At 35.5% G+C, this 121,896-nt stretch overlaps 3 protein-coding genes across 3 annotated transcripts; 1 reads left to right on the forward strand and 2 right to left on the reverse strand.

The window, feature by feature from the left end:
* Positions 1-43,345: 43,345 nt before the first annotated feature.
* On the reverse strand, positions 43,346-43,993 carry LOC146138113 (noggin-2-like). Its single transcript, XM_083394520.1, has one exon. The coding sequence runs from the start codon at positions 43,991-43,993 to the stop codon at positions 43,346-43,348; it is 648 nt and encodes a 215-aa protein (XP_083250646.1).
* Positions 43,994-49,538: 5,545 nt separating this feature from the next.
* On the forward strand, positions 49,539-50,432 carry LOC146138114 (uncharacterized). Its single transcript, XM_083394521.1, has one exon. The coding sequence runs from the start codon at positions 49,539-49,541 to the stop codon at positions 50,430-50,432; it is 894 nt and encodes a 297-aa protein (XP_083250647.1).
* A 5,922-nt stretch (positions 50,433-56,354) lies between these two features.
* Positions 56,355-119,945, reverse strand: LOC146138115 (phosphatidylinositol-binding clathrin assembly protein LAP-like). Its single transcript, XM_083394298.1, has 15 exons — positions 119,788-119,945; positions 115,393-115,535; positions 102,659-102,734; positions 102,086-102,188; positions 96,523-96,619; positions 94,689-94,800; positions 90,182-90,330; positions 85,047-85,117; positions 84,111-84,180; positions 83,475-83,612; positions 79,332-79,452; positions 63,498-63,618; positions 62,289-62,409; positions 60,732-60,848; positions 56,355-58,057 (listed from the first exon to the last, which is right to left on the reverse strand). Exons 1-15 carry the CDS (start codon positions 119,915-119,917, stop codon positions 58,052-58,054), a joined length of 1,575 nt encoding a protein of 524 aa, XP_083250424.1. The 5' UTR covers positions 119,918-119,945; the 3' UTR covers positions 56,355-58,051.
* Between the last annotated feature and the right edge of the window lie 1,951 nt (positions 119,946-121,896).

The raw sequence follows: 121,896 nt of genomic DNA on the forward strand, positions 1-121,896 counted from the left end.
AAATTTTTTTCAATAAAAAATGTTCTTTTACAGGAAAAATCATATCATATTTTCGTACTAAAAAATAGGCCTACTACATTCAGGGGCGTATCCAGAAATTCAAAAAGGGAGGTCCGAATGTTCAACTTAGGGAATTCCCCGTTGTTTTTTCGTCTGACGTTAGTGACGTTATAAAATAGTGACGGATATGACATCATAAAATAGCGATGGTAATGACGTCATAAACAAGAAAAAAAATCATCCGAAACAGCCAATCAACGTCCAGCAAAAGCGAACACGGCGTCAGCTGCGAAACCGCTTAGTGTGCAATCGTTAACTTCAGGCGAAAAACTAAACCAACCGTGAAATATGTGTGATTGATTTTGGTATATCCATGTACCGGACTAAGCTAAATTACAAGCACGTCTGTCGCCACCTGCAATACTAAACGGAGATCGGTGTTTTTCGATTAGCGCGACATATAAAACTACTTCGAAGAAACGGTATAACTTTATTAGTTAGTCAATCGAGTTGAGCGTTCGATCACCGTTTTAAGTTTGGGCGCACCTGGCGAGCGAAGCGAGCGCGATATTTTTTTTTCGTATAACGGCATTTCTTGCAAGTTTTTATTACATTGCCGAAAATAAAAACTATATGTCAAATATTTTTGAATACGTTTCCATTTTGTCCGTGACGCACTTGGCAACTTTCCACGGCGCAACGGTAAAGAATCTAGTTCAAAATACAGCATCAAAACGTTAACAAACCGGACGTAGTAAGACAATTTTTTGCACTTACGTAGTTAAAATAGTCAAAAAGTATTTGAAATGAACTCGTGTATGGTTTGTCAAAGAGGCGACGGACCCGATGAATTACAGTAGGAGTAGGTTGCCGACCCCAGCATTGCACCAACATCTGATATAAACGCAGACAACAAACAGCGAGAAACATCATCACCGTCTAACTCGACGTTTTCAGAGAGAAAAAAGCGGAAACCGCTCGATTTATATTATTAATTGTCGAACACTTAAGGGCTCTGCACACCAGACGCGGTTGACGGTGACGGCTGGCGATAAGCGGCGGCAACGGTTGATCGCGTTTCTTCCGCGCAACGTTTGACGCAAAAACGGCGTTCACACCAGTTGTGCGTTTGGCGACGCGGCGACGAAGTGTTTTTGTCTTGCAAACACAGCGGGATAGGAAATGGATCATCTTGTACTGAACAAAGGCTTTGCCAAAGTCAAAAGGGCACGAAAAGTAACGGCTCATAACTTATGTGTCCATGGTTATTTGCGCTGTTGGACGCTTATAGCCAAATAAAGTGGGTCAGTGTGCTTGATAGACAGACAGTGTGCTTGACAGAAGGAGTATATTAAACTCCACCCCAGTCTTGCATGTTTTTTATTTATTAAGACAAATATCTTAGCAACGTGAACAATTTGTTATTAAAGCCCAGTAAGGATCTGCATTACCTTTGCTACATATGAACCTAGTTATTTTCATTCACTGTTTTGTTAAATTTGTTTTTGTACATATTCAATAAAGCAAACAAAGCTTTTGCACATTTTCATGTTTGATAAGCCAGAAACAGCATAAACATTGGCTAATAATACAGAACAAAAAATATAATGAGGTAACAGAACACCATGAGTACACACAATTAACACTTGGAATATTAAAAAGTACAAAAAAGCATATAAAAATACAAGACACTATACATTGCACAAAAATGTTTGATACAGGATAGAAAAGAGAAAATACAAAGAGGTAACAAAACACCAGAAGTATATAAAATTGAAAACAACTAGACTGTACAAAAGTGCACATAAGCATACAAAAAGTGCAAGACACTATACATTAGTAGATGTTAAGTTGAATTGATTGAAACCAAACAAATATAAAAATACCATCTTCTGGTGTAGCTTCATCTTGTGTGAAATCAATAATTGGACTGGAGGTTTGGGGAGAGTTGCCAACAGTCCTATGAGAAACAGATGTTAACAGAGCACATTACAAAAAGTTCTATTAATTTTTAAAATCACTCACACTTTATGCCTCAAATGCTCTTGCAAAAATTTAAGAGCCTCATAGTGCTCCCACCCTGTAAATTTGCAGCAGCAGCACCACTTTTTTGTGCATTTTCATTCTTCCTCTTTTCTTTAGCAAAGCGGTCTCTCAAACTGTTCCAGCGCTTCATGCAAGTTTCAACTGCAACATTGATAATCGTGTCATGATCAAAATAATTTACCGGGTATCAAGTCTTACACCTGTCTGGCCAGTTTGTTGGGCAATATGTTTCCACACATTTTCTTTCCGCTTTTGATCCTTGTATTGGCTGCTACCAGAATCATATATACAGGGAGAACATCAAAATGATTAAATCAAACCAACATTATTGCACCTATCGTGTCTTTTATTCTTTTTGCGACACTTTTTCAAAAAAAAATATTAAAAAAAAAGACGGAAAGACAAACTGTACCCTTACCATAAATAAATATTACATAAACCTTCTATCCTCAAGCAAACTAACTTAAAACTACGAAATTGTCCCGATGCAACAAGGTTCTGCACACAGCTCTTCAGTCTGCAAGTAGTGCGGCTGACGGAAAAGTTAAATCTGATTTAACTTTGCCGTCAGCCGTTTCAAGCGAAAAAATCACGCCGTCACGGCATGACGCCGTCTGGTGTGAATACCCCGTCGCTTGCCGTCGAACGCAAAAACGCGCCACTTGTCGCCAACCGCGTCTGGTGTGAATCTTGCTTTACTTGCTGATTAGCCAACCCGAACGAATAACGAAAGGCGAAAGAGAAAAACTATCTAGCGTTTACGGTCGACCAAACAAAAGACGAAAAACGGCGTTTTGCGTTTGATTTTGGTTTCGCATTAGCTTAAGACGCGTGACCCAATCACATTTAAAAACACGCAGCTTCGGACGGTGAGTAAAACTCTGACAAAAACGAACAAAAAACGATAATGTCACTTACGAAAAGGGGGGGTCCTTTATTTGAGTTTTTTTGATGACATTCTGTTATTCCGGGTTTGATGTGGTTTAAAGGTACAGTGAAATTAACAGATTTTGGAATTTGCTCAAATTGTGTGGGTTTGTTAATAGAAATGTTAGTTCCAGTACTTAAAATATGGCTAGCATATGCATTGATGTTTCTATATTTTTTAATTAACAGGTTTATATTATCATTCCCCTACATATAACTCCCTTTTTTCTGTTTTCATTTTTTTCCAAATTTAAGATAATTTTTTTGGAGGTTTGCAGAGGTATTTTAATTACAGAATCCTTTAGTTTCTTGGAAGTTCGATTGTTAACTGAATTTAATCCTTTACCCAATGGTATTACATATTTTGTAGTCACCGGATAATTTAGACATATTTTTTTATTTAAAAGTTTAGTTTGGTTAGCTGCATATGGAAATATTGATCTGGTCAGAGATATTTTACTATTAAAATGTTAATATAGAGTTTCCACAAAAACACACAAATTTGTCATTCGTTTTTATTTTCATTGGCTGACTGATCAACATAGTATTTGGTTTATAGTGTGAAGCACCATGCAAAGTAAAGCCTGTGCTAATTGATTGTGAGATTTATCGAGTCCATAAAGGTTGTCAGCAAATTTAAATACATTTTGCTTCAGGGAGAACCCCAGGCTGGCAGAATCTTGCCTGCCTTCTGGTGACGAGCATTTTTCGGCGTAAATTCTTCGGTTTTTTGGTCGTGCCACTAAACTTAAATCATGTGTTCGTTACAGGAATGTATCAACCTTTCCATGTTTAGGCGATAAACAAGACTATTAAAAAGTAAATGAATTAGCAAATACTTGCGCCATGGGCGGAAAATTTGTTGTGACATAAAGAAATACATAACGGGTATGCTGAAGTACAGTGGGGACTGGAGGTACACATGTCTTTTGTAGAACGATATTTGTAATCCAAGTTAATAAAAATTCTTTGCTGAAATTAGAGTCACACACTGAATGCAACATACCATAGCATGGATAGTGCCTTTTGGCAGAATAGATATGCTTCAGAGACACAACCATAGAGAAAAAGGAGGCCGGATTTCGCGCGAAGCACAAACATTTTTTGCGTTTACATAATTAAAACAGCCCAAAATATAGTTTTAGTCTTAGGTGGAGAAGCATGGCCTGGTACATCCTTGATGTGCCCATCGGAATGTAATACCTGTCTATTTAACAGGAATGGCGACTATCAAGATTGCTTTTTTAACTCAATAAAGAAGTACTTGTCAAACCAAAGTAAAACTGCAAATACACAAGAGTTTTATCGAAATAACTTTTTTCAGAATGGCACAAAAAAATAATCCCTGCCAACTTTAGTACATAATGTTCCTACATTTAAAGCATTTTGAAAATATATTGGATTGAATATGTGTAGAACAAGCGCAAGTTCTTTTTTGAAAATCGATCTTTCAAAAAAAAAAAATTTTAATTTTTTTAAAAAAAAACTTTTTTTGGGGACCAACTTCTTTGGTTTTCTGTCTGATTCTTCGGCCGACATAGCCAAGTCCTCAGCTTTTTACCATACTGGCGCCCCCATCCCTAGTTTATGTCTATTAAAGCAGCCCAGTAAAAATAACAGAGGTGTTTATAAATAAACTAAATAATAAATAAATAAATAAACAAGTTGTTTATAATCAGGACGTGAACGAAATATGACATACAATCATTCTTTTTCTGTTATTTTCAGTATATATTCACCTTGCAACTAAATACCTGAGCTTGCCTTATTTAAAATAGCAAAATTTTGATTTAAAATTTGTGTTAATATTCCACCCTTGAAACACACCAACAATAAAAAATCATTGGTGGTACCTAACCAAATGTTCCAAAAACAATAATTCATTGGATTCCTTTTAAAGGACTTTTTGTACATTTTTGCTTGACATAATCATGTTTTCATGGCTGTCAATATACAGGGCAGTCGGAAGTAACTCATGCGCTTTTTGAATATTGAATTAAAAAAAGTGTGGATCAATGATTTTGTGGCAATAATTAGTTTTGTTAAATAATATTTTTTTGTTAAGTCATGAGTTATTCATTTAGTTCAAATTGTTTTTCATATTTATGATCTTTGTGTAGGACATCTTCATTTTTTAAAGAAATGTTTATTTATAAAAATTATTCCTATTATGAGCTGTACACAGGTTTTTAAGATTCGGTGAACACTAATGAAGCAGCATTGTGTATTACAAGTCTCATTAGTGTCTTTTGCCCGATGAATCAACCTCACTATTACTTCAATAAGTATTGCTGTAGTCTGATTACAAATCCACACAGTTTTTGTTGGCTGGTGTTGAGCTGGCCTGGCAGCAAGCCGGCCACACCCGCCCAGTGTATTAACTAAACAAGACTGATCTGGTTCAACAGCAGAACGACTTGTAATTTGATCCTGATAACTGGACATGTTTATTGGGCTGCAATCTGTTTTATACACAAAATTCAGAAAGAGAGATTCCTGTAAGGAAGAAGATTATGACACAGCAAATTGTTATAATATTTAATAATAATTACGTAATACGGGTGTTGGCTTATCGCATTCTTTCTACACCTCGCTCCTACAAGGAAACTAGAATTTTATCCATGTAAGTACCCAAAAACAGCTTTTCTAACGGTAAACAGAAGTTTGAATCATGCTTTTGAAATATGGCAAACGTGCCATTTCGCAAGACGTTTTCTAAGCCACGTATTCGAGGACAATTGAAGGACGGATGTATGTGTCAATTTTGTTATTCGTCATCTGTAAACAACAGGCCGAACTATTTCGCAAGGGATTGCAATACCGGAAGTTTTCAATAAAAGCGTGCACGGTTTTACAATTTGTCAACCATTACATTTTTGATAAATAAACAACAGAATGTTTTTGATAATGATAAATAGACAACAGAATAAGGATGCACGGTTTTACAATTCGTTAATCATTCAAAACGCTCAATACAAAAAACTAAAAAAAAAAAACTGGCTATTTGTTTTATAAAAACCTGGCTATTTGTTTTATTGTTTGTGTTGTTGTGTTTGTTGTTGTGGAATGCTTGTGGAGCGTTGGACGCGAAATTGTCTGATCATTGAACGCGTTTGCGCAATTGTTTCTGCTTCAGTTTTGCTTCAATTCATGCTTCTTCGACATTTGTTTCATTATTTGCTTCTTCGACATTTGTTTCATTATTTTGTGTACCTGGTGGCACGTTTCTTTGGTGTTGCAACGATGATTGTGATGTCAGCATTCGCTGGTTGTTTGAAGCCATAGTTCGCTTGCTGCTCGAACACATTGTCTATCGACATGACAGAGCAGCGTAGTTGTCGCTTTTTGTTGTCGGAATTTGTGAAGCAGCTGGGGAAGCCCCGTTCGGTGTTCTTTTGGAAAACCGTTCTGCGCCTGCCTTGCGTATGATCTCTGTTGCGTCAACGCTTGTTATATGGGCCGAAAATTTATTTTCGGGACATATCTTGTTTTTGCCGTTATTCTAGTTTGGTTTCCTATGGTTTCCTATGGTTTCCTATGGTATGTTTCAGACCGATTTTTGTCCGAAGCTTTATAGAAAAAGTGGACATCGTAGAACCTTCAAATTTTCAGACATGGCGTAGAGTGGTATGTAGGTGCTTTGTAAAAGATGAGGCTGCACCCCCAGGGGCCTTTGCTTGGGGGGTAAAAACCTGAAATATTGCGTTTTAGCACTTTATAGCTAACGACTGCCATCTAGCAGCAGAAAAACTTTCATATAGAATTCGTTTATATTCGCTTGCTTTGTCCAGCTTGCGAAGTGACGAAGCGACTTACCGCCTGCTGCGCTTTTTGTCCCGCGCGTGAGACTTTCATTGTGCGAAGTGGCACGTCCTAAACTGGGCTCGTGCGACTTGCATTTTAAAACGAGGCTTCTCTTTAGTAAAATTACTTAATGCTGTTAAGAAACAGCTTATTTTACCGCCGCAAATTTAAATGCGAAATCTGGTGGCAACTCTAATCCAACATATCAACACCAGGCCTACACAACTTAAAATTGTGTGTTGATATGTTGGATTGGAGTAACATACTATACAGGTGCAAATAGCAAATATTCTCCAAATACGATTTTTCCAATATTCTCCAAATCGTATTTCATCGTATTGTCGCGGTATTACACAAAGAGGTAAGGCCGTGAATAAAGTTTCACCCACCGTACAATTAACGGAGGGAAGCATTGCGAGTAGAGATGTTCAAAGCAGAATATCGGCGACTCATTTATAATGCTTGTTTCAATGCGGCGTTAGTTTTTTTTCGGGCGACCAATTACTTCGCGATAATCTTCGCCTAATAACCAAGTGTCAATAGGGTGTATTTACCGCAGCAAATTTAAATGCGAAATCTTAAGGCAGTCTACGCCTCTCTGTTAGCACCTGTCGTGCATCTTGCTCCAACCAGCATACCAACATCAGGCCTAAACATCTAGCAAAACTTTCGATATAATAGTTTGCGTATTGAGAACATAATAGTGTTTTTCATATTGTTTAAAACTACAGATTTAAAGCCTGTCTTAACAGTGATTGCTCGGCCCAAGCCATGGTAAAAAATTACCAAGTAAAAGTTTGCAAAAGTATAGCAAACCATAGGCGTTAAAACATTTTTAGTCTTTAAGAGAATAATAATATTTGCTTTTCAAACACGTAAGCTGGTCAAAATTTAATAAAATGACCATACGCATTATCTACGTAAATTCTATTTATCAAATATATGTTTCGATCATTCCCCAAATTCTACGCCATATTTGAACCCCTTTCGCATCAAAGGCATAAGTTAAGTGGGGAAGTTTTCGGCCCATATCTGTTTTTGCTTGCAGAAACAAGTTAAGGAAAATAAAAAACAAAATATATAATATAAAGTACACAATACAAAATATTAAAAAAAAAAATAAATAAAATAAAAAAAATAAAGAAAAAATTGAAAATAAACACTAAGCCCTGAAAATATACCCCCTGACAAAATATACAACAACCGCACCCCCGTCTAGTTATATGGGCCGAAAATTTATTTTCGGGACATATCTTGTTTTTGCCGTTATTATATGGGCCGAAAATTTATTTTCGGGACATATCTTGTTTTTGCCCGAAAATGTTTCAGACCGATTTTTGTCCGGAGCTTTATAGAAAAAGTATACATCGTACAACTTTCAAATTTTCAGACATGGCGTAGAGTGGTATGAAGGTGTAATGTCGAGGTTTATGAGGCTGCACCCCTAGGTGCCTTTGACTGGGGGGCAAAAACCTGAAATATTGCGTTTTAGTTCTCTGTAGCTAACGACTGACATCTAGCAGCAGAAAAACTTCCATACAGAATTCGTTCATATTCGCTTGCTTTGTCCAGCTTTTGAAGTGACGAAGCGACTAACCGCCTGCTGGGCTTTATTGCCCCGCGCGTGAGCTTTTCATTGTGCGAAGTGGCACTTCCTAAACTGGGCTCGTGCGACTTGCATTTTAAAACGAGGCTTCTCTTTAGTAAAATTATTTAATGCTGTTAAGAAACAACTTATTTTACCGCCGCAAATTTAAATGCGAAATCTGGTGGCAACTCTAATCCAACATATCAACACCAGGCCTACACAACTTAAAATTGTGTGTTGATATGTTGGATTGGAGTAACATACTATACAGGTGCAAATAGCAAATATTCTCCAAATACGATTTTTTCAAATATTCTTCAAATCGTATTTCATCGTATTGTCGCGGTAATACAAAAAGAGGTAAGGCCGTGAATACACTTTCACCCACCGTACAATTAACGCAGGGAAGCATTTTGAGTACGGATGTTCAAAGCAGAATATCGGCGACACATTTATAATGCTTGCTTTCAATGCGGCGTTAGCTTTTTTTCAGGCGACCAATAACTTCGCGATAAGCTTCGCCTAATAATCAAGTGTCAATAGGGTGTATTTACCGCCGCAAATTTAAATGCGAAATCTTGAGGCAGTCTACGCCTCTCTGTTAGCACCTGTCGTGCATCTTGCTCCAACCAGCATACAACATCAGGCCTAAACATCTAGCAAAACTTTCGATTTAATAGTTTGCGTATTGAGAACATAATAGTGACTTTAATATTGTTTGAAACTAAAGATTTAAAGCCTGTTTTAACAGTGATTGCTCGGACCAAGCCATGGTAAAAAATTACCGAGTAAAAGTTTGTAAAAGTATAGCAAATCATAGGCGTTAAACCATTTTTAGTCTTTAAGAGAATGATAATATTTGATTTTCAAACACGTAAGCTGGTCAAAATCTAATAAAATAGCCATACGCATTATCTACGTAAATTCTATTTGTCAAATATATGTTTCGATCATTCCCCAAATTCTACGCCATATTTGAACCCCTTTCGCATCAAAGGCATATTTTAAGTGGGGAAGTTTTCGGCCCATATCTGTTTTTGCTTGCAGAAACAAGTTAAGGAAAATAAAAAACAAAATATAAAGTACACAATACAAAATATTAAAAAAAAAATAAATAAATAAAATCAATAAAAAAAAATAAAGTAAAAATTGAAAATAAACACTAAGCCCTGAAAATATACCCCCTGAAAAAATATACAACAACCGCACCCCCGTCTAGTTCTTTTTTGGTTTCCTATGGTTTCCTATGGTATGTTTCAGACCGATTTTTGTCCGAAGCTTTATAGAAAAAGTAGACATCGTAGAACCTTCAAATTTTCAGACATGGCGTAGAGTGGTATGTAGGTGCTTTGTAAAAGTTTATGAGGCTGCACCCCCAGGGGCCTTTGCTTGGGGGGTAAAAACCTGAAATATTGCGTTTTAGCACTTTGTAGCTAACGACTGCCATCTAGCAGCAGAAAAACTTTCATACAGAATTTGTTCATATTCGCTTGCTTTGTCCAGCTTGTGAAGTGACGAAGCGACTTACCGCCTGCTGGGCTTTATTGTCCCGCGCGTGAGCTTTTCATTGTGCGAAGTGGCACTTCCTAAACTGGGCTCGTGCGACTTGCATTTTAAAACGAGGCTTCTCTTTAGTATGGGGGGGTGGGTCCGTTAATGAGTCTTCATTTATATAATTGCCAAGATGAATCGACCACACTCCTACAAGATTTGAGATGGCCTATCTTCGTGAGGCCATTCAGGTCCAATTCTTTCCTTTAGTTCAGATACATGAACAGTCAATTTTTGTTGTTTTCAGTAAAAGCTGTAAAAGCCTCTCTCTGGTTCAGTCACAAAAGCACTCAAGTTTGCTGTCTGAGTAGAAGCTATAAAAGCCCCTATCTCTCTCTCTCTCTTTTTATATTGATTGAACACGCTATTTATAGACGAGAATCAGTTAAGAAAATTTCTGCGATAAAGAAAGATTTACGTCATTAATTCTTATAATACTTAACAAAATATCACGTGATAACAAGGCGTGGTCTAAACCTTTTTCTCTCGACTCTTATAGACGGAAATAATATTTTTGTCCAAATATGGCTTGAACAAAAGCGCTTCGATCTACATTGCGACGTAACTGGCGTTCGATTCTAAAAATAATGGATTGTTGACAATAAGGCGAATTTCAAAACAAAGCGCTCACATTAAACGGATATACGTAACATCACATACAGCTCTGACGCATAAAAATTGGTGTAACAAGGCATTCGTTGCAAACTCTAGCAAGAGATATCGGCAATCGAATTTAAACAAAAACTTTCATGACGCAACATTAAGGCGATAAAACAAAGAATTAATTTGATGTGCTGACGTGTTGCGACAAATACTCCCTTTGCAAAGGTTTTGCAGTCATTTCGAATATTTAGGAATGACATTATTTTCCAATTGTTTTCGTGTGTTGTGTTTCAGCTGTTGTGAAATGCTTATGGAGCATTGGACGCGAAATTGTCCGATCATTTAACGCATTTGCGCAATTGTTTTTGGTTCGATTCCTGATTCCTCGAGAAAATTTTCGTTTGTGCCTGAACTGGCAAGGAGGATTTTGATGTCAGCGTTCGCTGGTTGCTTGAAATGTGTTTCATCGACACGCCAGAGCAGTTTGCTGTGGCTTTTTTGCTTTTCAGGAAATCTGTGCGGCTTGCAGGTAAAAATCCCTGCGCGGTGCGTTGCAATTCTGACGTCACCAGGAAGCCGTTGTTTAGCGCGTTGCATCTCGATCTATCGCTTTGTCCAACGCTTGTTGTGTTTGTTTTCTGAAATTTCAAAATTTTTTTTTCGGCAGATGTGTGTTCAAAATGTCGTGGGAGTATTTTTATTGCAACACTTCAAACTTAGGTTATTAACATTTTGGTTATAGTTTCATACATTTATATTTATACATATAGGCGCTTTAGATTATTTTAAAGTTTGAGACAATTAAGTACTGCAATTTGTAATTACTCACGTTACATCTTTTGCGATTCAATACAAAATTAAATTCTATTGATTTTTAACATTGAGCAACATTTCCTTAAAAATTTGCATTTTTTTTTAGTTTGCACAATTCGTTCAATGTAAGTTTTAAAATAACGACGCATCACAAGAAAATACGCTTTGAAATTGCTGCTTTTTCACTATTAATTTTAACAAAGGCAGGTAATGGGCTTATCCCTAATTCGTGTTTATAGACTTACACGATTTTGAAGCATATATTTCGCGTGTGGAAAAAATCATTATGCTTTTCTTCGAGGTATTTAGACTCGTGTTTGTTTTTTAACTACCTAACTAAACGCGGCTGCGTATAACGAGAGTTCCCTAAACTAAAACCCAAAACCGTACCAAATATTTAAAAGAATTCGGAAATTTAACACAAAATTATTTCGTGCACAACAAAATTAAATCATGATTCACAAGTTTAACGCGTTGATTTCAAACTATTGAGCTCCAAGCACAAAAATTAAGCTCTTTTAACATTTATCAAAATATCGTGCGATCGATGTTTAAGCTTAGACTTCATAGATATAGACTATACATAATTTGCGAAATGCGATACATAATGGTTTAATAGAAAGTCGCATTAAAACAATTTACAGACCTTTCAGTCGATATTTTTACTTATTATATATATAATTTTGTTTTTATTTTAAAAGATAATAGATTTTTCACCTGATAAACTAGGCAGAATTAGTTATAGTGAAATCCATGTGCAATTGCGTTTTTCATGATTCCAAACGGTGGTGATGTCTTTATCGGCAACGCTTGTTTGTATTTCGTGTTTCGAATTCCAAGCAAATGCTTTGCTGACGCTATGGAGCGTCTCTTCACGTATCTTTCGATGAGATTAATTTCTTCTAAAGCTGGCTTCTTGCAAGTTCCAAACATGACAGTTTTTAGGCGGCCGTTTGTAGGTGGTCCATACAGATTAAGGCACATATTTTTTTTCTTTGAGCTTCGTTTCTTCAGTCTTCTTGGGAAAGTAGTTTGCAGGTGGTTCGTTCCTCACACGCGGGCATCAATTTGAGGGGGGTGAGTCGGATAATGGGTCTTCATTTATATAATTGCCAAGATGAATCGACCACACTCCTACAAGATTTGAGATGGCCTGTCTTCGTGAGGCCATTCAGGTCCAATTCTTTCCTTTAGATCAGATACATGAACAGTCAATTTTTGCTGTTTTCAGTAAAAGCTGTAAAAGCCTCTCTCTGGTTCAGTCACAAAAGCACTCAAGTTTGCTGTCTGAGTAGAAGCTATAAAAGCCCCTATCTCTCTCTCTCTCTTTTTATATTGATTGAACACGCTATTTATAGACGAGAATCAGTTAAGAAAATTTCTGCGATAAAGAAAGATTTACGTCATTAATTCTTATAATACTTAACAAAATATCACGTGATAACAAGGCGTGGTCTAAACCTTTTTCTCTCGACTCTTATAGACGGAAATAATATTTTTGTCCAAATATGGCTTGAACAAAAGCGCTTCGATCTACATTGCGACGTAACTGGCGTTCGATTCTAAAAATAATGGATTGTTGACAATAAGGCGAATTTCAAAACAAAGCGCTCACATTAAACGGATATACGTAACATCACATACAGCTCTGACGCATAAAAATTGGTGTAACAAGGCATTCGTTGCAAACTCTAGCAAGAGATATCGGCAATCGAATTTAAACAAAAACTTTCATGACGCAACATTAAGGCGATAAAACAAAGAATTAATTTGATGTGCTGACGTGTTGCGACAAGTAAAATTACTTAATGCTGTTAAGAAACAACTTATTTTACCGCCGCAAATTTAAATGCGAAATCTGGTGGCAACTCTAATCCAACATATCAACACCAGGCCTACACAACTTAAAATTGTGTGTTGATATGTTGGATTGGAGTAACATACTATACAGGTGCAAATAGCAAATATTCTCCAAATACGATTTTTTCAAATATTCTTCAAATCGTATTTCATCGTATTGTCGCGGTAATACAAAAAGAGGCAAGGCCGTGAATAAAGTTTTACCCACCGTACAATTAACGCAGGGAAGCATTTTGAGTAGGGATGTTCAAAGCAGAATATCAGCGACTCATTTATAATGCTTGCTTTCAATGCGGCGTTATTTATTTTGGGGGCGACCAATTACTTCGCGATAAGCTTCGCCTAATAATTAAGTGTCAATAGGGTGTATTTACCGCCGCAAGTTTAAATGCGAAATCTTAAGGCAGTCTACGCCCCTCTGTTAGCACCTGTCGTGCATCTTGCTTCAACCAGCATACCAATAACAGGCCTAAACAACTAGCAAAACGTTCGATTTAATTGTTTGCGTATTAGGCACATAATAGTGTGTTTCATATTGTTTGAAACTACAGATTTAAAGTCTGTTTTAACAGTGATTGCTCGGACCAAGCCATGGTAAAATTTAACCGAGAAAAAGTTTGAAAAGTATTGCAAACCATAGGCGTTAAACCATTTTAAGTCTTTAGGAGAATGATAATATTTGCTTTTCAAACCCGTAAGCTGGCCAAAATGTAATAAAATGGCCATACACATTATCTACGTAAATTCTATTTATCAAATATATGTTTCGATCATTCCCCAAATACTACGCCATATTTGAACCCCTTTCGCATCAAAGTGGGGAAGTTTTCGGCCCATATCTGTTTTTGCTTGCAGAAACAAGTTAAGGAAAATAAAAAACAAAATATGAAATATATAATATAAAATACACAATACAAAATATTAAAAAATAAAAAGTATAAAATAAAATATAAAAATTAAAAATGAATATGAAAAAATAAAAATTGAAAAAAAAAATAAAAATAAAATCAATTTAAAAAAAAAATTAAAAAAAATTAAGAATAAACACTAAGCCCTGAAAATATACCCCCTGACAAAATATACAACAACCGCACCCCCGTCTAGTTCTTTTTTGGTTTCCTATGGTTTCCTATGGTATGTTTCAGACCGATTTTTGTCCGAAGCTTTATAGAAAAAGTAGACATCGTAGAACCTTCAAATTTTCAGACATGGCGTAGAGTGGTATGTAGGTGCTTTGTAAAAGTTTATGAGGCTGCACCCCCAGGGGCCTTTGCTTGGGGGGTAAAAACCTGAAATATTGCGTTTTAGCACTTTGTAGCTAACGACTGCCATCTAGCAGCAGAAAAACTTTCATACAGAATTTGTTCATATTCGCTTGCTTTGTCCAGCTTGTGAAGTGACGAAGCGATTGACCGCCTGCTGCGCTTTATTGTCCCGCGCGTGAGACTTTCATTGTGCGAAGTGGCACGTCCTAAACTGGGCTCGTGCGACTTGCATTTTAAAACGAGGCTTCTCTTTAGTAAAATTACTTAATGCTGTTAAGAAACAATTTATTTTACCGCCGCAAATTTAAATGCGAAATCTGGTGGCAACTCTAATTCAACATATCAACACCAGGCCTACACAACTTAAAATTGTGTGTTGATATGTTGGATTGGAGTAACATATTATACAGGTGCAAATAGCAAATATTCTCCAAATACGATTTTTCCAATATTCTCCAAATCGTATTTCATCGTATTGTCGCGGTAATACACAAAGAGGTAAGGCCGTGAATAAAGTTTCACCCACCGTACAATTAACGGAGGGAAGCATTGCGAGTAGAGATGTTCAAAGCAGAATATCGGCGACTCATTTATAATGCTTGCTTTCAATGTGGCGTTAGTTTTTTTTGGGGCGACCAATTACTTCGCGATAATCTTCGCCTAATAATTAAGTGTCAATAGGGTGTATTTACCGCCGCAAGTTTAAATGCGAAATCTTAAGGCAGTCTACGCCTCTCTGTTAGCACCTGTCGTGCTTCTTGCTCCAGCCAGCATACTACCAACATCAGGCCTAAACATCTAGCAAAACTTTCGATTTAATAGTTTGCGTATTAGGCACATAATAGTGTTTTTCATATTGTTTAAAAAATAAAAAAAATTACCGAGTAAAAGTTTACAAAAGTATAGCAAACCATAGGCGTTCCATTTTTAGTCTTTAAGAGAATGATAATATTTGCTTTTCAAACACGTAAGCTGGTCAAAATGTAATAAAATGGCCATACGCATTATCTACGTAAATTCTATTTATCAAATATATGTTTCGATCATTCCCCAAATTCTACGCCATATTTGAACCCCTTTCGCATCAAAGGCATATTTTAAGTGGGGAAGTTTTCGGCCCATATCTGTTTTTGCTTGCAGAAACAAGTTAAGGAAAATAAAAAACAAAATATATAATATAAAGTACACAATACAAAATATTAAAAAAAAATAAATAAAATAAAAAAAATAAAGTAAAAATTGAAAATATACCCCCTGACAAAATATGCAACAACCGCACCCCCGTCTAGCTTTTGTTTGTTTCTGAAAATTAAAATAATTTTCGGCAGATATGTTGTCCAAATTGATTCAGAGTACTCTGTTGCAACTTTAAGCCATTCAAACACTTACACTTTGATTACGAACATTTTTCTTTAGTCTTATTTTAATATGTATATATATATTTTTTTTGTATAAATAGGCGCTTTAGGTTATATTTAAATTTCGAGACAAATTTATTACTGCAATAGATAATTACTCACGTTACACATATCTTGCGATTCAATACAATAACACATATATTTTATAGCGATTACACATTAACTCAATCTCAGTTATACACGATTTTTAAAGCGACATTTTCATAGCGGTATTACTTTTTCATTTTCGATTCATTGGCGATACATACAATGATTTTAGTTATAACAATTTTCACAAGTGAAACATTTGTAATAAGTGCTCGTGCAACGTGTATTTTCATTGAAATTGGCTTCATAATTTGATTTTTGCGCGGCAACTCATACGGTTTGTTGGTTTATTGGAGTAAGGGAAAGCGTTGTTAGAAGTAAATTCTCCAAACATTTTGTAATTGCCGAAAAGCGTTGGTGGAGGTAAGTCTCCAACCATTTTGTAATTTCGGCCGCATATAGGGGCCTAGGCGGATAAGAGCAATTTTCTTATCATGGAAATGGCAAAATTAACCACCAATAGTAGTAATAGGTTATTAGGGTCAACGTAGCAAGAACATCACGCTAGCGATGGGGCCCGTGACCAGAGCAAGCAATTTTGTGACGTGAAATACATTGGGCACTTGGTGAAAGTTAGTTTACATCGGTTGATGCTGTGCCATGTATTCTTTTGAAAAGATAAGTAAAATTTATCTTGAAACGTAGAATTCTGCTTTACGTTTTGAGGGGTCGGACCTAGTACTGGCGTCGAAAAGCACTGGTTTACTGAAACACCGCTAATGGAGTTAGTCGGATTCGCTATTTCCGGCCTTTACCGAAAGAAGCTGAGTTGGCAACTAAGCCTTGTAAGCCAGGCACGCCTTGGCGTAAGATTACAGATGAACAAGCTATTTTTTTAGATAGGGTCCAGGAGCCTTACGGTACTTTTGTATCCTTATTAATTAGAAAGTCTCTGCGCTCACTTTCGCAGATTGGTTCATGAAATAAAGTAATATAATGCAGACGTTGCAGTGTACACTCGAGATTAGTCAATTTGACTGGCTTGCGTTTTTAAAGTATTTGCGAATCCGTTTCTAGAAACGCTGTGTGTTTAAGGGTAGGAAAATGCGGTTAGAAACGTGGTTAGAACACAACCGTAGAGCGCCCCAAGGAAATCCTTGATTTCCGACGTTTTTTTTAATTTTAATTGGGGTTGCATTCGGGAAGCACTAAGGTAAGCGATGCATTGAAATTATTTGCATAAAGATTTAACACATTAAAAACGTGAGTAGGGTTTATCCCTAAAGTCGCGTTTAAAGACTTACACGAATTGAAACATATAGTTTGCGCGTGAATGAATTACTATGCTTTACGGATTACTTCCGACTCGTGCCAACGCGTGCAACGTAGCCCATACGATTTAGAGTTTCCTGAACTGAAACTCAAACGCGCGAATTGTTTAAAACAATTTGGACATTACACAAAATTGTTTCACGCACAACAAATTAAATCTTTTTATACATGCATGATTTGCAAAATTAGACACATTTAAATGGTTTAAGAAAAAGTCGCATAAAAACAATTTACAGACCTTTCAGTCGATATTTTTACTTATTATATATATATATAATTTTATTTTTATTTTAAAAATATAATAGATTTTTCACCTGATAAACTAGGCAGAATCAGTTATTGTGAAATTCATGATTCTAAAACGGTGGTGATGTCTTTATCGGCAACGATTGTTTGTATTTGGTGTTTCGTATCACAAGCAAATGCTTTGATGACGCTATTGAGCGTCTCTTGACGTATCTTTCAATTCTTCCGAAAGGCTTCTTGCAGGTGTCAAACATAACAGTTTCTAGGCGGTCGTTTGTAGTGAGAGGGGTTGGTAGCCGAGGTCGCATATACGGGCGTTTATGTCGCATATACGGGCGCTTGTAGGTCGCACAAACGGGCGGAGAAGTCGCATATACGGGAGTTCGCATAATGTCGCATATACGGGCGAATTTCTCTACCGAACATACAGTGTGGTGTAAGGCGTCGGAATGGCGTTCGAATAAATTTTAGTTGGTCATTATAAAATATTTGTGTTGCCTGACAGTTATGACGTCATATTATGTCTTCATCGTGACGTCACACTAATTAGGTGGTGTAGTAAATTACCCTTATATTTGGCTAGATCGCATATACGGGCGAATTTCTTTACCGAACATACTGTGTGGTGTAAGGCGTCAAAACGGCGTTCGAACAAATTTTAGTTGGCCATTATAAAATGTTTGTGTTGCCTGACAGTTATGACGCCATATTATGTCTTCATCGTGACGTCACGGCGAATGAATTGGCAAAAAATCCTGGATCGACTTTATTCGGCGCGTAAACATTAACAATTACTATTGGGTTTGCATTTATTGTAATTTGAAGTGCACAAAAACGAACCGTTTAAAACATTTGTGAATTGTGTCCTTTTATGCGCGCGATATGTTATTTATCAATGTAAATATGCCGAAATTGTCCCGACTATGTTACGCTTTCTTATGATGTTATCTTCTGTGCGAACTTCCGAGCGATATTCGGCTTAAAAAAGAGGAAGTATGGCGATACAAATAAGCAAATGGTCGTTAGCTGCTTGAGAGCTTTACTATTTTGATTGGTTTTCCTTGTTCGTTTTTTCGCTATCTATTTTATTCATAGAAACAAAGGCTACACGAGAGGTGTATGGCGTCCTAATTTACTTTATATGTGTTTTTTTTTAGTTTGTACATTCTACGTGACTTAATTTTTTAAGTCAAAACATTTTAGAACGAATGATGAAAATATATTTAAAGAACAAAGGAAAGACGCTAATACACTTTATCACATTTTTTTAAACAATACATATGTAATTGTGACAATAATTTACGATAAGCATTATGACTTTGCATGTAAAATATTCTTATTGTCAATTTCTACATCCACAAAATCAGCAGGAAGACGTTTCTTGTTTTGCCGAACTTTTCTAACAATGAACCGTCCCTTCTTTTGAAATTCTGGGCCATGTGCCACTACGTTTGTTTTGTTTGTTATGCTCAAAGCCACATGAACCATTTCGTGAACAAACTGTGTTAAATATTTCTGTGTATGAGCAAACGGCTAATTTACAAATCAAGATGTAGAAATCCCCATATTTGCTCGGATTATTAATGGTATATCCATATGCCTTCGATTGGGTTGATTTTAGTCCAAACATTTTTAAATATTCGTTTTCCTCCATACAGCCAATGCGGTTTTTGCCTGGTGGAAAATTAATTTCCGGGATTATTTCCCGAATAGAATCAAATAGCGACACAAGTAAGTCAACATTTTCGTCTTCATTTGCTTTTTTTACAAATTCCTGAAATGTTTGGTGATGTTTGGTATTTTTGGACAGACATAGATTACATACCCAGAAATTTTGAAAATCACAAGTTACACAATTCTGGTGGAACCATTTTCGGCACTGTTCACATCGAACCATCAATCCTCCGTCATCGGGCATACGGCAGTGGCAATAAACATAACATACCCTGCGAAATGCCACAGATGGCGAAGGTGCATTCCTTGTTTGTGCTGAGATTTCTTCCACGAAACATTTTATATCACTTTGCTTCAATGCGTATGTTAAAGATGTCCTCATTTTTTGTTGGAACATAGTGACTGTAGACGGATTGATGTTTTGCGACAAAAGCGCAGCATATCCAATTGCAAATAGGCCACAGTCATTAGCACCGGTTTGCTGCTAAACTGTTTCTACAGACATAATAATGTTGTATTTTGGTTTTAGGAATTCACAGGCAGCTTTTTCAATGCTTATGGGATATCTAATCCCTCCGTTTTTACAACTTAATTTTTGCAAACTGTCATAACAATAACTTCATTCATCTTCGCAAATACATTTGAAATACACACCCAATGGTTACCTCTCACATTTACAATTTGTATAAACTTTTCAATTCCATTTTTTTTGGAAAAACCATAGGCGTTGCCTAAAATCACATCGCTCAGTCCATTTAAGTCTTTGTTTTCCATTAACATCATGGCGGCATTTATTAATCTATCATCCAACCACTTTTCGGAATCCAATGTGGCGAGATCTGTTGTCGTTAAGTGGTACTTGTCCAACCAATTAAAAATTTTATTGTTGTCATGTTCTGTAGAAGTTGGTTGTTGAATATCATTTTCTGGGTTTCTTTCAAATTTTGTTGGTTCGTGATGAATTCTTGAAATCGAAATTCGGCCAAACTTGTCAAAATAAACATATTTCTCTGATGTTTTTTTATTCTTTGAATGTTTTGGTTGTTTGTCTTTGTATTTCGTAGGTCTATCAAAGATCTAAACTAAAATATATGGTTGACTGCCTTCATTTAATTAAGAAAGCAAATGTCTCGTTTCCTGCTTGAATATAATTGTTCTGCCCCTTGGCTATTAATAAATCCTTTCATTTCCACAACATTGTCAAGGCGACGAAGAATTTCTTTCTCATCTTTAACATTGCCTTCATGGAACCTGTCAAAAAGGCAAAGTCTAACAGAGCTTCCTGTAACTGGGTGGACTTCAGAGCTTTGTTGTTCGGTTTTTGTAGCTTGTCCATTGATCCACGGAAAGGATACATTTAACGACTTGTGTTTAGGAGACTCTATATTAATTTTAGTTGCTTCTGCTACCATTCCGTTATGTGGCTGAAACATCCCTGGTTTGCTTTTGTTGCCATGAGCCACTACCATATTGGCCATGTCAATGATGACAATATTCGGAGGATGCTTCATTGATAAAATAATGTCAACAAAATCGCGAGGACTTTCAGCTCGCAAAACAAACTGTAGCGCATAAACAACACCATGTTGGCAGGTTGCTGATGCCCAGCCACCAGAACAACCCCATAGCTTGCTAAAAGCCTTTTTGAAAGTAGCTTTGTCTTTGTTAAGTGCTTTGTTAATTGCAACAATAATATCCAGTTTAGATCCTTCAGATGAGGCGCCTATACTTTTAGCAAACGCTATAACTTCTTTCGCTGTAGAATGGCTAAGCAACTCAACAATTCTTTCTTCGGTAATTTTTCTGCAGTCATCTTCAAGATTTTCAATCTTTCCGTCGCTGCATTTCCGATGCTCTGTGTTTAATAACATATCACTCCTTCGTGCATGTCTTCCAATAAATGGGGCCCAGCACAAGATATTAGGTACCACTGGATATGGTAGATTTGCTTTAGCTACAGGAAAACCACGTAATAACACAGTTTTTTCCACACTTGTCCAAAATTGCTCACAATTTACAGTATCTGATTCGATTTTGTCATAGTTCTCTGGTAAAGTTAAACTGGAAAGCCGACAGAGAAAAGCAATTATTGTGTTAAGGTCAAAGGTTAAAATTTTTGGATGGTGACCACAAATATTACAATAAAAGTCATACGTGTGATCGCACAAGCAGTCAAAATGCAAATATGCATCAAGTACAGTTTGAGATGGCAAATTTTCCTTAATTCTTTCTTCCAAAATTTTAACCACTGATTCCACGGGAACATGTTGCATTAAGCAACATCTTATAAATAAGGCAACTTCCATGCTTAAAAGAAAACTGTCATTGTAGTTATGGATACCATCTTTTTCCGTTTGATATCTGTAGCATACACCACAATTTTTGCAAATTTTACAATATGTTTTTATCCCACGTCGAACGCGATTCATGGTTAGTAGAGTGGCGTTCGCGGATATCAACTTTGGCTCACTCAGTTTTATGTTGCAAGATGCACAATGAGTTTCGTCTGGCAAACAATCATTAGGTACTACTTCGTCAGGTATATTATCTAATATTATTCGTTTTTTTTTTAGAATGTATCCACACATTTTCAAGAGGATCTTGCTGTCCGACGGAGGATACAAAACTATTTCTTCATTCTCTAACGATTTTAAGTTAACATTTGTAAATTCATTTTCGTCCATAGAATTGTCGTTACAATTTCGAAATCTGTTTACAAGATTTCTTGAGAGAAAAACCACAGGCAAATATTTTTGTGAATACACGAACGGTTTCTACTGCAGCACTTACAATCAAGCAAACCACGCGACATATTTGCAGTAACTATAACTCTTTTGAAAATACTATAGTAATGTATTTCGGGTTCGTGATAGAAAAATGAACAAAATTTTCACCGTCACTGGCACTGACGATTAGGGGGACTCCAGCTCTTAGTGATGATTTTTGTAATAGGTGGCATTTTTCTATCTTTTGACCAGATAGTAATCTGTGAATACCATCTGCAGACATGTCATTTAAACTTTGATCAGTCAGAATAATGTCTAATGGTGCACACGCTTGTTTTACGGTTTGCAAATGATCACATTCACTGTCGGTAATACCACTTCGCCATGCAACTTGCATGTAGTCGTAACATTCAGTTTGCTCGCAGCGAACTAGTCCTTTCCGGAGATCTTTTTGTACGTGGAGCGGATTGCCAACTCCCCCATGCGTACTTTTACGCACCATGAAGATTCCATTGCTAGGTTGAACACATAAACACACACGATTTGTGTTTTTATTGTGTTGTTCCCGCAAATGTCGGTTGAGACTATTTATTTGCAAAATTTTTTGGCACTCAGGACAGGGTTTTTTTTTCGGCATTTTTCTGTGAATTTGGCTTTTTTCACCCGAATAGGTTGTTTTCTGAATATTTTGAGATTCATGCAATGTTTCATCGATTACTTTTGTAGCAATTTCAGAAGCGCTGCGGTAGCTACGAAGATGTTTCAAAAATCTATTTGGCTTTTCCTGCACAGTGACATTGCAATACGAACAATGGTAGTGATGCCTCTTCGGCTTTTTGTTACTGAACTTTTCACGACTACAGAAACACGCTAAATACGTAATGGAGTGAAACTCGATAGATTTTTTTAAATGGCATTCGCGAAAATGCCTCAGACATTTTGTATGGAGTGCTTACATACATGCTACACAAAAGACAATGGCGATGCGTTTTCTGAAAATGTTTGGTCGGTTTCGAGGAAGAGCATTCTTTTTCCAAACAGACATCAAAAAACTGATTCAACACGTTGTCGAGCTTCGCTGAGAAAGCAGCTACTTTTTTCATTTTCTTAAAATATCACAAATCGTTCACATTTAAAATTAAATTTTATCTTTTGAAAACATTTATCTAATAAAATTTTAAAGATATTTATTGAGAATTCGGTCGGTACTAGTAGGCTACAAGAATTTTTTGAAACACTGCTGCATACGTGGAACTTACGCCTTTTTAGTTACACAATTGTTTAATAAATTTTCTTGTTTTGCACAACGTTGCACGGAGATTAACAATTTTCGTAGTTCTAAATCTTCTGTTCGTTTAAACCAGTGTTGTCCAAACCCACTATTTGCGGACCCATGTTTAAACAACCATATTCCTTAATCGACGTCAACACGATAGCTACCTGTGGCGGCACCCAAAACCCAGTATTATTTGTACATTACTTTAAAAATAGTAACCATGTGAGTAAATCAAAATTCCTATCGTACGGCTAAACCTAACACAAAGTTCTGGCTATAGGAAAAACCTCGACATATTGCAACCTTATATTTATGTCTATTCATTATAGAAAGTGTCTATAAATAACCTCAAAAGTGCAAAATAAAAAATGGACGTTTGTAAGTAACTCTAGTGATAGGCTTGCACTAAATAACGTTACAGTTTCAAATACCCTTTTTAATTCATCTATAACAACATATTAGCAAATTTGTTTTGCAGATCTTGCCTGTAAAACAATTACATTAATTTCATCCCTGAACTAACCTAATTCAAGTTAGAAAAACTTTTCCAAAAGAAATTAACTCTGGATCTTAAGGCACAATGTGACGTCATAGTCACACAATGTGTATCGTAGATGTCTTGCCTGTCACAAAAAACCGTATTTCTTTAGTTTGGACTTTTTAAATTGGCAGGCCTCATTTGAAGAATCCCAAAATGCAGCCCATCACAAGACCCGTAATGCGACAAAATTAACATTATGTCTAGTGGAGTGTTTCCCAAACTTTTTTGTCCAACTCTCTTTTATTCACATCTAAAATCTTGAAACTCTCTCCGTGCAGTCCAACATATAAAACAATAAACGACGTTCTTGGTAGAAGAATAAAAAGCATTAAAAGAATAAAAAGCATTATCTTTAATTCAACTTTTAGACTTTTCTACTTACAATTTCTAGTTGTTTTTTTTTGTGAATTTATATACCCAACCAAACTTGCAATCCCAGCGACCCTAGCGATTCCAGCGATCCCAGCTATCATAGCGACTCAGCGATTCTAGCGATCCAAACAATTTATTTGATCTTGGCTACCACGGACTACGGTACCCAAGGACTCGATCCCTAGGTTCTGCTAAATATAAGGTTTGCCTTTACTTTCTCGAGCCAAACGAATAGGAAAAAAAATATCGAGTCAGTTTAAAACACGTCCGCTTTATTCTGGTGTCTTGAATGACCATTAACATAACATGCCTACTATGCACTGCCTAAAGAAACGCGCGTACACCAAAAGAAAGACGAGGTTCCAAAACTAATAGAAAGCGTTATCCCCCAGGGAAACCGGGGAGGCGGAAGACCGATCTAGAACGGTAGTTCCTGCGGCCAAAGGCATTGCTCAAATTTTCGGCACAAAGTCACGATAATTAAACGGTTGGATCGCATAAACGTAGCCCAACAGTTTACCTTGCCAATAGGCATCTGTACAAATTGGTACGTCCCTCGGTTGGAAACAATGGCGGTTTGTGTCCGCCCTCTTCGTTATTACCAGTTTTCTTTCGACAAACCAACCCTGGTAAACTAAACTGCTCCTTGTAAAGTTGTTAACTTCTGGTGAACCTTATCATCCATGGGCATCGGTTCACGGTCAAAAATTGACATTTTGTTTAGCTTGCCGTAATCGAGGCAGATCCTGTTTTAGTTTTTTCACAATTACTACGCGAATCCCGACCTCCGGATAACCCCGAGCCGTAGCACACCATCGATGTATCATTGCAGATGCTTACCTATGCTAAAAGACACGGTGTAGTATTTACTACACCACTTGATTAGTGTGACGTCACGATATATGACGTCATAACTGTAAGGCAACACAAACATTTTATAATGACCAATTAAAATTTGTTCGAACGCCATTCCGACGCCTTACACCACACAGTATGTTCAGTAGAGAAATTCGCCCGTATATGCGACATTATGCGAACGCCCGTATATGCGACCTAGCCAAATATATAGGTAATTTACTACACCACTTGATTAGTGTGACGTGACGATGAAGACATAATATGACGTCATAACTGTCAGGCAACACAAACATTTTATAGTGACCAACAAAAATTTATTCGAACGCCATTCCGACGCCTTACACAACACAGTATGTTCGGTAGAGAGATTCGCCCGTATATGCGACATTATGCGAACGCCCGTATATGCGACATCTCCACCCGTATATGCGACATAAACGCCCGTATATGCGACCTCGGCTACCAACCCTGATGTTTATAGTTGGTCCGTACAGATTAGGACACATCTTTTTTTTGAGCTTCGTTCGACGACTTTTCTTGTCCATAAAACAGAAATCTTTCTTCTTCACTCGCGTGGCAACAATTTGTAGCATGTGGGTAATTACAAGTCTCATTAATGTTGAATCAACCTCACTATTACTTCAATAAGTATTGCTGTAGTCTGATTACAAATCCACACAGTTTTTGTTGGCTGGTGTTGAGCTGGCCTGGCAGCAAGCCGGCCACACCTGCTCAGTGTATTAACTAAACAAGACTGATCTGGTTCAACAGCAGAACGACTTGTAATTTGATCCTGATAACTGGACATGTTTATTGGGTATGCAATCTGTTTTATACACAAAATTCAGAAAGAGAGATTTCTGTAAGGAAGAAGATTATGACACAGCAAATGGTTATAATATTTAATAATAATTACGTAATACGGGTGTTGGCTTATCGCATTCTTTCTACACATCTCTCCTACAAGGAAACTAGAATTTTATCCATATAAGTAAAGCTTTTCTAATGGTAAACAGAATTTTGAATCATACTTTTGAAATATGGCAAACGTGCCATTTCGAAAGACGTTTTCTAAGCCACGTATTCGAGGACAATTGAAGGACGGATGTATGTGTCAATTTTGCTATTCGTCATCTGTGAACAACAGGCCGAACTATTTCGCAAGGGATTGCAATACCGGAAGTTTTCAATAAAAGCGTGCACGGTTTTACTATTTGTCAACCATTACATTTTTGATAATAGACACAGAATATTTTTGATAAAGGATGTATCATTACATTTTTGATAAATAGACGACAGAATGTTTTTGATAAAGGATGCATCATTTATTACATTTTGATAAATAGACAACAGAATAAGGTTGCACGTTTTTACAATTCGTTAATCATTCAAAATGCTCAATAAAAACATCTTGAATGACCGCTGTTGTTACACTAAGAAATTTAAAGTCCCGCATAACCTGCTTATGACAATCATTATTCCCTGATGTAGTTAAAATAAGTATAGGCTCTATTTTTTTAGTGAGTTCTTAAGTAATTTTTGTATCCTATTTTATATTTAATAAAAGGAATGTGGCTTTAAAAGATGTTTATTTTTTTATATGTTTACAGTTTCTATAAACTCTTCGTCAACTGCATGCTAAAATATTGATCACGTCATTGAGTTGTCCTTTATAAAGAACACATGCTTACAACTGTGAACATTGATATGCAAATAAAACTGTAGCTTAATCTTATCATTTTGTGTTTTGTTGTTTGCAAGTTTAATATGTTGCGGTGAAAGCAAAGAGATTATAACCATGAGGACAAACTCTCACTTTTGCCTTTTTTCTTTTGCCTTTAAGCAATGCATTCTACTTTCGACAGCCGTCACGGTCTGATTCACAATAAGAAAAACATCATCTTTCCCATTTAAGCCTGTTATAAAAATGTACGCTTTTGGCGTAATTTGTTGTTTAATGACCCCTAGTCCTAATTTAAACCGTTTTCTGTTTACAAAATTGACTTGGTAGGACAGGCAAGGTTATCACAAGTTGCGTGACACTTTCTTAGGACCCTACTGTACTTTTTTGAAAGGCGAATTACTGTTAAAATGTACGCGATTGAGCTATGTCGTTGATTTCGGGGCTCTTTCCATTTGGTACGTAGAAAGTAACGCAAAAAACGGTCTACAAATGCCGCATAACGCAACGCACATCATTATTTTATTATTAATAATAATGCTCTACCAACCCAAACTCAAACCCGCACCGTAACCCGTATGCGGTATTTGTTGACCGTTTTTTGCGTTACTTTCTACGTTAAGATTTATGTGAGGGAGTTGGCGTATAAATTTAATTAATATCATTTAGTTTCTTGTTAATCTCAAGGTGCCGAACTCATTAAACTTAACTGTATGGCGGTGTTAATTGTTAGCTTCTTAATGTTTAATGTAAATGATATAGGTATTTTGCATTGTACACTGTACACTACAGAGCCTATTACAGAAAAAGAAACTTTTGGTAAACCAAACCCATAAATGAATTGGCTTTAGTGTATAAATTTTAGTAAAAATTGTAGAATTCCAAATTTGATAAGTGTGCCGCAAATCAAAATTCTTTTTTGAGGGCGTCGCAAAAAAAGTTTGCGAACCACTGCCTTACATTACTATTGGAATACAAATGTATCTATTTCTATACTACTGTTTAAGATCCCAAATTTAGCGGTGGGGCGCAGTAGTGCTATGCAGCTTGCGAACAATTTTTTGAAGTGCAAATTTTGTCTGCCCCTTGGTGGTAATTCCAGCTTTTCTTACATCAAGTAAGTTGGAGTAATATTTGGTTGTATACCAATTTAATTTAAATAAAAAAATTTGCTCTTCTTGGTAAATGGTAACAGCCGTTGTTCATTTAGGAAATGTTCTTTACGCAAATATATCCTTATCCTAAAGAATACTTTCCATACAGTAATTTTTCTTTAGTATGCCAGTGTTCAGTGCACAAAATAAATTTATGCTGTACTGCTGATCTAAATAGTCTTCTATATACTAGTTCCAGTGTTACAAATTAAGACACATTGAAATTGATACCATAAACTGAAAAAAAAAAAAAAATTTACTAGTTAAACTATAATAAGAACACATATTCGTCTATAACTGTGATTCAGCCATTCTGGGATTATGTTGGACATTGCTTAAAGACATATCAACAGGACACTGGGAAAATAAAAAAAATAGTCAGTCTATTCCTCAAAGATACAACACATCTCTGGTAAGATTATTGTGACAATGAGATCATAGCGTAATGCAAACCATTATAGAGTATTTATTTTACTTATAAACAAAACTTTAAACTGCCATCTGTCCATGGGTAAAGTTTAGGCCTATCTAGTTTAGGGCTACCCAAACTTTTCAGTCTGTGACTGCTTTTATTGTATTAAACTTTTTGACCCACTAGGTTTAACATTTTAAAACATAACATTTCTCGATGTCTGCTTTGGCATGTATTTATTGAAGTAATGTGCATTACATAATTTGCCATTAACATACCAAACAAAAAAATAACAATTTTATAAATTTAGCACTTTGTATAAAATTTAACTCTATGAGCAACCCCCAGTTTGGAAAGCCCTGCTCTAGTTATACAAAACTTCCAAGTACTTTTACCAATGTTTTGTTTGTGACTTACTGGCATATTTTAAGTATTTATTTATTTAAAATCTTTTTTTATTTTAGTATGTTACACTATTTTTCTATTATACAGGTTGGAAAACTGATCGGGAACCTCCACTTAAAAAGTTCTGGTCACAGAATGAGCAGATTAAAGAGTAAAACACAATAAATTCCTTCAAATTTTCCACCCTTTTACCATTTGTTGTGCTGCAAGAAGCCTATTAATTAATGTGAAACTTTATTCTCTTGTGGATAACATATGACACTGCTTTACACAAATTCCTACTGGCAATTGTTTAGGGCTTTTGATTTGGATTTCTAAAGTCAGGTGTTCCAAGGTTGCACAATATTTCTTACATATTCTTTACGGGCCACAAAGCAGGCTACATGCAGGCCAGGAGCGGATAAACGATTTTCGTTAGGTCGGAGCATGAAGGGGTTTACAGATGATGGCACAAAGCATTGTCAAAAAGTAACTGTCGAAAGATATATAAACTGCACAAACTTTCTGCTATCACCAAATTGTGCACAAATAAAATCGAGCGATACTAATCAGACTGGCAGAATGGTGCGCTCCAAACACGCAAAATTGCATATTTGACAACACTTAATTTCGAAAAAGACTGCATTTATAAGTGAACACAAATATAACTTGCATTGCAAAACAGCCATTTTAGAAAGTTCCATATAGGAAGCACTGCGACTTTCAAACCTGTCTGACACATACAAAAATTAGGCTTTTTTTGCCAAGTTATAGTAAACTGGTTTATTTAATAGTGTAATCGCAAAAATGTAACCCTAACCAAACCATTGCAGTATGCTTACTGATTGTTGGTCACTTATATTTCTTTAAAATAAACCCTGTACGCATTACAATAATTCAACAGTGTTTCGCGGGCCACAAACAATGATGTCGGGCCTGGGTTTTGGACCACCCTGTCTTAAGTAATCAATTCTTGTTAAAAGTGCCATTATTTTCCTACTTCTTTGGTAATACGCAAACTCAGGCAAGCAAAACAAAATAATGTTTATTTAAAACTTATTTGGTTAAACATGGCAGGAATCAATCAATTTAAGGAATGAATAAAGTTCTTGATTGACACCAGATTCCAGAGGCCATTTCAGTATTGTACTCTTTTGTGTAGTACCTGGTCAACAGCGTCTGTAAGAACACAATTTATCGACCAATATATTACAAATGTTTTTTATAATTTTATTAAATTATCTCTCTTTGCACTGATTTATTATATTTATATTTCCAAGTGTGTATTACATAGTAAACGTTTTGTTTTATATGAATAAAATATTTATAAATTTTTACTTTGTCGCCAAAAGAGTTGTTGAGTTATTACTTATTCTGAATAAATTTCAGGAAATAAATTATAGAGGGCCATTCCGTGTCAATTCACACAGTCAAGAAATTCAACCTCTCCGATTTTCCCTAAATTTTACACACCTTTTCACTATCCTATATAATGAACACCTGCAAAATTTGAGCGTAATTTGTTGAGAAATGACAGAGTTATGAGCTTTCAGTTTGGGGGGGTCTGCCGAGGGGGCGCAATTTTTCCATTTTGGACCATGTTTGACGCCCTATTACTGCTAAACTAAAGAAAATAACAACCCAATATTTTTCACGTGATAGTACTTCTACCAAATATTTAAAAAAAACATACTTTACATTGTCACTCTAAAAGATCAAAGGTCATAGACATCCAAAGTTGGCCTTTCCCAGCACTCGGCTGAAATTTTCCCTAATTTTGAAATTTCGTCAAGACCCCATTTTTAATTGCAATTGGCTAAAAATGGGTTGAAATGTTGTTTATAGGATTCTCTCTGAACTGCGAAAATTTCAATACAAAATATTAAAGGGGTTGGGAGATATTTATTGTGAAACATGGGTTGAAATGAAAAAAAGCAAAAAGTGGGGTCCTTTTAATATCCCGGTTACCCATGACCCCAGTGGAAATTTGCACTGAAATTTTGTCCACATATTTACTAAGATATGACAAGTCTACCATGCAAAATTAATTCATGGTTCTCAATGTTTTCTGATAGAAATGCTGTGTCAAATTCGGACAAAAACGCGAAAAATTACAAATGAAAAAAAATTAAAATGTATTTGTAATTGTGTTTTTAACTATTGTTACCTCACAAAACACAAGTGTTATACTTGTGACTATAATGTACAACTTGATAACTGGAGTAGTTTTCTATTTTTTGGCCAGATTACTGTATAATTTACAAAAAAGTCATTTCTTGCCACGCACACTGCCCCATTTGTGGTGCTATGTAAAACCTTATTTTCTGTAATGGCAATTAATTTACACCTAGCAGCAAACTATAACTCAATTTTATACAATTAAAAATTGTGAAATAATAACTTATAGATGCTGACATAATTACATTTGGCAAGAGTTTCGCTAAATTAAGCCAATGGGGGTGTGGACCAAAAGTTTGAGAACCCCTACAATAGAGGTGGTCAATTTTTTAGTTTAAATACAATATATTGTTAAATGTTATAAACAGTTAGATGAACACACCAGTTTTTTATCTTTTATAATAAGTTTAAGCAATAGGCTCATATTGATAGAACGAAATTAACTGAGCATCTAAAAGCCTGGATGACTTTATTAAATCAGTGTGTGACCCCTTTCTTGCTTTGAAGACCCATTGCTTCATTAGCAATTCATAAAAATATACTTGAAACAAAATAAACAGAATTTAGCTGATGGTGAAGTTGTAATATTACTTTATTTCGCTGAGTTGTCCAAGATGCCATGTAGGGGTTCCATTTGTACATCACTAAACGTGTTGGGATTGGTGGAACCACTAAAATATTTTTTTGCATGTGCAAGTCTTCAAGCAGCAACCAACAACCGTATTTTTACACCACAAGATCTTTTCCAATGGGCACACAATCTCAGTTCTGGGATTTAATATATTTGGCTTTCCTCAAGTAAAATTAAAGACCTCAACACAAAATTTGAATTGGAAAAGTGATATGCATGGTGTAAAACAATAACAGGCAGAAGATCACATCATAGCTTCATTCCACAATCATGTCAGTCTTTAAAAATGCGTTGACTGTCAGATGATATTTCATTTTCCCTTGTAGATGTGAAACAAGGTCAATCACAACTGCCGAAAAATGATACAAGTGTAGGCCAATATATGGCTTGCAGATTTCATTCTGATTGGTAAAATTTGGTTGTTGGTTGTTGGTTGCTGCTTGAAGACTTACATATGCAGCTAATCTTTGGGTGGTTCCACCAATTCCATTACATGGGCTTTTGCCATGAGAATTAGCAAAGAAATGCCACTCAGTTTCAGTTCCAAGCAAAAATACTTTTTTGTGGGTTTTGTATTGTGAAGCAGCACCATCATTGAAAAAGATCTTTTTTTTGGAGAACCAAGTGATCAGATAATAATTGGAATTATTTGGTCAATGAATGCATGCACAGTGCTTGTTAAATGTTCCAAATAATCTGATATTACAAGCAAGCTTTTTGACGTTAAAGCTCCATATTTTTTGTAGTATATTACAAAAGGGTGAAGGGTTGTTGAGTGATAACTATCGGATCCCTACACGGCATCTTGGACAATCAATAAGTAGTTCTCAGCAATATCAAGTAATATTACACTTCATCATCAGCTAAATTATGTTTAATTTGTTTCAAGTAACTTGATTGTGATTTACTAATGAAGTGACGAGTCTTCAAAGCGAGAAAGGTGTCACACAATGATTCAATAAAGTCATTTAGGCTTTTCAGATGCTCAAGTTCGTTTGATCGCTATGAGCATATTGCTTGCACCTTATTATGAAAGGTATAACTCTGATGTCTTCATTTAACTGTTTATAACATTAAACGATATATTGTATTTAAACTAAAAATTTGACAACCTGTATTTAGGGGTTCTCAAACTTTTTGTGCCGCACCCCAATTGGCTTAATTTTTCAAAACTCTTGCGCCTCTACTTTTGGCAATATAAATGTGTCAGCATCTATATCACAATCAAGTTGTTTATTATTTCACAATTTTGAAAAGCCATAAAAGTGAGTTTTAGTTTGCTAGTGTAAACTCTTTGCTATTACAGAAAACAAGGTTTTACATAGCACAACAAATGTGGCAGCGTGCCTGGCGAGAAATGCATGAATTTTTTTAAATTATACAGTAATATGGCAAAAAATAGAAAAATATTCCAGTTATTAAGTTGTGCACTTGTACATTACAGTTATCAAGTATAACACTTGTGTTATTTTTTTTTCATTTGTAAATTTTCGCGTTTTTGTCCAAATTCGACACAGAATTTCTATCAGAAAACATTGAGAACCATGAATTAATTTTGCATGGTAGACTTGTCATATGTTAGTAAATATGTGGACAAAATTTCAGTGCAAATTTTTACTGGGGTCATGGGTAACCGGGATATTAAAAGGACCCCACTTTTTGCTTTTTTTCATTTCAACCCATGTTTCACAATAAATATCTCCCAACCTCTTTATAATTTTGTATGGAAATTTTCGCAGTTCAGAGAGAATCCTATAAACAACATTTCAACCCATTTTTAGCCAATTGCAATTAAAAATGGGGTCTTGACGAAATTTCAAAATTAGGAAAAATTTTAGCCGAGTGCTGGAAAAGGCCAACTTTGGATGTTTATGACCTTTGACCTTTTAGAGTGACAATGTAAACTATGTTTTTTTTTAAATATTTGGTAGAAGTACTATCACCTGTAAAAATATTGGGTTGTTACCTTATTTAGTTTAGCAGTAATAAGGCGTCAAACATGGTCCAAAATGGAAAAATTGCGCCCCCTCGGCAGACCCCCCCAAACTAAAAGCTTCATAACTCTGGCATTTCTCAACAAATTACGCTCAAATTTTGCAGGTCTTCATTATATAGGATAGTGAAAAGGTGTGTAAAATTTAAGGAAAATCGGAGAGGTTGAATTTCTTGACTGTGTGAATTGACACGGAATGGCCCTAGACTGTAAAAGTATAGTGGCTTAATTTAGAGTAAATAAAAAATTCCACACAGAACTAGGTAGCATATTGTACAGGTTTGAAATCAGGACTGTGGAGTCTGCCTCGAGGAGTCGGTTTGTTTTGCTGGGATCAGGCTCGGGACTCGAGTAAGACCATGTAAAACTACCCGACCCCCAAGTCTGACATGCGCCGTAAACTAATATGATCGCCAACTGAAAATTGTAAAGGTGGAATATTTTCCAACCATGTATTATGAATGAATGAATTATATGACACCCCTATAAGTGTATAGCTGAATATCCATTGTTAAACAGGCTGTTTAGTCAGGGATAGACTCGGGACTCAATGAAATGCCACATTTAACCGGAGTCGGACTTTATTTTTAACCGACTCCGCAGCCCTGTTTGAAATAGATATTTTTTGTCATTTTCAATGTAAGTTTGCGAAAAGTATTTTTTACCTTGAGTGCTTCTCATCTCTTTTCTCCCTAATAGCTGATAACAAAAGTTTGGAGCTTAACTGCTGGAGGATGTAGTTGAATGAATATTAAAGCCCATGTATAGAAATAGGTGACATCTTGTAAACAGCTTAAATATATATATATCTTTATTCAGTTTAAACTTGATTGGATAACTGGTAGTAAAAGAATAAAGGTTATTATTACATTTAATTTCAACAGATTACAAAGCTGCATAATCTGGTGCTTTTATTTTTCAATGTTTGTGTTCACCGAACCCTATTGAGTACCAAAATGTATAATGTTAATATTCCTTAATACCAAAAATAAAGAATAATTGAATATATTACAAGATCCCTACTCTAATTTTCTTTAAGTTTTTTACTGTAATGCTAAAATAAACGAAACTGGGGCAATAAAAATAACTTTAAGCAATATTGTAATATTTTGTTTATTGTACTATAAAAGCAAACACAAAAAGTTGTACCAAAAGGCTTACTAGGAATAATAAAAATGTAAATTCCTCTCCGGCACCCCGGTTTGGAACCACTGGTCTACTCTACAGAAACGCGTTTACGCTTCCGCAGTCATTAACTGGACGACGTTGGCGCGCCAACGAGTGTGTTAAGGGCTCTGCACACCAGACGCGGTTGACGGTGACGGCTGGCGATAAGCGGCGGCAACGGTTGATCGCGTTTCTTCCGCGCGACGTTTATTAAGACAAATATCTTAGCAATGTGAACAATTTGTTATTAAAGCCCAGTAAGGATCTGCATTACCTTTGCTACATATGAACCTCGTTCTTTTCATTCACTGTTTTGTTAAATTTGTTTTTGTACATATTAAAGCAAACAAAGCTTTTGCACATTTTCATGTTTGATAAGCCAGAAACAGCATAAACATTGGCTAATAATACAGAACAAAAAATATAATGAGGTAACAGAATACCATGAGTACACACAATTAACACTTGGAATATAAAAATTACAAAAAAGCATATAAAAATACAAGACACACTAACAAAACACCAGGAGCATATGAAATTGAAAACAACTAGACTGTACAAAAGTGCACATAAGCATACAAAAAGTGCAAGACACTATACATTAGTATATGTTAAATTGAATTGATTGAAACCAAACAAATATAAAAATACCATCTTTTGGTATAGCTCTTCATCTTGTGTGAAATTAATAATTGGACTGGAGGTTTGGCGAAAGTTGCCAACAGTCCTATGAAAAATCACAGTTGTTAACAGAGCACATTTAAAAAATTTCTATTAATTTTAAAAATCACACACTTTATGCCTCAAATGCTCTTGCAAAAATTTAAGAGCCTCATAGTGCTCCCTGTAAATTTGCAGCAGCAGCACCACTTTTTTGTGCATTTTCATTCTTCCTCTTTTCTTTAGCAAAGCGGTCTCGCAAACTCTACCAGCGCTTCATGCAAGTTTCAACTGCAACATTGATAATCGTGTCATAATTAAAATAATTTACCGGGTATCAAGTCTTATTTGTCTGGCCAGTTTGTTGGGCAATATGTTTCCACACATTTTCTTTCCGCTTTTGATCCTTGTACTGGCTGCTACCAGAACCATATATACAGGGAGAATCCTGAACCAATTGTATCAGCATTTCATTGAATTCCATTGTTTTTTAAGCAAAAGTTTTATCTTAACAAAAGTCTACAACACAACACCAAAATAATTAAATCAAACCAACATTATTGCACCTTTCATCGTGTCTTTTACTCTTCTTGCGACACTTTTTCAAAAAAAAATATTAGGGAAGGACAAACTGTACCCTTACCATAAATAAATATTACATAAACCTTCTATCCTCAAGCAAACCAACTTAAAACTACGAAATTGTCCCGTTGCAACAAGGTTCTGCACACAGCTCTTCAGTCTGCAAGTAGTGCGGCTGACGGAAAAGTTAAATCTGATTTAACTTTGCCGTCAGCCGTTTCAAGCGAAAAAATCACGCCGTCACGGCATGACGCCGTCTGGTGTGAATACCCTGTCGCTTGCCGTCGAACGCAAAAACGCGCCACTTGCCGCCAACCGCGACTGGTGTGAATCTTGCTTTAACCATATTATATAGTAGTTATGGTTAACTGATATTGTATGCCCTACAGACATTTGTAAGTGTGTTTACACGAAACTCGGCAATGAAAGTTTGACACCTAATTCAAACATAACTTTTAACCTGTCAGAAATGTCGAACCTTAATACATATAAGCCGGTTGCTCCAAAATTTTAGCTCACCAACATACAAGTGAAGCCCAGTTGTTTACGTTTTACTATTATGCACTAGAGCGGAACGCTGTCGAAAGTAGAACAATGGGCTACGTCACAGTTTGTCCTCATGGTTATAATCTCTTTGGGTGAAAGCAAGGAATACGCTGATATTGTCACACGTTAGTTAAATTTAAAAAGACGTCTATGGTCGAAAATACCTATAGACGAGTAGTGGATGTGTTTTGGACAAATTAAAGATGACCTAAAGACGTCGTCTTAAGCCCCCGAAAGAAACCATATCTGAAATCGTTTTTTAAACGATTTTTATGATCGTGTTTTACCGTTACGATATCCCATAGACGTAAACAAGACCAAAACGAAAACGAATTTTAGACGATTAATGTGTCATAAAGACGTTTTTGTAATCGATTTAAATGCGATTTTTTAATACGTCTACTAGTCGGGTTTAGCGCACGTTTATTACCGTTACGATTTTAGACATTCTGAAGACCTAAATAAGACCAAGACGAGTGCGACATTAAAACGATTTGAAGATAACCTAAAAACGTTTTGTGTTCAATGGGATAGCGGAAATAAAACAACCTACAGTGAATGGCCTGTTTTGCTACAACAGTTGTGCTACCAACTGCATTACTAGGAGACTATATGCCTAGAAAAGAACCGTAAGTGCTTGATATCACAAACGTTGCGCCCCCTAGAAAATTTTGTTGCTCGAGAAATGGAAAAGTGGAATTCTATGTTTAGCATTTCTTTACAAAAAGTTTTCACTACTAAGCTAAGCAAAACGAAAATTTCGATGTAACAAAATATCAGTAAAATTCCAAAGGATGCACATTGTAGAAAGGTGAATTATGCACTTGGCTGGCATTTAGTGAGTGTGGGCTAACTTTTTAGAAAATTCAAATTGCATTATTTTCCGGTTGGTGTTGATCATCTGCTAAGTTTAGCAAGCATATGGATGGTTTGCATGTCATTCAAAATGCATTTTCTGCATACTTTGTTGAACGTCTATCCAAAAAACCTTGGTTCAGGTAGTGACGAATAAAAATAACATTTTAAGCAATGAAAACCCGTCACCAAGGATTTTACAATGGGGAGAGTAGTTAAAAATACCATCACAGAAGTTTTATGGTAATGACTTGAGTCATGTGTATAAAAAAGTTATATGTTAGACGCTGCTTTTACGGGCCATGTTTCACAGCTGAGCGTTGTTTTCGATATCTTAGAAATGTGATGTGCTTGACTAGAGCAGGGGTTCCCAACCGGGGGTACGAAGATCCTTGGGCCACAGAGCAACTTTTCAAACAGCTTTTTAAGTACAGCTTTATTTTGAAATTGTAAATGAAGTTAGGCCATTACGGTCTTTGCTTGTCTCATAACATTGCGTTTTGTTATGTGCGCCGTCCAACTTTTGAGAACTGAATATGAATTTACTTGCTGAAAGCAATCAATAACCAAGCACAAAGTTTGGAAGAAAATATGTAGATACAGAATGCATTCAATGTGGTCTTGCTGTAAATCTGGTACAAACGGACTATCCACCTCTAGAGTGTGAACGACAGTAGGCTACCGTATTTGAGCCACAGAAATCGGTTAAATGTGCCTCAGGAGTTATTGACCGAACAATTTACGAAACGAGTATAGACATGAAAAACCTTTCAAATATGACATCTTAATTTTCCTCGAGTAAAATCGAACAACCGTTTGAGCGAATTTTATCAATGAAACAGTAAGAAATATCTCACTGAGATGTGGCAAGCAAAATAATTGACGTTTAATTTCTTTTTTCGATATTTGCATTTATGTGCGAAATGCCGGTTTAACGTTGATCTGAGATATAAAAGAAAAGTAATTTAGCAATATATATCTGAAAAATTCCTTCAGAATTTTTTTTGGGTTACGAAGAATGCTCTGACCTGACTAAGGGGTACGAGCAGCAAAAAAGGTTGGGAACCCCTGTGCTAGAGAAAAATTAAAGGTATATTCAAAATAAAAAAAAAAATTAACAAAAAAATACATCTAAGATAAAATACACACATTCTGGTTTTAAAAAAGTGCAATGTTGTTAACCAGTGTAATTATCGCGATCGGTTATGAATATTAATATAGATTTTTGCCAAGCGAAGCATCGTTGGAAAGGTGAAATCGTTGCCCATGCAATAATTTTGGTTTTATTCTGGGATGAAATTTGTAGAAGTGGATTAATTATGAGGATCATTAATTGTCTTTTGCCTCGGTCAATTGACCTCTCTTCTAACAAGTGGGAGTCTGAGTCTGAATACAAGTCTACGAAAGTTTTGTTGGCTGGTTTTGTGCAAGCCGGCAAGCCACAACCGTTCTGTTTATTGACTGGCGACCAACTGAATAGAATGTTTACAGTACGAGAGTAAAATGGGTGGGCTTGCGGATGTGATTAATATTTCATGGCCGGAAGTTTTTTGGTAAGCGGTCTCACGGCTCAAGCCGGAAGTTTTGCTAAGCGGTGTTTTTGCAATTTCTATCAGCGCCAAAAAGCGTGCAACTGCAACACATTTAAAAATACGCAATACGATAAATTCCATAATATGAAATTATGCATTAATAAGGCTTAAGATGATACAAATTCTTTGTGCCAATTTTGTTGGAATGTTTTAGATATGAAAAATCGCTGTAATAGGACTATTAATCGATAAATGTAAAATTAAAAAAAAATATATGTTAATGTTTTTTGACAAACTAAGCCTTTCAAAATTAAAGAAATTTTTAATAATATTTCATTGAGTTTTAGACCGGTCTTAAGACGGTGGTAAATTTTTTTTGAAAAAATTAAACGTAGAGCCTAATTATTTTCCATTCCAGTGTTGTAATGACTTAACTTAATTGCACTTAAGTCACTATTTCCGAACGACTTTGGTTGACTTAGGTCTTTAGGTCAAAATAACTTCACATTATAAGCAAATGACTTGACTTGGGTTGAAATTAAGTTTTTTCATTAGGCATTTTATTTTTTGTTTAAAGTGGGTTATTTATCTTAATATTTGCACATAAACAATTTGATTGTTATAGCCTACGTTGCGTTTATTATATGTTTTACTTGTTTTATTTCTCATAATCGGAGGAGTTTATCAGTTAAAGTTTTATTTTCATGACACTGAGACTTCAGTCTGTTAAAAATGACCTGTCAGAATTTTTTGCTGTTTGGCCTTTGGTCCTGTAAGAGTTTTAGGAAATATAAAAATCGTCAAAGCATGCTAAAAAACTATTGTAAAAATGCATCAAGTGAACGAACGAAGCCCACATTATTAGCAGTAGCCTACCGAGTAATAAGTCCACTTTCGGCCCCTGTACTATCGCTCATCTTGGCAGTGCCTATAGTTCACAAATAAGGAATTAAAAAAAACCTTTATAGACCTACTATAACTTTAGTTAGTTGTGTATAGTTTTGGGGGTAATACCGGACATTGTTTACAAATTTTTCTATAAACTCTGTTTTTTGTATAATAGGCTACACTCGTATCGAGGGTTATGTAACTTTTAAAAAAATGGATAAGGGAGTCGCAAAGAAGTGATCAGGCCATTACCTTTCTTAGTGAACCTGTATGTGCTGTTCATAAGGTCATGACCCCTATTGTAGGGTTGCCATATTTTGAAACGCAAAATCCCGGACAAATTTACCTCGGTTGTATTCGCCAACTCCAGATCAGGGCCCTTAACTTTTTTATGTCAAAACGTGACGTATTTTTTTATTAAATGATAGAAAACAATTGCGTCCTGCGTAAAAATGCGTTTGTATATAGTTTATGTTACCTAAATTTTCATTTTCAATGGTGCGATGAGATGTACTTCTGTCTGATTCTATTTCAACAAAACTGGGTAGACATAGATTTCGCGCGTTTTAATTTACAGTGTTTTTATGAAGTTTATAACAACTGTACAAAATGTTTTTTATTGAGTAGGATAGAAACCGAAAGGTCTTACTGATATTTACTATGAAAGCAACTTAAAGAAGCGTATACCTTCCAAATGAATTAACCTTTTTTGCCGATTTTTGCACGGGGAAAAACGGACCCACCTTGACGAATGATTAGAAATGCGTTTTGTGTTTTTTTTTTATTAATTGTTTCCTGTTTCGTAATTTGAGACAGTTATTGATTCGACAATCATCATTAGGAAGGTACCGGGTATTGAATTCATCAGCATCGTTTAAACTTTAAGGGATGAAGTAACTACACTAAAAGGTTAAGAACTATTGGTTAAGACATATAGTTTTATACCCTTAGCTGGTACTTCCGGTCGGTTACAAATTTATGTGCTAATTTTCTTTAGTAAAGGTGAATTTTTAATGTTTACATTTGGTTGCTTTAAATTGAATGAAACATTCTCTGTATAGCCTATGTTTGGTCCTATATATAAATCCCGACGACAGAAAAATCAAATTGTTTATTTTGGGGCCAGCGGACATATTTAAAAATGGAAAGAACTTAAGATCCACATTGACTTGACTGTGGTAAAAAACAAGGCATCAATAATGCCAATTGCGATATAGGCCTACTGGGTGTTATGATCGCGTAACAATGTAAACCAGGGGCGCGAACCCGCGGGCCAAGTGTGACCCGCCGGGCCTCAGAAGGGGCCCGTTAAACTTTCCTCGTTTATGTTAATTCTCACTAGTTAATGCGATGACAGGAATACCCTTTTTTACAAAAATCTAACAAGTGGTAAAGTGGTTAATTAGGCCTTAAGTGGGAAAAAAACTCATTAAAACACAAGAAACTGCAGCGGGCAGAAAATTATTAAGTGACAAAATAATGGCTATTATCGTAACACAATTAATACATTTTAAGTATAATTTAAACAGCAATAAGAGGAAGTATACGCTTAGCATTATTTCATCTTACATATAGCTACCATCACAGCCATCATACATAGCTTAGATATATAGGAACATTTTAGTCAAGTTACTGCGATATTTGCCTTTGGTTGATAGGTAGTATGGCCAATAAAAGACAGAAAATTAGTGATAATCGCTGATTATTTCAAGAGAGGTGGACAAAAGAGTATTTTTTTGTGCAAGTCAATAACAAGCCAATCTGCTTATTATGCAATAAATCAGTTTCTGGATTAAAGGAGGATAACATTAAAATACACTATATGACTACTCAATACTCATGCACCAACGTAAGACAAATTTAAAGATCACTTTAGAAAAGACAAAGTTGCCAATTTGAAAAGTAGACTTGTTGGACAACAAACAGTTTTTTTTTTCAATAATTCCATTTGACAAGAATCTGTTGTTGCAGTTAGTTATTTTGTGGCCGAAGTGATTGCGAAAAATGCACGCCATTTTCTGATGGCCAAATTGTCAAAGAATGTTTACTACTGGTTCCTGATGCCATGTGTGAGAATAAGTCTGCTAGGCAAACCATTGCGCGACTAGTCGAAGAGTTAGGGACTTCCATAAAAAAGAGCCTTGTTTTTAATTTTCAACAAAGATAGGCTACCGCTCAGCCACATTTGTGCGTGGGGTTGACCAACTTTTTGAGGTTACAGAAGAATTAGCTTCCATGATCCCCCTGAAAGGGGCCACCAAAGGCAGTGATTTACTAGCAGCTGTTATGAAAACTTTGAAGGGTCGCAAATTAAAGTTAAGCAACTTGTCTTTTATACCAACAGATGGAGCTCCATAAATGTGAGGAAATCGACATGGGTAAGTTATTACAAAATGATGCTGCCAAATTGGAAATAATTCGGTTATGCAGTTTCACTGTGTGATTCATCAAGAAAGTCTTTGTGCAAAATCTTTGAAAAAAAACGGTCAATTTTATCCGTTCTAACGGCCTCAAAAAAAAACTTTTAAATATTTTTGTGTAGCATAGAAGCAGATTTTGAAGACGTTCCTTACTCCTGCGAAGTACGTTGGCTTAGTCGTGGCAAAGTTTTAAGGGATTTTTTTGGCTGAAGGAAGAAATACAACAATTCATGGAAGAAAAGGGTCAGCTGATTGTTGAGTTTAATGATGCAAATTGGGTACGCGATTTAGCTTTTCTTGTTGATATATCATCCCACTTTAAGGAACTTAATTGTCGTTTTCAAAGAAGAGGAACAAGCAGTTAATTAATTGCAGGTTAGGAAAAACAGATGAACAACAAAAACCTTACCAACTTTCCTACTTTGTTCAGATGTAAGGTTCAAGATATGGTACTAAGAAGTATGCAAAACTCATTTTGGAACTGACAATAGAATTCGGAAAAGTTTTTTCGTGTCATTTTTCTACCAAACTAGATGATGGACCTGTACAAATGGAGTTAATTTGACTTTCAGTGCGAATCCAGCTTAAATGATAAATTTAACAAGTTTTCTCCAGAATAAAGTGCACTAAATCTCCGGTGAGGTCACTGATATCTGATAGTCACCTGGAGGATTATCTGCGTGTTGCTACAAATTTGAGCCAAATATCAAGCAATGCCAAGTTTCGCTTTAATGTTTTGTTTTAAAAATAAATGAATTTAAAGGTGTTTTCTGTAATTGATTGTTATTATTGTAACTTTATTGAATTGTGGTCCGTGAAAAATTTTGAAAACCAAATTTGGCGCTTTACACAAAAAGGTTGGACGACTGATGTAAAACACAAAAATCAACCAAATATACTGAACCACACAAGGCACTTGGACAAAACGTATAGCTTATGGATGAGATGCATTACTGTTGTGTATCTTTAACTTTTTTTGATATTTTTAAAGTCAGTTTCTCAGACAAAAAATGCTGACACACGTTGATATAAGCATTACTAACTTCGAGATTTGAAGCCTTTAGTTTAAAGGCGCTCAGATGAAACAACGTTTGCAGGTTAAAAAGCTTTTAAACTTTATGCTGTCATTACTTGGACAGCGTAAAGTTTAAAAACATAATGATAATGCCTGCTGTAAAACTAAAACTGCTCAGCGGTAAAGTTGTTCACATTTTTCGAACATTCAAAAAGGCGCAACAACGCCCTTTTAAGATTTATAGTTTTACTGGTCTTGATTTTCTTTTCACTCAGGTTTCTTCTTTTTGTACCAGTCTAAATATCCATTAGTCACTTAACTCAGCATGCGCATTTACAATCAGATATGATTGGATACTTAACATTTACCCATAGACAGTATACTTGAGAAATTCCTTGGCAGTACCAACGCAAAATCTGAATAACTGTTTGTCCAGACGGTCTACAATGCATTCCCGTTGGCAAGGAACACGATATTGAATTATCACAATATCCTTCTTTGATGTAACGTGGCCAAAAACGTATCCCTAAATCTTTCCATCTGTAAAGAAGTTTACAATCGGTGAACTTTTTAAGCTGGACTTGAAGTTTGCGACGCTTTTGCATAGCCTTCTTATTTTTTCGCCCCTTTTTCGCTCGGACCAACATTTTTGATATCCTACGAATAGCTTCACTGATGTGCATTCTTGTATGATTTGAAGGTAATTGGTTGTTGGATAGTTTAGTCTGCTCTGGGAGTATTGGTGACATCATATCAGGTAAATAACTATTACCTAATTTCCTGGTCAATATTTTTAAGCTTGTATCTTTTGGTTTCGGATCGAAGGCGATGTTTGGGTCTTCACGCAGTGCTAGAGGTGGCATTTTATTAGTTGAAAGAGGTCTTTGTCTGAGATGTTGTTGAACAGGGGACGAAGCGATAGAAGCGATCAGAAAAAAAACACTCACTAAAGCAAAAACCAAGTTCATCGTTTAAATATTAACGTTCAAAATACCGGTACATCAAATAAGTGTTTTCGGAAACTATCATTTATCTGCAGAAATGTAATTGTTGGTTATATCCTTTAGAAACACTTTTGTATATATGATTCTATTACAGTTAGGCCTATGTACTTATAGTTTAGTACCAAATACCTAGGACCCTTCCTTGCGTGTATTTACCAGGCTTTTTGCATCTAATCTTTTTTTGCAAGGTTCGCACAGAGGCTGTTAAATGTCTTCGACTAAAACCTGCAGCAGTGTAACCACTAATTATAACACTAACATTGCATTTGACATCATAAAACGAACCTCGAAATTGTAAGGCACAACAGATTGTTCATTAAAGCTGTGCTGAATTTTTTTAAGCCGCCTTTTTCATTACGCATAGTGACGACAAACAAAGCCAACCGTCGTTCGGCGACAATTGACCGGCACTGTTGTTCGAGCAAAACTCGAACGTGCCGATCGTTGCATCGCAACCCGTTCTGATGATAAGTGAGATTACCCGCAGAATGTCTATTTATTTAGTTATTTAATTAATTTTAAGAAATCTTATTTTGAGGAAACTTTTTTAAACATGTATTTTCACCTTTGAGTTTTAAAGCATGTTATCACAATCAGTTGTACGTATATATTTCAATGGTTAGCCTACAGTTCAACTTCAAACAGATACATTTAAATAGATACGCCGCCAGCTGACAAATTTTTACACTAATATTAAAGACCGTAGCCTACTTCCTCCTAACGACAGTACTTTTGCAGCCCCACTATAAATAAGAAAAACATGTGCTCCTGCATATTGGTTAAAACCTTGAGTTGGAATGTTTGACACAAAATATATTATGGAATTAAGTAGGATACTTCTGTTTATATATGTTTGCTAGTCGTGTGACCATAATACACTGCCAAGATTCGATTTGTTTTCAACGCTTGTAGCGCTCGTATTAGGATAATTCGGGGCTTTGAAGCGTCTCTATTAGAACATGTGTTAAAAACTATACGCTTCAAGCGGACTGCATTAGAACAGTATATAGGCGAACAGCGAATGCGCAGACTAATCATGCATAACAAAACGTTGCCAAGCGATGCAGACAACAGATTTTTTATCTGAATATTATGAATGCGGAAAATGTTTATAACTGTACCAAGTTAATGCGATGTTTATAATTTTACCTAGTTAATAGCAGGTTAAAGACTTTTATTGTTGCTGAAGCCTACCACAGCGAACATTATTTGGGTTAGGGTGCGGGTTAGCGCTTGAGTTTGGGTATAGGTTAAGCAATATTATTAAATAATAATACTTGAACCAGCCTCACCCCAGTCTGGAAAGTATAACAGATCACGCGGGTGCACGGCCGAAAACATTCGGGTGACCGGGTGTCACATAGTTAAAAAAAGTGCATCTCTCGTGTTACGTGTTCACTAACACATTAAACACCTAATTAAATTAATTGCCATAAGCCCAATCTTCATTAAGTTATATTACGAATTGATAAATAGGGTTTCAGATTACGCGTTTCAGCTTTCGTTTACATAATATCATATTTGATGATGTAAAGTTTTCCGTATTGTTGTGTGTAACATTCTTGAGTTTTCCTGCTTCAGTTCGCCTCGTTGGCGTCTGACTCCCGCTGCAAATTGGCCTTAGAATGGCCGCTGTAATGCCTAGCCATGTTTTTAAAGTGCCGGCCAGTATTATTGGCCAAATATGACGTAACTTTTGTGTTCTTTTTCTTCCTACGTATTGGCCAGGGACGTGCAGTCAGGGGAGGCAGGTGAGGCACTGCCTTACGTGCCAACATCTGGCAAAGCAAAAGATATATCAAGCAAAAGTTATATCAGTTAATCTAATTTTACGTTTCTATACCTAAAGCGTGCTTTATTTTTTCTTCTATTTTGTTTCGTTATTTATATCAAGCGTTCAATCGGTCAAAATCATTGAATACGCGAATAGAGGCAGCGCCAAGCCGTGCCTCGACAGCAGCATGTTGTACGCTATCGCATTCATTTACCGGACGACGTTGGCAATAGAATGGTAATTAGCTTGAACGTTTCTTAGTTTTATTATTTAGCTAGTCATTTCATTTTTTCTCATTAACTTCAACTTCATAAGTGGTTTTTCATATAGGGGAAGGCGGGGTAAACGGACCCTTTAAGACAGGTGTCGGCAACCTACGGCCCGCGAGCCGGATCCGGCCCGCCGATGAATTCATCCGGCCCGCCGCCTCTTTGACAAATTAGACGTGAGTCTATTTCACATAGGGCCTACTTTTTTACTATATATTAACTACGTAATTGCGAAAATTTTTCGCGCTTCGCGCCAATGTTTATTGACGTCCGGTTTGTTTACGTTTTGATGCTTCCTTTTCAACTACATCAGCGATTCTTTACCCTTGCGCCGTGGAAGACTGCCAAGTGCGTAGCGCAAAATGAGAAAAAAGTATTATGGAATGGAAATGTATTTTTTAACATTTTTTTTATTTTCTATTTTCGGCAATGTAATAACAACTTGCAAAAAATGAAATACCGGTATACCAAAAAAATCACTTTTTTTGCTTTTTTCGCTTTTTTCGCTTTTTTCGCTTTTCGCTTTTCAAAAAAGCAATATGCAAAACACGTTTATCTGCCTAATAAGCCACCTTTAAATTGAAAGTTTTGCCAATTTAAATCCAATAAACGCAGTGTTCTTAATACTCATTTTTGTATGATCGAAAATCAAATCGAAAGTTTTGCTAGATGTTTAGGCCTGATGTTGGTATGCTGGTTGGAGCAAGATGCACAACAGGTGCTAACAGAGAGGCGTAGACTGCCTCAAGATTTCGCATTTAAATTTGCGGCGGTAAATACATCTATTGACACTTGATTATTAGGCGAAGCTTATCGCAAAGTTATTGGTCGCCCGGAAAAAAGCTAACGCCGCATAGAAAGCAAGCATTATAAATGAGTCGCCGATATTCTGCTTTGAACATCTCTCCTCGCAATGCTTCCCTCCGTTAGTTGTACGGTGGGTGAAACTTTATTCACGGCCTTACCTCTTTGTGTATTACCGCGACAATACGATGAAATACGATTTGGAGAATATTTGAAAAAATCGTTTTTGCTATTTGCACCTGTATAGTATGTTACTCCAATCCAACATATCAACACACAATTTTAAGTTGTGTAGGCCTGGTGTTGATATGTTGGATTAGTTAGAGTTGCCACCAGATTTCGCATTTAAATTTGCGGCGGTAAAATAAGTTGTTTCTCAAGAGCATTAAGTAATTTTACTAAAGAGAAGCCTCTTTTTAAAATGCAAGTCGCACGAGCCCAGTTTTGGACGTGCCACTTCGCACAATGAAAGTCTTACGCGCGGGACAATAAAGCGCAGCAGGCGTAAAGTCGCTTCGTCACTTCACGAGCTGGACAAAGCAAGCCTATATGAACGAATTATGTATGAAAGTTTTTCTGCTGCTAGATGGCAGTCGTTAGCTGCACAGAGCTAAAACGCAATATTTCAGGTTTTTGCCCCCCAAGCAAAGGCCCCTGGGGGTGCAGCCTCATAAACACAAAGTACCTACTTCTACAAAGTACCTACATACCATTCTACGCCATGTCTGAAAATTTGAAGGTTCTACGATGTATACTTTTTCTATAAAGCTCCGGACAAAAATCGGTCTAAAACATTTTCGGGCAAAAACAAGATATGTCCCGAAAATAAATTTTCGGCCCATATAACTAGACGGGGGTGCGGTTGTTGTAGAATTTGTCGAGGGTATATTTTCAGGGCTTGGTGTTTATTTTTTGATTTTAATTTTTAATTTTTAAATTTTAATTTTTTAAAATTTTTATTATTAGTATATTTTATTACTTTATTTTCAAGTTTTACTGTGTTATATTTTGTATTGTAAATCATATATTTGATATATATTTTTTTTTCTGTAACTTGTTTCTGCAAGCAAAAACAGATATGGGCCGAAAACTTCCCCACTTAACTTCTGGAGCCTTTGATGCGAAAGGGGTTGAAATATGGCGTCATAGTATTTGGCAAATGATCGAAACATATATTTGATAAATAGAATTTATGTAGATAATGCGTACAAGCATGTTATTACACTTTGGCCAGCTAACATGTTTAAAAAGCAAATATTATCAGTATATTTTCAGGGTTTAGCGTATATTTTTACAAATTTAATTTGGTTTTTCGGGGGGGGGGGGGGGAATGATGTGGAGCGTTATAAATAGCGTTACTTATCAGTGTTTTATTTCCTTAACTTGTTTCTGCAAGCAAAAACAGATATGGGCCGAAAATCACCCGCCTTAACTTATGTCTTAGATACGAAACGGGTAGTTGCCAGGGTTTAATTTTCTTATACGTTAGTTTGGTAAAGACTATGCAAAATTAATTAAAATTAATTTTAGAATCGTTTTGCAATCAAAATATTTTATTCATTTATTATTTATTTTTTTTGCCGCTTCAAAACAAAAATTATAATTCCAGAGACAGTGACAAACTGCCACTTGACGCCTGAAAGCTTTACCTTAAAGAAAATTTTCAGGATTTTTTAATTTATGATTCAATCTGGCGACATAGTTCACGAACGTCATATAAATAAAGTTTCTAGCAATGCTTCCCTGCTTTGCCATGGGTTAAACTATATTTCATACTGGCCTTGCCTCTTCATGTAATAGCTCGATAACAAATTCAAACGCGGCAAGGTATTTGGGAAATGATCGAAAAATATATTTGATAAATAGAATTTTCGTAGATAATTCGTACGACCATATGTTATTAAATTTGGGCTAGGTGACATTTTTAAAAAGCAAATAACATCATTCTGTTAAAATAATTTAACGTCTATGGTTTGCTATACTTTTGCCAATTTTACTTGGTAAATTTTACCACGCCTTGATCTGTGTAATCAGTGTTAAAACATACTTTGAATCTGTTGTTTCGAGAAATATGCAAAACACTTTAATGTGCCTAATATGCTACGTATTAAATCGAAAGTATTGCGAATTGAAACAAAATAAATGCAGTGTATTTAAAGATTTAATTTTGTATGAAGCCATGTTATGACGCAGCTTAACGTCGTCGCTAAAAATACATTCAAATTAAGTATTTTGCTTTCTGCGGCCCTTGTATACTTTTTATTTGTTTAGGCATGGTATTGATCTGTTGGTTGGAGCAACATGCACAACAGGTGCTAACAAAGAGGTGTACACTGCCTCCAGATTTCGCATTAAAATTTGCGGCGGCAAAATATGTTGTGTTGTAAGAGCAATAAGTTTTTACACAAAGAGAAGCCTCTTTCCAAAAGGCAAGTCGCGCGAGCGGCTTATCTCCCCCAAGTGACAATAAAACACGCAGCATGGTGCCAATTGGCTTCGTCGCTTCGCGAGTTTAACAAAGCAAGCAAATTTGGACTTCTTCTGTATTGAAGTTTTTCAAACGCTAGATGGGAGAAGATACAGCGAACTAAAACGATGACGTCACATTATTGATTTTTTTTTCATTTTCCAATTCTGGCGCTCGTGGAGTGCGGAGCGAAAAATGGCCAGCAGAGCAAGTTCCGCTCAGGCAGTGAATAAAAATGCGGCCAGCTTTAAGAGGCCGAATTGCTTAAGTATGAGGACAGTTAATTTATTGAAAAGAGACGAAATTCTGAATCTTATAAAATGTATGGACTATCCGCTGAAGAAATTAGTTGGGATTGCAGAAATGCGAGGCCAAAACGTCGACATAACTTGCACCAATAGACAAAATGTTTTGGAACTTTACACAAAGCTATGCGCAGCAGAATCAGTGAAATTTGTTAAACTATACGAAAATGACAAGATTAACATCGCAGTTGGCTGGGTGCCTATCCCTTTCCCCAGTGAACTCATAGCAGAGGAAATATCGGCAAAATATAGAACAGTTGAAAAGGTGACACACAGGAAGGACAAGATTGGGTTGCTAACCGGAATGAGAATCTTGACAATGAATTCAACGGACGTGGAAGAAAACCCTTTACCAAGTTATATTAGGATGGCGGACTGTGAATTTTACGTAACATATCATGGGCAAGTGTTCACTTGCAAGTATTGTGACGAGAAAGGTCACAAACAAGCAAACTGTCCCAAACGTCAAAAAGATTTTCCTCGGCTAGTAAAAAGACAAGAAGAGCACAAGCAAGCCAAAGCACACGGAGAGACAAACGATAACGCAGTTGCCCCCCAATCTAGCGCTGGCGTCAACAACGCTGATAACAATCCACACTCTACAACAGCCGTAAGCAGCATTCTAAACGATGATGATGAGAACTCCCCGGACTTCAACTCTGAAAACAACGCCAACATCAAGTCAAGCACACCGACAACTGGTCAAGGAAAAGGCTGCAACGAAGCCCAGACGAGCTTCCTAATAGCAAATCTATTAGCCTATGTGCGACCAGAATTTCGCTGACATGCCCTGGCTGCCAAGCTGAAGCTGTGGTTTCGGCTCAGTCGAAAAGTTTCGTTTACTGGAGTTGTTCCAACAAGTATTCCGTAGCAATGAAGTGCTGCACGGACGAGTTATTTCTGGTCGAAGAGGGTAAAGAAACATGTCAATGTCCGTCATGCGAAGGGACATTGAGACGTATGCCGTGCTGCGATGAGCTCCAGCCAGAATACAAGACGAAGGAAGATGTGCTTGAGTGCATACAGTGTGAAAGGTACTCTGTTGTTTGTAATTGTTTTACTGTTAACTCGCTACCTAAGGTTACCATGTGTAAAGCGTGTAGTAATACCCATTGCAAGTATAAGATAGTCAACTGTAGTTGCGGGAAAAAGCATTCCTGTCTTATGGGTCCCAATAAAGCGTTTAGATGTGATTGTGGCATGGAGTACGAGTGGGACATTGATATTGGTGTCGAACGCGTTTAAATACTATTTTTATGTCTTTAAATATTATTTCACACAACGTTCGAGGTTTAAACATTGCTATGAAAAGAAAATCGATTTTTAATTTTTACGTCGTAAAAAGTGTCACGTTGCCCTTTTGCAGGAAACCCATGGTAGTGCTAAGCACGAAAAGTTATGGGGTATGGAATGGGGAGGGGAAGCGTTTTGGGCGCACGGCCCCTCAAGCAGTAGAGGGGTGGCAATACTAATCGACAAAAACTTATCCTATTCCGTCTCAGGCACACGGGTAGACCAAGAAGGTCGATACTTAATGGTTGAAATTACAATAAATGCAACCCCAATAGTAATTGTTAATGTTTACGCGCCGAATAAGGACGATCCAGAATTTTTCATCAATTTATTCGCCGTACTTGACAGCTTTTCCGATGCCCCAATAATCATGGGAGGGGACTTTAATCTAGTTCTGGACAATGTCCTAGATCAAAATGGAAGTAAAAAACATCGTAACCGAAAAGCAAGAGAAAGTCTTTTGCAATATATGACACATTACAAACTAACAGATATTTTTCGCCACAAATTTCCAACCGTTAAAAAGTTCTCAAGACTTGAGAAACTACCAGCGGCATCATCGCGTTTAGATTTCTTTTTAATTGACGGATCTCTCGTCGAAAACGTTAAAAATGTAGACATAGTCCCCGGTATAATGTCCGACCATAATATGGCAACTCTAGGAGCTGACATTAACCCAGCACCACGCGGTAGAGGCTACTAGAAATTTAAAACATCACTATTAAATGACCAGCGTTACAAGGATAAAATAAGAAAGGTAATCACTTATTATAAAGCAGAAAACCATATAGGCGAAACCGACCCACATGTAAGATGGGACGCCTTGAAAGCAGTTGTTCGGGGAGAAGCTATTAGATATGCGGCCGAACTAAAACGAAGGCTAAATATTAAGCAAATCGATTTGGAAAAACTGATTGGCGAGACGCAAGACGCTATTTTAAAGAACTCTGAAACAGAATTAGGCCCCTTGCACGAAAAATTGTCCAAACTTAAATCGGAACTCGACCAACTAATGCTGCGCCAAACTAAAAGCGACATAACGCGAAGTAGGGCGCGCTGGGCAGAGGAGGGCGAAAAAAATACAAAATACTTTTTAAATTTGGAAAAAAGGCATTGCGAAAAAAAGGGTATTAACAGACTTTTTGTAGATGATAAAATAATAACTGACCAAAACAACATTTTGGACGGTCTAGTTGACTTTTACAAGCAACTTTACACAAAACGGAGATCTATTAAACAAAACCTTAATCGCCTCTAAATTAAAAAGCAGGAATGATCAATATAGATAATTACTTGTTAGCCTTACATACGAAATGGATCTTTAAACTACTTGACGAAAACGCGGAAGCTGATTGGAAACAAATCGAAGGCCCCTTTATCCAAGGTAACAGATTAGAAGCGCTTCCTAATGGGAACATAGGAACAAACAATGCAATCATAAGGCGTATACTTCCTATGCGAACGTTACGTTGCGCAATAACGGCGTGCAAACAACTCTTGGAAACTAGAGATCCAAAGTCAAACAGCCGTCCGCTTTGGCTAAACAAAAAAGTAAAATTCCGCTCAAATGTTTTTTTTATGCCATCACTTATAGATTCCAATATAATTTTTCACCAGGATTTATTGAATAGAAACGGCGAGTATTTACAATATGACACATTAGTAAATAAATTTAACTTTACACCTAACAACACAGATTTTGTCCAATTCATAAAATTAATATCAAGTCTCCCAGAAGAATGGGATTCGGGTAGAGCAACAACGTCCCATTCGTATAGAACCCCAACATTAAAATTATTTATCCAGCAGTATAACTCCACCAAATCGGTTTACGAAAAAATACAAACTACAATTCTCTTTCCTCCAAAAGCTCAATTAAAATGGCACTGGACCTTAAATTGCGGGAGTGCACGTCTGCCATGGGAGAAAATTTACCGCAACCTCTACAATTCAACAATCGAAAACAAACTGAGAAGCTTTCAGATAAAGTTTAACTTGGGCGCAATTGTTACAAATGACTCCCTTTATTCGTTTGGTAAAACCGAATCTAACCAATGTACTTTTTGCAAAAAGGCCACGGAAACCCTGTACCACTTGTTTTATTTGTGTCCTGTTACGTGTCTATACTGGGAAAACGTGAGTGCGTGGTTAACTAAACTACGAATATCGTGTGTTTTTTCCCGCGAGCAATTACTCTTTGGAGTGCACAAAAACGAACCGGGCAAAACATTTGTGAATTGTGTCCTTTTATGCGCGCGATATGTTATTTATCAATGTAAATATGCCGACACTGTCCCGACTATGTTACGCTTTTTACTGTTGCTATCTTCTGTGCGAACTTCCGAGCGATATTCGGCTTTAAAAAGAGGAAGTATGACAAAACACAAAAGTAAATGGTCGTTAGCTGCTTGAGAGCTTCACTATTTTGATTTGTTTTTCTTGTTCGTTTTTTTCGCTATCTATTTTATTAAAAACATTATTGATTTTGTCCCCTAATCAAAGTCCCCTGGGGATGCAGCCTCATAAACCTTTACAGCGCACCTACATACCACTCTACGTCATGTCTGAAAATTTGAAAGTTCTACGATGTACTCTTTTTCTATAAAGCTAAAAAAAAATCCTTGTGACGGGGTTTCATTGCTTAAAATTGCGTTTTTGTTCGTCACTAATCGAACCAAGCTTTTCTGATAGAAATTCAATACAGTGTGCAGAAAATGCACTTTGAGTGACATACATAACTCACCTAGAGTGCAATTTGCATTTTGTAAAAAGTTAGCACACAGTCACTAAATGCCAGCCAAGCACGTAATTCCATCTTTTAACAATGTGAATCCTATGGAATCTTACTAAATTTTGTTCCGTCAAGATTCCTCTTGTTTTGCTTAGCTTAGTAGTGAAATTTTTGTAGAGAAATGCTAAACATAGAACTCCACTTTTCTATTCCTTGAGCAAGAAAATGTTATTAAGAGGCGTACGCTAACGTTTGTGATATCAGCCACTTACTGTTCTCATGCTTATATGTCTGGAAAACTGAATTGGTTTTGAACTTTCGTTTTGTTCTTATTAACTCCGTTCAATCAATTCAAGACTTTCACGAGGAGGAAGTGAAACACGCATTGGTGCATTATGTGGTATGGTTTGCTTGTCGTTGCTCACTCAAATTTGAAAAGAATATGTAACAACATTACTGATAAAAATCTGGCATTACCGAACACTTATTTATTTTGATGTTTACTGCTGTAGTGCTATGAGAACTTGTTTAAACAACCTGTATACTCACCTCGGATGCTTTTTTTGCATCTGGAAATTAACTACTTAATTACAAAAATCGTTGATAAAGATCTTTCCTATATTGTTTTTTTAGAGATATCTGTTAAAAAAAACAGCAGTGCGCAATTTGCCTGTGTTAATAATACAGCAAAACATTTGAAAAAATTGAAATGCGAATATTTAAAAAACCTAATGTGCTAGAAAAAATGAGACATTTTTAGAATCAGCGCCGAAAAGAATAAATGTATCACATCTCCGTTTAAAATTTTCTCTTGACCAGTGTAATTAAAAAAAAATTTGAAAGGTTAAAAACAAAAGGTGAAATTAGTTTGTGTAGCTTACCAATCTGCCCTACAAATCCTTTTATATAGAAAGTTTGTATTATTATTTCCTCAACTTAAAGCCGTTGTCCCATTTTTCTCTTTCTAATGCACTCCACGATATAGGAACAGCTTAAAAGCTTCTTAAGGACAGTAATAAGATAACCAAAAAATGCCATTTTTGGAATCAGCTCCTTAAATTTACCGAGAATCGATAGAAATATAAAAATAAACAACTTTTGAATTACAATTTATTACAGTATAATAAACAAGTCATGTTAAAATAACTTAAATCCCACTCACGTTTTAAATAAAAAACAAGTTAAGTCGTAAGTTATTTGCAAAAACATGTGGCCCGCGACATCATTTTTTGTGGCCCGCGAGCACTGTTAAAAAATTGGAATGCGTACATTTAAGGCAGGGGTGGGCAACCTTTTTAACACAAGGGCCAGTTAAAAAATGTTCATATTTTCAGCTTTTACTAGAAAAAACTAATGAGCTTGTCAGTGCTGTCTACGTGGATTCGGAAATAACTTTTCCTACAATTTAAATGAAGCCGTTCTCGTACGGATTGGCTCAGTACAAACAGCCTTAATTCGAAACCAGCTGTTAAACATAACATCTCAGTTAATATGCGTGGCAAAAGTCTGTTACACCTTGACCGTACCAGACAAGTGTAATTGTTGCAAAACAATTCTTTATCATAACAACGTGACAAAAGTAAAACTTTTGAATGAAGATTGTTTTGTAATAGATGTTCGAGTTTAACTGTATTAGTGTAGCGGTGCAGCCTATGGGTTACATTGCACTTCAAACAGGAAACTGATAGAGCAAAAGTCCCAAGGTGAAGGGCCGCACAAAAAATGGAAAAGGGTCGCATGCGGCCCGCGTTGCCCACCCCTGCTTTAAGGGTTTAATCAAAGAAATATAAGTGACCAACGAACAGCAAGCATGTTCGAATTGTTTGGTTATGATTACATGTTTCCGGTTGCACCATTAAATAAACCAGTTAACTATCGCTCATTAAGTTCGGATTCAGGGGGTGTTAAGAACGCCTAATTTTTGGTAGGTGGTAGACCGCTTTAAAAGTCGCAGTACGTCCTATATGGAACTTTTTTAAATGGCTGATTTGCGAACTTCTAAGTTATATTTCCGTTTTGTTTTTTCGTCTTTTTTTAATCAACAAAACATAAAAAGTACGACTCTATATAAATTACTATTTTTGCAACTTTGAAGTAAATGAACGATATACTATATAGCGCTTCTGAAATTAATTGTTTTACAGGTTTTTACTGCGACTAAATGCTAACGCCCTGACCGTTTTCATGTTTGATCTAGTTAAAAAAACATTCTACGCTTATAAAATTCAGTCTTCTAAATTATAAGTTTTGTTAAATACGCAATTTTTTCGCGCTTCGCGCGCACCAAGTTAGACGAGAGCAGCAAGTTTATGAAACTTGTATGTCTTTCGACGTAACTTTTTCATGATGCTTTGTGGCGTCTTCTTTAAACATTCCATGCCCGACCAAACGAAAATCGTTCATCCGCCCCTGGCACGCATGTAGCACTTTATGTGGCCCGCGAAGAATATGCAAGAAATATTGTGGCCCGCGATGCTGTCAACCTTGGACCACCCTGATATAGCAAGCAAATTGTTTTATGTCCAAAAATTAAGGTAAATAATCCAATTTTACAAAAAATGATTAATGAAAGCGCTTTAATTTAATCCAAGTCATTTGTTCAAAGGACTGAAGTCAAGTCAAGTCATTCACTAAAGTCATTACAACACTGTTTTGTTATGCAGTGTCTTTAAACCCTTCTCCACCATTTATTTCACCGCAAATTCAGTTTTGTTGAAAATGAAATGTCTTGTCCAATCTGAATCTGTAAAGCACTTGTTTCTTTTTAATGACAAATATTATTGTTAAATATTAACATTTATTTATTTCAATCATTTTTTAATTCAATGTTTTTATGCACACAAAAACTAATAGCTGTTTTAATGTCTATATACTTCAAGCTAAACAAAAACTAATAGCTTTTTTAATGTCTATATACTTCAAGCTAAACAAAAACTTCCTTCAGAAAAGTTTGCATTGTTTTTTTGAACACTGATTGCTAAGGCGTTATTATCAGCCTAAAAGGAGCAAAAAAAAATTTTCTAACACAAAAATATAAATTAATTTAAATTATGAGACAAACATCCAATATGATACGGACTTAATGTAGGCTATATTTAATATCACATAAAAACTAAACAGATCAAATGCATGCTTGTACTATTCGTTTTTTTAAATATTTATTTTTCAGAAACGTGGGGTAAGAATATACACAACATGCCCTTAAAATAACCATACGTTTGTAATGGTCAATTGACATAACGAATTAAAAAGAATCCAAACCAGGTTTACTAAAATAACAATATATGTGACAGCTGCAGAAAGGCTCAAATGGTTAATTGAATGACATATTTAAGGATTTTGTGTGTCTCAATTGTAACTCTTTTCAAAGAGGGCTACTGGTCTTTGTTTAGACATTAAAATTGAATGAATGGCCAATTGAAATAGAAAAATAAGTGCAAAGGAAGATATTTTTTTATCTAAATAAAACGCCAAGAATATATTCAATTAACGAAAATTACTTTAGACACAAATAAGAAAAATCCAAATATCAGTTCTCCAGGCTGTCACCATATCGTTAGACAAACTAGCTATAATATAACTATCTTTATGGTACACAAAATCAACAGGAACACAAGTTTTCCAAAACAAATCACTCTTCATCTTAAAGTTATACCTTGTTTTTCAATCTATTATTGTACAAGTTGTAGAACAATATGACATTTTAGTTACTTGTTATATTAATAACACAGTTAATAAAATGCGTAACTTTTCTTACAGCTATTTTTTATTGCCTATTAAGCTAAACGAGTTTCACCTCGCCAGGGTATGCATACCACAGAGGAAACCTTGCAGGTCTTACAGATTTATTTGGAAAACGACCTACCATATTTACAGGTAAAACTCGAAAACTTAGGGAAATTTATTAACAGCATTTAGGCATTTCCAATTAAATGAAAGGTATAATGTTGTTTATGATTCTATGATTTGAAAAGTATTGAGTTAATAATAGGCATTTCATAAAGTTCTGGGTTATATAGTGTTTATCTAGTTTTATTAGGTTTGGAAATCATTGCATTTTGTGGGACAAATCCAGCAACCCTCTTTAGCAATGACATTAAATTATTGTTATGGATTTTGTGCACTTACAATAGTACAACTGTGGAAGTTGCACATAATGACTGGACAGCGTTCTTTTGTTTCAAATAATCATATTCTTACAATTCAATATATTCTATTTATTGTGACAAAAAATATTATAAAAAGGTTTGTAAATCTATAGATGGTCAAACATTTACAACAAGATTATGATTTTTTTTCCTATAGGGAACTTAAGCTTTAATGAAAAATACTTAGATCTTGTATTAAAGTATGGTGTTGTGATTTTGGCTTCATTGAGATCAAATCTGTGGAAAACAATAACATCAATGGTACAGTTATTAAGTTAATATAAATAGTTAGTTTTTTATCTACTAATAAGCAAGACAAAAGTGGAACAACCTAACAATACACTGCCTTTGTTTTTCGCAAACGTTTACAAACCTAAAAATCTTATATCCGGAACAACTAGGGGTATTTGAAGGTTTATGGTTTTTATTTTATTTTTTAATTTTTTTTAAGGGGGGGAGGGGGATTAGTGGGCCGTTAGAAATAACGTTGCTTATCAGGGTTGCTTTCAAATATTATTAAATTTACTTTGGTTTGTGGTTTAGTATAAATGTGCAGGTTTTCTTTGTTTCCTTAACTTGTTTCTGCAAGCAAAAACAGATATGGGCTGAAACTTTCCAGCCTTAACTTATGTCTTAGGTGTGAAAGGTGTAGTTACCAGGGTTTCATTTTCTTTTACGTTAGTTTGGTAACTATGCAAAAATAATTTTAGAATCTTTTTTCAAAAAAAATATCAAAATATTTTATTTACTTATTTATTTTTATTTTTGCCGTTACAAAACAAAAATCCCATTTCCAGAGACAGTGACACATTGGCCCTTGACGCCTACAATTTTACCTTTTTTTGAAAATTTTCAGGCTTTTTTTTGACTTATGGTCCAATTTTGCGACATAATTCACGAACGTAATATAAATGAAGCTTCTAGAAATGCTTCCCTGCTTTCTACGATGGGTGCAACTTTATTATATGACCTTGCCTCTTCATGTATTACCGCCAGTGCCGTATCCAGGGGGGTGGGTGTCCGGAACCCGCCTTTTTGTAATGATAAAATCGTTTTTTTGTCAGGTTTTACCTCACCGTCCGAAGCGGCAATGTTTCTAATGTAATTATGTCACGAGTCCTAAGCTAATCCAAGACCAAAATCAAACGCAAAACAACATTTTTCGTCTTTTGTTTGGTCGACCGAACACGCAGGATACTTTTTCTCTTTCGCCTTTCGTTATTCGTTCAGGTTGGCCGGTTAGCAAGGGTGTATTCAACAGTTGAGAACGCAAAGTCAAGCCTTATAACTTTTTTTATCGCTAAAAACGTTGAGGTGTTAATATATTGGTTGGGGCAACATGCACAACAGGTGCTAACAGAGAGGTGTACACTAGAGAAGCCTCCTAAAACGCAAGTCGCACGTGGGCTTATTTCCCCAGTGACAATAAAACACACAGATGGTGCCAAGTGGTTTCGTCATTCGTGATTTTAACAAAGCAAACGAATATGGACGAATTCTGTATTGAAGCTAGATGGGAGAAGATAGCTACAGCGAACTAAAACGATGACGTCACATTATTGTTTTTTGTCCCCCAATCAAAGGCCCCTAGGGGTGCGGCCTCATAAACATATTATATGCACTTACATACCACTCTAGTCATGTCTGAAATTTTAAAAGTTCTACGATGAACACCTTTTCTATAAAGCTGTCTGAAGCATACTAAGCAAAGACAGTGACACATAGGCACTTGCCACCTAAAAACTTTAGCTTCGTGAAAACTTTTGAGTTTTTTTTCTTATGGTCCAATCTGGCGATACAGTTCACGAACGCCATATAAATGTAGCTTCTCGCTATGCTTTCCCACATTCTACGATGGGTTAAACTTTTGTACATGGCCTTGCCTCTCCATGTATTACCGCGACAATAAATTCAAATTCGACGAGGTATTTGGAGAATGTTCGAAAACTATATATTTGATAAATAGGCCTTATGTAGATTATGCGTCCCTCTTATGCACATCTACATAGCATTCTATGTCATGTCTGAAAATTTAAGAATTCCACGATGTACACTTTTCTATAAAGCTTTGGATAAAAATCGGTCTAAACATTTAAAGGCAAAAACAAGATGCGTCTCGAAAATAAATTTTCAGCCTATAAAACTAGCTAGGAGTCGATAGCTAAGAAAAGCTAAAACCATGACGTCACAATATTTTAGGATTTTTGTGCCCCAATGGAAGGCCCCTAGGGGTGCAGACTCACAAACCTCTTATATATACCTACATACCACTCTAGGTCTTGTCCGAAAATTTGAGAATTCTACAATGTATACTTTTTCTACAAAGCTTCGGAAAAAAATCGGTCTGAAACATTTTACGGCAAGATATGTCCCGAAAACAAATTTTCGACCAAAATACTACCCGCAATAACAAGATATGATCCGAAAATAATTTTTTATAATTATTCCACAAATGTCCAATAAAATTAATCCACAAATGTCAAGACCTTGATTACAACTTTCGTTGAGTTAACAAAGGTTTTTCAAAGTTTGCTTTTCAATTTAAGTTGTAAATTGCAATATTACTTCCTTCATAAGAATATGGCGTTTTTTTATATGGCGTTGGTTGGGTTTTCAGTATATTATTCAGAATGGTTTATGCCAACATGGAAAATCTTATATAAAATTACAACCCAGTGATTCAAAATAACTCTCTTTGGTTTCATTTAATGATCTTTGTTTGGAAGCCATGTGGATTGCCAATGCAGTAAAAATTTTAAGAAGGTAAGTATAGTGTAACAAACATTAGTTTAAATCAACGATGTCCAATTGCGGCATGCGGCCTAGAAACTTTATTTCTCCCAATGGTTAAAAATGTGTTTTTTTTTCATTAAAACATAATTACACAGCATATTACTCCAATCATTCTTACCATTGGGCCGAAAGGATTGTTCGGATTAAATGATGTGGTTTGGGTGGTTTGCCTTGGTGTTTGGTAAGAACTCATTGTTTGCTGCTGCATGCTTGTAGTCAAGAAATTTGTACCCATCTAAGCATCATATAACCAATAAACATGCTGTTGCCGCTAGGCATTATTATTTTAATTGTACAATTGTTCTTGCGGATAAAATTTTATTAAAGTGCTCGGGCAATCTTCTTCAGGGCAATATAATTGAAACTAAAGGCGAAAACATATATATATGTACCAGACAAACAATAAAATAAAGAAAAAGAACAATGAACCATGTTCTAAACCACTAGGCGCTAAAAAAACGAGATAAACACCCGATAACCTGACAAGGCGAAATAATTTTCAAAAGTCCATTTTATGACTTTGGCTGGTCGTATGACCGGCCAACTCTTATTTCGAGGCATCACGTTGACGGACATCCCGCTAGTGTTTTTATTTTGGTGTTAAATAACCGCCCTGTTTTGCTGATATATACAGCTCAACACGCACAAGGTATGCGATAGACTACACCCTTTGTGTTGAATATATTAACTGGGTCCTTGGGTCGCGAAAGCAGCCTACCCAGAGTTTGGTATGTTATGGCTACTGACATTCCAAAATCCTGTAACATACGCTGGATAACCTCCGATAAATGTAGGATGTAGGGTATTACCACAAGACCATCCGTCCGTCAAGTAGAAGGCTTATGCCGGGATTCTTTAAGCATTCATTTTGGCTACCCATTTGGGCGTAAGGCTGTGCGTACTTGCGTCATTTCTTTAGGTCTGCAGGATCGCTTGTTAAGCGTCCAGCCTGGTTGATTAAGGCGCATGCATGTATCATGATTTAACACCAGAAGAAAAGAACACAAGCGGGATGTCCGTCAATGTGATGCCTTAAAATCAGTGTTGACCGGGCATGCGACCAGCCAAAGTTATAACATCGACTTTGTTCAAGTATTGTGACTCGCAAGACAGGCTACCATTGCCGGGTGTTTCTGGGATCATGGGCGATAATGAGCATGACAACACAATTAACATTAAGCAAGAGAGACTTTTCTCGCATAGGCATATCATTTTCTGTGTAGTAGTGGGCTTTAGAAAGCTGTAACCTTGCATTGTTCCCGGGTGTTTATCATTTTTTTTCGCGCCTCGTGGTTTAGAACGTGGTTAATTGTTGTTTTTCTTTCTTTTATTGTTTGTCTGGTACATTACATATATATTTATATGTTTTAGCCTTAAGTTGCAAGTATATTGCCCTGAAGAAGATTGCCCAAATTGGTGGTCGAAACGTTGGCACTTTAATAAAATTTTGCTGGAAGAACAATTGATCAAATAACCAATAGTTAACACTGTTTAAAATAATGGTACCAAATCAAAAAAAGTTAGAAACAACATACATTTTATTTAACTGGTAAACGAAACAAAATATAATAAAATAAATTACTTTAATACTGCAAAACAATTTATCGCTATTGAGGTACTTGTATAAACCGATGCATAAAGGTGTTAATTAAAAAGAGTAAAGTATAATTTATACCTGATGCTGTGGTAAAATGCCATATTGTGAAATAGGGTTAACAGCTTGCGTCGGGAAAGACTGTGCAAAACTGTTTCCTGATAGAATCACCTGAGGCATTTGTGAAAATTGCTGTTTTTCTCTAAAAAGATGCACATAGAACAACCTTTAGTTGAAATGGGCCTAAATCACCATAAAATATAAATTTGCAGTGATCTACAATTATTAACTGGTGCATGTTTTGGGCAAATAGAAATTAAAATAGCTTGGAATATTTTTAATGTAACTTTGTGCCAATGAAAATGTTGAAGTTTTGTCAGAATTTAGGCTGCGATTATTGCTGCTGTATTTTTTGCATGTAGTAACTTAAATAGAATTCGAGAAGTCTCATGACATCCAACAACATACATATGTCATGTATAAGTGGTTATTAAAAGGGATATGCCACACAGTTCTATTAACATATCAGGATTTAAGTAAGAAAAAAAAAAAAAAAAAAAATGTCTCCAGAGGACCACACCCAACCTCCTTTGGGCAACTCTATGTTTGCTAATTGAGGCTTCTCATGCATTGTATTTTGGCGCTACATTTAAGCATTGTATTTTTGGCGCTACATTTATAACTGGGCTTGATGTCCCTACCTGGGATACATAAAATATTAATCATTTTCATTGAAGTTATTTACACAGGTTAAGGAATATAATAAACTGTTTTACTGATTCGTGATAAATAAATGGCATACACTCGTTGTTGGTAGCCATATACACTTGTTGTTGGTAGCCGTCTTAACAATGCTCAGAGTTTTAAAGTGTATTTTTTTATTGCAGTTGTCAAGACTAGTGGTCGGACCAGTATATCAAGCATGGAAATAATGCCTGCTGTCTGATATAAAAAATCCTTATTCATGACATCTCTATTATGAAGACGTATAATAAATGCATTGCAATGGTTTATAGTTAAGATGCTTTGCCAGAGTTCAAAGTCGTAGTAACTGACAGTTTGTCAAATGCTTCAAAAGCCTTTTATGTTGTAAAATACGCTACAATTAGAAAAAAGAAATTTATCGTAAAACAGTTGGCACATATTTTTATAATAAAAATTAACTTACAATTGGTTAACAGGACTTGCAAGACTGTTTTAACAGATATATTTTTACTGTAAAACAATCCTACAAAAACATTTTTTAGCAAACATTGTTACAATTTGAACAATAAAACTTTATATACAAACCTCAACTCATTGGCAGATATATGAGGCACAGCATTCACCGAAGTCTCAAATTTTGCGTAGTTTGGAAGTTGCGCATTATTATTTGACATTGGGAAATGATGGCTTGATGCAGCATGCATTCCTATCATACAGAATTAACATGGTACCAAAAACACAAAACCAGGAATTCCATTTGAAAAATAGATTAAAAAATTTAATTTTCAACTGAAAACAAAAAATAGACTATCTATGAAAACCAAGTTTGCAGCTCTATGCGCACCCCTAGCAGAAACTTGGGGTGCTTAGCCCCCCAGAACTTTATAAAAATACTGTATGTTTTTCGAAAGCAGAAATTTTGGAGGCTTGTTTTGCCAAAATTTTTTTCAGAAATAGTTAGTTTTCTAAAATGGCACTGTGTAGCGCGGTTCCTCTATGTTTCTCGCCATACACTTTATTATTGCGCTGAAGTGGACAGATTGCCTTTTCCTTTCCCCTTCTTGATGTGCATCGCATTGTATTATTGTCTTTATATAAAAGAGCTTTATAGAAAAAGTGTACATTATAGAATTTTCAAATTTGGAGACATGGCAGAGAAGGGTAAGTAAATAAGAGGTTAAGCTCCCCAAAGTTTTTTTCACAACATCCGAGAGATTCTCAACATTATTGCGCTTTCTACGATTGTTAACTAGAGATGAATTAAGACAAAGTTTTTTCCGTAGCCAGTAAAATCTGTTAGGATGGAAAAGGGTTTTCTTGAGGTTTGTCATACGGCGTTTGTAATGCCTTCACCTCTTAGTTCAAGGTATTTCTACTACCAAATCTTACTGTAACAGTTGTCGACCATATCGATTATAACTGATTCCAAATGTAATGAATTATTTGGTCACACTTCTGACGAACAGCAACAAATGTTTTTAGATGGTAAAACTGCTGCTGGCTGTTGCAGCGACTGTGCGATGTTATAACAAATAAATAATTGTCAGTATAGAATTCTGGTATGTAATGTGGAGTTATCTTAAAATGCTTTAATTCAGATCGTTTTACAGCCGTGACTGTTCTTTGTTTCTAGAACAGTTAACAATTTCAACATTTTATACATTCAAAGTTTGGTCTAAGATATTTAGTATCATGTAATTATGTGCTTTTTGCTAGAAAAAACAATGAGTTTTCCTTAAAAAAACCTGAGCTTCGATCTTGTACTAGCTGTTTTCTAGTTTGTTGTTCCAAACCATGTATTAGTGGAAGTAGGTTGCCAAATCTTTGACAAGTTATGCAGTACATTCTGTATTTAAAAATAGCTTTTCCTTCAACGTCAAACAAAGAACACATATTGCAAGCTGTAGATCAAGTGATTGTGTTTTTAAAAATGGTAGGCATCAAAACAATAACAAAGACCAATGCAACTATAGAGCTAAAAAAATCTTGGGATGCTTGGCCTTCACTGAAAGCTAGACAAAAAAAAGTAAAGGACCCAGATGAAATACGAAGTAAATTTGAGATCATCTTGGATAAATTGTGGGATTGGTGCATCAAATGCAATTGCTTTGATACAATCTGATCGTTTTTTGTCAGCTGAGAAAAAAGAAGAAGACATTGCCTTTTATCGAGACCAACAATTGCACAGACTCCGAACCATAAGTGGAAACGAAAAAGTTATCTGTGCTCAAGTACCACATTGTGCAATTCGTGTGCAGCAAGAGCGAGTTCGTAAATATTGACTAAAGAAGAAGACAGCAATTTCGATAAAGCGCTTTCATATTCAACAGAAAGTGCTAAAAGTTTGTTGAGTGGTGCTGGGACCTCTGGAATGCAACATAAATCACCTCTGAGTGAACATGTGACATAACAAGCACCAAGGAATATACTTGACAGTCCTGAACAGGGCTGGGGAGCCGGAGCCGGAGCTGGAGCCCGGAGCTAAGCATTTTCTCTGGAGCCAGAGCCGGAGCAATTGTTATTATTTTTGTGGAGCTGGAGCCGGAGCCGGAGCCATTTATATTATTTTTGTGGAGCTGGAGCCATTTTTTAATTTGTGGTGCTAAAGCTAAGAAATTATATTTTGTTCCATCTCCAACGTTAGTTAGCCAAAAGCAATTTTTAAAACTTGCCATTGAATAAGTGACTGGTGGCACCGGAGCTGGAGCCGGAGTCGTTGGGTGTGTGTTTGATGGCTCCGGAGCTGGAGCCGGAGCCAAAGGATTGAGTTTTACGACTCCGGAGCTGGAGCCGGAGCCATTTAATAATTGCCTGATGGCTCCGGAGCTGGAGCCGGAGCTAATACTATTTTACGGTGGCTCCCCAGCCCTGGTCCTGAAGTAACAAAGGCATTAGACAGACTGAAAATTACAGAAAACTCTGCAACAATGCTGCTGTCATCTTTCATTAAATCATGTGCGAGTGACTTAAATGTTTTGTTTTTATCTAGATCAACAATACATAGGCTCGGGCTTGCGACATAGGCTCGGGATTCAGATTAAAAATATCACAAATAATTTGAGACAAAGTTAATGCAAATCCACCAAATCATGATGCAATTCATTGAGATGGGAATTTGACTGAACATCGCCTGAAAAACAAGTTCTGAGCTCTTGTAATAATTGCTTCTGGACAACCTGGTTACACCAACGGAAAGCTATTAGGTGTTCAACAATTGCAAAAGTGCAGCAGGTCGATGTCAAGCACAAGCCACTTTTGAAATGATAATGTTGTGGAAACTCACTAAAAATGTGCGACCATTGGTGTTTGACACTACAGCAAGCAATAGTGGATGGAAAACTTAAGCTGCAAAACTCTAAGAAGATACCATAGCAAGAAAACTTCTGTATAATGCATGCCGGCATTACATTTAAAATCATCTTCAGGAAAGAAACGTCTGGCCCAGAAATAATTTTTTTACAAATTTCAAGACCAAATGGAAGAACCAGGGGCGTAGCGCGGGGGAGGACTTTAAAATCTTAGTAAAACAATTATCCCACTTTGAAATCTTAGTAAACAATTATCACAAAACATTGCACTTGGCATGGGGAAAACACATTGCTCATTGGTGCCCATTGCCGCCACTGCCTAATCACCGCTCGTTATAGTTGTTTCATTTAGCAATTCACCTGCCACCGAATCAAGTAATCTCAAACAGGCCTAATAACGAAAAAAAATTTTTTGGGGGGTGAAACAAACGAATTTCTCAATGTTGTAGAGAAAACAGGGTGCAAGCTACAGCATTGTGCATTTCAAACAATATTAAATCATCCCTCGATTTTTTTATATGAACTCCTGCATAATATCATGCACAGAGTAGTATCTGGGTGTACGTTCATAAGCCCTAGGCCGGTCAAGGGCCCTTCGCGGAAGGTTGCTCTTTTGAAAGTTTTTTTTAGCCTTAATCTCGGAAAAGAGCGCTTGGTCGCCACAGTTGTAACAGGCAGAGTCATTGCACGCTTCATACGATCGGCGAAATCAAACTACAAATATCACCAAATTCGTTGAGGAGCATCGCTAAATTTGCTGACAATTAGAAATGTTTAAAGTAGAATATTGAATCCTTGAATTAGAATCCAAATGGGATTCGCATCCAATTCTGCCGTTAATTTCGGGTAATTGGAACCGATATAATTTAAAGTTTTACAGCCATGGTTGCGCCTAATTGTACATACGTGAGTGGCAAGTTTAGATGAGATGTGTCACTGTGGCGAATTATTTATAATGCTTGCTCTAAATGTAACCTGTTAATGCAGTGTCAGCAGTATTTCAGGCGACCAATTACTACGCCCCTTGTGATAAGTTTCAATCATTATTAGGCAAGCAACTAACGTGTAACGCCAGGTGTGGAGTTTGCAATTCCCTTAACTGCGTTAAGGTGCAACAGTAACATTACCTCAAAAAACGTGCGAGCCTTGGTCAAAGTGCGCTACAGGTTTACCTAAAGTTATCTTTGGGCCGATATTCAGTGAAGTTATGCACAGGTAATCGTCAAGCATTTGCCCCCTAAACAAATTCGAGGTTAATTAGGTTGATAAAAACTAGGATTCAATATTCTGGATTCGTTATTCTAGAATGAAAATCTAAAGTTGTATAATCCCCTGCGATTCTACTCTAAACATCCCTACTGACAACGAAGTGCAACAGTTTGTGATTGATATGTCACAGAGGCTACTATAATACCGCAATTCCAAGGCATTTCATGTGCAATTGAAATCACATGACTTAAATGCGTCAACAAGGTGTTCGTTTTCTAGCATCAAACACACAATTTTAAATATCCGTAAGCTCCTAGTAGTCGCCATTTTCAGCATCTAGAATATACGAAAAGTAAAATTTTGACTTCGCCTATAGGTGATTTAGGTTGCTGATCATGTGACACCCCCCTTTGAAAGGGGAATTTTTAACTGGGTAAAAGAAAAAGTTTTGGGAGTTGTCAAGGATATAAATCATGATATCGTTGATAAGGAAAAACACACCCAACCCTTTTCAAGGGGAGAGACTACAAAGAATGTGCATAAAATACTTTGGCTATACTAGGCACCACAACACCATGTAAAACTCACCCATCGTCAACCAGGTACAAAAAACAGTGCCTGATGGATGGGGCAAGTTGTGTATTGCCAAAAAATGTTTATATGGTCTGAACAGATGGGTTATGATGCTATATTTTCTAGAAAAACTTAAGGTTCAACACATTTTTAGCATTATTCTATGTTCCATTTTGGCTTAAAGCTAGTATTGGAAGTGATGCACCAATCAACGACCTAAAGTATCTCCATTTAAGGCTGACATAGACTGCAATTGATAATGAAGTCAGTGAGGCTGCCGGTAATAAGCTTCATTGTCACCATTGGTATCTTGTTAAATAAACTGTCACATTTTGCATGCCAAATGACCAATAACAGGAAGGCAGCAATTGCCCAAAAACTTCTTGCAACTGCAAAACCTGAAGAGTTTCACCAAGGCATCCGTTTTGCTTCATAAAATTAACAGTTATACCACTTTAGAGGATTTGGTTAGCCAAGTTTCCTGGTCTATTTTTACGCTACTTAATCAGGAATGTGATTGGCGGAAGAATTTTCCCGATTTGTGGTCCTCATATTATGGGTACAAAGAATTAATGTATGGGTCATTCCATGCCAACTGCCCAGGTCAGGTAACGAACCAGCACAGATTTTTATCAAGTTTTGTATGTCTATGTGTCTAGTTATACTGAATTTTTTTTTGAAATGCATCAATTCTTGCCAAAGTTATGACATTTTAAAAAGATGTCAAACATGTGATCACTACAGTGATGCGCATTAATGCTTTTTGGTAATACTGTGTTTAAAATGTCTATGTTTTTCTAATTTGTATATTGTTGTCATTTTAGTAGGTTAGGTGAACCTTTAAGACATTCTCAATCACCTCATTATAGTATTTCATTTTTTAGAAATATGGGTAAGTAATTAAAGTTGGTTCAGTTTGGGGGTATACGCCTGTGCAGTCATGCCTTATAATAACTTTTAAAGGTTATATCTTGAAGAGCACACTAGCCAGAAAGTTAAGCAATGGCCCAAATGAAAGCTCCTGCTGCGTACCTTACTTTTTTGTAATTTGTTACAAACAGGATCATAATAAAAAACAGATTTATTTTTCAGATATTTTTGTGATACAGCTTAACTATTATAAATACTTTTTGTGGCCTAATTTGTGATTAAAGGTTGTTAAGCTGCTGATAAGGGCAATGAATGTTATTTGAAGAATACATATTTTCAACAAGTACAACTACATTGATCGATTTATAGTAAATCAGTCAAAAATCATAATAAATGTTCTATCACTTGGGAATGTTAACAAAAATCTAAAAATTACAATTTAAACATTGTACCAAGAAAAAAGGTATGTGCCAATTGCAGTACACGACTTCCAGAAACTCTCTTTCAATATGTGTCATCATCAAGTCAAAAAAATGTGAGTACGACTGACAGAAAAATATATGACATTGCATCTACTGCTAAATTAAACAAACCTTTTAGCAAGCATAATAAAAGTTTACGAAGCGTTGAGGAATCACCTGTGAAGTTACATAGTATGCCTTCAAGCAGTAAAATTTTCTATGGAAGAATAAATCTACATCAAATGCATGACCTTACGTGCAAAGATATCCAAGGTTCCTAATGTCAGTGATGTAGACCTACAGCAAAACCACCCTGACACTAAAGATAAAATAAAAATAAAATTGTTTGACAACATAATATCAAAAAAAAAATTAACAACAGCGGCAGTCTGAGAGCAGAAAAAATACAAGTCCTCACAATGGCACAAAGCAACTGGTCAAAAGAAGTAAGACTATGGATGAATTTTCTGTTACTGAAAGAATGGTCAGAGCAGCTCGAGCGCTTGAAATTAAAAGTTGCATATGTTACTGAAAACAAAAATGAGATTTTATCAATTTAGAACGCTTAGACCTAAATGGCGTGTCAGCCCTGGCGCATCCGGAACACATTCTGTGTGTGTATGCACAATACACCAAAATGTGGTGCTTTTGTTGCATGCCGCACAGATGGAAAAATCATATAAAGATCTTATAAGAATTGCAGTCTGTGACATGAACAAAGATTGCATGTTACAAAGATGCAATAAATGTCCTGGCATTGCAGGGGTTGAAGCAAAGTTGTGCGAGTAGTTTGAAACGAAGACATGACTTTCAGACAGAGGACTACAATGGATAGAACTGAACTCAATGTAGTTTCTTCAAAAATATCAGCATAAATACTTAATAATTTATTTTACACTCACAATCTTTATATTTGAGAGAAAAAAAGGATAATCTTGACCCTAATTCAGCTATTATTCTGATGGATTTCGCCGAAACTTTTTAATTTTATATGCAAGATGAGGCTCAAGGTTACCACTGGACTCACCAGACCTGAACTGTCCAACCTAGCAGTATGCTGCTATAAAGAAAATGATGAATTGCACCACACATGCATGTTTTATTTCAGATGAGTTGCGAGATGATGTTGTTATGGTGTTGAGTCAAAAAAAAAACATTAAACAAAAATTCCAATTTTATTTTTTATTTTTATGTAGAATACTTTACTGATGACTGTGCTGCACTGTACAAGAATTGCAAGTCATTTTATAATTTATTTAAACATGAAGTTGATTTTGGTGTAGAAGCAGCTGGATCATTCCATTGCTACTGGTACAGTGGTGGCACCATATGTCATAGATTTTTTTTAAATTTTATATGTAGAATCTCCGTGCAATTCTATGAAAAGTGATACCAATTTTACTGAAATTGGTCAAGTACTTTTTGAGATATCAGCGAATGAACATTGGCCCTTTTTATGCTTTTTCGTGATCGCTCATGCGTAAAATTTAACTGCAAATTTTGTTTGACCTATCATGAAAGTGTTTTAAATGGTAACTTAAAAATTCCAATGCATATCAGTTCTTTGAAGTAAGCAGATTCTAAAAAGACATATTGTTGTTTGTTTTTGTATCACTACAGGCCACCAAGTGCCTAGTTTCACACGTGACTATTTGTGATCAGTCATGCATGATGTAACTTTGATCAGTTATAGCGAAAAATACTCTACTTCGATTTTTCTGCAACTTAGCTTAAATGAAAGGTAATTTTGTTGGCTTTCTAGCTTCCAAATATGAAGTGGGATATTTGAGTAGAAATGACAAACTTTGATTGCTTTGTAATAGATTGCGAAAAAGCTTTATGACGCACTATTATAATGTATAATTATGAAATGTGATTGTCTGGTGGTTCCAGGAAGTCAAAAAAACTTATAGAAATCTGCTGGTACAGCAATGCACACTAGAAGTCAATACATAGAAAAATAAAGAATTAATCCTTGAACAAATGATTATCGAACTTGGAGGTTATTTTTTTAGAGAAAAGATTACTTATAAAATTATTGCGTAGGAATAAAAAAGAATTTACAAAAAATGATATTTGTTGTGTTTCAGAAGTATAATTAATATCTTGGCGGAAAAAATATGCTGACAGTATTTTTTACCACTTGATGTGTTTGGAACCACATTTAAAACTTGTCTTGTGCTCTACTCGCCACAACCAGAGGGCAGAACCATCTCAAATTGAATGGTGAAGAAAAAATCAACAGAAACTGGATATGGTTTCAACATTATTTGTGATCACATTATAACTAAATGTAGCAGTTTGGTGGGATTAAAAATGTATTGAATTGCTCAGACTGTTTTGTCTCTTACATACTAATAATGATGCATTATACTATACAGTACTTTATTTTACCAAAACTTTTCATACTTTTACCAAAACGTTTCAGGTAGCTGCATTTATTAAACTTAAAATGCTAACTTGAAAATAACTATATTTGTGTCTTAATTACACCAGTTCTGAATTATCATTTTACAATATTGGCATGGTGTGCATTTCACAAACAGTGTATATGCTGATATGAGTAATACTGTAAGTTTTACGTACTGTAAAATTTTTTTTGTGTAACAACGCCACACTACACGTAATGTAAACTGTCAAAAGTCCTGTTTTAAGCACATCACAGATGGTAGGAATTGTTGTGGTGTTCAATGGTTTATTGATTATTTTGGTCAACATGTTAACTTTTCAAAAATTAACCAGATTCTATGTATTTCAGGTAAGGTACTTAAAATTGTTACTGGTGATAACTACGATTTCTTTTACGTGAAGGTACAATTTAAGGACATATTTTTGAAGATAAGGCATTTTTTAGCTTTGCTGACACAATTTAGAAGCAACCTGTTCATTGTGATTGTTGAATACAAGTAAGTGTCACGGTATATAATAACAAAACTTTGTCTATTTATGCATTCTATGTAGTTTTTTGCCTGAAACTAATAGAAGCAGCTTTCAGTTTTTACAAGCAAAATCTGCCTGCTAAGAGCTTTCAAATGATGTATTACACGAGGTGAACCCTCCTGTGCTTCGAGATACAGGCATTCAAGGTTTTCGGAACGCATAAATGAACACAAAAACTGGGTCCCAATTCCCCAAAACACCGGGGGAGCTCAACGTTTTTTCACCAGTGAAATATTATAAAACACATATGGATAGCATCATTGTTTAAATAAAGAGATTTAAACTGATTAAATAAATGGTTACAGTGGTTTGAAGTTCTGCTAATACATTATGATATATTTTATGAGCGGGAACCACCTTACAGGACCCAAACTTAAATTGGCAATAACTTTGTCAATTCTTGACTGATTTTTCTTAATTTAGTTTTTCAGAATCGTGGTGAGAAGTTCAATAAGAATACCAATTTTCAACAAAATCTGAAAGAGGGATTAACTATTGCCATTTTTCTGGGACGTTTGACTTGGAATGACCCTTGTATGAACTGTTAAATTTGTAAATGATGCCGTAGACAGAGAGGTAAAATTAAACACTGATTATGCTGCTATGTTAATCGACAAGCCTCATCAATGTGTAAGCTCGCTACAGGCTGTTGAAGATCCCAGGCGATCATACCCAGATTTTATAAAAAAAAACCTTGGCTAAAAATGAAGAAAGCTCACTGATGTTTTCTTACTACATTTATTCCACTGTGACATTGTTATAGTTTTGTTATGTTCCTTCTTTAACCACTTTTGATCAAAAAACTTTGCTTTTCATAATAAACATTTGTTATAATATATTTTATTGTGTGATAAATTAAATGACAGCTCTAAAAATGGGATAAAGTAGGGCTTTCAGAATACATTTTCAGTTACATAAAACTGGAAAATAGATTAGTGATGTTATTATTGCAATTGTTTAATAAAATTATTTAAAGGTTTCTGTGTTTTTAAAGAAAAACAGACAGCATCGTGTTAGGGGCAGACCCTGATTTTAGCAAATTAGTGTGGTTACTTTGGTGTCTGCGGTGGTCGGACTGTTTCAAAAACTTATGAAACTGATTTTTATGTGACACACAATGAGAAATCAAGCAGGAAACATAATTTAAAAAAAAGTTAAATCTGAACATCCCTAATATTACATATCCCATCTATAAAAAGTGTCTGACCTAAATTGCTAGTTTTGCTAAAGTATTATGCTAATACTGATCAGGAATTAAGCTTGAAATTTATCTTGGGTCAAGGTTATTTACTATTATCACAAATTCAGTGCAAGATTGGTTGCGGTTATTTCGAAGCAGGACAAAACTCGAAAATTGAACTCAACATTTGTTTAAATAGCATTATAAAGTATCCATTGCAGCAATCACAAGTAACACTTATCACTAGGGTGAATATTTTTTTACCTAAAAATTCAAGTATTTTGACTAAAAAAATGGAAATTTTGACATAAAAATAAATTTTTTTGATGGAACTTTGACCTATTAGAAATACATTCATTTAAACACCATTATTGTTGTTTGAAGTACTGCATTAGTGTCTTGGCGATGTCAACCCCACGTTTTTTGATGAATTTTTTTATTTTTCTGCCAGTCTAACACAAATCAGTTAATTTAGCCGGTTTATGCAAAACTATTGAAAATACTTCTTGTTAATATTGTTGTCATTTTAAAAAGAATAACCACTATAAAAATCTCAAAGAAAAAAACATTAGACAAAAAAATTGCAGAAAACAAACAGAGATCAAGCATATTATCGACATAGAAAATAAAATAATGGCAAATCACAAGCAAATAAGACAGCAAATACTGTTCAATACATTTGTTCCAACAAAGTTCAAATTTAACCTAATTCAATAAACTAGGCCTGGGTGATTAATTCTGCTGGCTCGCGTATTATAGTATATATATTGCTCTAATGAAGATATTGTGGCGACTCTATGCACTCAGTCTCCCTCCAGCATAGTTGCTGGCGTGTAACAGCCCGTGGGTGACCTAATTAATGTCACACTCGAGTTAGCACACTGTAGTTGACGAAGCGTACAATTGCCTTTTTCTTGCGTACGTTTTCATCGTGGTTACGCGGTACATGTTCCACCACTTCTTTGAGCGCCATATACAAGAATCATCGCTACATCTGGTGACCCCTGCAAGTCCAGAAACGACATTTCTGGACAACAAAAGAATATGACGGAGGAAAGTCAAGCAATAATGCAACACGCCGTTGCCCTCAAACTGCCTTCGTTCTGGTCTGCGCAGCCACGTGTCTGGTTCCAACAAGCAGAAGCGCAATCGCATTGCGCAATGTAGCGATTGACACTACGAAATATTACCACGTGGTTGCAGCCCTAGATCAAGACACCGCAAAACGTCTTATCGATCTATTAGAGAATCCACCGCAAGATGGAAAATACAACGCCATTAAGCAAAGGCTCTTGAGCACTTTCGGTCTTTCACCCCAGGTACGAGCTTCTCAGCTGCTTAACATGCCCGATTTAGGAGACCGTAAGCCTTCTGAGTTAATGGATGACATGCTTGCGCTTCTGGGCTCACACGAGGCGTGTTTTCTTTTTCAACATTTGTTCCTACAGCGCCTGCCCGAGGATGTCCGCGTTATTTTAGCAAGCGAGGAAATGACCAATCCACGCCATTTAGCCCAGCGGGCAGACACGCTTTGGCAAGCAGCAGTCGGACAAGAATGACTGTTTCAAAGGTTGGTTCGTCAACGCCTTCACGCAACCACAAAACCCATTCAGCTAATATCAACGACCAGGGTCTTTGTTTCTTCCACCGCCGTTTTCATGAGAAGGCGCGCAAATGTGTTCCTCCATGCAACTATCGGGGAAACGACCAAGCCGGTCGTTGATACTTTCAACGGCCGGCATTAAAACCTGTCTTTTCTTTACTTGGGACCGCACATCCGGTATCAATTATTTAGTCGACTCTGGTGCCGAAGTAAGCGTTATTCCGCCAACCGGACGTGACCGCACAATACCCATCCCCAGCAAGAAACTCTTGGCTGCCAACGGAAGCAATATACGCACCTACGGAACTAAGGTACTTCGCCTCAACTTGTCCGCAGGCCAATTCACATGGAAGTTTTATATTGCTGAGGTTTCCCGTCCCCTACTTGGCGCAGATTTTCTACGGGCTCATTCGCTTATGGTCGACTTTAAACACTATCGTCTGGTAGATGCGAAGTCAGTCTACGGCACTCCACGCAGCAAAACAGCGCAGGAAGCATCCCATGTCATTGCTTCGACTGTTGAAACTCTGTACTCTAAGTTATTAGCCGCATATCCGCAACTCACTACTCCCCAGTTTACACACGCGATGCCAAAACACGGTGTGCACCACTACATTTCTACCAGCGGCCCTCCAGTCCATTCGCGCGCACGTAGGCTTCCGCTGGAAAATCTCGCAATAGCGAAAGCGGAGTTTCGCAAAATGCTTGACATGGGGATCATTCAACGGTCGTCCAGTCCATGGTCATCGCCACTCCACATGGTACCGAAATCGTCAGGCGGATGGAGACCATGTGGAGACTACCGACGCCTAAACGCCTGCACCACCGCAGACCGTTACAACATTCCGCACTTACAAGATTTCACGGCACGCCTAGCAGGAGCTCAATTGTTTTCTAAAATTGATTTAATTCGTGGCTACCATCAAATTCCTGTGGCTCCAGAGGATGTTCCCAAAACAGCTGTAATTACTCCCTTTGGGCTTTACGAGTTTCTTCGCATGCCATTTGGCCTAAAAAATGCAGCTCAGGCATTTCAGAGGCTAATGGACACAGTTTGTCAAACCCTTGACTTTGTGTTTGTTTATCTGGACGACATCCTGGTTGCCAGTCACTCAGTAGAAGAGCATCGCGATCATTTGAACAAGCTTTTTCAACGGTTGTCGAATCACGGCCTTGTCATAAATCAATCGAAATGTCAATTCGGAAAATCACGCATCGATTTTCTCGGTCATCGCGTTGATAAAAACGGTGCCATTCCTCTGCCCGACAAGGTTTCAGCAATTACACGGTTTCCACAACCTACAACAATAAAAGGTGTTCAAGAATTTACAGGTTTGATTAATTTTTATAACCGCTTTATTCCTGCTGCAGCCCGCATTATGAGGCCGATTTATCAAGCGCTTGCTGGCAAACCAAAAACGCTGGTATGGACAAACAGTTTGGATATGGCTTTTAAAGCAGCTAAATTAGCGTTGGCTAATGCTACCTTACTTACTCATCCTCAACAGCATGCGAAAACGGCTATAACGGTCGACGCTTCGGAAACTTCAATCGGTGGGGTGCTGGAGCAGTTCATTGGGGGCATATGGCGACCGTTAGCGTTTTTTAGTAAACAATTAAGACCACCCGAAATTAAATATAGCGCTTTCGACCGTGAACTGTTAGCTTTACACTTCGCTATCAGACACTTTCGTTACTTCCTTGAAGGCCGTATCTTCACCGCATTCACGGACCACAAACCTTTAACTTTTGCATTTGCAAAGATTTCAGATCCATGGTCCAGTCGCCAACAACGTCATCTTACCGCTATATCAGAGTTTACGACGGACGTGCAGCACATCAAAGGAAAGTTCAATCATGTTGCAGATGCACTTTCTCGCGCTACAATCAGCACACAGCGCCACTGTCGACCTGGACTACAGCGAGCTTGCGAAAGCGCAACAGGTACAAGAGGTTCAGGTTTATCGAACCGCAGTTTCTAACCTAAAACTAGAGGATGTCGCCATCGGGCCAAATGGCCTTACGCTTCTTTGCGACACCTCAATGGGCAACCCTCGACCAATAGTACCACAATCTTGGCGCCGAAAGGTTTTTGACGCCATCCACGGTTTGTCTCACCCCTCAATCCGGACAACCCGACGACTCGTGGCTTCCAAATTTGTATGGCACGGTCTCAATAAAGATGTTGGCTTGAGGACCAAACAATGCACATCTTGCCAAAAAGCGAAGGTCCACCAACACGTGCGCGCACCCTTACAGCATTACCCATTGTCGAACGTTCGGTTTGCCGATGTTAATATCGACATAGTCGGCCCGCTTCCACCTTCTCAAGGTAATGTTTATCTTTTAACTATGGTTGACAGATACACGAGGTGGCCTGAAGCAATTCCGATGAAAGATGCAACAACCATCACCTGCACGAGGGCATTTGTTTTCAACTGGGTGGCCCGATTTGGCATCCCGATAAATGTTGCATCCGATCGCGGCCCGCAGTTTACATCGGAGCTATGGTCATCGGTAAACAAACTGCTAGGCATCAACCTGCACCGCACCACTGCTTTTCACCCACCAGCCAACGGCCTCGTAGAAAGGTTTCATCGCCATTTAAAAAGCTCCTTAATGTCGCGTTTAACAGGTCCCAACTGGGTTGACGAGCTACCGTGGGTTCTTTTAGGAATTCAAACAGCTCCAAAAGAAGACTTGCAAACATCTTCATCAGAGTTGGTTTATGGCTCGCAAATCACAGTCCCAGGAGATGTTCCAGTTCGGCAGGCTGCACCCCCTCCTCTAGATTTCCTGAAACACATTCAGGAGGCTATTCGAGCGTTTACCCCGGTTCCAATGTCACGCCATTCCACCCACAGGCCATCAATACCTCGCGGTTTCGAGGACTTGCTCTATGTTTTTGTACGCAGAGGCTCGCAGCGTCCTCCACTAACGCCTCCTTACGATGGGCCATTCAGGGTAATCGAACACGGCCCAAAGACATACAAGCTGGATATCGGCGGAAAGGAGCAGCTAGTGACGGTCGATCGCCTTAAACCGGCGCACTTGGACACGACGCATCCGGTTCAAGTGGCGCAACCGCCCCCAAGAGGACGACCTCCAAACAAAGCAACAACAGTCCGGCCTCAAACAACGCAAACACAGCATGCGCTTACGCAAACACCGGCTGGACTGCAGGTCCAGCTACCGGCAACTTCAGCCCAATCGGCTTACGCACGCAACAGGCCCCATTGACAAGTTCGGCCGCCGGCGCAATACTGTTATGGTTGTCATTTTTCGCTTCTGGGGGGGAGCTGTGTGGCGACTCTATGCACTCAGTCTCCCTCCATCATAGTTGCTGGCGTGTAACAGCCCGTGGGTGACCTAATTAATGTCACACTCGAGTTAGCACACTGTAGTTGACGAAGCGTACAATTGCCTTTTTCTTGCGTACGTTTTCATCGTGGTTACGCGGTACATGTTCCACCACTTCTTTGAGCGCCATATACAAGAATCATCGCTACAATATGATACATTTAAACATCGTTTAATATAATTTAAAACTAAATTTGTTGTATAAAATTTTAACCGACTAACAATTTTAATAAGCTGACTATACTTTTGTTAACTTTGTAAACAATTTATTTGATTTTTAATCATGGGGGTATCAATCAGCAGTTGGCTGAAGCAAATTGCTCTTGCATTGGAAAGCAGGCGATTGCAAAATCCCAACCCTTAGATAATATTAAATATAATGTAATCTTGGCCATTAAAAGTAAAACAACATGGTGTCGAATCAATCCTTGACCAGACTGCCTCGAGATAATTTAAGCAATTTGAAAAAACATCATGTGTAAGATAGGACAACTTTATCACCATTTAGAAGATTGAGACATATAATGGCCTAAACCAAAACACAATTATTAAATGTAAGGATACCAAAAAAAGAAAGCAATTACACTTCACCACAGTAACTTGTTAAATTTTTATATTTTTTTACTTTTGTTTCAGTTTAATGGTTTGGAGACATGCAACATATTTAATTAGCACCACATTTCTTTCCTTTACACTTACAAGCCTGCTAAATCCGGTTTGAAAACAATACATATGTTATCAATAAAAGCTTGAAGCTGAAATGTTCTGGGTGTTCTATGTTTAACCAAGTTAACAAAACAAAAAAGTTTTTTTTTAAGTTCGGTGGCCCCTTATCATAAGGAACAGTTCCCTATTGACTTTACGCTACTAGTGTATTTAGGCCACAAATGATTTAATATATGAAATTCTACAAACCTGATCTTGAAGGAAATGAAAGATTTGACATTTGTACTGAATTACTTGGAAGTATATTATTAGTGGACAAATTTTCCACAGTGTCCGGAGTTGTACTAAGAGGAGTAAAATCTGAAAAAATCTAAAACAAAACAAAACTAATAATATTTTTAAACAAATGTAACTATTACAGAAAAATCATTGGCTAAATCATCTGTTGTTGAAAATTTTCATTGTATAAATATATATTCTGTCATTAGCCATTGTGCCCGTTTTTATAAAAAATGCTTATCACCATTGTTCCTGTTTTATATAACACTAGACAAAACCCGGCGTTGCCTAGGCTAAATAGGGCATCCTATCTTAACCTGGGATAAATTTCCTCATTTTAGGGGGCAAATCCAAGAATTGGTATTCAAGCTTTAAATATTCTGGTTCCATTTTCTTCAACTAACCTATGCATATCAAATATAAAGCACGGAAACAAATCAGATATACATTGTGCTTTATCTACTACTTTATCAGACATTGAATACAACTCTTTGTCAAAAAATAAGGGAAAAACTTTTACTTAACAAACGAACACCTGTGACATATATTGATGGGGAACCACTCACAAACGTAAATCTTAAATTGTAGCCATTGTTCACATTGCATAATATTCAAGCAAATATGTAATCCCACTATCATACTGCGTTCAACGTAAGTAAAACCTCGTTTGAAACTGAAACCATTTGATGCAATATTTTGCAAACTTTACCTACATTTTGTGCGATAACATACTTCAAGAAGTTCTTAAACATAAAAGTCTTAAGTTGGAAACATTAAAATTTATTTTTATTAAGGCAATATACATGTCCACGCAGGTAAATGCGCATGAAAAAACGTTTTGTGCGATTATTTTAAGAGGTTTACGATATTGTGTGGGCAATTTTTACGCTGCTGCTACTTTTGCTAAGCGACGATTTACATGCGCAATAAACGCAGTATATACCCTTTTAATTCTACCTGGTAAAGGACTATTGGCATTCTTACGTCAATGTAAACCAATTACAACTGCAATAACTGCAATAGTTTGCGAAATCTATTTTAATTTTGCGTGGTTAGAGGGTAACATTTCCGTTTAAATTTGCTAGCCCCATAAAAATGTGTTTGCCAAATGTGCCAATACACATGTAACCATTTGATATGTGTTTTTGCGTCTAAAAGGGTATAACTAAATACTTTCTTGACTGGCAGTGTATAAAAGTTTGCTGAAGCCGCATGTTCCAGCCCATGGTTGAAAAAATATTGTAACAATTTTACATGTCACCAAAGTGCAGCGTTGTGTGTTGTTTTTGTAATGGTATGACAAAATACACGACTATACCACACAACGCAGCCAACTCGAGCGCATGATGTGACTACCCTGCTCCTTTTGTTAGGCAAAGATGATGTTGCTCTGTCTACCATGCCAGCGGCCGACTAGGTGAACATATCACGACCATCGTCCCCAGCCGTATTTTTTCTCTTAAAACTAGAGTAAAGATGCACATTGCGCACACCTCCCTATGAGAATAGCAGCGTTTTTATAGTTACTTCTTTCATGAGATCACATTATGACATAACAAATGTAAAAAAAAAAAACTACTTTTCAAGTAGCCTTCTATAACAATAACAATGAGGAACAATTTTTTTTCATTATTTGTTGCATTACATTTTTCTTCTGATCCTTGGATTTTTCGTGGTGATTCTAAATATGAAGTTGTTTTTTGTCTACATGCTATAGTTTTCATGCAATTTAAAAATTAAGATTTTTATAAGAGGATTTGTGAATGCCTATACATGTATATGCAATAAACCTAATCTTAGTTTGAAAGTCACAAATAGTGCAGCTCGATATCTTACAGCCATAACTGTTTAACTAACTTCCCCTTTACAAATTTGAAAAAAATTGCCAACTTATTAGTAAAATCAGAGTATCACTATGGCATATATGTAGAGCCTACACTTCTTCGTTAAAATCATAATATTACTTTCTTTGTGAAAATAAATGGTCACTTCATATCGTGAGTCATAACTGTGTGGAAATGCTTCAAGGCTACACAAAAGAAAAACGAAAGAGAATCCTTTTTGAAATTCCCATGGTTTGGCAAGATCGCGAGGATTGCTTGACTGACTGCTATTTTTGTCTGGTCAACACGAAGGAAGTTGGCAAGAAAATGCGCCATAAAATTTTCTTTCCAAGCATTCCATTAGCTATTTAAACTACTCCACATTTTAAAGAACTTCCAGTCCCGGTTTTTAGTGTTTTTCCCTCATGTAAAAAAGGGAAGATGATATTCAGGTAGAGCATGATTTTTAGAACAGAAGCAGTTTATTTGCTGTCACAATATCCCTGGTCTGCCCAAGAAGCTATTGGTATTGCCTCATACAATCCAACACAATGGAGATTTGCAGATAGCTCTAAGCAGAGCCTCAAATGTTTTTGTTTACAATTACATAAATACAACCACTATGAAGAGGAGGAGTTCCATTGGTCACTGTGAATATATGAGAGAAGTGTATAATGACATAAAAGAGGTCATTAAATTAGTCAAGTCACCAAGCACAGCTGGATTATTTGTGTAGAGCTCAAAATGGTCAGTTTTCCTAGGCCAATCAAGAGGTTTTACAAAGTATCCCTGCTATCTTTGTAGCCTATGTGGGACATTCTAGATCAGGGATGTCCAACATTTTATTATAGTGGGCCGCATTGACACTTAAAATAATTTAATGGGCCGCAGAACCTATTAAGTTTCAAGATTAAGTATTGCTCTTTAGAGTTATAACGGGCCTTTAGAGTTAAATATATATAAATGTTTTCCCATATTATACTATTAGTGCGCCCCTAAAAGCTGACTGGTACATTTTAATATTGAACGTTTAAAATACTACTTAGAAGTGAAAATGACTAGCGGGCCGCACAAAAATTTCAGACGGGCTGCAATGTGGCCCGCGAGCCGCAGGTTGGACATTCCTGTTCTAGATCAACAGAAATACTGGACCCAGGAGTGCCTATTGATGAAACTTGGAGTCAGGCATGCCCAAATTTGTGCAAGACCCCGAGAAAAGATGGTGTTTCAGCCACTTCACATAAAACTTGAATTGATAAAACAGTTCGTACAGTCATTGGATAACAATAGTAGATGTTTTCAGTACATACTTTATGCACTAAGTTGTCATTTAAGGAAATCAATGCAGATGTGCTCAGTTGACCTAAGATTTGTTCGCTTGTACGTGATAAGGGTACCAAGGGGAAATTTGCATGGCTACATTTTGTGGCAGTTAAACACATTGTCTTGGTAACAAAAAAGCAGATAACTACAAAGTTCTGGTTAGTACAATCCTGCTAGTTTTTCGCGACCTTTGGTTCTACATGAGCATCAAGCTCCATTTCCTCTATAGACACCTTAAGGAATTCCCTGGCAACATCGTACTGTTAGCGATGAACAAGGTAAGCGACTTCATCAGGACCAATAACCAAGAGCATTGCTATACCAGGGGAGGTGAGACAAAAACATGTTGGCAGATTACTGCTGGAGCATTAATCACAAAAATAAATTTACAAGAGCTAGAAGTGCAAATTTTTGCCTGAACAGGGCTTATATGAAATTGTATTCTATCCATTTCGGCAGTCCATACTGATAAAAGTAAAGTAATAAGACTGCTGTTATATACTTAATGCCCAGTATTAAAAAGTAAAAAGCTGAATTGCAAAAAATCTGTAGCTTCTAGTGAAAAAAACAACTGCATATTTGAATTCAGCACCACAAAATTAGGTCTAAGGGCAAGTGTCGTAGTCAATGCAACGAAAATTTTGTTCCCTAGTGTTGTTTCCTAGTGTAATTGGTTCCACCTAGTTGATAAATCTAATTACATAATCTACTATACTCTTGGATTCAATAGGTGGCCCAATTTTGGGTTAGGCTCCATGTGTTGACAAACAGTTTTTATATTGTTACAGATTTAAATCAAACTTACCTAATTAATGTCATGCAAGTGTTTTCATGGTAACACATCTACGATACCACAGACCAAGAAAGTTGTGTCACAAAAAATAAGTTCAATACCACAGCTAAAGGGCTAACCATAACTTATAAACATAAGAAATAGTGCTATATACAGCTTTTAGAGTGTTCTTACATTGTCGGTTGATGTTTCAATCTCCTTTTTAAAAAATGGTTCATCTTGAAAGGTAGACAAATTTTGTTTTTCGTTCAATTCTTGTTGGTACTGTTGTTTAAAAGCCTGCAGTCTTTTTTCTTCTTCTTTTAGCACCCCCTTTACATATTGGTTATCGTTCAATATAGCTTATTTTTACAGAAACAAGAAACAAAAACAAACTGTTTTTACAAAGTATCTGCATTATAAAAACAAATTTTCTTCTGAATTATAAAGTAAGGTAATTAAACTTAATAAACAAAACTGTGTTCTATTAGCTGAACCATCTTAAGTTATATTAACATGCACCAATTCTAATTCTCCAACTTTATGTATTTATACAGACTAAACAATAACACACTTTTAATGCAGTCTGTATAACTTAATATTTTTAAACATATATTTTTTTTGGTAAACCACTTTTGTTGACAAAAATATAGCAAACACAGTTTTCAATTACAACTACTATAAATATTTGTCGGCATCTTATTACTTCTTTTTAATAACTTGTGACATGTATGTCTTTCCAGGTAATGACTCTGCTGGAAGGGAATGTATGTTACACATAAGGAAATCATTTCTATTGCCACATTTATTATTATTTACATATATTCTAACCAATTGATCTTTGTTTTCAGCTTGAATACTGCCAAGTTCTTCCAATCTATCTGGAGAATCTTTGACAGATCTTGAAAAACAAATGTTAACTTAAAAGGAATCTAATATATATATATCTTACGATATTTACATCCGATTTACATAAAATTTATTTTGGGAACAATACTTGTTTTTGCCGCTATTTTTTTTGGTTTGCTTTGGTATGTTTCACACAGATTTTTGCCATGAGCTTTATAGAAAAAATAGACATCATATTTTCAAATTTTCAGACAGAGTGGTATGTAGGTGCGATTCAGAGGTTTAGGGGTCTGCCCAGCTAAGGGAATATAATTGGGGCACAAATAAACAAAAATAGTGTGATGTCATCGTTTTAGTTATTCACAGTTATCTAATCCTATCTAGCAGCAGCAATATACCTAATACTTTTTTTCAATATTTCTAAAGATTCATATATTCGATTGTTTGTTCTGCTTGCGAAGCAACAGAGCGGTAAAAATCAAAATAAATATAAAGTAAGTATTTCACATACTAAAGTATTCTAATAAATTGATTTTGCATAGTCTTTACCAAACTAACATAAATGAAAATAAATGCAAACTAATCCTTTTGCATCTAAGGAAAAAGTTAAGGTGGAAAATGTTCGGCCATATATGTTTTTGATTGCAGAAACAAGTTAAGGAAACTGGTAAACATTCAACATATAGTAAAACACGAACCAAAGTGAAGTTAATAATATTTTAAAGTAAACCGGGTAAATATGCTACATATGATGGCCAACTGACACTTCTAAGCCACCCATAAACTCTTAAGCCGTCAAGGTCACTCTTGGCATAGAAGAAATGTTTGGAAGTGTCATTTGAATTTTTTAAACATAATTATTGACAACCAACCAATGAAAAACGGTCCTAATATATACCCAGTTGGAGATGATGTTACCTTGAATAAATTTTCTTTCCTTCAAGAGAAGCCAAGTGTTGTTCAAGGGCATTCAACAAACTGTTTGGTGCCTAAGATAAACACAAGATATCAGCGAGTAAACATATTAGACAAACAGTTAAAAAGAACAAAATATCAATTTGTTTAATCTGTTTTCATTATTTTGATGAAAAGCAATGATATCCTATTCGATGAAAGCAATGATATCTTAGACACAGCCAGGTCACTCATTTTTGTTGGGACTACTGAAAATTTTAGGACAAGGGAAGACTTTTCAGCAATGAAAATCTTTAAAAGGAAAAATTCGTCACCTCAGATAGATCAACCAAATTTATTAGGAAAAAAATTGCAAGTTAAGTAAAACAGGAAGTCCAGAAACCATGTTGTCAACCAGTGGTTCAACTTATTAACATAAAAACTAATGGCTAAACCATTGTAAATTTGTCAAATTTTTTAAAGAATTAGATTGCGATTAACCAGCATTTTTCCATATTGGCCACAATGAGAGATGACCAACATTCAAAGAAATATAGCAAACAATTGGCGACCTAAACATAGAATTCTGCCATCGTTTTTCAGAATTTGAAAAACTTCTGAATCCCTTGATACTGTCTGATGCACCCTAACACAGGACTTCAAAAAAGCTCCAAAATAGCAAATGGAAGTGACTGATCTTCATTGTTACTCCAATTAAAAAGACAAATTCAACTCACCAAAGCTAAATAAATTTTATGCTTCACAAAGCGCAGCCAAATTTTTAAAATTGCAAAAGATAGCACACAGAATGCTTGTGTTCTTTAATAAAGCTCGGCATAGATCCCAGTTAACTAAGCAACATCTCAGAGATGCTCTGAAAATTGCCACAACCACAATAAAACCTAACTTTATGAAATGGTAAAGGAAGCTTCCAGACTGGCTTGTTCAAATGGCAAATAACGTACTTAAAATTGTTTATTTAATTAGGTCACCTTTTGTTTCATGCTGTACGGCAAAATTTAAAAATTTGCGTTTTTGCATTTACCGACACTCTTGCCAAATGAAAAAAATTGACCTGTGTCCTAAAAACTTTGCCCATCCCTGACATAGCAGAAATTCTTCAACAATACAACAATCATTTAATAATGTAAGGATGCGGTATTAACCTCCTTATCAAGCCACACATTTCAATTACCTTTTCAACAAGCTTATCCGTGCACAGAAATTATCGTCTAATGTTTTTCTTTTACAACAACATTAGTGCAAGATATAGCAATTAATTGCAATAAATATCAGCGCCTTGTAAATTATGCTTTCTGCACCCACAAGGTAAGTACAGTGCTCAGCCAGTCACTAAAGTCATTTGCAAAAAATAGCAAGTTAAATCTAAGCCCAAGTCACTGTCACAGCCTGTTAGGTTATACCAGTGATTTTTAACCTTTCAATCTATAGACCAAATCTTTTTATAAAACAGTTTGCGGCTTGCCGTGTGCCATACATCTTTTTGTAAAGTATTTAGCTCATTATGCAAATCGCAACCTGAGCCTGGCATATATACATATATATTGCAATTTAAGTGAACTGTTATTCTAACTCCTAAGAGAATTAAAACCATGAGTCGGAGGTTACCAACCGACTCGTCAGTTAAAACTTGAAAAATATTTTCCTTGTTTTATTTCATTTTATATAATATCAATTCAAAAACAACAAATGAAGCTTCAGTAAGTCTTTGATCAGTCAGTTGAATTTAAACATATAAACTTCAGCAGTTGGGACTGCTAGGGAACTACTACACTACTGAACAATGTGTCTGAAGTACAGCCGCTAAACTAAAAACAAACAGTCCCATACTTTTTATGCAATGATCTTTGTTTGATCAGACAGGGATAATAAATGAAGGATAAATGAACTTTAATATCGCAGTAACAATAAGTTTACACGTATTAATAATTATTTAAGAAAAATTAAATCATGAATAATCACAATACTTTTAAATAACTCATTGGCCCACTGAAAATATTTCTTATGGCATTTAAAACTCACCTTTTTGGTGCTTAAAATTGGGGCTGGATTTAGAAACTTAATTTTGTAATATATTACAAAATTTTTCAAGATCCATTAAGTCTTTACAATGTCGCCATAATGTACGTTACATGAATAATATGGTTTACTCCAAGCATTAAAATTTACCAAATTTATCATGGTTACACATTTTTCTTACATGTAAATGACATCTTTTCCTTAAAATTTAAATTTAGAATAACTTTATGAATAGGCCTTGGTTCGAGTTAAAGAAAGTTTATTGAAAGTAAGAAATAAATCGGTAACTTAATAACAAAACCTAACTAAAGTGAGAATCTTTAGTGATGTTTTGAATGTGTAATGTAGCGATTTTAAATAAAATTGTAGCTTAGGAAATTGTTTTAATTTGAAATTTATATTTCACGCAAGGAATCAAGTTCAATGGGTTTAATTTGGCAGTCGGAAAGTTATTTCTCTAAAGACCATAGCATTTTTTTTTAAATCACTTCTACTTTTGTTTGAATTCTTATTACAATGTGCATACATAGTTTCTAAAAAGGTTTTCTGCCCAAAAAATCCTAAAATGGTAAATTAAAAGGAACGACTAATATTGTGTTGCTAATTAATGTGATTAACAAAAATTACTGTGGAATGTGTGTAAATTTGTATTACCTTTAAAAACTCCAATTGGTAAAGTTATGGTAAACAGCATTATAAAAATAAGAAACATTAAAAAAATGATTTTGCTAAAATGACAATGAAATTGTAAAACGAAACCAAGCGATTTTATAATATATTGTTTTTTACATTTGTTGACAAATGAGTGCCCTAGTAGCCCAGTTTAGGTCCTACTAATGCCACAGTTTCTACATTTGGAAATACAAAGAAAAATGTCATCGAGGTGACTAGCTGTTTTCCATGTAAACTCAGGCTTAGTCCTCTTTTTCAGTAGCAAAAATATCTGGTATTGCTCCTCTAGCTTATTCATATCAATTAAATGTTGGAAATGACTATTTGTCCAGCTCGGGTATGCACACACCCATTAATAATTTAAAAAAATAAAAAATAAAATTTGTCCTGCAAAATTAAAATTTTGTATAGGTCAAGCAAATCAACATCATCTTGTTTGCAACGTCTTTATCAAGAAAATGTCGATTAACTTGACCTTTTTGGCTTCAGAGTAATATTACTGGTAAAAAAATGCGAAGCTGAATTGCATTAATTATACAAAACTTTTATGGTAGTAAAAATCCAACCAAAATCCTTAAGCACAATATAAAATGAATAATAGATTGACTTTCCACAGCTGACTGCATTTCACAGCAATTTTTGACAAAATGTGAGTTTATGGTTACTGCTGATCTGGTGGTGGGGTAGCGATAAAAAAATGTAATTTTTCCAGTTTCGCAATATTTACATGGTTCATTCCCTAATCTATTAAAATTATTTTCATAGCCGACAAGTGGTGTATCCCGGGGTTTGGGGATCCGGACCCCAAATTTTGCAAGTGCCAAATACCATTCTTTGTTTGTTTTTGTTGGGGTTTAACTCAATAGGTGAGACTCAAGCAGCAATGTTTTTAACTTGTGTCTAAGCCAGTGCTCCGCAACTGGTGTGCCGCGAGACCAGGCTAGGTGTGCCGCGATTATGTCGTTGGTGTTAATACCATGGTATTATTGATTTTTCTGCTTTAGGTATTGTTGTTTTTTAGATCGTATTGTGTGTTCCAAATTTAGATTTAGAGTTAACATCAATATTATTCCTTGGATTTTGCCGAGAAACGTAAAGGTACTTTTTCAAGTCAGCAATAAAATAATTAGTTGTTTACAGGGCGATGAAAGTGTTGCCGTGTTTAAAGAGTAGAACATTAGCCGCCATTATGCGACAAAACATATAGGCCATGGCAGTATAATTAATATATCGATCAGGTCCTATCCGGCCCGCCAAGTACTTCAGTTTCCCATATCAGGCCCGCCAACTGGAGAAGTTGCCCGCCCCTGGTTTACAGTATATGTCAAAAACAGCACATCCATTATGTGAACTGTGTGGTGGCTTGGTTCACAGGTGAAAGCGGAAGTATTTGGTAAGCGACGTCGCTGACATTAGAACGCCTAAAAGGCGTGAAATCGCAACACATTTAAAATACAAAATTGATAAACATTTGAAATGACTTGAAATGCTACAAGTTCTAAGTTCATGGGAATTAGGCCTATTAATGGACAAAAAATGCCTAAAAATGTTGTGAGAGGCTATGGAATGATCGGGGGTCATCAATCTGGCTTCTGTTCGTGTCGACGTTTGGACGTTCTAGTTGGAACAGCGGTTAGGGCGCTGTTGGAGAGCCCGCTGTTTTTCGCAGGTAATATAGTCCTATTTTGGTCTTATTCCGAACTGTGTTTTAGACCGACGTTTATGTTGTTCTAATTTCGGTCTTATGGCTGAAGTCCCTGTGGCCGTCTTAAGATGTTTTAGGAAGACCGTAAAAACAGAAGATAAAAGAGTATGAAACGTCAAATATTCGGCGCCTATGGCGTGTTTAATCAAAAGTCGCCTATTTTCCCTGGGTAGCCTGGAATATTGCTTTTGTTGTCTGTTGTCGATCTTCATATATTTCGTAGGTGTGCCGTATAGCTCTGTTGGTGTGCCGCAAGTGAAAAAAGGTTGCGGAGCATTGGTCTAACTAGGGCGAAACAAAAAAGGAAAAATGCTATCTTTGTCTATTGTTTGCACCTGGGCTGGTTTGCCTATAGACACTGGATTTTTTTTTCATTTAAAGCGCCTGTTTCTATTCATTCTGGTTGGCTGATTAGCAAATTCAACACATCAGGTGAATAGAATAGTTTATTCCACATGCAGAAGAATTTTCCAATGAAACAGGAGTTCATGTGCTCAGATTAAAAAATAGTCTTAAAGAGAAAACAATAGCGAGATTATACCAAATGAACTTTAAAGTTAGAACATGCTAAAGTTTCCAGTAGCTTTTGCTTAATTTAATCACATAAACACTGTTACTGACACCCCAAGGGAATTCAGAGTCCCTGTTGTGTGATACTTTGGTAGTTACACATCAATCTTCCACGGAAAAGGATTTAAAAAAGCTATACTTCTCTAGAAAATGTCAATAAAAAATAAGATACCTTAGTTAGATCTGGAATGTCACCCTTGTCAATTCCAACTTGCTCGGCAACTTTCAACAGTTCAGAAACTTTATTCATCCGAGTCAAAAATTTTTTGTAAAGTTCAAGAGCATCTTTACATTGATTCTTCTTCATTTCAAAATATTTTTCTGGACAACAAGTTCATAAGCTATCAAATGCATGGCTTAACACTTATTTTATTGACATATCTACAATTACTAGAGATGTTCAAAGTTGAATACTGCGGTATTTCTAGAGCAGGAGTTCTTTAACTAAGGGGAGCGCCCCCTGGGGGGTAGAGGGCCGTGAAGGCTTCGCAAGTGGGGCCAAAAAGACTCACTGAGAAAATATCCTATAACATATAATTCATATAAAGTTTTGAGTACACCAATATTATTTTTTAACCTACATTTTACTGAGACTAGCACGTATTGTTTTATTCCAACTTAATATGTTCTCCCTAATAATATATATCTTTCCCCATATTTTTTCTATTTACTTACGACAGGGTTTCCGAAACTTTTTAGAACCACTGACCACTATTTGTAAATTATTTTTTTTCGCGGACCGCAATACAAAGCAAAAAATAAATTAAACCAAATTTTATATATTTACAAAACTGACAACATCAATGGGGCGGATGGGATTTCTTCCCTTTACTTAAATAATCAATCATCATAAATTTAAAACGCAACAAGTAAGATTTACGATACTGGATAGCAAATGCTTTCAAAATCAGTACGTTGTGAATAACTGCGGCAACTTGATTATTGTTGAAAGAGTACACATACTGTACAACAGGGGTCGGCAAACTTTTTCTAGTCGCGGGCTAAAACCAAACTCAGAAGGGTCTCTGCGGAACGAAGACGGAGCGAATACCGGCATTTCTTGCAAATTTTTATTACATTTCAAGAATAAAAATTAAAAATGTATGTCCAATTTTTTGAATACGTTTTCCGTTTGTACGCGACGCACTTTGGCACTTGGCAGTCAGTCTTCCACAGTGCAATGAGCGCTAATCTAGTTCAAATGACAGCATCATAACGTCAACAAACCTGATGTATAAAGATCGTTAACGCAAAGCACGAAAATTTTTTTGTCGAATTTTTTTTCACTTACTTAGTTAAAATAGTTAGAAAGTATGAGAAATGGACTTGTGTCTAGTTTGTCAAAGAGGCTGCAGGTCGGATAAATATCTGGCCTGCGGGCCGTAGGTTGTCGACCAATGCTGTACAAAGTATATGTTTAACTTTTTAATTTCTTGTCATATCGCCACGGACCACCTGAGCAGTCGTCGCGGATCACAGTTTGGGAAACCCGGACTTACAGTATCATACACTTGGAACTGCACTTACTATATACTGCATACTAAACAGTATTTTTAGATTAGTGTTTTAAGGTCTGAACCAGGGTGGGCACAAGGCCATGTCCACCAATTTTTTGGTGCATTTTAACATACAAGGGCAAAAAACTTTCGCACTTCACGCACACTTTTTTGTTGTTTTTTCCCCATATCAAGCAAAATTTTTCAGCATAAAAAGTTGTTGTGTAAGGTATGTTGCACCGTACTAAAGAATTAAAATTTTGTTGCATTTTTAACACTTGTTTGCCAGACAACTGTGTTGTTTTAAGATTAGTTGTGGTACAACTTTACAGTATGATTCAACTTTGTGACATAATTTAAAAAAATCAATGCTCCCCACCGAACAGAAACCCCAGACCCAACCCTGGTCTTACTTGTTTTTTATATTGTGAAATGCCCAGGATAGAGTTGTATAGATCTAAAACTTTTTTGGGAAAGTTCAGCTATTTTAAGTTTTCCAGTGGTATGGACCTTAAAAATAGGATTTTCAAAAGAATTATAACAATTGGGTCATTACCTTGTATTGCTTGACGAGCTTAAAGTTTAGCAGGAAAATCATAAAAATTGGCTTTATTGTAAAGAAACGATTGCAAACTTGTTGCAAAATGTTTTTTGTAATATATTAACAACAAATGTACATACACAATATAATGAAGGAGTGCAAATTAGTCAAATAAACATTTATTGACTGGAAACAATTGCTGAGGTTCTTCTATAACTTGGAGGTGACTAGCGGCCTACCGCGCTGCAGTGCATTATCAGTGATACTTAGTCTCTATTTTGCGACCAGTCACAAACTGGAAGCCTTAGAAGCTAGTTGCACTGAATGCCCAAGAGAGCAAAAAACAAACCAGGACTCTTGGACAACTAAATCTTTAATTTTGGTGCTTTCTATTACTTGTAAACGCATCACAGGCAACTCCAGGCAAAATTTACTTGGCTAGGGTGTCTCCCAGTCTTGTAAACAAGTCATTTTGAAATGACTTAAATCCCAGTCAAGTCATTTGTCTTTTTGAATGAAGAACATGTCAAGTCCCGGACCCCGGTCCAAGTTATGAGTTGCGCAAGTCAAGTTCTAGTCAAGTCATAATTAGAGCAAGTAAACTTCAAGTAACGTCCTTGTCATAAAAACAAAGTGCTAAACTATAAGAATTTAAACTCATACAATTATCAGCAATAACTGATGTAATTGTAATTGGTTACCAATTTAACCTTTCAAAGAAGTCAAGTACCTTTACCTATTAACAAATGACAGTTTCGTATGAACCAATGTGTGTGACATTATTATACAGACCAATAGAAAACAAAGTGTACACAATTAAAATACACAAAATTTGCAGAACTGGTTTAATAATTCCTTCCAAAATTTTAGGCATTGGACAAGATGGGCAGCACTTAAAATCAAACAGATCTGTGAAATGTTTAAAAAATACACACAAATAAGCAATTTTCAAACTAATATAAAATTAAAATTTTTTGCTCAACAACAATTTTAGGCTGGGAGGAGCAAGAAAATTTCAACATTTTGAACACGTTTTGCTTGCATGCTACATGCAGGCAAATTTTATTGCATCTTTTCAATTTTATTGCATCTTTTTTGTATGATAATATTGACTAAAGCCATGGCTTAAAAAAACACCATTTTAACATGGGCTGCCTGTCGTATCCCTTTTCACTTGGGTTAACATATCGGTCAGTTCTCACCCGGAAGAACAGCTAGTTTTGTTTGGCGAGCATGAAATTATTTGTGTGTGCTGTGATCGGCATTGTATAGTGTAGTATTGAATAGCAAACACAGATAAAGCCGACGTGTTTATATGGCTTGCATATTTGGTAGTATTCCTTTTAATTTAGAAAGCAAAAGCAACTTTATACTTGGCAGTTACTTTGGAAATTGTTTCCCAACTAGTTTGCGACACTGCACATATATAACAAAACAAAATTGTTTTAAATAATTAAGTTGAGTGTATACAATAATAGTTTATTATCAAAAATCATTAAAGTGCCAACATTTAAAATTTGTTGACATGTCCACATAATTTGTCTTTGTACTATCAGTGGTATGCAAACCAAATTTTAACCCTTGGTTTTGTGAAATGTTACAATATTTTTGGGTAATCAATTGGTGCTTATTGCAATATAAAAGAAAATATCTGTCACTGTCTAATTTAAATATGATATTAAACCAGTTTTTATATATAAATGTATATACCACAAAATGTAGTATAAACGCAGTTTACAGCACAACCTTCTTGCTTTACCTGGTGACGTAAAGTATATACTGTGAAAACAAATTGTATATTGTGTTAAGTTATAAGAAAAAACAGCCAGGGGCATAGCGTGAGGAATGTCTATGAGTCTTGACACCCCCTTTGAAATCTCAGTAAACAATAATCACTACACTGAAACATTTAAAACAATCGGCGCTTATTGCCGCCACCGCCTAACCACCGATCGTTATTGTTGTTTCATTTAGCAGGTCGCCTGTCACCGACTAAAGTAATCTCAAACTGGCCTAATAACAAAAATATATTTTACTGGTGAAACAAAATGACTTCCCAACAACATAGAAAACAGGTATGTTAAGCTACAACAACGTGCATTTAAAAAAATAAATTTATTGTTTTCAATTTACAAAAATGAACTCCGGTGTAATATCATTCTGGAATAGTTAATGTCCCGGTGTATATTCATTACTATTAGGTCGGGTCAAACGCTATTGAATATTTTTGTTAGCCTCAATCTTGAAAAGGAGTAGTCGGCTCTCATAGTTGTAACATATCGGGGGGTTGGGTGTCCTGGTTGTGTCTGAATATTTTTACAATGTCATTACAAATCACTATTTTATGATGTCATACCTGTCACAAGTTTGTGACGTCTTTATTTATTAGACGGAAAATCGGGGAATTCCCTAAGTTGAAAATTCGTGACCCCCCTTTTTGATTTTCTAGATATGTCCCTGTGTGAGATCACAAAAATAAAAAAGTAGATCTGGGTGGCATTGTATATTTATTCAAACATGAAACTTTTTATAAATGCAGAAAAAACAGATTTTTTTTTCAAGTGTTTTCATTTTTGACCTAGTAGATTGTAAAACATCGCTTGAATAATTAAGTAAAAGATAAAAGTACAAAATACCCTTACCAAGTAAGTTAATAATCCCATCATTGTAACATGCAAAGAGTCTAATCAGATCCTTGAAGATTAGCATAAAAGCAGCATTAATAACACCATTCATCAATTCATTAGATGATGCCTGCAACATATACAAAATATTTTTGTTTTAACTTTTGTGCATAACGTCTACAACTTTTGCAAAGAAACAAAACAGTTGACCAAAAATTATTTGACTTTTCATGAAGATCTGAAATACAATTTTTTACATGAGGAAATTCAGTCAGGCAAATGCTGATTGGTAGATACTCGCCTCAAGTTTCTTTTACAGGTTTTCATAGGTTTTATGTTAGAACTGTTATTTTGGAAGGTTCAGAAATTGTTGTTTTTTCAATGCCTATGAAGATATATATATTCCAGAAATGCTTGAAAAGTTTTTCGAAATTGTTTTAATTGTAATTGAGCATAACATTCAAAGGCTGCTTGTATTTTTTTTAAATAGAAATTTAATTTATCATAATACAAGTTCAACTTTGAAAAGTAATCTGTTCAACAATTATTTTGAACGTCATAACAGTCTTGGGTAATTTTGAAATTTTGTTTCATGTTTCAATCAAGTGTAAAAAAGATGATGTTAAGACTGTTTATGAAAACAGATATCTATAATCTATCTAAACAAGAAACTGATGACATTGCCTACTCATAGCTGAAATATATATATATATGAAACTAAAAAAAAAGTTTTACGTTTTAAAACTGTTTTTGTTTTTTTATAAACATTCCTAACATCCCTTTTTTCTACACAGATCTTTAGTTTGCTTTCACAAAACATTTTTACATTGTTAAGTTTAATAAAGACTTAAAAATTTGAATTACTAGGCTTGGCGAAAAGAGAAAGTTACACAATTGCACAATTGTTGCAAAACAATTTAACAACAATTTTTGTTTGAGCATGACAAATTTATACATACTTACTGAACATAATTTGGCATTTGGTTGGGACACTAGCTTTAAAAATCACCAATTGTACAGCTTAATTTACAACTGTCGGATTCAAGGATTTGTAACCCAGAAAGATTTGCATTTAAATCTTCGATTTACATTAAAAGTATTGTAATATCAGTAAAATCTAATTTAACACAGTAGATTGATGAAATGTTCAACTATTTAAATAGCATTCTGAATAATTACCAACTATAATCAAATCTTTATATCAATCAATTGATTTGAACACCCGTTTTAGCTTAAGTGGTTGGTGGCAAATCGATAAACGAATTTCAATTTAACAAATTGTGATCAAATTTAACAAATTGTGACCGTTTTGATTTAAATTATTGTAGTCAGGAATGTATATTAAAAAAACAACAAATTTAAGTTTGACTGGCGAATATTGTCTGTATTTTTTTATAGCTGAAACGTAAAACTATCAGCCTTACTGTGACTGAATTATTGACAGAAGAAAGACTCACTAAATCGTTGACAAGAGCCACGGCTTGACATCAGGTATACCCACAGATCTAATATTATTGGGCAACACTACTGATGACCGTTAAAATACAGAATGTTTATTGGGTTAGTGCAATTGGTGATCGATTATACCGAAAATTGGTGATGCCAAACTCAATGACCACATAAAGCATTATAAATGCTTCCTCAGTGATGTGCACTTATCCAAATCTGTCACCCTGCAGATAGAAATAAGAAGTGCCCTTTTCCTGAAAAATGATGCTGTGAGAGAAATTTTAGCAGCTCCAAATACTTGAAATAAATGACAAATTTTGATTTGAATACCTCTGGATTAAAATCCTTAGAATCTTATATTCTACTTTGAACATCCCTACTGATTTAAAAAAATAACACCAACATCAAAATCCAGTAGAGTATCCAGCTGTTTTTGAATAATTGGCAAGGTCTTTAACAGTTGATCTGAATCCAAAGACCTAACAACTCCCTCATCTTTTCTAAAAATACAATTAGGCATTTTACCATATTTTGCTATGATATATTTGTATACAATAAAGTAATATAACATAAAACAATTGTGCTTTAGAATAGTGGAAGAAAGAACTAAGCTTTAGTTTAATAAAAAAAATTGTGTTTCTTTTTTTGTGTGTGTTTCTTTTTAATTGTGTTTCTTTTTGAGAAACAAACAACAACAAAATGGCACTTTTGACATATTTAAGTTGTCAAAAGAAAAATGATAAAATCTTGTTAAATTTTTGATCCATCGCTTCATACAGATTTGTAACATATGATACCTGGTAATTTTAGGGTTCAGTGTTAACAAACAGGCTTGTGACATAGGCTAAACAGGCCCACAGGCCATTTAAGAGTGTTCTTTTGTAGGTCACAAGAACATTTTGCAAAATGTTCCACTCATTGCACGATGGTATGGTGGAAAGGGCAGAACCACACCATGGAAGACTATGTCACTACAGGTGGCGATGTTTTAAATAAATAGTGCTTGTTGATATGAATAATGCAACCTTTTGCGATCTGTATTCGTAATTTGACTCTCTATTTCTGTTGACAAGCAAGAACTCTCATACGCCAATATTTGTGCCCTTGATCCATTCTTGCAACGGAATACACTTTGCTTTTTCAAAGGTGGGCAAAACAAAATTAAAATTTTACACTTTTTACTATTTAAGAATTAAAATCCAATTCAACAAAATTCAATTATCACCACAAATTTATCTTGCATAAAACTAGGTTTGTTAACTGCTTTCACCAAAAATTTAGAACCAGAAAAGTTTAAGTGTCAACTTTGTTAAATCTGGGATTTCCCCTAAAAATACTTCCAGTTTTTGGTAAAGAAACATAGAAACCTTGTTTGTACTAAACTAGAGTACTAAAGCATCAGTAAAATATTTTTATGTTTTAAGTAATTTAAATTGTATTCTTAAACCCCCTAAACCAGGGGTGGGCAATCATTTTAACACAAGGGCAAGTTAAGAAATGTAATGCTTACAGGAGGGCCGCACATCAAATAAACACTCATTCATATTTTCAACTTTTACTAAAAAAACTAATGGGCTACTAGGCTGCAACTACGGCAGTTTTGTCAGTGCTGTCTACATGTGGATTCGGAAATACTTTTCCTACAATTCCAATGATGCCTTTCTCGTACGGATCGGCTCAGTACGATTTAATTAACAGCCTTAATTCGAAACCAGCTGTTAAACATAACACCTGAGTCAATATGCATGGCAAAAGTCTGTTACACCTTGACAGTACCAGACAAGTGTAATTGTTACAAAACAATTCTTTATCATGACAATGTGACACAAGTAAAACTTTAGGAATGAAGATTGTTTGGTAATAGATGCTTCCCATTCGAGTTCAACTGCATAAGTTTAGCAGTGTAGCCTATGGGTTACATCGCACTTGAAACAGGACATGGAAAGAGCAAAAGTTCCAACATGGTAAAAACTCAAATAGCCTTATTTAGGGAAAAATAGCTGGAAGAAGGTGAAGGGCCGCACAACAAATGGAAAAGCCCCTGCCCTAAACCCTTACTCTATTCAATTTTGAGGGCTTTTATTGAACTAAAAAACTTACACTAAATATTGTTTTAACAAATTATGTATTATGAAAAGCATGCTATGAACAGTGCCTAAAGATGCAATACAACATAACAATGTGTTAGTTAAAAGAAAAGCAGTGAAGAAACTGATCACAATTTTTTTCTTTTTGTAAAACTTTTTTTTAATTTCAAGTATAATCGCCTATAATCTTGAACAGCCGGCAGCAAGCTTGCCCGATGCTGACAATTATCAGTTAATATAACAGCATAATCAAGGATAAATTTTACCTCTCTTTCTGAGGCATCATTGAAAAATTTAACCATAAGTGCAAACAACATTAATTCATCGTACTCATTATAGAAGGATTATGATAAGGAGAACGCTTCAGTCAAATCACATTTCTGATCAAGCAGCTAAAAATAAAACAGGAATCTGGGACAACCAAGTCATCTAAAGTGATAAAACCACCTTTTTTATGATGCACAACTGAACGTAAAGCGCTAAGACATTACCTTTATCATGGCCATGAACTAAAGAAGTTCTACATGTTCAAATACAAAATCGTGCAACTTGTGTGTAGCAAAACCAGGTTTTGGAAGACTTACCAAAGAAAAATACAACAAGTTTGATAAAAGGGTACACTGGCTAACTGAAATCATTTCATCAATTAAGGATTTTTGCGCAAGCAATGAAAGGCAAAATTATAAGTTGACTTAAGATTGTCTTGGGAATAAATTAGAGGATCTTGCAATAATTGCTTCTGGACCGCCTGGTTATACCAATGGAAAGTCGCCAATGAGAAGATAAATACCCAACTCTCTTTGATAAGGATACTACAAAAAAGGGGCTGGAAAATATTTGTTTATGCTAGGTGCCACAACGTAAAGTTAAGGTTTCCCAACATCATCCAGGTGTACCAGTGCAAGGTGGATTTGGCAAAGTGGTGTACACAGCGCAAGGTGGATTTGGCAAAGTGTGTATGGTCAAAAGGTTTATGTGTTCTAAACAGATGCATTATGATGCGATTTTTATTGAAAAAACTACCAAGGTGTAATTGTTCAATGTTCCACTTTGGATTAAAGCTTTTCCATTTGATGCTGCATTTGCTGCGATTAATAAATGAATTATGAAGGCTGGGTTCAACAAGCTTTATCGTCACCTTTGGAATATTGTTGAAGAAACTGTCACATTTTCCTTGTCAGTTATCATCCAGAAAACACCGATGATAGGATTAATAGCAAAAAGTTCTTGCAACTAAAAAGTGGAAAAGTTTTGCCCTGGCATTTAACTTTTGCACTCTAAAACAAACGTTTTTTTTTACCGAACTTGGTTGGTCTAGATTCCTGTTGTTTTTTTAAGGCGACTTAATCAGGAGTATGATTGGTTCAATCATTCTGCTGTTTTATGGTCCTCATGAAACAATAAATTAAAGTTGCTTGAAAGAGGGTAACATTAAGCACTGATTATGCTATTATATTAACTGACAATTCTCAGCAATGGGCAGGATGTGGAAGATCACAGGCAATCATATTAAAACTTTACTTATCCAAAACTTTACCAACTTTACTTATCCCTCTAAACACTTAGTGAAAATATTTTAGTGTATTAACATGATAAATTAAATCACACTCCGGGTAAGAAAGTAGGGGATAAGGGGTTGTAGGAATACAATTTAAGAAACAAGAAAAATAAAAATAGATTACTGATGTTTTATTACCCTAGTTTAGCACATACATCACAAGGTTTTCAGGTTTTAACAAAACCTGAGAATAGCGCAGTGTTAGAGTAATGTCCCAATTTTAGCAAAGTTTGCATGGTAACTTTGGGGTGTATCCAGATCCCCTAAATATGGTACGATTGTTATAAAAATTCACAAAACTGATTTAAATGTGACACATAATAGAAAATCATGCAGAAATCATGTTTTTTACCAAAAAAATTAATCTGAAGATTCTTAATCCAACATCAAACTATGAGCCCCAAAAATTGTTTTAAACCTTACATAGTTATTTAAGTAAAACCTACTAAAGCATGAGCTCTAGGTTGTTTTTAGAATTATCTGTATAATTTTAACACCTGTTAAAATCACAACTATATGGCCAATTAAAAGAATATTGTACTAGACAGGGTTTCCAGTTGTGGGGGTATTTTTCAGTGTTGCAATAACTTAAGTCAATGACCTGATTCAAGAGCACAAATTGCTTAACCTAACGTAAGTCTTTTGTAAAATGACTTAACTTGACTCAAGTATTTGGACATATGACTTTAGTTAAAATGATGTGTTTTTATTAAGGATTATTTTTGTAAAATTGGGTTATTTATTTTTTTAGTTGAGTATTGCTCATATCTATTTTTAGTCGAGTATTGCTCATATTAATAGTCAGAGTTTAACAGTTTGAATAGTTTAACATCTAATTTTAATGTCAAATACTTGAAACTTGGAATTGCACTAATTATGACAGGATTTAAAAGTGGGCCATTATAGATTTGTTTTTTTATTCATTTAGGTTATTTTTTTCAAATAGTTCAATTTGGACTGTTTTCGTTTGGGACAGAATTAGACATGTTGTACTTGCTCCTGTTTTTCTACAAGAAAAAATAAATATGGGTTGAAAATATCCCGTCCATACCTCACATTATGACAATGCAAAGAGGATAGTTTGCCAAAAGAAAACATTTTGAAACCAACCTTAGCGCCAACCTTAAAAACAAAAAATATATATATATATATTACAACGCTGAAATATTTACACCTAGCCCCTTAAAGCAGTGGTTCTCAATTTGTTTTTTGAATTACACAACAATCCCCTTAGGTAGCAGAAAATTGCTTAAAAATGCACAAAATAACACAGTGCTGATACCGTATTTAGTATTGTAACACGGCTTGTTATGGAAGTGGCTAAGTTCCTAACTGCTTCTAACATTGCCTCTGCTTATGCATAAATCTCAACAGAAAATGTGAAACCTCTAACGAATTACTTTATTTGAGCAAAGCAATCACAAACAGTTTAAAAACCAGGACCGCACAGCCCACAGAGGCAGCGCAGCAAACTGTAAAAACGCAATTCTTATTAGCACCATAACACTAGGATGTCACAATGCACAATTCAACTCAAAGCATGCATTCATGTGAATGAATGAACAACCAATTGTAGCTTGTAATGACGCAAATACGTTAGACTTATGTTAACGTAATTGTCACTTTGTACGTAAAGGTTAAGCCTGAGTCTGGCTTGCTTTCTTTTGTCCCACAATTAGGCCTATGTACGGCATAGTTATTATTAATGCATTTGTTAAGCTTGGTTTGGAAAAGTAAGTTGTCTTTATTGCACAAAAAATTTTCATCTTTAGGACCGTTGTGTTGATTTTTTGTTAGATGCTTCGCGGTCCCAAAAAATTGTCTTGCGGACTTAGTTTAAGAATCACTGCCTTAAACCCTTCTCAATAATACATCTCACAGCACCTTCCTGACAAGTTATTCAATTTAAGAAATTGAACCCCACCTCCCCCACCCAAAAAAAAAAACGTCCGAAAAATGTAAAAAATTGATGAGATTTATCCAACGAAGCACTATTGATTCTTAAAACGTCAAATTTTGTTTTAGGTCTAAATTTGTCAAATTTTTAATTTTATAGGTCAAAATTTATCATTTTTAGTCTAAAAACAATCGCCCTAGTTATGTGTAATTTACTACTTTAAAATATCTGTGTTTGGTGTTAAAAAACATCCCTATATCAGATTTATTTGATTTGTGCAAGCTGTACTTATAATACTGAAAAATTGAATTAATAGGGAAAAAATAAAATATACCAGTCTGTAAATTTTTATATATTAAACAAAGTTGCACTCTGTAAAAAAAGTGTTAACTTTTCTTGGAATCTGACAAACATTAATACTTGCCCTCTTTTCGCCCTTGTGAAATCATAGGCAACAATCCGATATGATACAGCTTTTTCATTTATATATTTAGAGTATCTTCTTATGTATGTTGACATGTCGTAACCTAAAAAAAAAGTATGTTAAAGCAGCCTAAAACATTTTGTGTTTCCCCACTGTTTTTCTTAAATGCCCTTTTCCAGTTGTGGTGACTGTAGTTGAACTTTTAATAAACTTTTTTAATGTGTAAACTTTTAATATTTTACCCTAACATTTTATTCTGTTAAACTACAAAATAATAAAACATGTACTTTCAGGTTGTTTGTTTAATTTGTGACATATTTATTTGCAAAATTAGGCAATTGATACCATACTGAACAATTTATCATTTTTGCTTGATATCTCAAACCTCGTATTCCAGTACTTAGTCCTAATGGAGTCTTGGCAAACAATTAAAAAGAAAAAACTAAATAGCTTCACTAAACCTTTCAATTAGGTTTTCAACCCAAAATTACAAAACAGTGAGCTTAATTTTTCACTGAAATATTTTAATTTCTACACTTTTTTACACAAATTTAACAAAAATAAAAGTCTTACCTTGCACACCAGTTCTATCCAAAAACTGGCTCATTTGAAAGAGGGAATTTCGAGAGGCAAGATGTTGCAAGAATCTCTAAATAATTAAGTAAATGCATTTAATCACAAGCATGTTAGTAAAGAGCAAATTTTGCTTGGGATATTGCGAGCACCCTTTCTGGAAACTTGGGGAGCTCAGCTCAATAAACAGTATGGGGGCTCAGCTCAATAAACAGTACCCAAGCACAATACTACAGATTTATGGAAAGCATGTAATAACTAAAGTCCTTGTTTCTGTGTAAGTTCTGACAAGATTAATAAACCATCGGTTAATCAATATTTCTTTTATCTAGCAAGAATTTTTTACGTTTTGATTAATTTGATACATTCATCATCCATCTAGACCAGGGGTTGGCAACCTTTTTCTAGTCGCGGGCTAAAACAAACTCAGAAATAACTTTGCAGGCCGCACAAAATGATAACTAAGAATTGTGTTATTATCATGTTATAACAACTGTGAATCAGTCGGGCCTCGGATCGTTTTTGCATTTAAAAGAGTGTTTAATTACGTTTAAGGAGGCAGTAAGTGTTGGCGCAAAGCGCGCAAATAAAAGTTTGTTTGGTTTAAAATTTGAGTTCACACGTCGTCATCCATACTACTAATAAAAACTGTAATAAAACTACTTTGAGGGAACGCAATAACATTCAAAGTTAATGTAGCTTAGTGTTTGTTAAGCTTTTAATTGAAGGCATACATGGGGAGCGAAGCAAGCGCGATTTTTGGGGGGTTCACCGGCATTTCTTTTAAATTTCTTGCAAATTTTATTACATTGCCGAATTAAAAATATGTTAAAATAAAGACACATTTTGTTTTTGCCGCTATTCGTTTTTGGTTTCCTATGGTATGTTTCAGACCGATTTTTGTCCGAAGCTTTATAGAAAAAGCATACATCATAGAACCTTCAAATTTTTAGACATGGCGTAGAGTGGTATGTAGGTGCTTTGCATAAGTTTATGAAGCTGCACCCCCAGGGGCCTTTGGCGCAGCGGTAATAAAGTGCCGATCTAGGTGAAAACACAGCATCAAATGTTAAACAAACCGGACGTAGAATGATGAAAATATTTTGCACCTAGTAGTTATAATAGTCAAAAAGTATGTCAAATGGACTCGTGTCTAATTTGTCAAAGAAGCGGCAGGGCCGGATAAATTACATCGGCGGGCCGTAGGTTGCCGACCCCTGATCTAGAGTCTAGAGCAGCTTTTCTTAACCTGGGGTAATTTACTCATCTTAGGGGGTAAATCAGCTATCAATCAAAATATCCACATCAGTTTACGGGACAAAAAAATTGTGCCAGCTGTAGGTATTAGTAAGCTATTTCCCTAGTTCAGATTAACTGCTTATTCAACGCTAACCTAGTATAGCCTATCGATTCTTTATTGTCTACTGTAGGTAACGCCATGCTTAGCTAATTGATACTTTTTTAGTTTATTGGCTTTTTTTAGTTTATTGGTTAGTTACTTCATTGTTACGTCATTATATGAGCCAAAAATTTATTTTCGGGACATATCTTGTTTTTGCCGTTATTATATGGGCCGAAAATTTATTTTCGGGACATATCTTGTTTTTGCCACTATTCTTTTTTGGTTTTTATGGTTTGCTTTGTATGTTTCTGACCGATTTTTGTCCAAAGCATTATAGAAAAAGTATACATCGTAGAACTTTCAAATTTTCAGACATGGCGTAGAGTGATAGGTGCTTTAGAGTGGTATGAAGGTGCAATGTCGAGGTTTATGAGGCTGTACCCCTAGGTGCCTTTGACTGGGGGGCAAAAACCCTAAAATATTGTGACGTCATCGTTTTAGTTTATAACAGCTATCTAATCCTATCTAGCGGCAGAAAAACTGCAATACAGAATGCTTTCATATCTTTATTCAGCTCGCGTCGCGACAAGGCGGCTGCTGGTATCCTGCTGCGCTTTATTGTCCGGCGCGTGCAACGTTCATACAGTGAAGTGGCTTGTCGTAAACTAGTCGCATGCGACTTGCCTTTTAGAAAGAAGCTTCTTTTAGTAAAAAAAATTTATTGCTCTTACAACACAACATATTTTACGGCCACAAATTTAAATGCGGAGGCAGTGTACACCCCTCTCTGTTAGCAACTGTTGTAATTGTTGCTCCATCCAAACATATCAACACCAGGCGTGAGACTTATTGTGCGAAGTGGCTTGTCTAGTAAAAGTGGACGCATGTGACTAGCCTTTTGAAGAGGCTTCGCTTAGTAAAATAACTTATCGCTCCAACGAAACAACATATTTAGCATCGCAAAATCTGGAGGCAGTGTACGCCTCTTTGTTAGCACCTGTTGTGCATGTTGCTTTAACCAACATATCAACACCAGGCCTACACAACTTAAAACTGTCCAAAGGCCGCAGAAAAAGATGGCATATTATTAGACACATAAACATGTTTTATATATTGCTCGAAACTACAGATTTAAAGTCTGTTATAACTGTGATTGCTCGGACCAAGCCATAGTAAAAATTTACCCAGTAAAAGTTGTCAAAAGTATAGCAAACCATGGACGTTAAACCATTTTAAGAGAATGATAATATTTGCTTTTTAAACATGTTACCTGGCCAAAGTGCAATAACATGCTTGTACGCATTATCTACTTAAATTCTATTTATCAAATATATGTTTCGATCATTTCCCAAATACTACGACGCCACATTTGAACCCCTTTCTCATCAAAGCCAGAAGTTAGGTGGTGAAGTTTTCGGCCCATATCTGTTTTTGCTTGCAGAAACAAGTTAAGGAAAAAAATATAAAATATATAATATAAAATATACAATACAAAATATCAAAACATATAAAGTAAAAAAAAAATTTAAATTGAAAATAAAAAAAAACACACCAAGCCTTGAAAATATACCCCCTGACAAAATATACAACAACCGCACCCCCGTCTAGTTATATGGGCCGAAAATTTATTTTCAGGACATATCTTGTTTTTGCCGTTATTATATGGGCCGAAAATTTATTTTCGGGACATATCTTGTTTTTGCCGCTATTCTTTTTTGGTTTCCTATGGTATGTTTCAGACCGATTTTTGTCCGAAGCTTTATAGAAAAAGCATACATCGTAGAACCTTCAAATTTTTAGACATGGCGTAGAGTGGTATGTAGGTGCTTTGCATAAGTTTATGAGGCTGCACCCCCAGGGGCCTTTGCTTGGGGGGCAAAAACCTGAAATATTGCGTTTTAGCACTTTGTAGCTAACGACTGCCATCTAGCAGCAGAAAAACTTTCATACAGAATTCGTTCATATTCGCTTGCTTTGTCCAGCTTGTGAAGTGACGAAGCGACTCACCGCCTGCTGCGCTTTATTGTCCCGCGCGTGAGACTTTCATTGTGCGAAGTGGCAGGTCCAAAACTGGGCTCGTGCGACTTGCATTTTAAAAAGAGGCTTCTCTTTAGTAAAATTACTTAATGCTGTTAAGAAACAACTTATTTTACCGCCGCAAATTTAAATGCGAAATCTGGTGGCAACTCTAATCCAACATATCAACACCAGGCCGACACAACTTAAAATTGTGTGTTGATATGTTGGATTGGAGTAACATACTATACAGGTGCAAATAGCAAATATTCATTTTTCCAATATTCTCCAAATCGTATTTCATCGTATTGTCGCGGTAATACACAAAGAGGTAAGGCCGTGAATAAAGTTTCACCCACCGTACAATTAGCGGAGGGAAGCATTGCGAGTAGAGATGTTCAAAGCAGAATATCGGCGACTCATTTATAATGCTTGCTTTCAGTGCGGCGTTAGTTTTTTTTCGGGCGACCAATTACTTCGCGATAATCTTCGCCTAATAATTAAGTGTCAATAGGGTGTATTTACCGCCGCAAGTTTAAATGTGAAATCTTAAGGCAGTCTACGCCTCTCTGTTAGCACCTGTCGTGCATCTTGCTCCAACCAGCATACTACCAACATCAGGCCTAAACATCTAGCAAAACTTTCGATTTAATAGTTTGCGTATTGAGAACATAATAGTGTTTTTCATATTGTTTGAAACTACAGATTTAAAGCCTGTTTTAACAGTGATTGCTCGGACCAAGCCATGGTAAAAAATTACCGAGTAAAAGTTTGCAAAAGTATAGCAAACCATAAGCGTTAAACCATTTTAAGTCTTTAAGAGAATAATAATATTTGCTTTTCAAACACGTAAGCTGGTCAAAATTTAATAAAATGACCATACGCATTATCTACGTAAATTCTATTTATCAAATATATGTTTCGATCATTCCCCAAATTCTACGCCATATTTGAACCCCTTTCGCATCAAAGGCATATTTTAAGTGGGGAAGTTTTCGGCCCATATCTGTTTTTGCTTGCTGAAACAAGTTAAGTAAAATGAAAAACAAAATATATAATATAAAGTACACAACACAAAATATTTAAAAAAAAATAAAAATAAATAAAATAAAGTAAAAATTGAAAATAAACACTACGCCCTGAAAATATACCCCCTGACAAAATATACAACAACCGCACCCCCTTCTAGTTCTTTTTTGGTTTGCTATGTCATGTTTCAGACCGATTTTTGTCCGAAGCTTTATAGAAAAACTAAACATCATAGAACTTTCAAATTTTTAGACATGAAGTAGAATAGTATGTAGGTCCGAATAAAAGGTTTATGCATCTGTACCACTAGGAGGCTTTGATTGGGGGCAAAAATAATAATATGACAACATCGTTGAAGCTCTCTGTAGCTATCTACTCCTACCTAGCGGTTGAAAAACTTCAATACAGCCTTAGTTCACATAGCTCGCTTTGTTCAGCTCACTAAGCGATGAAGGGACTGACTGGACGCCTGCTGTGCTTTATTGTCTGACTTTCATTGTGCTTGCAGCAAGCAAAATGCTTAAGTTGAATGCATTTTTAGCGAAGACGTTACAAGCTTCGTCATAACATAAATGACGTCATACAAAAATAAATCTTAAGAACACTGTGTTTATTCAGTTTAAGTTGGCATTTTTTTTTATTTAAAACGAGCGCGTATTAGGCACATCAAAGAGTTTTGCATATTGCTCGAAACATGAGATTTAAAGTCTGTTTAAACAGTGATTGCTCGGACCAAACCATGGTGAAAATTTATCGAGCAAAAGTTTGCAAAAGTATGGCAAACCATAGGCTTACACCATTTCAAAGTGGTTTTATTTGCTTTTTAACACGTTCGCTGCGATTCTAAATTTTCGTTGTTTTCTTGTGTTGCGATTACCTTTAACTTTCTGTACCGCTAGCTGCCGCCAGAGGTTTGACGCCAAATTTCGTCAACATGTTGTTTTCGCTTTAAGGAGTTCTTTTAGACAGTTTAATCGTTTGGACACCGGTGGGTCAAATAGCATTAAACACAAACTATATTGTAGCCAGTGCGATTTGACCCACCGGTGGGTGACATAATTTTAAGCAACTTGGAGTAAATCTTAACTATTTGCTTGTGTGATAGATCATGGGTAATATATTGTGAGTAATTTCTGTAATAATTGTTGCAAAATGAATCCTGCATCGTTTTATGGGGTTGCGGTTGTTGTATATTTTTGCAGGGGGTATTTTTCAGGGTCTTATTTTCATGGGTGGTTCAATAATTAGGTTATTATATAGAGGGTTATTTACCAGATTATTTTTTTTTAAATTATATATTTCCACTTTTTTCGAACCCCCACCAAAAAAATGCACCCCCAACACTTGGGCCCAAACCACAAAAATATACAACCTTCTTGATCATTTTTTATCTAAATTCTGATAAGCACTGCCAACAGTTTTATAACAAATTAACTTTTTTTATTGATTCGCCATAAAACCACCCGATTGTTGGGTTGTTCACCCCTAAAAATAAACAAGTAACAAGATATGTCCCGAAAATAAATTTTCGGCCCATATAATTCGTAATATTATTTTTATGGTTTACTATTGATTTGGTTTGCATCAATAGCATATATTGACGAACATTAGAAAAGAGAGATATATTGCTAGATATTACTGTCGCTAGGTAGGTGTGTAGAGAGCTTTAAATAACTTAACGTCACATTATTTTATAGCAAAAAAATAGGACCCGCTCATAATTTTAAACCACTAAACCCAATTAACATAATAAACATAAATTTTAAGGAAAAAGGCGGAATATGTTAAGTTTTAAAGTTGAACTTTATGAGTACCAGATTATAAACCCTCAAAACTATTTGAGGCGCAATTAACATCGCATCGCCATGAATGTGAAGAAACACAGTAATTTTTTTCGTATGACCCACCGGTGGGTCGTATCGCAGCGAAAGTGTTAATTGAGACGCAATTAACATCGCATCGCCATGAACGTGAAGAAACACAGTAATTTTTTTCGTATGACCCACCGGTGGGTCATATCGCAGCGAAAGTGTTAAACATGTTGGCTGGCCAAAATTTAAAACACGGCTGTACACATTATCTACATAAATTCTATAAATAGCTTCACCAACAAGTTGACACTTGATTTGTCCCGTGCGTGCAAGGTCAATTGTGTGAAGGGGCTGTCTTAGTAACAGTGGGGGCGTGCTACTTGCCTTTTAGAAAGAAGCTTCTCTTAAGTCAAATTCCTTATTGCTCTTACTAAACAGCATAGTTTACTGCTAGGGATGTTCAAAGTAGAATCCTAAGGTATTCTAGAATAATAGGTTTCCAATCTAATAACGAATCCAGAATAGCGAATCCTAGTATATTTTTATTAAATTATTTTAATTATTTAACCTCGATTTTGTTTGGGGAAGAGATTAATCTTAATCTACCCTACAGGGCCCACAATCACAGCAATAAATCGCCCAAACAATTTTCTGACATGTGTACATTATAACCAAAAAAATCTCCCATATGTTTAACATTCTTAACAACTGTCATTTGAAACAGTTCTGTAAACTGTAATATGTCAACTGTCCAGGTTGTTGCCAAAACTTATATTTTTGCCAATAGTGAGTACAATGCAACACTGCACACAGAAGTCTTAAGCTTTTCGGTCTGTTTTTTCAAGCATTGTTGGGTCTTAGAGCATATTTTTTTACTAACGTGATCTGTTATGCAGTCAAATAATGTACTGCAAAAAGTACAAAGTTACTATTGACTTAACGAAAACTTGACAATTACACTGCGCATAACTGCATAACCTCGCTGAATATTGGCCTAAAGTTGACCTTAAGTAACTCTATAGCGCATTTTGTGGACGGCCAGCACGTTTTACAACGTAATGTTACTTTTGCAAGTTAACGCATTTAGGGAAATTGCGAACTCCACACCAGACATTACCTGTTGATCGCTCGCCCAATATCGCTTGATTGACACTTAATTATTAGACAAACGTTATCGCGAGACGCGGTAATTGGTTGCCCGAAAAAACGCTGACACTGCACTACCAGGTTACATTTAAAGCAAGCACTGTAAATTGGTCGCCGCAGCGACAGGCCAACCTACTACACGCGTTTGTGCAATTAGGCGCAACAATCTGCGGTAAAACATTAAATTATATCGGTTCCAATTACCCGAAATTACCGGCAGAATTGAATTTGAATCCAGATGGATTCGATATTCTACTTTGAACATCCCTATTTACAGCTAAAAATTGAAATGCAAAACCTAAGGGAAGTGTACACCTCTCTGTTTTCACCTGTTTCGTATCTTACTCCAATCAAACATATCAACACCAGGCCTACATGACTTAAATTTGTACAAGGGCGCAGTGAGCAAAATATTCAAGTTGAATGCATTATTAGGGATGACGTTACGCAGTCACATAATATGGTGTCAAACAAAAATTAGTCTTATTGTCACAAAATTAATTATTGTAACCCTTTGAAGCATAACTAATGTGTTAAACCACGGGAATCTTTTGCTATTGTGTGGTGTCATTTTTAGTATTATTCGTCAGGTGGATACCAAGAGAATCGGACGCATTTTGAGCACAGTTTGAAATCTTGTTGATTAGAGACAAGCTGTAGCCTTATACAAGCACTTGGTGTGCATGGATTTGCTGAATACTGATTATCGTTCTGTCCAATAAACGTCTTGCTCAAGAAAGTAAAGTCATTCCTATCCTTAGCAGCACTTTGGGGATTGTGTCCCGATTTAGTCTGCAACAATTATATTTGCTTTTTAAAGCTGTTAGCTGTTGCACTTCATTGTCAGTAGGGATGTTCAAAGTAGAATTCCAAGAAATTCTAGAACTTTAGGGTTTTAAACCTAGAAAAACAAATTCAGAATATGGAATCCTAGTGTAGTTTTATTAAATTATTTAACCTAGAGATTTTGTTTGGGAGATGGATTAATCTTAAGCTACTCTCAGGGTCCACGATCACAGAAATAAATCGCGAAACAATTTGCTAACAGTGTATATTGTGTAAAAACAATAATCTCCTAAACGTTTAACATTCGTAACAACTATCATTTGAAGCAGTTGTGTAAAGTATGATACATGTCCAGGTTGTTGCCAAAATTAAATTTACTGCCAATATAGTGAGTACAAAGCAATATGAATGAATGAACTTATTTTAGCACTTGAGCAAATTGGTCCTGTTTTTTAAAACATTGTTGTGTGTCAGTTCTACTTTTTGACAAACTTAATCTGTTATGCAGTCAAATAATGTACTGCAAAGAATACAACGTTACTTTTGCCATACCTATTACTGGATGATTATGCTGTGCATAACCCCGCTAAACATTGGCCTAAAGTTGACGTTAAGTAATTTTGTCAAAGGTACGCCTGTTTTATGAGGGAATGTTACTTTTGCAATAGCGCAGTTGAGGAAATTGCAAACTTCGCACCTGGCATTACACGATAGTCGCTCGCCCAATAAGCTTGATTGACACTTAACTGTTATGCGAAGGCTATTCCGAGAAGCAAGGTAATTGGAAGCCCGAAACAACGCCTACATTCAATTACCAGGTTACATTTGAAGCAAGCAGCGTAAATCTTGCACCCGATTCCAATTACCCCAAAACAAACAGCAGAATTCGATACGAATACCATTTGGATGAGAATTCAAGAATTTGATATTCTACTTTGAACATCCCTAGTTGTCTGCAAAACTAATTTCAAAGGGAGGTTTCTAAACTCCTAGACACCCCGCAAGCTATGCCCCTGACCACACTTATTTGTTTTTCTTACAAAAAATCGCTCATCTTGCTTTTATAAAAATGTATAGAAACTTCTACAAGGAAAAAAATCCCACTATACCTACCAATCTAGTAATTGTTTTTTTTTAAATCATATTATTTGTTATACAGTTGTTAGACTCATGTCACATTACAAACTTGCTCATTTATTTGTTCAATAATTTAAAGGTAATAAACCTGCAATAAACTTTACAACGATGAGAAATGTTGTGCAACATATACAGCAAACCTTTCATTAGATCTTTCCACTAATCTAGGGAAACAACCATGACATTAATGCTTGTTGCATCATATCAGTATTTTTACAACTTAACATTTTAGTTGATCAACAGTACTATGTCCAGCTAAGTTGATTTGGTTAGTCTATTGAAGGCTTCTGTTCAACAGAAGCAGTTTGGCTCAAAAGTGGTCTAAGTGATCTGGGGGTCTCTACTTTAAATAAATTATAATTGCCACAAAACTCTTGTCTACAAGCATATTCTTACATCACATTTTTGAGTGCAATAGACAAACTTGTTTTTCCCTTAACTACAGCTTAAATTTTAGCTTACTTTGCACACAGCTGAGGTACAAATGTTGCAATAATTACAGTGGTCAACAAAAATACTTTTTTTTAAAACGAGAATGCAACTATTTTCTCTTAGATATATTTTTCGCACTGTTTTGAACATACTTTGAGTATTTCTTCAAATTTTATTTTTTTAGAAAAATCGCTTTGAAAACAATGCACAGCAATGATAGCACTTAAAAAAGTCTGACATTTTTTTGTTCGTTACTAACTAAACCAAGGTTTTCTGGACAAAAGTTCAAGTAAGAGTGCAAAAATTGTATTTTGAGTGACATGCATAACCGATAAGCATGTTAACGCCTGGGGCATTCCATGTCAAATCATCAAGCCCTTGTAACCACCCGTCTCAGATTTTCATGATATTTACGTTGTGCAAAATATAGCTCGAAAAAATGGGTTTGAAAAAAAATTTTGAAAAAATTCCAATCCGTTAGTAAGTTATTTTGAAATTTGGCCACTAGACTGGGTTTTCGGACACGCCCAAAATGGAAATTTACATTTAAATGCTGTAATTTAAGTAAATATGGAAGTAAAAGTATGTTTCCTACCATTTTTGGGGTCAAGGAGCTTTCCATAACGATAGACTCACATAGCAACATCATTTTTATCAAAATTCGTTTTTTTAACAAAATTATATTTTAAAGAAAAATAATTTAAATGTTGGTGTTACAATTTGTCTCAAATTAGCAGCCTAAAATGGACATAAAACATATTGAAAACTATATACTCATATTTACAAACTTGAATTTGGATAAAGTTTAGAGACCTTAAGGGACACTTGAAAAGAAAAAAAATGTTTATGTTCCGAGCGAAAAGGTGAAAGACTGCAAATATTTAGAAACCCAATTTTTTATTCGTTTATCCTTTATAGCAAGATCTGTCAAATAAGCCTAAAATAAATCTTTAGACTTATTGGAAAAAGGTTTTATAGCCAAAATGGAACTCATACTTTTTTGGTTACAATTCCCCTAATAAATGTATTCATTATCTGCGCTCTTGTACTTATGAAAACTCTTTGTATATATTTCGTATGATTGTTTAGAAAGGATTAACAGAATATGGCTCTTCAGGAGACACTAAGATGACTTGTAGGAAATTTGTTTGAGCAATATGATTCAGCTGAACAAAATATTTCTTTTAAAACTATTATTTTGTCCCACATTGTTAGAGCTGTTCAATCCTTAGGACTAACCACCGTTTTTGTCCTAGATTTTTATTTACTTCATTGATACTATCTGTCTATTGCTTAAATGTTTTTTTTTAATTCTTACTTGGTTACTTGCTGCAGCCTATATACTGATTTGTTAACAATTGAGGATGAAACCTGCTTCGGTGATTTGCTGCATGATGAATCGGAAAAGCTACCAGGGATGACTTTTTTTTTAAAAAATTGGGTTTCTAAATATTTGCAGTCTTTCACCTTTTCGCTCGGAACATAAACATTTTTTTCTTTTTAAGTGCCCCTTAAGGCCTCTAAACTTCATCCAAATGCAAATTTGACTCCAAAAATGGATTCCTTGACCCCAAAAATGGTAGGAAACATACTTTTCCTTCTATATTTACTTAAATTATAGCGTTTAAATGTACATTTCCATTTTGGGGGTGTCCGAAAACCCCCTCTAGTGGCCAAATTTCAAAGTGCCATAACTTCCTAACAGATTGGAATTTTTTCGAATTTTTTTTTTGCAAACTTATTTTTTTGAGCTATATTTTGCACAACGTAAATAACATGAAAATCTGAGACGGGTGGTTACAAAATTTCAATATTTGTGATGATTTGATATGGAATACCCCGCCTACCAGAAAAGAAGGCAATTTGCATTTTCTAAAAAGTTAACCACAATTCACTAAATGCCAACCAAGCCCATAATTCGACATTTTTACAATTGTGATTCTTTGGAATTTTACATGAATTTAACTAACAGTATGCCCATCAAGGTTCGTTTAATTTTGCTTAGATTGGTAGTGAAAACTTAGTCCCAGAAAAAGAAATTTTTTTTGAGGGAGGTAACGTTTGCAATTATTAACCACTTACGGTTCTCTTATAGGCTTATAGTCCATTCTAAAGTAATACAGTTAAAAGCACGGTTGTTGTAGCACAAAAGTCTGTCAACTGGAGGTCCTAATGTCTTGTTACTACATCTTTCTCAAGCAAGTTGTTATATTTTGAACGAATAAAAGCAGTTCTGACTTTTCTTTTGAAAGAGACACATATCTAATAATTATGCGGATACAGGTCTCTTGCTAAATCCAACACATTAGGTACAATTGTCCACTCTTTTGATATCTCAAATCATACTTCATTGCTTTTTTTCGATCACACAAATTTAAAGTAGTCACACAAATTTAAAGTACAAGGAACACAATTAGTGATAAAGATCTGGCATTACAAAATATTTATTCATTTGGATTTTTCTGCTGTAGTGCAACCGAGTACTTGTTTAAATGACATTTATACTCAGCATGGAAGCGGTTTTTACATACGGAAATTAACTACTTAATTTCAAGAACTGTTGATAAAAGATCTTTTCTATACTGTTTTTTTTAGATATGTCAGTAAAACAAGATAGAATGGTGCGTGAATCACATAAAGTTTGAAATATAGTATGTCACAGTGCGATGTGCCTATATTAATAGTACAGCAATACAATGAAAAAAATAAAATGTGAATATTTCAAAAACCTGATGTGCTAGAAAAACAACAGAAGGGCATTTTCAGAATCAGCGTCGAAAACACTTTAAAAATCAACCTATCACATCTCAGTTTAAAATTTGCTGTTGACCAGTGATTACTTATTTATTTATACTAACTTAAAAGACAGTTCAACTATTTCACCACTCTGCATATAAACTACTTATCTTGTGAGATCATTTTATGACATCATATTTAGAGCAAAATTTTGAGCGCCCCTATCAAAAACAAAAGTGGGCTTCTATGTAATAATTACATATATATATACTAAATATTTTACTTTGGTAATATCTTACTTCATTGCCATAACACATTAAATGGTGAGTAGTAATTAATGTCTTGAACACTGTGACCCATTTAGGCTGTTTGCTTCGTTCAATCAAAAGATCAGCAAACTCCGGAATGTCAACATTTGATTCATGAGTCAAAGAATTTAAATCTGAAAATGTTTGGTTGTTCAAATGTAAAACAATAAAATTTAAATCCAAATCTTCTATTGAAAACAACTGGCATAAAGCAACATAATCTACATTATAATTGTCAAGATTTGTCTGCAAGTGCGGGTTCAGGATTTTGCACTCATCTGTTTGCCAATGCTAGCACCCCGTACAAAAGCTGATTGACATTTTTTGCACCATGGGCAAAGTGTTCCCCCTAAGCAATTTTGGGATTTTTTTGGTGGAAGTATGCAAGCAAAAAAAAGTTCTTATTTTTTACAAACTGTGATCTCCAGTTGTGTACTGGAACCAGGGGCGTATCCAGAAATTCAAAAATGGGGGGGGTTCCGAATTTTCAACTTAGGGAATTTCCCGTTGTTTTTTTGTCTGACGTTAATGACGTCATAAAATAGCGATGGTAATGACGTCATAAACAAGAAAAAAAATCATCCGAAACAGTTTAACGTCCAGCAAAAGCGAACATTTAGACGGAAAGCGAACAGGAGTGTTATCGACAATCCTGCCAGGCGACAGCTGCGAAACCGCATAGTGTGCAATCGTCAACTCCAGGCGAAAAACTAAACCAAGACCGTGAAATATGTGTGATTGATTTTGGTAGATCCATGTCCTGGACTAGGCTAAATTACAAGCACGTCTTTCGCCACCTGCAACACTAAACGAAGATAGTTTTACCCGGGTGTTTTTTGCGATTAGCACGACATATAAAACTATTTTGAAAAAACGGTCAAGTTTAATAATTATTTAATTTAGTTCAGTGTGTGATAAGCGTTTTAAGTTTGGGCGCACCTGGCGAGCGAAGCGAGCGCGATTTTTTTTGGGGGGTATAATGGCGTTTCTTTTAAATTTCTTGCAAGTTTTTATTACATTGCCGAAAATGAAAAATGTTAAAAAATATATGTCAAATATTTTTGAATACGTTTTCGGTTTGTCCGCGACGCAATTGGCAGCTTTCCACGGCGCAACGGTAAAGAAGCGCTAATCTAGTTCAAAATACAACATCAAAACGTTAACAAATGGGATGTAGTAAAATAATTCGCGCTAAGCGCGAAAAATTTCGCACTTGCGTAGTTAAAATAGTCAAAAAGTATTTGAAATGAACTCGTGAATAGTTTGTCAAAGAGGCGACGGGCCCGATACAGTAGGTTGCCGACCCCAGTCTTATACCAACATCTGATATTAACGCAGACAACAAACAGCGAGAAACATCAGCACCGTCTAACTCGACGTTTTCAGAGAGAAAAAAGCGGAAACCGCTTGATTTATATTATTAATTGTTGAACACACACGCTGATTAGCCAACCTGAACGAATAACAAAAGGCGAAAGAGAAAAACTATCTAGCGTTTCAAGAAAACAAAAGACGAAAAACGGCGTTTTCCGTTTGATTTTGGTTTCGCATTAGCTCAAGACTTGTGACCCAATTACATTTAAAAACACGCAGCTTCGGACGGTGAGTAAAACCCTGACAAAAACGAACAAAAACGATAATGTCACTTACGAAAAAGGGGGGTCCGAACCCCCCCCCTGGATACGCCACTGACTGGAACCCACATATTCCCTTTTTGCAAGGATTATTAAATATTATACCGTAAGTACCCCAAGTTTATTATACCTAAGTTTGAAAAAAGTGCCATTATTAAGCTCTGTACAACCAAAAAAGTGCCCAAGTGTGATTTATTCAAGCTATGTTTGCACAAAAAAGTGCTTAAATCAAGTTTATTTCTGTTAAATATGTGAAATAAGTACTCTAATCTGTTTTACTCAAGCTACATACAAAGTAAAAAATAGTCCAAATACTTTAATAGAGTTGTGCGTGAATAAAAAACAATGTGCGAAGTGCCCAAATGTATTTTATTTGAACTACATAGAAACCAAAAAGTGCCAAAAATTAGTTGTACTGATGATTTAACAGGTTTAACCAATAAATTTTTATTTACAATGAAGTAAACAAAAATTTATCATTAACTTTTAAGGGTTCATAAGCTAAAAATCTTATCTTAAAAAAAAGAATTGACAAAATGTTGTCTATATCATATTATTGCATGGTACACAAAAATTGGGAGTGGAATAATAAAAGCTTAATAAAAAAGAAGCGCATATATAAATGGTATTTTTTCATTTATTGTTCATACGTTTAAGTTACCTATTATTTACATGTTATGTAAATGTTCATTGTGAGTGGTAAATGTGCTGCTCTAAAAAGAAGAAGAATTTTTGAAATCTGACTTATTTTTATGAGCATGGCCAAGTATGTAATATAGACTTTTTACCTGGTAATAGAAGCTATGTAATGTTTTTCACACCATAAGTAAAAATCTTTTGTGTAAGACATACAGTACATGTTAATACACATGTTACCATGATAAAGCATTGTTAGTGATTTTGCAGAAAACTATTCATTTGTGTTGCAAAATGCAGTATACAGCCAGACCACAACACACCCCTTTGTTCTTTATTACAGACCAGAAAGTTTAGATCTTTTAATGCACTTTAACTTTGTAGTAACTTCAGACTGCTTGAAACATGACACAAAAGCAGTGCATTGTTTCCAAAAACACATGGTACATTCCTTAAAGGCCAAAGTTTCTAATAATATGCTAGGAGTGCTTAAATGTCACATTAATTCTTGCATAAACCTGAAAAAAAAAGATTTGTGTTGCAACCGACCGTGAGTTAAAAAATAAAAATCAAGCGACCAATGGGCGCAAACAAACTAATGTAGTAATTTATACATCAATATGGTATTTATTAGGGTTGGGCATTTGACCAATCAAATAAAATCCGGTCAATTGACCGGCCAAATACTTGTCAAATAGGTCAAATACTATACACATTATCAAAATGCAATTGAAGTTAAAAATAAACCTTGATTTTAACTTTAAATAAATATATGAACGTTTTGGCTCAGGTACAATGGTTTGTAAAACAAAAACAATTTATTTTTGACTATCAATAAGAATATTTGCAACACCATGTCCATCTTATAGCAATACTGTAGCAGTAGCAATTTTTACCACTACTACAACCACCAAGTTTATTAACGAAATTTAACAACAAGTAAATGCATCAGTAAAAAAAAATATTATTACTCCTCGTCACAACTTTTCTCACTATCTGATTTTTCTAAATCATTACCAGAGTTCACTAAAGACAAGGGATTTGGTTCTTCTAAATTTCTAAGTAGCCTAAGATTGTGGTATACCCCAACTAGTGTTTCTATTTATGAGAAACGTGATTCATCATATACATGCATTTATTCTAAAGTTCTAAACAAAATAAATCTACTTTGCTTTTACAAAACTTTGTTATTACCACATAACATGTGTTTGCATAAGGTAAACCCTACAATTTTATATTTAAATTCTTTAAAAAAGTTACTAATCAAGATTATTAACAACTCAAATTACAAAAGAACCCTTAAATTTACAACATTTGAAACCTATATTAGTATTTAACCGGTTAAATAAAGTGCGGTCATTTGACCGGTCAATTGACAGGCTTGCCAACCCTAGTATTTATATCAATATATTACTAATTGTTCCAAATCTTGTCAAAAAAATTATTTTTAGGTGAAAATTTGTCAAAATTTCTCACTTTTTAGGTAAAAAAATAATCGACCTACTGCTAAGTACACATTTTGTATTAAATTAAAAACTGTCCTGGAATTTTTTAATTTGGCGCCCATGTCCTAGACACCCACCCCCAATACGCCCCTGAAAATTGTGATCATGTGTTGTTTTTTGGGCTTGCACTTCCAAAAAAAATTGCACAAATACCAAACATTTTGCAAAAAATGCACAAGTGCCTAAGTGCACAAAAATGCATTTAGCGCGAACACTGGTTGTATCACAGCAGGGTAAGTTTATTGCAGACAATAGATAGGGATGGTTGTTTATTTTATGAGCAAGCAGAGTAGGCTTTTGTAGTTTTTCTGCAGGACTAAGCATTTTCTGTATGAGGAAACATTTTAACTGTTCGCTGGTTTTCATTTATTTTTGCAACTAATTTACTGCCTACGGCATATTAAACCTATTCAAAGCCCACAAAACTCAAGTTTTTTAAAAGTAACTATTGTTTTATACAGTAAGCATGTAACATTTGACTTAGCTTGACACAATCTACTCATTGGACATGATATTTTTATAAGAAAAACCTAGTGAGTCCACATTTGCAACCTGAAAACAATAAAATACTTAATAGTTTATATAACAGTACAAGAAAACATTGTACTTACAATCCAAATGCTTTTTTTTAGGTCCCATAACTTCACTAGTAGTTGCTTTACATATACTTTTGGACATGTCGGATCCAATTATAGTATGTTGTGCAGCAACAATTCTATCTCCAATACTTTGACCAGCCATCTTGGCCACATAAATTAATCATGTAAAACACCCTAAGTTATACAAAATTTATTTAAATTGGTTATTCAACATAACAAGGTGTTATATTTTACCAGGTTTTTTATGTTACCAGCACAGTCACAAGAATCTGCTGTTAATTTAAGGTTAAAATTTATTGTATACAAAGTTCAGCTGAATGATGGAAACTAATCTCTCTGCATATAAGGCTGTGAATAGTTTTGTCATTTTTTTATGACTTAGTGAGACAAAAAGGACTTGCATATATTGGGTTGCACTGCAAACAGAATAATTGTTTGATAAGTTAATAATGTCATACAAACAAAATCAAACATTTTTTACAATCTTATTAGCTTGTCAGAAAATAATGCAAACACACATTTTCAAGACACAGTTAGTATGCATGGCCAGACATTGATGTGCATCCATTTAAGTTAGATTGTTTTTAAGCCAAGCTTTGTCAACAACTTTGAAACTGTTTTTTTTTTATTTAAATAAAATGCAAACACAACCTGTTAACAGTTAAGTACTATGTAACAAATATTATAACATAACGACTGCTAGTGCATTGTCAGTTTTGCTTGGCAGTATACTTGTGCGAAACCAAATTGAATGCTAGCGTAATGTTGCTGTTCAATAACCTTGTGCTTTATTTAAACTGAGGTCAACACATTTTGGAAAGCAACTTTTTTTGTTCCACACACTCATTTCTGCAACCTTTAGCATATGAAATGGCCATTTGATCATTTTCTTAAAAATATAACCTAGTCTATGCAATAACACCTAACTAAAGTGTCTAGGCAAAACAAAAAGTCAAAATTACTTTGTGAAAAGCAAATACATTCCTTACAAAATTCTTATTTTTATTATACTAACCAGCAGTTACCACATATATCAGTATACTGTGCAAAATATGCAGCCTTTAACAAAAACTGTTGCGTAATATGTCCACCAAAAGCACTTGGCATATCAATTTTATAAGCTTTTACAAGTAGGAATAAACCAAAGGTTCTCAACCTGAGTGGTATACACACTACTACAGGGTTGTTCCTAAGCAAAAATTTACACTCGCCAGCTGGATGAGCTGCAATCAATCGGCACTCGCCCAGACGAAATAACACTCGCCAAATTTGTTGGCATGCCATCTGCAAATTTTCGTCCTAGCGCGGTCATTTATTTGGTTATCATTATTCTGTTTTGTGGTTTTTCTACGTAAACAGCAGTTTTTATAAAAGTCTGGTTGTTTATTTCCAAGTACGGATGAACAAATTAATGACCCATAAAGCAGTTTATGCTTAAGACAATGTTTTAGCGAAATATTTTCAACAATCTTTAGTGAAAAAAATAACACTGACAATTTAGTAGCCACGGCCTGCCTATTTTCCTTTTTTTTAAATCCTCGCGCTCTCTTTTTTTCGTATTCTGTTTTTTCTGTGCTTGAAGGACGTTTTAACGCAGGTTGTTTCATGCCACAAACAAAACGCCACATTTCGCCTAACACTATAGTTTGTAGTACACAAGTAGACGATATTTTCAATTATCGTAGTGTAGAGGTTTTGGTCCCTCAAAACATAAAAAACACCGCTTACAAATATTATTAGAAGATATTTGCATTGAAACTCATTGTTAGCAAAAACTGTAGCAATTGCTCTTAATTTTGTAATACAAACAATTAAATAAATACAAAATAGTAGAATTATTATCCTGGGTACATCGCAAGTCCAATAAACTTTTCCAAAGGCGTCAACGACTGGGTTAAACATTTAGAAATTAACAATGTTCAAGTTGAACGATAAACCTTATACCTATTGGCCACTGCAGCAATGACACCTTTGATTGTTTGCCGGTAAACAATTTTTTTTAAACGGGACAAAGAGTCTTTATTATGAGCTTCGAACGTGACTTCGATTAACCTTATTAGTTGTGTAGTGTTGAATGTATTTGCGTTTTAGTTTTTAGGAAAATAACTGGCGATAAGTATT

The sequence above is a fragment of the Ascidiella aspersa genome, chromosome 7 (assembly GCF_963924565.1).
Source record: "Ascidiella aspersa chromosome 7, kaAscAspe10.2, whole genome shotgun sequence".
Lineage (NCBI taxonomy): Eukaryota > Metazoa > Chordata > Ascidiacea > Phlebobranchia > Ascidiidae > Ascidiella > Ascidiella aspersa.

What these genes read in the sequence shown, in the direction of transcription:
- LOC146138114 (XM_083394521.1), top strand. Translation starts at nt 49,539, where the DNA reads ATGGCCAGCAGAGCAAGTTCCGCTCAGGCAGTGAATAAAAATGCGGCC.
- LOC146138113 (XM_083394520.1), bottom strand. Translation starts at nt 43,993, where the DNA reads ATGAACTTGGTTTTTGCTTTAGTGAGTGTTTTTTTTCTGATCGCTTCT.
- LOC146138115 (XM_083394298.1), bottom strand. Translation starts at nt 119,917, where the DNA reads ATGGCTGGTCAAAGTATTGGAGATAGAATTGTTGCTGCACAACATACT. An exon ending in TAATGTGTTATGGCAATGAA is followed by an intron (nt 102,735 to 115,392) that starts GTAAGATATTAC and finishes TTAATTATTTAG; the next exon opens with AGATTCTTGCAACATCTTGC. An exon ending in CTGAAAACAAAGATCAATTG is followed by an intron (nt 83,613 to 84,110) that starts GTTAGAATATAT and finishes CAATATGTAAAG; the next exon opens with GGGGTGCTAAAAGAAGAAGA.